The 144,179-nt window shown below is 38.5% G+C and overlaps 1 protein-coding gene and 1 long non-coding RNA gene across 2 annotated transcripts; both read left to right on the forward strand.

Annotated features, from left to right (window-relative positions):
* Nucleotides 1–57,960: 57,960 nt before the first annotated feature.
* On the forward strand, nt 57,961–105,119 carry LOC143421684 (uncharacterized). The gene is made up of 4 exons (XR_013101247.1): nt 57,961–58,504; nt 60,685–60,793; nt 104,490–104,637; nt 104,734–105,119. It is a non-coding gene; the product is annotated as an uncharacterized LOC143421684 (long non-coding RNA).
* Nucleotides 82,501–85,875, forward strand: LOC112435180 (uncharacterized). Its single transcript, XM_024803338.2, has 4 exons — nt 82,501–83,659; nt 83,765–83,911; nt 84,489–84,590; nt 84,764–85,875. Exons 1-4 carry the CDS (start codon nt 82,625–82,627, stop codon nt 85,067–85,069), a joined length of 1,590 nt encoding a protein of 529 aa, XP_024659106.2. The 5' UTR covers nt 82,501–82,624; the 3' UTR covers nt 85,070–85,875.
* Nucleotides 105,120–144,179: the final 39,060 nt, after the last annotated feature.

The following is a 144,179-nucleotide window of genomic DNA, read 5'->3' on the forward strand; positions in this document are numbered from 1 at the left end:
TGAGCAGCTGTTGCAGTCTGGCTTCCAGAACGTGGAGGAATGCTTCTCCCTCATGCTCTAGCCACAGGTTGATTATTTTTGAATATTGAATTATTGTTTGAATAACCTCAAACATGGAATAACAAAAACATGAAACTCCACATACTGGGTCCAACGGACCCAGACCCGTGACACTGAACTCATGAAATTCACAAGATCGCACAAGATTTCAAACTGCAGGAAAATCACTGGAGTTATAAGAGGCAGACAACTACACACGCACCACGTGCATGCTATTGCTATTGCTATTTATTGTGTATTATTACAAAAACAAAAAAATTCTGCATCAAATACAGGAAATCATAGCTTTCCTACATTTCCTAGGTTGTTGGCATGGTGGTGGTTAGTGCTGTTGCTTCACAGTAAGAACGTCCTGTGTTCAAATCCACATTCTGGCTAGTTTGCAGGTTTCTCTCTGGGTATTCTGGTTTCCTCCTGCAGTTAAAAGTCATGCAGTTATTAGAGTTAGGGTTAACTGGTGATTCTAAATTACCTGTGAATGTAAGTCTAAATGGTTGTTTGTTTCTATGTGATAGACTGGTCAGCTGTCCAGGGTGTACCCTGCCTTGTAACCTATCACTTCAGGGTTATTTCCCAGCCCTCCTGCAACCAGGATAAAGATAGAAGGATGCAGTTGTTGAAGACCCATTCAATTTTTATGGTAACCATCTAGACTTTGTTGAACATTATGTAATATGAAGACAGCATGTAGTATTTAAGTGACCAAGTAGTATTGGGGTAAAAGTTATTGAATAGTGTTGAAATAAAATGACAAAATTGTGAAGGATTAAAATATTCCAAGAGCTCAGTTTACTTTATCTGAACATGTTTCAATTGCGTTTTATGAACACAAAATTCACAGGTTTACTGAATATGAAAAAGTTGTGTTGATTTAACTCAGTTGTTTAAGTTTCTGCCAAAGCAAAACATTTGTGTGCAACCAATGTCCACTATTGAATCAAGTAAATCCAACATGGCCTTTTTTTCAGTGTGTCCCAGTGAGTTTATTTCACCCTTTTCAACCCTTTTCTGATGATTTAGACTGACTGAGTTTTATAAAAAAAACAAAAAACAAAAAAAAACAGAATCAGCTCTGGGAATAATGAGAAAGAATTAATGATACATTATAATAAGAGATATGTGTGTATACAATTGTCTTGCAAAACATATCGGGGTTTTTTGTTGTTGTTTTTGTTGTTTTTGTTGTTGATTGTTCATACACAGGCAGTGAAAATGTGCATTTCAATTCTCTCAAGACAGAAGATAATGTAGGAAATTATTAACTCTCATTTTTTCATTATATAAATAAGCGAAGGAACTTAGAGTAGACTGAATAGCAAATTAATTTTATTTTTCTGTGTTATACTTTGATATGTCTTAAGGCCCAGGAGATCAAAACATTACGGTACTCTTTGTTTTTACTATGACTATTACTTGCTCCCAAAGCACTGTAAGAAAATGAAACAGATTATTTCTGTTAAAATATGCTGCACACATATTGGCTGCATATAAATATGCTTGATACACTCATTATTGAGTGATACTAATTTTTGTCTCTCTACTTGATGTTGAAAAAGAAAACTGCATGCCATTAAAGAAGTAACTTGGCAGCCACTGGTTGCTGAGGAAAAATGTGTGTTACCCATCAAACTGGCACAGTTGCTAGGTGAAATTAGGTTACAAAGAGGGATACAATGATATACGAAACTTCTTCTTTTTACATGGAAGTTAGCAACTTACAGCAGCAATACGATCGACCATCAAATGTGGCCTGCCATCAGAGGGCCGCTGGGCCTGGGCTTTTAGGCAGTATGTTTCTCCAGCCTTCAGGCTTGCCTCTAGCCCTAGTTGTTGTCCGGAGTGTTGTCTTGAGTGTTGTCTTGTTGTCTTCCCCCTTTCCCTACTGGATGATATTGCTTCGTAGCCAGACTGAGATGCCCAGTCTGTCCCAGTCACTATACCACGGTAGCCTCACCACGGGAGAGCAACCTGAAGTTTGCTCCACTGTGTCCAGTCCACCACCACGCTGTTTCCAGAAAGCTTCGCCAATATTGGGACCCCGCAGAGGTTCCAGAGAGCTCAGTAGCCCCCAGTGCACACCATAACCTCAAGTTGCTCTAGGATGCATCCACCAGAGTATGATTGTGTGAATTTTAGACAGGAAGCACTTACATAGAAAGAAAAAGGATAGAAATAAGTGCTTCTGTGAATGGGTGAATGAGGCAAGTTGTACAAATGCACTTTGAGTGTTCAGTTAGAGTAGAAAAGTGCTACATATAAAAAACAGTCAATTTTATTAACTGCTCGTCAAGTGCTTTGGAACCTTTAGCTGTGTTTCCTGAAAGATAATCAATAAAAAAGGAATTACCAATATTCTACATTCAGTTCAGTATTTATTTGTTTAAATACTTTTAGGAGATGTGAAGCTTGCAGCACAATTACTTAAAAGATATTGAATGTCCAACAGAGTTAATATTTATAAGATATATAATTGCAATCAGTAATAAGCTTATTGGGGCATGTACATACTTAAATAAAGCAGGTATAAAATGTGTCTTAGGATGAGCAACTGAAGTAAATACAGAAACTTTCTTGCTTTCCCCTTTTGCTTCCTTGATTATTTTTTCTCCCCTGTACACACCCTCCCCAGTGTTCTAATTTTTAACATATTTAAGATCAAATGTACTATTATTTGTTATTAATCCAATAAATATGAGCAGCTAATTTCTAACTCTTGAATCCTTATGCAGCTCAAAGTGCTAAGAAAACAAACAGGAGAAATACACAAGATCCACTTATTAATCTTAAGCGAGGGGTTGCAAAATATTAGAATGAAGTGAAATGGAGAAAACATATGAAAAGAGGGTTGCATAGGGTTACATTTTGAAAGTCCATATAATTTATTGACCCACTTCCCACTAGATGCATTTCATGTAACATAATCATGAGAAACAACACAACTAGAGGGCACCAAGACTCTGTCCGTACAGTACACACACACACACACACACACAAACAAATAATTTTTGTTTAAAAAGAACAAAAAACAGGATGTGTTTATGCACGTGAACCATCTTTTTTCAATGTGCGTCTGTTAGTAAGATTAGATGTGCACAGGCCACATGCGGTGTGCATATTGGTTTTGAGTAAACTGTATCAGTGAATTTACAAAAATGTTTAGAGAAACTTTTACTGAGGTTTTTCTTAATTTCTCAAATTTTACTCTTCTCATGTCCTTTGCCCTCCATCGTCCTGATTGTGACCTGAAAACAAACTCGGTACACCCTGTTGAAGGATTTTTATATTAAAAGACAGAGAGGAAAGAGGAGACTGGAGGATAAGCTACGTATAATCAGTGTTGCAAAGGTATATCCTTTGCAGAAGGGTCGTTACTTTCAGCATATAATAGAGTTGGGGCACACAGCTCTGAGGTTATAAAAATTATGGTATCTTTTCAATGTCTTTACAATATCTTTACAATTAAAAGTAGCCTTATATATAAAACACGTCATGAACATTGTTACATCTCAGATCATAAAGTGCAGCAGTAGTTGGAGTATAATAAACCAATTTATGATGCACTTGTGCCACATGCCATATTTAATTGGCAGTGCTTTAAAATGAGGCTCCAAGGCAAGGCTGTCTCATTTTGTCTAAATGCCTATTGGCTCAACTACCTTCTAGGGGTCTGTCTTGCTTCTTCCACTTGCATCCTTGATCGAAAGGACTAAGATCTTATAAGTGGAGTCGAGGAATTTGAGGAATGAAGGCATGCTGTTGTGAATCAGTTCAGGTAAATCTCAAAACTTTTCCGGACAGCCGGGATGCTGTCTCTGTCACTCTATCTCAGACAACAATCATAAATAGAAGGGCTCATGACCATGGTATGTCACGGTTCTGGGTCCGTTGGACCCAGCAATTGAGTTTATTATGTTTTGGTTTACTTTTGCATCATGGATTATTCTTTATGTTTCTCTGGTACTTTGTGTTTCAGTTATCTTGGTGTTTTGGATTGTTTTCTCATTTTCTTGTTGTGATGATGATGTTTATTATTAGAGTTTCATGTTTCTGTTTATCCATGTTTTAGGAATTGTGGTTTCATGTATTATTTTCTGTCCGTGTCTTTTAGTAGTGTTTCATGTTTCCTGTTTTATTGTGAAAGTCTTTGTCTTAGGTTAGTGTGTGCAGCTTTGTTCCCCCTGTCTCGTTAGCCCTGATCTCTCCCTCCTGTTGCCTATTCCCTCATTACTACCCTGTGTATATAAGCCCTGTGTTTTCCCATGCTCGGTGTTGCGTTGTACCATCAGATTGTGCCTGTGTGTTTCTAGTCTCCGTATTCAGTGTTCACGTCATGCTTTATTTTCATACCAGCAATAAAGCTGAGGTTTTTGAGTTTCAAGTTAATGTCTGAGTCCTGCGTTTGGATCCTCCTCTCCGCCTGCCCGCATACAGAGCCCTGACATGGTAAGTAATAAAATAGGGCTATATGTATAGTATAAACAAACCCCGACAGGACATCAAGTATTCTGTGTAATGGCCCTGTGTTTGATCCATTTCTCCCGGACACTCAATTTTCCTCATCCTCCTTAAAATGTGAATTTCTTTAAAGGTTGTTTTTTTTTTGTTTTTTTTTTTTTTTTTTTACTTCTCCCTTGCTGAAAACTTTCTGGCAAAAAGTCTCTTCCCCACTTCTTTGTATACTGTCACGTGACCTGGAAATCTGCAAAACCAGACTCAATAAAGTGATCCGCAAGGCCAGAAATTATATGGGCATGGAGTTGGACTCGCTTAAGGTGGTGTCAGAGAGCGGATGTTGTCCAAGATAAGGAGAATGCTGGACAATACCTCACACCCACTCCATGACGTGCTGGCCAGACACAGGAATACGTTCAGTGTGAGACTGAGATTACCCAAATGCACCACTGAACAACACAGGAAATCATTCCTGTCTGTGGCTATCTCTGTACAACGCCTCCATCTAATACTCAGTGCAATAGTTACACCCTTCTGCACATGCTCTACAGTGAAAATAAGAAATAAAGTTTTATAGTTCCCAGGTTAGAGTAAAATGCCAATCATATTTATTTAATCTGTGTAATATTCTGGATATTTATAATTTAGCTATTTCTATATATTAGAACTATTTCTTATATTTTGTAACTTTGTAATAGATTTCAGTCTGTTACTGTTCTTATTGTCTTGGAGCAACTCGAACCACATATTTCCTTAGGGATTAATAAAGTATTCTGATTCAGAAAACTTGAAACACTTCTCTTTCTCTTGCTTTCCTGCAACTTCCTAAAGCACGCAGAGCTGTCTCTAATTAAAACGGTACGATGACTTCTTGTGACAGTAAAACACACGTGCAGATATAGTCACATTCATACACACACATGCACAGCCTGTGGCCCTGGCTTTAATGAGTTCTTTTTTTGAGCATGAGGCAGCTAAATACCGATTGCAATGAGTTCTTTGGGCTAAAAACAAATCAGTGCCTCATTTGGGCCACGACATATGCAGATTATACAAGAGTGTTCTGCACAGTATTTCTGTGCCGAATTGTTGCATCTGTCTAAAATCTTTGTGTCAAAAAATTTCTTTAGAACTTAAACATCATTGCAGATTTCTTAAGTCTACTAAAAACTATATACATCTATTGTAGTGTTACACCCTGGACAAGTTGCCAGTCCATCACAGGGATCATGCATAACCTGATATATCTGCTAAATTTGCATGTTGCTTTAGTTGGATACCTGACATCAGTTTCGAATACAGGGATAGAAGTCATTCCTCAAAGCTGGTAATGACAATGCACAATAATGTGCAGCATTTAAGGGAGGCTAGTGAGATGCTATTGGAAGGTGAATGAAGTAATACAAATGCCAGTGTCAGCTCCACTCATCTCCTGCCTGAACTTCTGTCATTTTGTCTTTTTGTCTCTCTGTTGCCCTTTCCTCACAGTTCAGTCCTCTTCTTTCTTGCCATCTTTCTTCTTGTCATTTTTGATTCATGTTCATTCCCCATCTCTCATCCCATTGTTCACCATCCATTTTGTATTTTTAATCTCAAATGCCACTCTTATTTTTACTTCTCCATGTTCTTTATTTCCAGTTTACCCTTATCTAACTCTTTCCTCTGATTCCAGTCTAATATATTATGTTAGCCTTTGTGCCTGCTGAACCTCTTGTAGTGTTGCATAGGTTTGGCCAGAACTGCTGTCATTAGCACTGAAGACAGAGCCAGGGTGAATTCACTTTTACCCCAGCCATTTTCAGACTTCAAAGGAAACAGTGAATTACTTTAATGATGGTACTCACTTTGAATGTTTTTTTTTTCTCTGAGTTTAGTGGAAATGACAACTTGTCAGATTTTTTTCCCTTTACTTTGTCAATTTTGAAGGAGACCTGCTTCTGTGAAAGTTAACTGAGGCCAGCTGTCACTGATTTCATTACAGATCAAGTACCTTTTGGTCCACATGCTTATTGAAATATTTCATCAGGACTGACTTCAGTGTGAGATTTTGTCTGTCACATAAAAGTTTCAGGAAACTTTCTTCCATGGAAAATTTCAGCTTATATCTTTTTGAAAACAATCTTCATAAAAGTTACAAAAACAAAACAAAAAACTGCCCACTTCAGTGCTGCAAAGTGAAACATTGCCCCTTTCTCAAATACAACATTGGACGAGTCATGATACATATCCAAAAACATTTTAAGAACCAAGAAAGCAGAAAAAAAGCAGACAACCTTCCAAAAAAGAAAAAAAAACAGACAAAATAAAGTCACTAAAATTTTGCCGTTACACAACCCTCATATTTTGCAGGAGTTTTAGCGTAACTATTAAAATGGTTCCAATAGGAAGTGGGACACCACCAGAGTAATGCCCCCTCTCAACTACCCGTGGGTGTAGATGTGTTTGCCATTTATGTGTGGGTGTGAGCCTCTGCAGGTGAGCACACAAATCCTTTAACAATAAATGGCATCAACTTCTGTTTGACAACCTACTAAGTTTTTTTTCAAATATGTATTGTACTGTAGCTGAAGGAGAGATGCCCTAATTGTTTTAAAAATCATTTCTAAGATATGTGGCATCTCTGTTCACACAGCAGTTGTCCCACCAGCAGGTTTGATAAATTGAAAGTTGTTGACAGTTGGAGCTTATGCCAGCTAACATATGGAGCAAGGTGGGGTACTGGACAGGTTACCATTCCATCACAGGGCTAGCACAGAGAGGCAGACACCCACACATGCTCACGTCCACACCTGTGGCCAACTAAGAATCACCATGTGACCTAACAATCATGAAGGGAACCCAGGCAGGCACCAGAGGAACAAAAAGCCCCTAGTCAATGAGGCAGCTCAAACCCAGACGTTTCCTCCTGTGAGGCAATCATTCTACCCAGGTTGAAATGGATTTACTTTTTTATGTAATTATTAATTTCCAAGCTGCAACAGTAGCTTAAAACACAGGTTAAAGCAATGGGGGGGGGGGTGTCTTATTCTCTCTCACACTTGTAGTACACCTAATTATCCATGCAGATCCTTTTAATCATTTAATCATTTCCTGTCACATTGCCCAAGCGTCATCCTTTGGAGCAGTCATTAGCCAAAATAGAACAGTCCTCTGTTTTATTACATGCTTTTCTTGGGTAATATTATTCTTAAACACAACACATCTTTTCAGAACCCTTTAACTGTATTAGTCAGTGAGCAGACTTGATTCAGAATTAACATTTATTTTTGACTGGATAAAGCTGCATATTTAATGGGAGGTAGCAGAAAATATAGAGCGGATAGCAAATGCAAAACCCTCAACTTTCACATGATAAACTTGGGTTTGGGTCCAGGATCCGGTCAGTGGATCGGTTTAGTAAATAGAAATACTCTGGCTAACGTTAGGAATAGAGCTGGATTAAAGGTCAATAAACACGTTGTATCTGAAGCCAGTACAGAGTTTCTGTGTTGGGGCAGCTCATGATCTTTCCCAAACCTAAACCAAGTTCAGTGAAAGCTTTACCAAAAACCATTAAGAAATGCATTAAACTCCCTAAATATTGTCAAAAAGAAGCATAATCAAAATTACATTTCCCAGAAAAAATGACTTCTGGGATTTTTACGAGGCAGAGTAACTCTAAAAATGTTTAAATAAAACAAACTCCACAGGCAAATTCAAGAATTGTTATAGTGATATGTTAATTACATAAATATTTAAACTAAACTACAAATTTTTCTGTCATTACATTCAAATGTTCTCCTAATCAAATCAGTTATTTGCAGGTGATGAAGGGCTTTTTTTAGCAACGCATTTTAAAGAGCGATTTGCTCATGTGACTGTACAAAGCCTGGCCTTCTTAGTCTGTGTGCGTGTGAGCATAGGCCTGGTGGGAAGTTATAATTGGCCTTCAGAGACACAGATGCTAAAACAGATTATTGTCCTTATGTGCTGCCATACGTACACAAACACATACGCGCAACCTCCCACAGTCTGATACTGCCAACCAAAGATCACTTCCAAATCTTAAGAGCTGTACCAACCAAAAGTTTTATACATTTACTCATTCACACAAGCACTTGTGAATATTTTAATTCCAGGTGCATTTGAGATATTTAAGCAGATAAGGGTTTTGAGGTGAAAGGGGGGTCAAAAGAGCATACAAGCAGAGAAGGAAGAAGAGGGAAAAAAGGTGGATAAGAGAACAAAAGGTGATGATCAAGAGGAAAATGAAGGCGGAAAAGATAACATTAAATTTAGAAGAAAATTTAGAAGAAAAAAAGAGACCAATCAAAAAGTTCATATTTGATAAGAGGAATTCAAAAGAGGTGAAAAGAAAGGGAGGATGAGGAATAGAAATAGGAATTAGAGGAGAAAGAAAGGAGGAGGAGACAAAAGCAAATGTCATATCAGCTTCTGACCTCCTTTAACTTGACTAAATGAGATGTTAGATTAAAGACATGGACAGAGCAGAGAATTATAACATTAAAGAGAGAGCAAGAGGGAAGGAAGGGGACGAGGGAGACTGCGGGTAATCAGCAAGCAGAGAGGATATTTTTGTGTGTCTGGGATGAATAAAGCGAGAAAATCTAAGAGGGACACCAAGGGAGAGATAAAATTAGTGAGTTTAAGTAAGAGAGATGATGTGGCAAAAAAAGATGTGTTTGGCCTAATCTTACAGCATTTCCAATTTATTCTTGCAACTGATGTATTAGGAAGATATTCTGCCTTGTTAATGCATGCTTAATGAAATGTCAGGAGAGACATGTTTATGTCCGCGCATACACACATGCAGGAACACACATCCACACAAAATGTAATAAATAAAAACGGAAGGGGGAGATTTGTTTACAGACACATTGAATTTCCCCAATAAGCCACTGATAATTGCCCAATTTTGCATTAGCTGTAGGATGCTACTGGAGCAAAAGGGTAATATAGCCTGACTATAAATGTGTCGTTTAAATCAGCTACTTTGTAAATTTAGAGAGGTTTAACTGATCAAACGGTTGAAATAAGGCCAGTTTGTTTGATTAAGAAGAAGCCTCAAAATTCATCAGTATAGTCAAAACTAAGAGGAACATGGTGTTTCATAACTAAAGTTCTTAAAACACCAGACATTAATTTTGTGCATTAACCCTTTCATACATGAATTATGACAACCTCAATCAGGATTTTTTTCTTAAGTATTTTTATTCTTCTTTAGGCATGAAAAAAAAAGACTTTTCAAAGAGTTTTTTACATGTCCACTTAGGTGGACAACATACGTTTTGAGTGGATGGCAGGATATGGAGTGACCCATCAGTGTCCAGTGTAGTGGTGTATGTGCAAGTATACCATCAATACTGACACAAATACAAGAAAACAGCCTGCTGTCCACTGTAGTGACCACTATGCGTGAAAGGGTTAAAAATATTTTACAGACTCACGAATTCTAAAGGCAGCCGACAGTGTAATTTTGCTGGATTAATTTGGGGCATTTTTTTCTAACCAAGCCTGATTTTTCCAGTTTATGGGATGCGACTAAACAGATCTGATCAATTAGACCACTATATTTTTTTTTGCATCAAGTGCAATGCCGCTCAAAGCTTCATACAAATTATACTATAGTCAAATTTCCAGTTTTATCTCAAACACACTGGTCCAGATCAAAATGCTCTGAAATTATTTCTCCACCTTCCAAGATGTGGTCCCAAACCTGCCAAGAAGAAGAAGGCTAAATCTGCCCCAGTGAGATCCTGAAACATGTGCAAAAGTGTCCATGATACACCTTCACCTCCTGGAAACATCAGGACCAGGTCAGCTGATGTTGACTTCATTTCTCTCACTGTGCGTTGGCGATAAACTTTCCACAAAATAGCTTTCAGAATGCTTCCGGTGTGTATATGCCTTACAACAAGTTTAAATCAGAAAAATTCTGAATTTCGTGTCAATTTTCCACAATTGAATTTTGTGTCTTGGTGTGTAATGGCCTTAAATCACATGAGGAAAATGGTATTTTTACTTGATTCAGTCTGGATTTTATTTGCACTGAATGGTAGTTGAAATACTCTTTCATTTGTTTTAAATTTGTATTTTCCACTGTGGTAAAAACTGAGTCAAAGAAAACTCTCCCATCAGAAAATGTGATACCAGCACATCTGGTACTGTTGCATGTTGGAGCCAAGTAGGTGAAAATTCTTTTTGTCTCAGCTCTTGTGTGAGGTCATAAAAACCTAAGTGAAAAACAGGTCATTGCAAAGAAACATATAACGTACTGAATCATATCTACAGGTTATGTAGCATAGCACTGTAGTGACAGCTCTTCCCTTTTATGGTTCACTGATGGCCGCCTGGAATTTAGTCCAGAAAGTAAAACAGTGTGTGAAGAAATCCGAGCAGGAATACCTCTGTGCAGTGTGGGTGGACTAATCTGCTTTCATAAGGCTATACTGGCCTATGATAAATGCTTTTGAAAGACAATATTTGCACCATATGCTGTGTGTGTGTTTAGGTGACATGTGTGTGCGAACCTGCCTAACATTAACTGCACACGTGAGGCAACATGATGGGAAGATACTAAATGAAGGCGATACATGTCAAAGTGAGACAATTACCAAAATAAAGTTGGCTAACCACGATAAAGGTCTATACCCATAATTGCACTATGTGACAGAAAAAAAAGGATTTATTGGCGAAGGGGGTCATTTATAATGACAAACTGTCTTCTGTCTTCTTATCCTGGATGACAGTATCTGTGGACATCAACAAAGTAGCAGTACTAACCTTGTACCCCATGACTTGTATCCTACAAAACAAGATGATAAGAAAAAATTGTGAGTAACGAGGGTTGAAGAAAACTGTGTTTGAGTCTCTTTTAGGACATTCTTCGATTTAAGGCAGAAGCAAGCTATTTGTTTAAAATAAACAGGCTCTGATAAAGATTTCTTGAAAGCAGACATACTGTATAAGTGAATCTCTGGGAGTAATTAGAAATCCGGAAACAGAAACTTCAAATAAATGATACCGTTGCGCTGTATAAACAGCCTACTGATATTTTTATCATGACATGTCAAGCTTCTGTGTGTTATCTTGCTGAGTATTTCATCTGTGTAGTGACCATTCATCAAATAATGCTACCCTGTGCTTCAGTTGCAGTGGTGTGACAGCATTACAGCAGATAGCTGTGTATATGTTAGCATGTGAGAACTTCCCACATCCACGCGTTAGCACGTGTGCATGCATAAAAATATCTGCACTGCATGCTAGTGCAAGCCTTCATATCTGTCTGTGAGCATGTGTGCGGACGTGCCTGAGGGGATGCTGGGGTAAAACAGATGACTTGTCACGTCTGTCTCCCAGGAAGTGCATCTTCATTAGTAACCAATCAAAATCCAATTACAGCCAGTATCTTGGCATATTAGGGCCCTGGCATTAAAATGATATGGTGCGCAGATATATTTCCAATCACTGCAGACTTTAATTACCATCCTGTACCACACAGACCACTTTTTAAAGACAGGGGGTGGGAGTTGTGGGATGTGGGTTGAGAAATTGGGCAAAGGGAAGAGCATAAAATGAGCATTAGTGAGAGAAAAGGCAAGTGAGGGAGTGTCTTTAAGAAGAACTACGAGGGGAGGGGTGTTTGAGAGCGTGATGGTGTGGGTGAATGTATGTGTGTCTGTTAAGCTGATTTTGACACACTTGTCTCTATTCAGCAGTGCAGTAGAGCAGTATTAGAGTTTTGGATTGTGGCTATTTTTACTAACATATCTGCCTCAGGCCTGTTGCCATTATGGGCTGGTTGAACATGACACCCGACAGGGCATAGTGAATACACAAATAAGCCACTTATCTTGACTGACAGCTGGGGTAACAGTTAATCAGGCAGCAAGTATGAAGGGTTATCACTGGGACCATCAGTTGGTCGGATAGTCGACCAACTGGCAGATAGCGTTAATTGACTGCATGCAGTCAATTAATGTATGAGCTGAACTGCCATTGAGTAATTTTTTCAAATGATCATTTAGTTAGTAAGTCAGGCGGCCAGTTAGTCAGGGTAAATCAGTACTTAGTCTTTCATACGGGCAGTTTTCATTTTTCTCCCAACCAGTCTGTAAGTTAACCCAGACAAATATGTAAAACGACTGTTTAATTATAAAATACAACTAAGGTTTGACACCTAGACCCTATGCCCATCACTTGCTGTGCTAGATATAAATTTGGGGAGTAATAACATATTAACTGAAGCCTACTGTATAGGTAACCGTGGAAGTGGAGGATGGAAGCAGCAGGCAGCAGCAGCACAGACATGTCAGAGCGAAAGATAGAACGTTTGCAGCTTAAATAGACCACCAAATTGGCAGGGTATGTTGGATATATGACTTGAGTAGAGTAAGGCATGCTAAGCATAGAGCAGTTTGCTTGCAGGTTTCAATCTGTTTAATCAGATCAGCAATCAATAAGCTACGTGTTAAAAAAGCATGAATATCACCAATAAGTGCAAAGAGGAAAAAAGCATATTTGTTATGTCATCTTGTAACATGAGCAGCTGCTCAGTGGACCCTTATTAAAGAGTGTGAATGTTTGTGACCATGCTTGTGTTATTTTATTAAATATCTTGACACAATACAACACAATTCACAGTCATGCAAAACAATTATGTTTTTCTCAATAATTCATTAATCAGTTTTAATTCATTGATTGATCAGTCCATTTTCTTAACTGCTTATCCGGCTGAGCTTTGCAGTGGGGCTGAAGGCTATCGCATTTGACACTTAGTAATAAGTGGTGTACATCTTGGACAGGTGGTCGGTCAATCACAGGCTCAAAGCAGAGATAATCATACTGCCAATTTAGAAAAACAATACATTTTAAAAATTCAAAAAGTGCTGATGTTGGATTACATAACAATTACTCATGTAAACATTTCCTACCAAACTAGTGTGTATTTAATGTAATACTGCGAGAACCAGAGGAGCTGAGATGTGGGGAATGCTTATTAGCAGGAGAGGGAGGATTATGTCTCTGCCAGGTAGTTGAGCTTTTTCTCTTTATCTGACATTACCCTTAAATAAAAGCTGTGCTCATGTAACAGTATTAACCAAAACAAAATCACTGTGTTGGCGGACAGAGGACAACACTGAGCGTGCAATGTAGGGTGCAGTGGCAGATGTAGAGGTGGCTTCATAATCATCCCACCATTCTCCTTTAAAATTACATAAAAACATCGAAGAGGGTAGTAGTGCTTTTACATAAAATATATAACCATGAAGGTTATTCTTCTTCAGGATAGCCAAACATGTGGATTGATTTAGATTATGTCAATAACATAGAACATTCATTCTATAAAAAAGTTTGCCTCCTACAACATCGCAAAGTTATTTTCCGATGTTGTAGGAGGCAAACCAGTATAGTTTGCAACCAAAGTTTACAGACGCAGAAATGGTTCTTTCTTAATGTGAGCTAGTGCATGCTCTGTCATAGAGATTTGTGACTGTCAATTTAGCGAGAAAATCTGAGGGCTCAGAAGATGCAATTTCCGAATTGCAAAGTCTACGTTTTGTCATTCACCTTATGTGTGCATTTTGTTGGTGCTTTCGCTAATGTCTGTGCCTTCCTGTGCTTGGGTCATGATTTGGAATTCACAGGCATACACTATTCACCAGCAACAAATGATACAAACATCACTAGTGGAAATGGATCTGCATCTCCTTCATCGTGTTGATTGGTTATTTCTGGCACAGGGGAGCCACTGCTTCCACAACTGCTGAACCCCGTAAATCTTGCCCTCAAGGCAGACTAAATGAAACACTCAGGCATTCATCCAAATTGTGCCTTGCTGCATGAATCAGAAATAATACTGAAGTCATGAGTCTGTTGCCAAAATATCACAAGCCTCCACTGTTTATGCAAAAATGACTGCTAATAACTGTGGATATGTTTACCAGTCTGTGTCAATAATAAAGTAATTAATTAGTGATAAAATGCTCACATGGAAACCCGTCTGACAGCATTGTTTGCCATCATTATGGGAACGATGTGTTTAAAATCACTGATTAGTCGCCTGCTTGGAAAAAGCGTTGGTAGAGTTATTGACAGCACTCTGGGAGCACATCTTTAGCAAATCACAATTTTGAATGAAACTCTGTTGTGTTTGATTTGTAGTTGAATATTAACAGATCTGCCAATTCTAGAAGATTGTGCTGCTAGAGCAGCTTTGTCATTGTTTAGGAAGCTCAGTGAAGCAATAACATCCCATAAAAAAAAATCAAAATCAGCTGTCAGCACAGTTTGATTGTCCTTTGGCACCCAAACACACCCGTGTCTTACTGTTCATGCTCAAGGTTTATATAATATTTATATAATATTAAACTACAAATGCAGTACTGTGGAAATATTTCAAGCACTAAAAGTAAACGGAATAGTGTGAAGAATAATGCTATGAATAGTTTTTATTTATCTGCACAGTATGTTTAAAAAAAAAAAACACCTGTTATTGGCTCAGGCCTGCATCAACTGTTATGGGCCAAAAGGGAGGTTTACACCCTTCACAGGTCACCAGTCTATTGTTGGGCTAAAACAGACAGGGCAGGGAATCATTCACTCTCACATTTACACCTATTGCCATTTTGCCAATTAATCTAACACATGCGTGTGTTTGGACTGGGAGGAAGCCAAAATACCCCGAGGCATGAGGAGAACATCCAAATTCCCATCAGAAAGGTCTCCAGCTTGTGGATTCAAACTCAAGATCTTCTCGCTGTGAGCACCAGCACTGCATCCCTGTGCTGGCTCATGCATACCTTACATTTCTGTCTCATTCTTAATTTGTACTAAATGCCAATTTCATATGTCAAAAAGTACACAGAGAGACATCAAACTGAATGACTCTTGGAAATTGTGATAACATTATCTTTGTTATATAACTAAATGACACGTATAGAAATGAAGTACAAATCCAACTAAAAAATAGTAATAGTTTAAATATTGGAAGCACAGCAGTAGCTGTTTCAAAGTATTTATACTTGTTAAATTTGAGAATCTTTTCCATATATTGAATTGTAAATTTAGCAGAGGCTGTTAATAGTTTTATAACTCTTTCAGTGTTCAAAATAACATAATTCTGACTGGAAAATAAAGAAATACCTCCAAAAAACAAAACAAAAACACTTCCAAAATAAAAACGGTATGAGTGTGTATATATAATGAGCACAGAATAACCTTTAAACAATACCACTGCTGAGTTTCTAATTCATTAATTAGAAAACTCAATTTTTTTTAATTAGAAACTTCTAATTTATCCCCTCCCAATGCAGACGGTGGATCACAGGGGACCAGCGCATATGCTGCAGGCCCGTATGCGCTGTCTACACTGGCTGTCTCTCACCTTTTACCCATCCCTGTTGCTTGTCATGTGGTTTCTATGACGTATTAAGAGTTTTTCATGTGCTGTGCGCTAAGGTGTTTTTTTTTTTTTTTTCTGTTCCCAAACTGATCTCCCTGTTGGAGCTCAGTCTGGGGGGAGTTCTTTTTTCTCCTTGTCTTTCCTGATGTTGTGCATTTTTCCATTGTTCGGTTCCGGGTCGCTGCTCATGTGGCTGACCGGCCAGCTACCTGGCCTGACCTGTCTCCCCAATGTGATGTTTGTGTATTGTATGTACGGTCGGCAAGGTCAGTCTCTTAATTGCCCCTTGGGGATAAATAAAGTCTTCTGAATCTGAATCTAAATTAATGGGAACTGAATTCCAGAAAGGCTATGAGAGGGACAGAATCCGTGAAATATTAAGTAAGAGAGACAGATGGAGAGATTAAAAAACATGTCCTTCCTTCACACACCCCAGACCCACATTACCTTCTTTTTCTACATGGGTCATTTGCAAAATTACCTAACCCAAGGATGGTGGAATGGTCAGAAGTAAAAAGAGGAGGATTTTTATTTTTTTTTTACATTTCAATATCAGTGCACACCAAGGCCTCTCACCACGCCATTTAAAGCTACTGGAAAATGTCAGTCAATAGAGGCCTTAAATGGCAGCACATAAAGGCAGTTTGAAATAATTTATATGTAATTTACTATATTCAGTGCCTCTCTGTCTGCTAGAAATTACATGAACTCTTTCCTCCATCACATGGTGGTTGCATATGGATTATGTTCAATGGAAATTTTTATTTTTTTGGACAAATGAAACATTACTTTTATAAAGTGAAATCACCAAAGGGTTTTTGGAATGGATGGCAATTATATAGGTTGGCATCAAGACTCATGTGAATAGTTAATGGTCAGGTAACAAAAGCCCTTTGCTAATGGTGAGGGATTTTTGTTACATATATATTAACAAGTCACTTTTGACCTCTTCTACATTTAAGCAGACTGCAGTCTTCTCCTAACATTTGATGCTAGTTGAATGCTGCTACAAGCACGCATTTTATGCCAAAACGTGAAATCTTTTCAATAACTGTTTTTGATTTTATCATTAGGTTACCGGTAACTGAAAATGTAATCTGATGGTGTTACATTTCTGTCATAACTGTTATAATAACATAAATTTGGATAAGGGTACATCACCTGGATATAGTTGAGGCTGTGAAGGACCATCATCCAAGACTTTTAAATAATATGGAGTCAAAAGATGTAATATGCATTCTATGTATAATGTATTCTATTATTGTAGTGTAATTACCTTACAATATAAAGTGCTTTGAGGTGACTGCTCCTCTGAAGTAAAAAGTCTCAGATCCAAAGTACTTAACTCCCTGGTATAACTCTCAAACACGCACCTTGCATATAACCTGTGCACTTGAAATAATTTAGAATATCTACATTTAGTCTGAAGTTTGCTACTCTATTAAAAAAAAACCTACATAAAGGTAGGACATCTTACTATTCATCACTGATTGAAGAAAATAAGACCAAACCTTCATAACCATCTCACAGATGTAACACATACATATCACATATTCCATACAGCTACTTTCAATACAGAGTTAGGCTAAAAACACATTTCCTGCATTTATTGCTTATAGGCTGGACAAAACTACCTATAAAACTCTGTAAAGCCTTTAGAGGAGCCAATATTCTGCAGCAAGAAAACTGTCATGTTGTTTGATTGTTGGGATTTTCTCTGTATTATTGTAGGGTCTTTACCTTACAATATGAAGTGCCTTGATGTGACTGCTGTTGTGATTTAGTGCTATATAAAAAAAACTGAACTGAATTCAAGTTAATGGCATCATAGAATGTAAAATTTTATTTTTCATGCTGAAATAGCCTTTAGTTATAGAAAAGTTAACTAAAAGTTAGAAGCTTAATAAAATGCATGTATTTTTTTCTTCTAGTTCTTTTCCTCCTAATATAATAATTTTTATGTTAAAAAAGAGATTAGTTTAAAAAAAGGAAAGAAGAATTTTTTTTTAAAATCACGAATCCCATGCAGTTAGTTTGACATGCTATTTTGTGAATTTCCATCAGAGTATTGTTTTCAACAACTGGGCGAACTTCTCCTCAGTGGTCTGGACATGCACTGATCAAAAGAACCTTTTGACAGGAGAAGTATTGCACACACACACACACACACACACACACACACACACACACACACACACACACATTTATGTGAGTTGAAACAGAAATGATGGAAAAAGAAGAATAATGCAGTAAAAATAATTCTGAATTAAATGCTTGTCATGTCGTTTTAAATTAGGCCCAAATATGAACATTTTTTAACTTTGCTTCATTTACACTTTTAAGGTGACATAATACACTCAATGGTAACTTAAAAATATTAGGACTGACTAAAAAGCATTTTTATGCTGTCCTTGAAAATATAGATATTTTATGCATTTGTGTGTGTAGACAGTGTCACCACAGACAGTGCAGCCCCATTTCCAAGCATTTCTAATAAGGAAAGCTTGATTCACTGCATGCTTATATGTGTTTCAAGTACTGTAAAATCCACATTATTTATGTTACACTGGCATAACTGATTCTATCAAAGATCAAGTACAAACACAAATACAAACAACACCACAGGGTGGCTCACACACTTCAGGTCTCCCATATCCTGCATTTTATTTTCATTTATTTATGTTATGTGATGTTATTTATGGTGATTTGATCCATTTAGAGTCATGCAAACTCTATTGCTATGATTCTTCTGGGAGAAACCAGGGCTAAATTGATATAACCTAAAATGAAATCTGATCTGTTGACCTCCCTCAGTTGTCTGAGATGATGCAAGTCCGACTGCAGCAGAGATGGCTGACTTGAGAATGGTCTGTGCATTTCTCCGTATATTTAAATCAGAAATCAGAAATATATATATATATATATGTGTATATATATATATATATGTATGTGTGTGTATATATATATATATATATATATATATATATATATATATATATATATAAACACCCAGCACGCCCCTGCGGGCGGTTTATCCTTCAAGCTCGGGTCCTCTACCAGAGGCCTGGGAGCTTGAGGGTCCTGCGCAGTATCTTAGCTGTTCCCAGGACTGCGCTCTTCTGGACAGAGATCTCCGATGTTGTTCCTGGGATCTGCTGGAGCCACTCGCCTAGCTTGGGAGTCACCGCACCTAGTGCTCCGATTACCACGGGGACCACCGTTACCTTCACCCTCCACATCCTCTCGAGCTCTTCTCTGAGCCCTTGGTATTTCTCCAGCTTCTCGTGTTCCTTCTTCCTGATATTGCTGTCATTCGGAACCGCTACATCGATCACTACGGCCATCTTCTTCTGTTTGTCTACCACCACTATGTCCGGTTGGTTAGCCACCACCATTTTGTCCGTCTGTATCTGGAAGTCCCACAGGATCTTAGCTCGGTCATTCTCCACCACCCTTGGGGGCATCTCCCATTTTGACCTCGGGACTTCCAGGTTATACTCGGCACAGATGTTCCTGTACACTATGCCGGCCACTTGGTTATGGCGTTCCATGTATGCCTTGCCTGCTAGCATCTTGCACCCTGCTGTTATGTGCTGGATTGTCTCTGGGGCATCTTTACACAGCCTGCACCTGGGGTCTTGCCTGGTGTGATAGACCCCAGCCTCTATGGATCTTGTGCTCAGAGCTTGTTCTTGTGCTGCCATGATTAGTGCCTCTGTGCTGTCTTTCAGTCCAGCTTTGTCCAGCCACTGGTAGGATTTCTGGATATCAGCCACCTCCTCTATCTGCCGGTGGTACATACCGTGCAGGGGCCTGTCCTTCCATGATGGTTCCTCGTCTCCCTCCTCTTTCTTGGGTTTCTGCTGCCTGAGGTATTCACTGAGCACTCGGTCAGTTGGGGCCATCTTCCTAATGTATTCTTGGATGTTCGTTGTCTCATCCTGGACTGTGGTGCTGACACTCACCAGTCCCCGGCCCCCTTCCTTCCGCTTAGCGTACAGCCTCAGGGTGCTGGATTTGGGGTGAAACCCTCCATGCATGGTAAGGAGCTTTCTTGTCTTTATGTCAGTGGCTTCTATCTCCTCCTTTGGCCAGCCTATTACCCCAGCAGGGTACCTGATCACGGGCAGGGCGTACGTGTTGATGGCCCGGATCTTGTTCTTACCATTCAGCTGACTCCTCAGGACTTGCCTGACCCTCTGCAGGTACTTGGTGGTTGCAGCTTTTCTAGCGGCCTCTTCATGGTTCCCATTCGCCTGTGGGATCCCCAAGTACTTGTAACTGTCCTCTATGTCTGCAATGTTGCCTTCTGGTAGTTCAATCCCCTCAGTTCTGACTACCTTCCCTCTCTTTGTTACCATCCGACTACACTTCTCCAGTCCGAACGACATTCCAATGTCATTGCTGTATAGCCTGGTAGTGTGGATCAGTGAATCGATGTCTCGTTCACTCTTGGCATACAGCTTGATGTCATCCATGTACAGGAGGTGGCTGACAACTGCTCCGTTCTGTAGTCGGTATCCGTAGCCAGTCTTGTTAATGATCTCACTGAGGGGGTTCAGGCCTATGCAGAACAGCAGTGGGGACAGAGCATCTCCTTGGTAGATCCCGCACTTGATGGTGACTTGTGCTATGGGCTTGGAGTTGGCCTCTAGTGTTGTACGCCACATCCCCATTGAGTTCCTGATGAAGGCTCTTAGGGTCCCATTGATCTTGTACAATTCTAGGCATTCCAGTATCCAGCTGTGGGGCATTGAATCATAGGCCTTCTTGTAATCAATCCAGGCAGTGCACAGGTTGGTCAGTCTGGTCTTGCAGTCTCGGCTGATTGTTCTGTCTACCAGTAGCTGGTGTTTTGCGCCTCTGGTATTCTTGCCAATTCCTTTCTGTGTCCCGCTCATGTATTGACCCATGTGCCTGTTCATCTTAGCCGATATGATGCCTGACAGGAGCTTCCATGTAGTACTGAGGCAGGTTATTGGTTGGTAGTTGGAGGGGACCGGTCCCTTCTTGGGGTCCTTGGGGATCAGGACCGTCCGGCCTTCAGTTAGCCATTCCGGGTGTCTCTCGTTAACTAGCAGCTGGTTCATTTGTGCTGCCAGACGCTCGTGGAGTGCAGTCAGCTTCTTCAGCCAGTAGGCGTGAACCATGTCGGGCCCTGGTGCTGTCCAACTCTTCATACTGGAGACCCTTTCTTGGATATCTGCCACTGTGATGGTTACTGGACCCTGTTCAGGGAGGTCGCTGTGGTCAGCCCTCAGATCCTCTAGCCACTGAGCATTGCCGTTATGGGTTGCATCCTTCTCCCATATGCTCTTCCAGTATTGCTCCGTCTCCAGCCTTGGTGGTGCTGTTCTCTTATTGTTCCCTTGCCACTGAGAGTACACCTTTGCTGGTTCTGTGGAGAACAGCTGGTTTATTCTCCTGCCTTCTATCTCTCTGGTGTACCTCCTCAAGCGGCTGGCCAAGGCTGTGAGTCTTTGCTTGGCAGTTTCCAAGGCCTCAGGTATGGACAGCTTGCTGTATTTCTTAGGCACCTTATTTGTCGCACCTTTCTGCAACTCCGTTAGTTGGCTAACCTCCCTCCGTGCTACTTTGATCTTGCCCTCTAGCCTCCTTCTCCATGGAGGGTACTGCCCCTTGTGGCTGTTCAACTTGTAGCCAAGCATCTCACTGATCACTGTTGCCGTATTGTAGATCAGCTTGTTAGTGTCGGTAATCGTGGTTGTAGGTATTGCCCGTAGTGCTGCATTAACATCATCTAGCAGACCTTCTGAGGGAACTTCACGCTCAGTGAATCTGCGTTCGACTACTCCGCCTAGGCTGCACTGTCGAGCGCGGATCCACTGAGCGCTCCACACAGACAGCATAGTCAGAAGGAAGAGCGCAGGGCACCTCCCCCACCCTCATTCAGATCTGGCGTTTGGAATTATTTTGGTTTTCATGTGACGTATGACCCTGAAGGTAAGCGAGTCATGGACTAAAGTAAAACAGTATGTTGGATGTGCCATGCAATGCTCAATTACATGGGTGGGAACTAGTGTGTTAGCGCAGTTAGCTCGTTAACGTGTTGGCCGTCTAGCCCCATGCACGGGGCGATCGGCGGTAGCTCGTTAACGGAGATTTGCCATGTTGTGGTGTTAAGGTCATTTCAACGAGATTAACCTGAAAGCACTAGTGGGAACACAACGAATATGACTGCACATTTACGCCGACATCATCCTAGTGCAAAGACAAAAACAACAAGCATGCTACTAACTTTAGCCGAGTCATTTAGACAGCTGTTAGCACATGATTCTCCTTATGCTGCTGAGAATATAACCCAGAAGAAGCGGATAGTATAGCTTTTATTTTGGAAAGAGACATTTCTCTGTAATAAACTCTCTTTTCCAAAGATGCATGATTCCTCAATCAGATACAGGGCTTGCAATATCGCTAGCCTGACGTCCTGGGGCTAGCGATTTTTTTCAGTCGGGCTACCAAAATCTATCTCTTCCCTGCCCGTCGGGCTATTGTAAGAAGGAAAAATATATGTCAATGCTTTTGCATTCTTTCAGAAATGTAGCTGGGTAATTATGTCATTGGCATCGGTGAGCCACTGTCAATATGTGACATATTGAAATGCGTTTGAATTTGCGCTTGTTTTTTTGCTTTCACTTTGCAATCGTGCGAACTGTGTATAGAGAGCGACAGCACTGATCTGTGAGTGATGATAATTTGTACACCAATTCCTCTCACATCGTCTTATTAATCGTTAGCTTACTATGCAAACATGGCAAGTGAAATCTCCTGCAGCAAGCTTAAACATGTGAGAGGTTGATCGCGCAGAGAATCGCTGAGCTTATGTGAGTGCGTGTGTAAAAGCAGCAGGATATATATTTGACTACGATGACCTTCACAGACAGATATATATTTTAGTTCTGCTGAGCCAAATAAGACAGGTCAGGGTGAAGAAGTGACAGCCAAAGAAAAGCTTGCCACAAAACGGAGAAGTTATGACAAATCAGACTATAAGGCAAAAAGAAAGTGCAGCTTTATGGTTTCATGGACAAAATAATTTCTGTGGCTGCAATATGACGAGCTAAATAACCAGGGCTGCACATAAATGGTCCACAGGTGCGCATTCGCTGTCAAAATAAAAAACACGCACAAGGGTTAGGGTTAAATTTGTACTTTTGAGTTAAAATATATATTTATAATTTTAATAAATGACAAATTAAAAAGGCATGAACATTTTTTTTGTATCGAAAAAATATCGAACCGTGACACCAAAGTATCGAACCGAACCGAACCGTGAATTTTGTGTATCGTTGCACCCCTAGTGTATATATATGTATATGTATGTATATATGTATATGTATATGTATGTATGTATATGTATGTATGTATGTATATATATATATATATATATGTGTGTAAAAACTGCTTAAAAAGTATGTTATTCACTGCAGAGCTTATGCCGTTAATTGTCACGTGAAAATCCAGAATGGCGTGAAACCTGTTTCCTCCTGTGCACTGGCTCTGTATGAACTGACTTAATTGGGTTTTGGCATGAGAAAGTTACATATTGAAAAGCTAATCAGCCTTTCCAAGACCAGAGGAGAGCACAGGAAATTTACCACTTTTAGTAAAATCAGCAGTGAGGCTCTATGGTGGCAGTTTCAGTCATTCAATTTAGTCTTTTAGTCAGTGACTCCTTGACATTCACAATTTGGTCAGTGTTTTATTTTGTCTAATATAACCAGCTGAACTGATGCCAGCATAATAGCAGAGTATATATTGTGCAACTTGTGGCCGTTTGAAATGATTGCTTTGGCATTTTAACATAACGGGCATAGATCAAAGTTAGAACTAATCCATGTAGACATTCAATGAATTGAGATTCAAAGTTCCTTTCAACTTTGCTTCTGGATTATCAGTTTTTGTACGTGTCAATCGACAGTCCATATCTGCATAGAGAGAGGAATCCTACTCCCCATTTCTTCTAAATGAGTGGAGGATGTAGGTACCCTGTGATTATGCTATTGCCTGGCCGACAGCTGAAGAATGAGAAATTCACAGAGGCAATCAGAATGTGATAACTGCAATCAGTAACCAATACTGAACAAAATAATTCAAATCAGTGTTGTTTTTTTCTTTAACCTCTGCTATGGTAATGCATTGTATCATGGTCTACACTGCAGGATTAGTAAGCATTTATTATACATGCGCACACTGGCTAACTTACAACCCATTCTTAGTTTCTAACAAATTGAACAAAGGATAGATCAAGCAAAATGTTTGTCAGTGTCTTCCCTGTTATTCACAGAATAACACAAAATGTACTTTCAGCATTAGGGAATTCATTTGTTTTCTTCACTAGAGTCTGTTGGCTGATTTTAAGGGATTATGGGTCTTGGTCAAGGTCACCTTGACTATACTTGCAGGAGGAGAGAATATTTCACATTCACAGATCACGCCCAGACTTTCTTAGCTGGGGATTTGAACCTGCAACCTTACACAGGCAGAATGATAATTCTAGGTATAAGATTACATTTGGAGCATACAAATGTGGGGCCCTTATCTGTTTGAGCTGGGTGAGATTATTACTACTAACTCATTATCTCTCCTTTCAGGCTTATACCACTATAGCTGCTATTACTGCCACAATGGCCTTTAGCGAGACGCTGAGAATAGACTCATTTACTTGAGTTTTATTACATTTCAGATAGCAGCAAGTTATCTCTGCATCTGTCCATCTGTCTTTATGAGTATTCGTGTGTGTGCATTGAACTGGCCAACAGATTACTTTATTATCTTTGAGTTTCATTTTCGATAGCCACAACTTTATTATCCCTCAATCTCTCCCCTTCTCCTTAACAATTCCCAATTTTTTGTCTCCTGTATTTCTCTTTCATGGCTCTCTCTCTCCATATCCTTTTAAAAGCATGTGACATTAGTGGTGCTTTAATTGTCAACGGCTGGCGGCAGAAATGAATAGACAAAAAGAAGGAGAAAAAAACTTGGAGGGGAATTGTCTGTGAGAATGAGAAAATTGAAGTATGATAAGAAAGGTTGCCATGCACAAAAAGGAAATTGTGAAATTACATCAGGAAAAAAGATAAGATGGGTAATCATAACAATGACCAGTATGACTACACACATAGAGACACTTCAGTGCTGCATTCAAAATTGCCCAGATGAACACAGCTTCACTGCCAGGTATATTTATTGTTAGTAGTAGTATTAAGACTTTATTTCATTCTAAAAGCCCTATTCACACAAGGTTCGTATTATAAGGGAACTCAGCCCCCCCACACACATGTGTTTTGTGCATTGCATTTGGATGTGATAAGCAAATGTACTAGGAGCCACTATAGTCCTAGTGCCAGTTGAGTGCCCTACCTGATGCAACCTTTCCCATTAATCTGGGCTTTGAACGTAAAAATGAATCAAATCAAACAAATCATGTATATCATAAAGAAGATCATCTTCTTTATGATCCACATGCAGTACTGGATCAGTTGAGGCCTGGGTTAACAATGACCGCCTCTGTTGCCGTTGGCCAGCAGGGTGCTGGTGGAAACTACTACTGTTGGCCAACAGCAACAGTGGAAAAGGAGAGGAGGGAGGTGTGTTTGGAGGCAGCAAGAGAGAATGAAAGGCAGGAGTGTGGAGGTGAGTGTAGGGACTTTAATTGTAGGGTCTATGACTTGTAAAGGGAGAGAGCTGGCTAATATGATGTTCAGAAGGAAGGTAGATATAAGGTGTGTGCAGGAGGCCAGGTGGAAAGGAAGTAAGCGCTGGATTTGGATTCAAGCTGTTCTACCATGGTGTAGTCAGGAAGAGAAGTGGTGTTCGGATAATCTGAAAGAAGATTATGTGAATGTTGCTATTGATGTGAAGAGTGGCAGACGAATCGTGAGTTTGTAGCTGGTAATCAAAGGGGTGATGTTGAATGTTGTCAGTGCATTTGCCCCACAGGATGGATGTCAGTTAGAAGAGAAAGAGTAAGAGGAGTAAGCTGGATAAAGTGGTAGAAAGTGTCTCTAGGGGGAAGAAATTAGTGATTGGAGCAGACTTGTATGTGAAGTGAACAGAGATGATGAGGAAATGGTATTAAAAAGAGGAATGTGGAAGGACATATGGCAGTGGATTTTCCAAAAAGGATGGAAATGACTATTGTGAATACTGCATAGAGTGACGTATAAGAATGGAGGAAGATGCTCACAAGTAGACAACAAAAGGATGGAAACAGTTGTCAGAGGTGATTTGTGACAGAAAGATAGGAGCAAGAGTCATGGAGAAGGTCTACGAGATAATACGGAGACCTGCTATAATGTATGGTTTGTAGATGGTGGCACTGATGAAAAGACGGGAGGCTAAGCTGGAGGTGGCAGAGCTGTAGTTGCAAAGGTTTTCATTGGGAGTGACCAGGACAGGCAAGATTAGAAAGATTAGAAATGACTATATCAGGGACAACTCAGTTTGAGAGGTTTGGAGACACATTTAGAGAGCAATGGCTGAGATGATCTGGACATGTGCAGAGGAGGAATCGTGAATAAACTAGACATAGGATTTTTAATATGGAGCTGTCAGGCAGGAGGAAAACAGCAAGACCACAGAGAAGGTTCATGCAGCCGGTTGGTGACATGGGACATAGAGGATGTTAGGACAGGGAGAAATGAAGACAAGTGATCCATTGTGGGAACCCCTAAAGGGAAGTGCTGAAAGAAGAATTGGAAGAAGATGGTGAAACATTTCATGTAATGCTGAAAAAGCAATGCTGTATTAATGTGAATACATGTCAATGTGATGTTGACATGGTTAAGCTTAATCTGTGATATTAAAATCCAGCTTCTAGCTGATTTTGACATTTTTATAAGAAAGTCAGCTGTGTAGTCACAATTGTGCTCAAATCTCCTTTATGTATAAAACCTAAATGACTGAACTCAAAGAAAATAAAAAAGAGCCTTATAGACTTTTGAGTGGACTAGCCAACTCTCAATTCTTCATCCCTTCATATTTTTAATGACAAAAGCAATGCTGTGCAGAGGAAAATCTCTTTATAAAAACATTTTGGACCTGTGACATTTTGGTATATAGTAGCAGAAACTGCAGACTGGACTGAATTTTACAGAATGTTACACAGAGATTTGAAAGCTCTATGAAGTACAGTTACATGTACCTGCTCTCTCTCTCTGTTTCTCTCTACATGTGGGTGTTTATTTGTTGTATGGTCATATGGTTGCACAATGGCATACATTCAATTTTCAGAGTGGGAGTGACCACTGCAACAGATCAATTAAAACAATAATCACTCTTTATCGCAATAAAATTAATTTCATCACAAGACAATTTGAAGGGAGTGTGACAAATTATATTTCCTGTGCTAATGACGGCACAGGATTAAAATATAGGTGGCAACCAGCATTATCCCATGAGACCTGAAGAAATGAAGACCTGGGGGTACCTCTAGTGTGCATTAATCTTAATGATACATGCAAGACATTTCCAGGGTACTGATGAAACAAGCACAAAATTCTTCAGTACAAAATCATCATGATGGAGGGTTCTGGTTTTTACTTTAGTAGTTCTCATTTAAAAACTCATAGCTTAGTGTAAGTACATTTGTTGTTATCAATACTATGTAACATTGTGTTTAGTGTTCACTGTCGCTTATCAATATACCAACATAATCTCGCAAACACTGTGAAACTATTGGTATTGCATGGATGCGTTTGAGCATATGGCAGATTTTGCAATTCATGTCTTTAAATCACATTGCTAACAAGATAGATGTGTTTATGCAGCTCGCTCTTTATTCTGCAAAAATCCATTTAATGCACACTGAAATTTCCATTTATGCAAATCCACTCAGACACAATATGAGTTTGTATCTGTGCATTTGTCTATACATTTTTGAGCAAGTGTGTGATGTCTTTGTCTTCCTGATATAGGCAGTGAACAAAAGCAGACAGTTCGGGAGTGTCATATTGGCCACTGAAAACAAATGAAAGCAACAAAATGCAAACAACTTGCTTTTATAGGATGTTGCAACTCAATATTTTAGTTACATACATATAACTAAACTTGATCTTGTTAAATGCTCATTAAGAGGAAATAGGTACTTATCAATCCATCCACATGGGGAGTTTTCTTTTTGTTGTAGACTGATTAAAATAAAATATTCACTGAACTATAAAAGTAAATATGCAAATAATGGTTCAAGACAGACGAAACTGTATACAGATCCAAGACTCAAATATAAAGATAAACAGATGAAAAAAGGTTTACATAATTTTTTTAAGAGATTTTTTTCCAGTTATCTGTTGATTGAATCCTTTCTGTACTACATATTATGGATTTCTTTTTTTTCCTTTTTTTCCATTGTGATGGGGACAACTATATCTTACAATGGTCACAGAATGAAACCATGATTAAATTACAGTTTCACAGTATTACACTGCAGTTGGTTGAATCAAATAAGGGACTGTGAGAGACCAGCCTCAACATCTGCTGTATTAGACTTAAGTGGAGAGAGACAGAAAATCGAGGCAGCGTGACACTGTAGTGACGTCATGTGTACATGACACGTGTGATAAACGCAGGCACACAAGACTGATTTTTGGAAATATGACTGTGCCTTAGGCTCAAGAAGTATAAGTTCCCTGTGATAAATTCAGTTTAATCACTGTGCAATTAACTAGTCCATTAAAAGTCTTTTGGACAAAATGGAAGTGAACACTTAGTGGAGTTCCTCCTGTATAGCAAATGATGGGAAGTGGAGCAAGCTATGTGGAGGCAAATGTGCTGCTCATCTGTCAGAGTCTGTGTATGCATATGTGTGCACGCGTGCATGCATGTATGTGCATACCAAAACACGACAGTTCTGATTGTGTGTGTGAGTGTGTCTCAGTATATGGGGACACTTAACTGCTCGTGTGTGAGTGTGGGCCATACGTCTAATAACTCTGAGCACAAAATGTACAGAAAATGAACAGTGACATTTTTATTATTAAAAATGAAATTCCCTTTTCCTTATTCCAACTCATTAAGTATGAATTGTGTTAATATTTCCATTTGTCTTTGGTAATGTGGTATCTATCTCTTGCCTTCTTCATTCTCCTCCCCCCTCAGAGCCATTACAAGTTTGTACCAAAGCACTTTACCACACTGTAAAGTCATTAAGCTGTACTTTTGCCACATTTTACAACCTGCCCAAAAGCCCTGACACCTATTGTAAAAGACAGCTGACATGCTATTAATAAAAAATGAACGAAAAAAAAAGATAACCATCTGCATGAATATTACTCTCCATTAATTTTAACACGTTCACTGCAGCCTTGACTTTTTTAAGAAACTACCACCCAGCTGTATGGTGTGCAAAATGTCTCTGGCGGGGCATGGTTCGTGGCGCAGCGGAGACTGACACACCTGAGCCTGATGAGCTCATTACACCTCCCCTGTATTAAACGTGCCAGGACCTGAAGTGGTTGTTGTTACTCTTTGTGGCTGTCGCTGAAAAGCCGCAACCGAGGTTGGGAAAGAATAGCAACCGGAAATAAAGTGTAAAACGTACAAACTATGTGGGCAGGTCCGTCATTGCTGTCATAGTCTCACTCAAGTTTGATCAGACGTCCTATTCAAAGTGATATGTTTTATTCTGCTAAGAGGTCAAAAGCACTGCAACCTGCCAATAGAAAAATGCTGCAAAAACACAATAGAAGTTCAATACAACAAACAAAACATTGACCTCACAAAACAAACTGTTTTCTTGGAGACAATAACATGACCGGATGCGGAAGTGACAAGCTAACAGTAAGCAGCTAATAGCAAGAATATATCTACAGAATTATATGAATCATTCAATTAAAATACACATTTACATCCTTTTCTCTCTCTGCTTCTTTAAAGCATGCCTCCATGTGATTCTTCCCGTTTTGACTTCTGTCAGCTTTTTGCCTCTTAAATAATTTTCTGTGGTGGTTTACTCAACTTTCTCACAAATATACTGATATTTACAAAAGAAGAATGAGTGGTTAGAATCTACAAATCTGTGCATAATTCCGTAAATACACACAGCTTTATAAATCTGAGTGAAAGCATGCATATATATTTGCAAGTCAATTAGACAATGCTTTGCTTTCAATGTGCAATAACCTACATCTATGTGGTGAGCCTGAAGGATGCATCTGATATTCCTGTGTTGGTGCTTTTCCTGCATCATTATAACATAACATAACATAACATAACATAACATTCCCTGTTAATTTTTACAATATAGTAAATATTTTATCAAGGTATATTTGCTGTAAGCTAAATTTAGGTTACTCACGTTGGTTTACTAGTGATACTTTTTTTTTTTAAAAAATTGTTCTTGGCTAATGCTAACTAAAAGCTCAGACAGCGTCACTGCAATGTTTATCCTGGAGCTACAGCACCAGCACTGGGATATCAGGTCGCCGAGTCAGAGTTGTGTTCTACAAATTTTGTTTAATGGATTAGGAATCAGTTTAACCTAAAATCAGACCTTTCAGTGTTATAAAGGTGGTTCTCTTTTTACCTGGGTAGATCATGATAACAGGTCCTGCTGAACAGATAGCCTGGTCCAGACCAGGCTATGTTAACGGTGTCGGTTTAAAATCTCCTAGAAGTGCCTGGAAGCAACTTTGCCATGTATTTAAACACAACTGTTTGATTTTGGTGTCCATGTTTGATGCAGCTGGTCAGTCATTTCTACTACTCCCCCCTCTGAGGATGACAACTGGTTCTGCTTCTGGTGTTCCAGAGAGGATCAGTGGACCCTTTTGCCTCTTTGACCTTTTTTTGATGACTTTAGTATAAGGGCTGATACTGTACAGTAATTTTTTTTTTTTTTAAATGTGATTGTCCTCAATTGTCACAGTTTTATGACTACAATGGATCCTTCTGCACATTAAATGTGTCAGCAGTAGCCTTATTTAATGAGCACAAGTTTATAAAATGACCTTCACAGGATTGCTTGGTAAAAATTAATTACCAGACAGTTCAAGTTTTTAAGATGTGTGTATCACAGCAGAGATGACCAAAATGCTGGTGTTGAATGCAATAAACAAATCAGATGAGATGGGGGGGATGCTCAGATTAGCCAGCTTGATTAAATGAGTAATTATCAAAGATTGAGTCAAGCAAAAATAAAGGATAGGGAATGTAAGCAGATGCATCCAGGAAAGAAATTTAGACGACCCCCACATCCTTCTATCGTAAAAGGAAGTAATAATTTGAAAATAAGCCAACCAGTCTGCCCTTCTGCTGAGATTTGAAGGATGGCCAAAGTTTGCCTGATAAAAGAGGGACAAACTATTAGGTCTGAAACCTGGCCAGGCTCTCCTCTCTCTGCGAAGCTAGCAGTCTGTTGCAACAGAAACGTTGCCAATCTGAACACATTTCTCATAACGATGGAACTAAACTGGTCCGAATAAAACTCCGCCGACCTCTCTACCCTTCTCTGCTCAAGCCAATGGATCAATCTTACTTTAACTGCTCTGCTCACTCACAGGCCTACGCAAACACACATCCATGAGCAAACACTCAGATACACACGCATAACCAGAGCAGGAGTGAGGTTGATTTCATTCTAACAGTGTTGACTTTCCATCCTGTCCACGCACAGAAGGAAAAGAATTATTTAAAAAAACCAACTGCAAGTGGGAAAGAAAGAACGATTCAAGTTATGGAGAACAAAAACATATAGATAGGAGGAAAAAAGAAAAGATGGAAAACGGAAATCATAAAAAGCAGCAGGCTAGTGGTGAATGCTTATCTTTAAAGAAACCGATATGAAACTTTGTGCATCTTTCCACTATCAGTGTTTAATTATAAATGTAATGCATTCATTTAAAACAACCGTGTCTGTAAGAGTCTGAATAAGATCTGCCGGTTTTAGTTTTAGAATAATATGTAAGCTTTAAAATGATTATGTCATATTTCACAGCTTTTTCTTTGTACCAATTAAGTGGACTCACCACACATCATATATGAATATAGCACTAAAGCCTGAATCCATGTGGTGTGTAGGGTCTTTATATAATTTATGTCACGTTGAGGGCTGTACATTTTGTGGGAGGGTGGGTTCTAAGAGATATTTCAGCGATGCTTATAACTTTGATTGATGGATAATTGAATAAATAGATGTTTGTACAGTATGTGACTGATTTGAAAATGCATATAAATGGTTACATTGGCACTTTATTGCTAATAACAGTCCGATGTGTTATGATGGGATCACACTACACCCTCTGCTCACAGCTATCAGTAGGAAGGTGCTAAGAGCTCAGAGATGTTCTCACCTCCTTGACGATGTGCTATGAATGACAAACAGTTGTCTAAGGCTGCTACAAAAGGGGGAAAAATAGTTTCTCTATTGTATTTTAAACAATGTCACAGTTGTCAGTGTATAATGGGGAAACTGTTTGACAATGACATGTGGTCATTTGACTAGTTGTTCTTTAAAGACGACCAGAACTTAAAAAAAAAAAAAAAAAGTATATACATAATAATATTTAAAAGTAACCCTAGAATATTTGTATCTCTTAAAACAAGATAATACCTTGTCAGTTTGTCCTGCTTTGAGGAGGTGGAGCTGTTACACCAGTGGACCAGGAAGTGGATATAGCCACTATTACATCCTCTACTGCATTGTGAATCCTTTTTCAGTTCTCACATTTATCATTGTGGGCTTTTTGCGTGGCATCATGTAACTGGAAAAGTCAGGTCATTAATAATACATAACTTTAAAGGTTAATATATTTTAAAGAGGTGAACAAAAAAAGGGAAAAGAAGTGTGTTTAATTCAGATGTAAAGATGGTAGATTAATTTACTTTTGGGTGCTTCTTAAAGTGGCCATTCTGAGAATTGCAACATATGGTACTTTACCATTGGCTGACTTTTTAAGTCTCCAAGGCTGCAACTTGAGACCAAAAAGTATAGAAACACCATTAAGCAAATGTAAGCACAGTATGATACTGTAATGTGAAATTGAGCAATGGATAATGCTTAATTCAATTTTAACTTTATTTATTGTACTGAATCACATCCACAGTAACCTTGAGGAGCTTTATATTGTAAGGTAAAGACCCTATAGAATACAAGGTCATATACAGAGAAAACCCCAACTGTCAACCATTTCTATTTTTAATCTTCAAACACAATTAAAGCAAAGCCAAAAAAAAAAGCCCTCTCTCAATCACCAGATGTGCATGGTCAATCATAAATGTTAAATATTTTCAAAAGACATGGATGTTAACACTCTGCTCAGGAATTTATACAGCTTATATACTGTTGATAGCATACATTAAACATCACAAGCCTCATTTGAATGAAGTGCATACACTCCAGGGGGATGTGGGTGATAAACTTTGGCCACGCTCCTCAATAACTCGAATCATCACTAAATTACAGTCACTGATAAAATCCTCCTCAGCATACTACACATAAAATAAGCTGGATGCAGGCAGGCTATAGCAGAGAAACTTAAAGCTGACATTACAACAGACTATTTTCCCCACTCGACCTCAAGAGACATTAATCCTGTCCAAATGGGACTATCCAGATAAGCAATGTCACGCTGTTATTTTGTCCTGCATAAATAATCCAATCATGAAACCACCACAGCCAACATTAGAACAATATTTTGTTCTCTAAATGCTGCAGAAATGACTTTTATCTTAATGCAGTTGTGAGTAATATGAATTAATTCAGATTGTGTCGGAGATAGCAAAAGAATAGTTGCACTATTTTTGACAAGGGTATTGACTCACCCAGCTAAATCACTGAATTCAGGTGTCCCAATCACTTCCATGGTCACATGTGTATAAAGTCAAGCATCTAGGCATGCAGACTGCTTCTAAAAATATTTGTGAAAGAATGGGTCAGTCTCAGTAGTTCTGTCATTTCCAGCGTGGTACTGTGATAGGATGCCACTGAGAAACAACGCCAATCGTAAAATTTCCTCAGCACTAAAAATTCTACAGTCAACTGTTAGCGGTATAACAAAGTGGACATTGTCGGGAATGACAGCAACTCAGCCACGAAGTGGTCGGCAACATAAAATCACTGAGCTTGGTCAGTGGACGCTGAGGCGCATAGGGCCCAAAGGTCAATCACTGCATGCCTTCAAACTTTATGTAGCCTTCAGATTAGCTCAAGATGAGTGCATAGAGAGTTTCATGTAATGAGTTTCCATGGCTAAGGAGCTGCATCCAAGCCTTACATCACTGTTTCCCAACCACTGTGCTGCAGTGAGAAATGATCAGGTGTGCCATGGAAGATTATCTGATTCCACGTGATAGTACTTTAAGTGACTGGTGTGAGTATGGGGCAGAACAATTGCATTATCTTCCACTAGAGGGCAGTACAACTACCTGCTCTAATTAAGCAGTGCCGGTAACAGAAAAAGACAGGAGGAAATTACGTAATAGTTTTGCTATGAGACGACGCAGCGCGTAACAGCAATAGATAAATATTTGAAAAGTAGTCACTCTGACCTGGGTTCTGACTCATCTGACTCAGATGAGGGCCCTAGCATGAGTAATGATCAGAAGAAAGCGAAAAATGTATACTGGGGACAAACCGAGCCAATTCTGCTATACCTGGTGTACGGGGAAAAATGATCAATATTCTTTTTGTGATGTTTTTGGTTGGTGCCGTGTGATTTTTGTAATATAATAATAATAATATAATAATATGTGTCGCGATTCCAAATAGTTGGGAAACACAGCTTTACATCACCAAGTGCAATGCAAAGCATCTCATGTACTTGGTGTAAAGCATGCCACTCTAAAGCAGTGCAAAAATGTTCTCTGGAGTGACAAATTAAGCTTCTCCCTCTGGTAATCTGATGGAAGAGTCTGGGTTTGGTGGTTGCCAGGATAATGGTACTTGTATGATCTCACTGTGCCAAGTATAAAGTTTGGTCAAGGGGGGATTATGATGTGGGGTTGTTTTCCAAGAGTCAGTCGTAGCCCCTTAGTTCCAGTGAAAGGAACTCTTGATGTGTCAGCATACCAAGACAGTTTGGACAATTTTATGCTCTCAACTTCATGGGAACAGTTTGGGGATGGCTTCCTCCTGTTCCAAAATGACGCACATCAGTGCACAAAGCGAGGTTCATAAAGACATGGATGAGCGAGTTTGGTGTGCAAGATCTTGGCTCGCCTGCACAGAGTCCTGACCTCCAGCTGACAGAACACCTTTGGGATAGATAAGAGCAAAGAACTGAGCCAAGCTATTGTATCCAACATCAGTGTCTCACCTCACAAATGCACTTCTGGACGAATTGTCAAAAATTTCCATAAATACACTTTATGGAAAGTTTACTGTATTCCACTCTAACAGCTGAAACCAAATTTTATTATTTTCAGATAAATTTTCATTACAACTAAGAGTGTTTTATTTATAATGCAGATGTTAAAAACTGTACATTGTGACTTCAGTTGAATAGTAAGTGTCTTGTTCATACAAATGCCAAAATACCTCCAGACAACACAAGGTTACTGTGATGTACTGTAGTGTGTCTCTGTGTGTTTCTCACAGAGACAGCAGGTGTGTGGTAGAAAGAAAATTGGTAAAATAGTGTATGATAGAGAAATAAAGTGAAAGCGAATTCTAGAAAGGGAGTGACTGGAAGAAATCCTACCCCAGAGAGAAAACACTGCATCAGTTTTACTGGGAGAAAGAGGGAGAGGAACGCGTTACTGTGACTGCAGAAATATTTTCTGTTGAGACACCAAAGCCTAAAGGCACAGATGTATTTTTTTTTCTGTGTATACATGTTGGTATTCAGGGATGTTTGTGCGTTTATGTACGTGGGAACTATTTTGTTACACCTCTTTAACATTTAAATTGTCATGCAAATTCCTGTATAGTTGAGTGGATTCAAATGAAACCTTTAAAATGTGTGTGGGATGTATGCACCACGTCGACAGCCTTTCTTGAAGGAAGGAGAGCAGAGATTAAATCTACTGAGTTCCCCTGACAGTCCTCTACTTGCTCATACACGAACACACACACACACACACACATATTTTCTACCTGGAGTGTCTGAATCTAATCTTCGCTAGGTCAGACAGATGTACACAGAGCTATGAGAAGCAGGGGAGCTCTGTGTCTATGTGTCTTGTAAATGGGGATTTCTGCCATGTTAACCACTGCAACATGACGGATGGCAGGGCGAAGATACGGACATATACACTCATTTTATAAAACCAATAACCCGCTCAGGTTTGTGCTGTATGGAATATCTATCTGAGGTGAGGCAGGACTGTCATAACTTGCAAGTTTTAAGAAGACTATAGCATAAATTCATAACATCTTTTTGTTTCAAAAAGTTGAGGTGCAGTGTTTAGGCTGTTCAGCTGTTGCCTTTTCTCAAGCAGTCAGCACACTTTTGATGAAATATGATTTCCATATTCCCTGGCTTTTGTGAGTTATTAGAGTAATAGCACCTGAGAGGCTAGTCTGCACTTTGATTTGGGGTATGACAGTGATTTAGACGTCAGCCTATAGTGTAGGGACAACAAAGTATCCACAGGAGTGGCACAACATGCCCTCATGAGTATTACAGCTTTTAAGCTGTTAACAGTTATTTGTACATACAGGGAGTGCAGAATTATTAGGCAAGTTGTATTTTTGAGGAATAATTTCATTATTGAACAACAACCATGTTCTCAATGAACCCAAAAAACTCATTAATATCAAAGCTGAATTTTTTAGGAAGTAGTTTTTAGTTTGTTTTTAGTTTTAGCAATTTTAGGGGGATATCTGTGTGTGCAGGTGACTATTACTGTGCATAATTATTAGGCAACTTAACAAAAAACAAATATATACCCATTTCAATTATTTATTTTCACCAGTGAAACCAATATAACATCTCCACATTCACAAATATACATTTCTGACATTCAAAAACAAAACAAAAACAAATCAGCGACCAATATAGCCACCTTTCTTTGCAAGGACACTCAAAAGCCTGCCATCCATGGATTCTGTCAGTGTTTTGATCTGTTCACCATCAACATTGCGTGCAGCAGCAACCACAGCCTCCCAGACACTGTTCAGAGAGGTGTACTGTTTTCCCTCCTTGTAAATCTCACATTTGATGATGGACCACAGGTTCTCAATGGGGTTCAGATCAGGTGAACAAGGAGGCCATGTCATTAGTTTTTCTTCTTTTATACCCTTTCTTGCCAGCCACGCTGTGGAGTACTTGGACGCGTGTGATGGAGCATTGTCCTGCATGAAAATCATGTTTTTCTTGAAGGATGCAGACTTCTTCCTGTACCACTGCTTGAAGAAGGTGTCTTCCAGAATCCAATCCAGCAACGGGCCCATCCATCTGGCCCATCAAGACTCCCTCTCATTTCATCAGTCCATAAAACCTTAGAAAAACCAGTCTTGAGATATTTCTTGGCCCAGTCTTGACGTTTCAGCTTGTGTGTCTTGTTCAGTGGTGGTCGTCTTTCAGCCTTTCTTACCTTGGCCATGTCTCTGAGTATTGCACACCTTGTGCTTTTGGGCGGTCCAGTGATGTTGCAGCTCTGAAATATGGCCAAACTGGTGGCAAGTGGCATCTTGGCAGCTGCACGCTTGACTTTTCTCAGTTCATGGGCAGCTATTTTGCGCCTTGGTTTTTCCACACGCTTCTTGCGACCCTGTTGACTATTTTGAATGAAACGCTTGATTGTTCGATGATCACGCTTCAGAAGCTTTGCAATTTTGAGACTGCTGCATCCCTCTGCAAGATATCTCACTATTTTTGACTTTTCTGAGCCTGTCAAGTCCTTCTTTTGACCCATTTTGCCAAAGGAAAGGACGTTGCCTAATAATTATGCACACCTGATATAGGGTGTTGATGTCATTAGACCACACCCCTTCTCATTACAGAGATGCACATCACCTAATATGCTTAATTGGTAGTAGGCTTTCGAGCCTATACAGCTTGGAGTAAGACAACATGCATGAAGAGGATGATGTGGACAAAATACTCATTTGCCTAATAATTCTGCACTCCCTGTATGCTCAGTGATAACAAAGCTGGCAGTGTGTGTGCATAACAGTGAAAGGGTAAATATAAAACAAATCATAACGAGACCCAAATGATTTGATTTCATTGCCAAAAGCATCAAATAAAAGACAACCAAATGGATTTAATGACAGTAAAAAAAGCATAGTTTGAAATAAAGGTATATTAAAAAAAGTATAACAGAAAAATGTGTACAGCGTAGTAATCTAAAGACTGGTGCAAGAATGTGTCCATAATCTTGAATTATTGAACACTGAATACAGTGCTGGACCCCATTTTCGTAGAGGATAATATCCTCTTACAAGGTCAAGGCACTCTGACTACTTCACTCCAGTGATTGTCATATTAATCTGTACTAAGAGAGGCTATGGGATATTTGATGTGGATCTTAAAACCGACGAAGGTAATTGTAGTCCGTCTTTACTCTGACCATAATCAAATCATGTGCATACCTTTATAAATCAATGCCAATAAACATAACTAAGGTTATGTTCTTGTTAACTTATATGGTACATGCTGACCCAAAGATACCCATTAAGTTAAATCATCTGTAATCCAATACTGAAATTCAGTCCTTTTGTTTAAACACTGAAAGGAAACGTCTTTGACTAGAGGTGAAATTTAGGCCATGAGAAATATATACCACTGACATACCCATCATACCACGAGTCCCAAAGGACAAGTCGCCTTCTTACACAAACATAACCTTTAGCCTTTACCGCCAACTGAGAATCCAATGACTGGCAGAGAAAGCCAAGGGCTACTGCTTTATTTGCATTTTTTTTAAAGTTTTGAAACCTTTCAAAAGATGTAGCTTGCTTTATAACTTAATTGTACCTCTGATTGACGAAGTCTACATCTTCTGATCATATCCGCACTTTGTTTAATGCAGAAAAATAGTTAAATAATATGCACAGCCTATTGATTCAGACAGCTGAGAGGAAACAAAACTTACTGAAAACTACTGCTCAGCTCTAATCAGAGGTGGGAAGCACCAAAAGACAAATACTTCTTTACTGGATATAAGTAGAACTTTTGGGTATCTGCTCTTTACTTGATTATTTTATTATTGATTATTTATTTTTCTGGCACCTTTTTTTAATATTTACACAACATATTGGTGTATCCATCACTAGTGTTTATTGCAGAAAAACATATTTTGTGCATCATTTATAATGCTATACTCAGGGCTTGAATTGGACAAGAATAGTGGTTTTTCTTATAGTGGGAGTAGTGGGAGCGAGTGCAGAGTACAGTGTTTTTTTTTAAGTGGCAGATAATTTCAAATGCATTGTTACTATCAGCTCAACACATATCAGCAAGAACGCAAACTGTCTGACTGCAGTTACCTAAAAGTACAGCCGCTGTATTTCCCAGATGTGTGAGCAATAACTTTACTGAGAGATAGAGAAATATATAAGAAAGACAGGACAGGAGAGGAAGAAGAGAGGTTATTTTTAATGGTAAAGACTGCTCAGTGGCATGTGATGAAATGGAAATGTAATTAGTAAACTGTGTAAATCCACTAAGAGCAATAAACATCAGAGCAACAGCAGCAGCACTGCTCAGCTGATCACATTAGGTATAAAGAGAAAATCTACTGAAACTCACAAAATAAAATTTTGTAAGTTGTGATTCTTTCTCCCCCATGTGATTGGACTTTCATTAGGACTGGAGAAGTGTAGTCGAGTGGTAAGACCAATGTACACCAGTGTAAAAACTGCAAAACTGCACGCAGAAGTTGCATTACCAGCAGGTGGAGATGATATATTTAAAGACAATTTCTTGGCTTTAAATAGAAAGACTTATGAAGTACACTCCAGGGTGCTTGAAACAGGCTTGAAACAAACTATTTGTGCAGCTTACTGCAACTTACTACAAGTTCTGCATGGGTGTCCATTTCATGCTCTGGTGAGGCAAAACATGAAATGGACAAATGTCTTTTACATGCTTTGTAAAATATCTCTTGGAAGATGTTCACGTAGAGCACAGGCAGCACAAACAGTATGTTTTAATATGATGTAGTTTATCTTAGTAATAGTGGAGGAAGGTTTTTTGTGAGTGTTTATTGTGGGCTATTGTCTCTGCTTGCCTTTCTGAAAAAATCACCACTTATATAAATCAATCTGAAATGATTTGAATAATTAGTTCCTTTTGATGTTGCTGAGCTGGCCGGTGCTTAGCCCCACTTTTTATCTTATTTTTTTGTTTTGTTTTATTAAGAATTTACAGGATTTTTTTATTCGACCTACCTTTATGATAGATTTATTTTGTTTGTCTACTCAGTAATGGCCTCCTTTTTGTTCCAGTGAACAGTTGCTAAGTGAAGGTTCAATACTTGGATCAACTAGAGAGCTACTTAATTGGGAACAGAAAAACAAACGACTGGCTGCGAATCTGCTAAGAAATGTCTAAAAATGTCTGGAACTGTTAAACACACAATCCAATGCTTTTATCAATTTATTATATATATTAGAATAATCACTGATTCAAGTGGTTCATAGTAACTTCATACCCAGGCAAAAACAGGTGGTATAGACTAAAAATGAACTGTGTCATAGCTGTATGTTTTTTCCTTATTTTTATTTTTACAGATACTTGTGTTCATCGTTCTTTCAGTGTCTCTGTATTTTTCTACCCATCTGGTTGTCCATCTGTCATCCACCTATAGTATGTGTGAGCTATGCAAAACTTAATATGTGAATAAGGATGTATTTTTCACGCTACATTTCTTAACAGTCAGTTTTTCATACCTATTCTGTAACTCTCTCTCTTCTTGCAGGAAACCTCCACCAATGTTAGGTGATAGCTATTTGTTGTTTTTTTAAATCAGCAGACTTTTAAACAGGAGTAATGTTGGATTAAAATGGGCAGCTAATCGTGAGGTCTCGAATGTAAGAGATCTGTATTTTAACTGAAGAGTTGTCACTGGGCGTATAATATGTTTTAGACCACAAGAGAAGGAGCAGGTTGGCACTATTGCCATTGGAGAATGAAGTTACAAATGTTGGGAAAGAACAAAACCTTCAAAGTTTGACAGTACAGCACTGTTTTGTAATGTAATAAGTCGTTTTGGTCAGTTTGGTGAGCTATCCGCATAAACGATCTGTAGGCTATATTCTGTAAGTTATAACGAGAAGTTATAGCCTATCTCGGTTCTTTTTTCTTTCATTTGTATTTATTGATATAGCATCATGTATTTTGCAATGAACCCAAAAGGACACTACTCCATAGACTCTGAGAATGGTACATATTTAAAAATAATCTGTAAAAAAACAAAACTGATTGAATTACAGGGGAAGTTCTTTGAAAAGAAACATTGGGAATTTAATGTGTGGAGTCTTTTTAACACACTCCCACATAATGCTAGGTGCTTGTATAATGTTTTTTAATGTAGCGGACAGTCCATGTGAATGTGCAAGGAGAGAGAAAAGTGTAAGGAGGAGATGAATTGGATTTGGTCCAAAATCAATGTCAGCCAGTCTCTGTTCTTTCTTATATTTCAAAAATATCTGTGTTTATGTCTCTTCTTTTTTCCCACTTGTTTCTTTTCTCAGTTTCGTCTGTATTCCCTGCCCTTTGTTCTCCATCATTTGTCTTTTTTCTCATTTCTGATGACAACTGCCGCTCACAATCATACAGGTGGGTTAACATGACAATGTGGCTGAGTGATCAAATATTAAACACCTTAATACTTCTGATGATGAAGTCTTTTTTTTCTTTTATATTTATTTGAGCAACAGTTTAAAAGATTATTCCTATAACTTGTCTACTATAGAATCACCTTCTGGGATTCTAGTGGTCTTTTTCCCTGCTACAGGGGACACTTGGAGTAATTAAATTAAACTTGAATGAGTACAGAAATCATCAAAACAGTAAATTAAGCAATTGTGTTTTTTAAATATGGTTACAGATGTGTTCAAAAGAAGAATATTAAAAAGCATTTTCTGATTAATCTAAAAAGTTGACACATTTAGTTGACTTGAGAGAATAATCAGCTATTTTCTTTTTTTAAACACATGCAATTGTACTAGTGTTCAATTTTTCACATCTGACAATGTAAATTAACAATGTAAGGCCCTGATATCTCATTGTCACAGAATGCTGCTTTAAGGCAACCACTCAAATGTTTTCTGTTTTTTTCTCTTAATCTTTTGGAACAATCATGCTTTCTTTTTCAATAGCTGGGATGAATCTTGCAGCACTAAAGCACTTTAAGGTGGTATTTTTATCCTTTATACTTTATGTAGTATCCAATAAGAAACAGGCAGAAATCATCTTAAAAGGAACTTTGATGCCACAAGAGCCACTAACTATTAGTCTTTCCAGCTCAAAGCAAGGTATTAAACCCCCAGCTGCTAAGCTGGGAGCAGATGAGGAAAGGCTCTCTTCTAGGAATCTTGCAAAAAGATTGTAATTTAATGAATGTGAAACAAGGTGTTTCTAAATCAGAATGCATGCTCAGTGAACCTATCTGGGATACACACAACTTAAATAAGTAATGGTCTTTCTCTCACATCTTATATTGTACCACAGTGATTAGTATGTCAGGCAGATATGCTGCATCTTCTTTAAATGTTATTCAGACTGAGCAGTTTGTGTATTCAAAATACTCAAAAGGTGTAGCTATGCTTTACACCTGCATATCCATCATGTACATTTCCACAGTTCTGCATCTGTATTAGTACAGTAGTAGTAGTACAGTAAATTGATACTACTCTGTTTTATAGTTTCTAAGAACCCCTTTTCTTTTTGCTCACTTCATGTTATAAATAACGTTTTTTCTTAAAATAAGATTGAATTTTTAAAAATATACACTTAGCAATCCATGATCATGAAAAATGTAGATTTTGTTTTAGCATTCTGTGGATTTATTGAAAATCAAAACACTTCATAATCTGCAGTGACACTGAGAGAAATGACACCTTTGATTTCCATTACAAGATTTCACGACAAGATTTGCAGACCTGGATTTTAACACTCTATTGTATTCTTCCTGTCACATTCCTTGAGATTGGAAGCGTGTGCCACATGAAAGTCTCACCGTATATGTTTTTTGAGGTTTAAGTTTAAACTTGGGCTGGGACACTCATGGATGGAAAAAATCTTCAAGTCTTGGTCATAAGTTTTTCTTGAAGGACCTCTCTGCATTTGGATACTTAATTGTTCCCCTGACCTTTGATCAGAACTCCACCTCCCCGCTGTTTGCACCATGCTTCATCTTAGGGATGAACAATGTAACTGAGAATCTTTTCCCCATGTACAAAGTCTCTTAAGTGGCAATGGGTAAACTCCAAGCAGACTGCCATGCGACCTTTACCGTGTGTCGTTCTCGCTTCTTTACCATAAATAACTAATGTGCACCTGGGGATAAGGTTCAGAGCAGGGGCGATTTTAGCCCATTTTTGGGAGTGCTGAAGCACCCCCAAAATGAATCAATTAAAGCACTCCCACAGATTTCTTACTTTTTTTGACTTTTTTTTGACAAGATTTGCTGTTTGTGTGACACACTACTAAAAATATAAAAAGCATACAGTACTTGGTTGAGACGTAACATTTTAACAACAACAGTATAGAAATCCCCCCCTCCTAAAATGGTTTGTTCCAGCTCGCCTCTCCCCTGCTCTGACTCTAGCGCTCTGTCTGCCAGAGTGATGGTGACTGAGCGGAGGTGTAAGTAGTGCCTGGCTTAAAACAGGACATATTAGCTGCATTTAACCTTCAGTTACTTTTTATATAGTTAGGTAGTGTTGAAAACGTGTTTTTCCGACGATGTTTGCTACCCTACAATCCGTCCTGCTCTGTAGTAAATTCAGCGACATTTGACCGTCCTGTTGCTCCCATTGAAATGTATGCAGCCTATTTAAAATCTAAAACTTAAAATTGTTAGTAGCCTACTGTTGTTGCCACTGTCCTGTTTGAAATGGATACTAACTAGCTAACTGACTGAATGCCCATTAACCTTATAACTCCTGTTGTGTGTGTGTGTGTGTGTGTGTGTGTGTGTGTGTGTGTGTGTGTGTGTACAGAGAGACAGCCAGGTTCATAATGGATATAAGGAAGTTTTTTCAAAAAAAGGAGCCACATTCAGGTAAAAGTGTAAAATCAAATGATCTGTGAATCAGGAATAATATTGGATAATATTGGATTTTAATATTTATATCTTTTATTAGATGTTCATGTGGTTTGGTTATTTGCCTTTTGGTTGAAAGTACACTGAGAGAGGACTTTTTGTTAGTGATCTTAATAGTATTTTTTCATATTAATTTAATTTTTCATCTAATTGAATACAATCTATTTGTGTATGATTGTCAGTCCGAAGAGGGAGAGAGGAAAGAGGGGAACGTGAGGAGAAATTACAAGGTCAGGAAGAACCAGGTAAGAAAACAGACAGGGAGCAGTGACAGGCAAAACAGAAACTGTTAAACTGACAGGGAGAAAAAAACCTGATTTTACTCACACAATCTGGAAGTTGTATTCTCCCTATATTAAAGCTGCTATACAGAATGTGCAAAACAAACTGGGTTGAAACATTTCGACCCTCTTTAACAACATTCCAACATAACATTATAATTGATTGGGGAGATTAAAATTAATGATATGTTTTATGTGGTTCAGCCACAACTCTACTAAAACCTCAGCCAGTAATAGGTAGGCCAACTTTTGGACCGTCCAGTTGTCTATATGACTGCCGCAGTACATACATCACATTTGCACACTATCAGAAAGTGCCAAACGGTGCCCTGGTGGAGTGAGGAGCTGTAAAGAGAAGCAGATGCTCTGTTTATATTCTAAAAATGTTTTAAGTTAGCTTGTTTCAAAAGATTCTGTATACAGCAGCTTTAAATGTTTTCCAAAAGCACACATACACTTATCAGTGTTTCTCAAACTTTTTACAGTGTGTACCACCTGATAAAAAAATGTTAAGCTCTCCTAAGTACCACTATGAAAGCATGAAACTCATAAATCTTACAACACAAAATCAGTATTATTAAATTAGTAAAATTAGCATCTGCAGTAAAGGTTTTTCATACATTTTATACATTCTACCACAGGCAAAGTTGCCTCCATTTTTATAGTTTTTATTAATATTTTGTAATAATTTATTTGTAATAATTTATGCTGTTTGGGAGTGTTTTTGTATGTATCCAAAAAATGTACTTTTTATTTGTTTACTTTTTACTCACTATGAGCATCATTCATTATTCTCCTCCAGTAATTAAGGTTAGGATATGTATTTTTTTTATTCCAATCCATTCTTTTTTTGCAGCATTTTAATAACCTTTATCATATTTGATGGTTTTGTTACAGACTTTTCAAAAAAGGGTTTTGCATTTCTTTCACAAATGTGGGATTAAATTGTGTTTAAATGTGCAAAACAGTGATGTCATGTTTTGAGATGAGGACCCAGGCACAGAGAGACTTGATGAATTTAAGAATCTTATGATTTAATAAAGAAATTTGCAGACTTGCACAGAGATTAAAATTATGATGACTGATAGCGGAGACGAAGATAACAGACGATGAGGACAGGGAGGAACAGGGGTTTAAATGCACCAAGGAGACATTCAGGGACAACTCGGGACAACTGGAGACATTTAAGGATGCAGGGACTGACAGAGACAGGGAAGACGTCTCATCGTGACGTGTAAAGTTTATCTTGCCTGGCTGGGCAGCTCTCTGGGTGCTCAGCACCCCCAAATCTCTGATCCTAGAATTGCCCCTGGTTCAGAGATACTCAAAGCTCCGATCTGTCCCTCACCACAGTTTCATTGTTAGTGCTACATTTTCTTTAATTTTATTGCATTTTTTTTCTACTACAATTAAATGTGGGATATTAGAGATGCAGGCATATCTTTCTAAACTAAAACACATTCTTTCTGATTTAGTTTGTTCTGTTTGTTTTTCAAAGAGTCAAACTCAAAAATTCAGTTTCCTGATACAACTATACTTCTAAATAATAGACAAGTGTTAGACAAGTAATACTGTTACATGTCATTATAAAGAATTACAAGCTTATGAGCAACATTCTATTTCTTATTTCAGATCAGCGAAGGTGCCTCAGAAATGAATCAACATCAAACTGCTTTTGACATCAAACTTCCATTTTTTTAAACATTTGTTTAATCACTTTGACCTCTGAATGATACAATTATATCAACAACAGTTAGAGTTACTTTGCTTTCACATGTAATCTCTTACACCTGCAAGTTTCTACTTGTCCTATAATATCTCTTTTGGACAATTCTCTGTTTTTCTTTTTGCCTCCTCTTGTATTTTTCTGGCTTTCAATTTGAACGTATGAGGTTTGCCACTGTGGAGCCCAGTGTTGGAAAGACAGCAGTCACAACTTCCTCTGGGGTCTTAACTGAGGCTCAAAAGGTTGGCACAAGCTGGATGACTTATTGAAAATTTTACTGTTTTGGACAGCAATGAGAAGGCAGCTCTTTTTCATTTTTTATAGCTCTTTTAACACACTGTTGCACACATGCAAAAACACACACTTGCTCACACATAAAAAGAGTGAGAGAGGGTGAGATGTTGGATCAAACAGACTCATTTGGCCTTGATACTAAAGAGTCCTCTTATCTTAAAACAGCCATTTAGTGTTAATTAATCCTTTTGACTGAAACCTCCCCCTACAACACATTCTCTTTGGTTGTTAGGCTTTTATGCTTAAAGTGCTCACACCACCTCAGAAAGCCAAATTGGGAAAAAAAAAAAAATCCCAAAATCTGATTGGACCACCACTGCCTTTCCTCTCTGTATCCATCTGGAACACAGATTAGTTTTTATGTCGTTTTGCTTTCAAACTTAAATGAAATAATATATCAGTGATGAAGGGAATTGTGCACTTTCTCTTCAACTTTGCAGCATTATACTTTAAGCTGCCAAGCTGTAAACCTTTAAGGTAGTTATACCACAGACAAACACATAAATAGCCAACAGAATTAAGTTTTCTCTGTTGGAACAGCAGTTTATCTACAGCTGAGAAGAAGAAGTTGGACAAGTTCATTAGGAAGTCCAGCTCTGTCCTAGGATGCCCCCTCACCCCAGTGCAGGTGGTTGGAGACAGAAGAACTTTGGCAAAAGTGACATCACTTGTGGACAGTGTCTCCCACCCCTGGCATGATGCTGTAGAAGAACTCCAGAGCCCCTTTCAACAACAGACTGCTGGATCCTAGGTGCACAAAGCTTTATCGCAGGTCCTTCTTCCCAGCAGCTGTTAGGCTTTATAACCATCACCACTCCCAACAAACACAATAAGTCGTTTATAGTATAGTAATATTAGTTGTTTATGTCCCTGCTCTTATTTGTACAGTTTTTCCATTTTCTGTTTGTAATAATTTTTTACATTTTTAATAACTTAACAATTGTACAGTATTGTTTTTATTTTTTTTTAATCCGCATGCTCCAACTGTCTGTCACTTTCCTCCTGGAACATCTGAATTTCCCCAATGAGGGACAATAAAGGTAATTTCTATTCTATTCTATTTCCTGGCAGTGCTGCTTCCTTGCTGAAAGCACAAACTGCTCTTCAATAGGTTTCTCTTGCTCTTTCTGTTTTTTGCTTTTGATACTGTTCACCACACCACCCTGTCTGAAAGGCAGTCTTTCTTTTGTCATTTAGCTTTTTCTTCTATAATTGTCATTGCAGCTTTCATCAAACCCATGCAATCCTTATTGCTTTGACTTAATGTTCTGATGGCCAGCTGGTAAGTTGTTAGACCACTGTTGTTGTCATGATAAAAAGAAATATTCAGCAGTCAATACCCAGAAAAAAACTTACCTTAGCATTTTTTTTTTCAATATCACACAGTTTGCACTTATCATCCCTCAAAAAATACAGCTTTGAGTTTTTAGGCTTGAAGTTAATGTTGTGGTCCCAAGGCTGGTAGTGACACAACAGCAAGTGAGTTTGGCTCAGCATCTCTTGATTCTCTCAAAAGCGTTAAAGGTTAAACCATTATAGGAATAAAGACACATACCATATATTTCTCTTCCTAATTTCCAACTTCCCAAAGCCTTGTATACAATCATAAATAATAATTTGGGTGCTAGTGTTACTCTGTGTCAATGTCTATTGTAGCATATGTTTTCACTTTGAATATTTAAGTTATTTGAAAGTATAAGTAGTTCGCCTCCTACTCCTACTCCTACATTTTGGCTTTTCTGCACCATGTGCTACTGGTTGCCTATCTGTGTTAGGCTGGTGACCTGTCCAGGGTGTACCCAGAGTACCCTGGACAGATCCCTGGGCCTCTATGGGCCTGGCTCTAGGGCAGGACCCTGGTAACCCTATCCTGGGCAGGGTGTACTGTTCCCTTGGTTGTATACTCATATGTGTATATGGAACACCTCACCCAGGAGGCTCCCTGATTTTTTCCTGGGCACCTTCTGCATGAGGTGTTCCAGGCATGTCCCATCGGGAGGGAGGTCTGGGCTTCCCTGCTTCGGCTGCTGCCCCTGCAACCTAGCCCTGGATAAGCGGAAGAAGATGGATGGATGGATAAATGGGTTTTTTTTGTTTTTTTTTAAATAGACTGTTGCAAAGTGGTGTGCAAGGAACCTAAATGCTAGACACTGTAGGCAGAATTCTAATCAAGGAGCAATTTTTTATTGTAACTGATCCAAAAAATAAACAAACAAAAAAACAAATAAAATAAAAACAATGCTAATTTGGGATTAGACATACAAGGGTAATCTGACACAGGTCAAAACTCCTTACACAACTGGGGAGTACAGACAGAAAGCAAAACTAATGCAGGATATGAAAGACAAATAATCTTCAAGGTTAACCTGCAGGACAAATAAAAGAAAAAAATAAGGGAATAACTAACACACAGCTGGCAAGAGAACACAGCCGGACCCAAGCACAAACACTGAAAAGACGCAGAGCAAGACTCAAACAAAAATCTCAAAGAAATGACTAAAAATAAGCCTGAACCAAAACACAAAGTGACACAAATTAAGACTAAATAATACCGGAACTCAAACTCATGATATGCTAGACCAAAATAAATCAAAACAGGAATCCCAAAATTTGAACACAAATGTTTTAACTCTAAATAGAACACCCAACATATATAAACAATGAGTCCAAATATATAAACCAAGAATCCAAAACAAAAAATAACTGAATCTTGGGACAGGTGACAGACAGACTTTAAGATTCTCCAGTGCAGCTCCATGAAGTGTTTTCTTTCAGACCTTAATAAAAAGAGAAAAATAAATAAAGCATTGACATAATCAAATCCCCAAAAAGGGTGGGAGTGTTCAAAAAATCAGTTTCACACAAACACAAAGATGTGGCGTTCAGATTCTCTGTCTGACGTTAATATGGAGTGACAATCTAATGATTTTTGAGAGTTCCAGTGCTTCAGGAGTCTTGTACAACTTCACCCAAAGACTTACCGGCTGCAGGTCTGTCAGTCACAGAAAACACACAGAGAACCGGTTCTTTAATCTCAATTTCTTGAACCTTGTGCGGCAACATATTTACTGTCTATGTCCATCCTGCTAAACATCAGTCAAAGAAATGCTGGAATTACAAAGCAGAAACAAATGTGCCTTTTAAAAGGGAATACAACAATGGTTTTCAAACAACCCCTACTACAATAACCATAAAAAAATAGAAAATGAATCTAAGGATGATGCTAATGTGCAGTTTTGGTAGGAAAACACAGTTTTAAGACTGGACAGAATTAAAATACTCTGTTATTTAGGCATTAAACCCATTAATGATGGAAATTGCGCTAGCATATGTTTGCATCATTTTCTTTTCTTTTTCATTCGACTGATGAGCTCCTATTCCAAGAGTGATATACAAAAACTGCATAGAAATTTGTCCATGTGTGAATGTTCATGGATTTGTGCCATTGCAGGTACTTAGCAAACGTTTTGATACTTTGCAGATGTAGATTTGCCAATCTGTGGGGGCTGTGTGGGATCCCAGTTAGTAGTTTTGACAAGCTTAATATTCTGTGGGGACAAATTTGGGGGGGACCATTCCCAGAACTCAATCTATCTGCACTGCCTCTCTTCACCTTTCCCGTTTTCTGTTGTTTTCTTTTTCCATTCCTCCCCAAGGACGGTAAAATGTCATACTAACTAGTAGTGTCATTGGGTGGGTTTGTCTAAACAAGTGGTTCGTTACCCTTTCAACCATGATGCAAAGTCAAAATGATTAGCCTTTCGCCAGTGCAACCCAGTTTAAGTGACCCATGAAACGTCCGTGACCTGTTTCAGGATCCTGATATATAGTTTTAGAAATGCTGTCATGCAGGGTGTGTATGTAAAGCTTTAAATATAGCCTCCTACTCTGGGAGCAAGTTTAATGAAAACATTCCCTCGCCATGTTATGACCCAACAGAAACAGACTCACTCTTTTCTTTTAGTTACTGAACCATAAAAAAATCCAGTCAGTGTTTTGTCAAAGTCTGAATCGGTACCAAAAGTGGGCCATGAGAAGATTAAAACCAGCCTTCAAGTTATTGTCTAAAAGTTAATGTCAGAATTCATCCCCTCATGCTATGTTGCAAGACCCTTGGGTTAGCTCATTGAATGCAAGCTAAAGTTTTCCATATGAAACTACTTGGTGAGTCAGCATCCCATAGTAAGCACAGGATAAAAATCAATTCATTTCAATTATGCTTTCTATTTTCCTCAAGGGGGGTGGATGGATGGATTGAATTCCCAAAGCCAACAGTTAACAAAAACTCCAATGCATTCATAAAAGAACATATGGAAAATTAGATTGGCGTCCTTATTTGACCCGTGTTCATAGCCTTCGTTACTCCTTAATTAAATCAAGTCAACACCAGAATTAGAATTAATGTCCGTTCACCACATTCTCAACTCTTAATTTGCTTATTTTTAATGCTCTGTTGTCAAACTAACATCTTATAAGCCGTGTTAGTTAATTTATTTACACTTCAAGAGAAAAAGCTGCTCCTCAGTAACTGACTAAAGTACAAGACCCACGATTCACCCACAGAGACAGGAAGCAGACAAGTTGTTCTCCAAGTCTTTAGATTAAAGAAAGTATTATCATTCCTTTTATTTATACTTATATTATATTTGCATGTATTTACTAAATATATTTAAGTTAGTTTTTACCATGGCTTAAAGTTAAATGGAATTTTGGTCTAAATACCTAAACTGAGGTCCTACAAAACCACTCACATCAAATAAGACAATTTTCTTATATGATGTGAGCGTAAAGATTTCAGCTGTTTAAATCATGACGCCTTTGTATTCTGGGAATAAGGTAATGTCTTATGGCAGATACAATAATGAGTAAGTATATCAGTCCACTTGGAAGTGATTTTAAAGAGATTTTCTCTCTTGCTTTTAATAAACAAATCCAGCAAGTTAACTGAACCTTTGCACGTACCTAACGCACAGTGGACAGTCCACTCAAAACTTTAATCATAGACTGAACAGGATTGAAAAGGTTTTGAAAGACTGGTACTTCGTGTAATGCTTGTCTCAAAAGAAAACATATCTATACACCTCAATATATCACTATATATCATAGCCACATACAGAAAAAAAACAAAGGTGACTTATTGTCTGTTTTGTTTCCTCAATTGGGAAAAAAAAATCTTAGTCTAGTTGAAACTACACCTGTATACCTTCTGAAGGTATTTATAACAGGTAAATGATAATTTAATGTGTAATAGTGCAACTGTTGTGCATTTCTGACTATCCTATAGCTTTATATGCTATACTGCTTTAGATTTCACAGCAATGGTGTCAGTGGAACCATGTGCATTTTTCTGTGTGTGTCCTTGGTGGAATGCTGTTGAGAAATCACAGGAAGAGGTGGAAAGGACATACACAGGCATCTAAATGTGGCACTCAGACACATATGGAGCACATATGCAGCCCATTACTGCTTTTACTGAGTCACTCAGTCCAGCTCATTGCCCAGTGTCAGTCTGTCTCTGTTTCCTGGTTATTTCACCTCACTTTATGATAATTGAGGGGATTATGATGGGTGAATGTGAGATGACATGTCAAGCTGTGTGAATTCTCAGGTAGACTGGAATCAGATTATGTTTTAAATATTGACAGTATATCACCAAATCAGGAATAAAAGCGCTGTTAAGTATAAAACTAAAATGTTTCACTTCTCTCTGTTCTTCTGTTTTGCTTCAATGGGACCTATTCCCATTTTTATTTTATCCATACTACTCCTTTTTCTATTTCTCCTTCTGTTGCCTCTTGTCCTCCTAACCTTGCCAAGAGTAAGTACAGTTTCAGAGACCAAGATTTTTGCTTCAAGCCACAATCATTCTCCTCCTTCGTTATTTAAGACCCTCCTCTACCTCCTTTTAAAGGGTTTTCCCTCAGAACTTCAATATTCTCTTAGCTCCTTGCCTTCCCACCTCCTCCTTCTCCCTGTATCCCCCTCCCCCCAACCCCTGAGACCTTGGACAGTGATGCCGGGTGTATTTAAGAAGGAAGCCGAGGATTTTCCACAAAGCTTCAATCTTGGTCTTTTACAGAGCAGCACCACATGAACACACACCAGGTTGCCGAACCAAGGTTTATAATGGCTTAAAGTGTCCAGAGGAGGCGGGAGTGGATGGCGTGTAAGGGGGATGAGAGAAAAAGTAAAATAAGTGATTCAGACAGAAAGGGACCGACAGGATTGTAGGAAAAAATAAATCAGCGTCTGTCTTTTGTTAGGCTTATTTATAGGCTGAATACTTTGAAAATAACACATGTGTTTTATACTGGAATTTCATTTGCTTGCAGGGTATGTTAGTATTCCATGTCCATAAAAAGCAATTAAGAAAAGAAATGGAAAAGAAGTGAATAACTGGCGAATGGATGGAAATTAAAATGAATAGCAGAGAGTGAAAAAAAGGTTAAATAAAGGACAAAGATGGTGAAAGTGAAGAAAAATAGCAGAAGCAAGAAACTCATAAGAAAGAAAGTCCCCTATTTCCTTCACCCCAGGCTGATCCAGCTGAGCCTAAAACCACACAGCCACGTGGCCACCAAAACCTTCCACTGTGTGCATGTGCATGAGTGTGTGTGTGTGACTTTTATTTATAGCCTGTTAAAATGCACTATATGTGTGCAGATGTTAATGGACCATTTCTACCTTTACAATTTGTCTAGGGGGACTGATTTTTGTGTGTGTGTTTGTGCTTTACAAGTGAGAGCTTTTTTTGTGCCTGGACATCATCTTTAAACTTACCTAAGTGCAGCCACTTGCTTGTGCATATGTTTTTGTGTCTTGATATTGTATAGCAGGTTTCTAGTGATTGTGCTTTCCCATACATTTAGTATGCATTTTATTTGTGTATGTGCATTTCTTTTTTCCTTTATATGTTTTTACTTTTGTGTAACTCGTGTAGCTCTGTATTCCTGCACATTCTCTCTTGCAACTTGCCACGTCTCGAGATGTCTCTATCCTACTCTTTTCTACTTTCTCTTTCCCATGATTCCCCAACTGGTCATGGCAGATGGCTGCCCCTCCCTGAGTTCTGCTGGAGGTCTTTGCTAATAAAAGGAAGTTTGTCTTCCCCACTGTTGCCAAATTTGGGCACAGTCACATGAGATTGTTTTTAGTTCTCTCTAGCCTTGAAATGGTTATTGTTGTGATGTATACTAAAAAAAATAAGCTTACCAAATTAAAATGTTATTTCCAGTGCCTCTAGCATCATTTTTCAACATTTTGGGTATTCCTCCAGCACGCTATTTTGCTAGATAAGGATGAGTAACAGCCAACAATAGACTGCATAATGAGGCAGCAGGGTTGGCATTTGGCATGACCACATGACTCCTTACCAGGAGACAGGAGTCTGAGTCCTTTTTTGAATTCAACTTGACATCTCATTTATTGTAGGAAAAGGACTTTGTGCAGGTTAAAATAAAGTCTTTTATGATATTATCTACATATTACAGCTCCATGTCTCACAACAGTGATGAACCAGCAGATCTCATTTTCTTGCGGGATCAAAACATCCAGTTTAGACACTGAAGGTCCTATTGAAGTCTTTCAGACAACCTCGCATATTGAAACTGAAGCTGAAAGGCTGTTGTTTATATTAAAATGGGAAATAAATGCAATTTGGTGTAGGTTTACATTATTTTACTGAAGTAACTAACATTTGTACCCTCCAATTTGGCAAAATATACTAAATCTACTATGAAGATGTACACTACTACAAATTAAGATTTTTTTTTAGGTATGTGTGCTTTCTTGTGAAGCGTTCACATGTCCTGGTAATGCCCTGCCCCCACCGAAGATCACATACAATTGTGTGCAAATCAAAAACTGCTGCAGCCACTTTGACTTTATGAAATAATGTGCATAACTGGCAAGACCAGAGCAAAATCAAGAAATAAAAATGAAGGAATCATTCACATTTGACGCAAGATTGAAAATTACCCAGCTCAGCCATCTTTGAGTCTAAAAAACAATTGTACAACTAACCAAAACTATGTAGAAAGCAGTGTATAACTGCGTTGTACATCCCTGTCTGGATGTGAAAAACATAAACTGACAGCAAGCTTGGAAAAAGCAAAGCAAAAGCAGCCATCCATCCATCCATACATCCTCTTCTGCGTATTCAATTTAGTGTTGCAGTTGAGCCCATCCCAGCTGTCACAGAGCAAAGGGCAGGGTGGACCCTAGATAGTTTACTGTTTTTGGGCACAGAGACAGACAACCATTCATGCTCACATTTAAACTTACGGTCAATTTAGATTCACCAGTTAACCTAAAGTGGATGTCTTTGTGGTTGGCCAGAAAGCCAGAGTACCTGCAGAAAATGCATGCAGACAAAATGCAAACCTAGGACCTTCTTGCTGTGAGATGACAAGTTAAGCTACCTTATGACTCTGCTGCACACAAGTGAAGGCAATTTGGTGGATGACACTGACAAGGTGACCATTGGCTTTGAGGTGCAGGAAGGATACTTGTCCAAAAAACCTGCTGGTTGAGGGAACTCCAGATGTTATCCTGGGAATGCTGCTCTGCGTCATAGAAATCAACAATGTTGTCTTTAAGGATAACACTTAAGCTGCCCGGCAGCACTCAGGAAGGTGCTCAGGAAGCCTGCTTGCCAGTTGACCTGGCTCTGGTCCTGACTGACACATTAGCAGGTTAGATATTGATAATTTGGTTCCAGTAACGGCTGCACCTGCTGCTCTAACCCCAAGCCCTACTTCACCAGCTGGTATGCAGACATTTCTATCAGAAGCATGCACATAGTCATTGCTCAGAGGTTGATACAGTCCATGCAAACAATCCCTCACTAATATGTTTCTGAAGATGTCATCATGAACCAACTCATTGTATCCCTGCTGTTTGAGATTCAGAGAAGTCACTGATGGCAGATAACAATAGCCCATTTTCCATTAGTCAGACCAGCCAATAGGTGGCATGCAGTCTGACAACGTCACATTTTAGTACCTGGTACTATGACCTATTGGAAAACCCTGGAAACTGTGGCAAACCCTGCCAAGTTGGTCCAAGTAGGTACTAATGGAAAAGGGACTAATGAGAAATTTAGACATGTCAGTGATACTGCTCTGGGCCCACCAGGTATACAGGGAGTGCAGAATTATTAGGCAAATGAGTATTTTGTCCACATCATCCTCTTCATGCATGTTGTCTTAATCCAAGCTGTATAGGCTCGAAAGCCTACTACCAATTAAGCATATTAGGTGATGTGCATCTCTGTAATGAGAAGGGGTGTGGTCTAATGACATCAACACCCTATATCAGGTGTGCATAATTATTAGGCAACGTCCTTTCCTTTGGCAAAATGGGTCAAAAGAAGGACTTGACAGGCTCAGAAAAGTCAAAAATAGTGAGATATCTTGCAGAGGGATGCAGCAGTCTCAAAATTGCAAAGCTTCTGAAGCGTGATCATCGAACAATCAAGTGTTTCATTCAAAATAGTCAACAGGGTCGCAAGAAGCGTGTGGAAAAACCAAGGCGCAAAATAACTGCCCATGAACTGAGAAAAATCAAGCGTGCAGCTGCCAAGATGCCACTTGCCACCAGTTTGGCCATATTTCAGAGCTGCAACATCACTGGAGTGCCCAAAAGCACAAGGTGTGCAATACTCAAGGAGACATGGCCAAGGTAAGAAATGCTGAAAGACGACCACCACTGAACAAGACACACAAGCTGAAACGTCAAGACTGGGCCAAGAAATATCTCAAGACTGGTTTTCTAAGGTTTTATGGACTGATGAAATGAGAGTGAGTCTTGATGGGCCAGATGGATGGGCCCGTGGCTGGATTGGTAAAGGGCAGAGAGCTCCAGTCCGACTCAGACGCCAGCAAGGTGGAGGTGGAGTACTGGTTTGGGCTGGTATCATCAAAGATGAGCTCGTGGGGCCTTTTCGGGTTGAGGATGGAGTCAAGCTCAACTCCCAGTCCTACTGCCAGTTCCTGGAAGACACCTTCTTCAAGCAAAAACAAACTAAAAACTACTTCCAAAAACATTCAGCTTTGATATTAATGAGTTTTTTGGGTTCATTGAGAACATGGTTGTTGTTCAATAATAAAATTATTCCTCAAAAATACAACTTGCCTAATAATTCTGCACTCCCTGTAGTGAACAGGGCGGTTGGTGCACAATTGAATTCCCCAAGCACCTGGAGAAAACGCTCACCATGCTGCTTTGATGAGATTTTACTGCAAAGCTAATTGTATATACAAATGTGTATATATATTCTGCATCATTATGTTTGTTTGTTTTTTAATGGCAGTATATGGAACAATATCAGTGTATTTTTAATCACGATGTGTATGGTGTGAACAATTTTGAGGTGCTGGAAATCTGACAGTTATGATTCATAGCGTGTATGACTTATTCAGTGGAAAAGTGCCATCATTTTTTTGTAGTACCAAGAAACTTTAAAAAAAAAATTTCCACTCTGTCTTCATGGTCTATTTATTTTAAAGTTTTATGGTCCGAAAGGAAAAAATGTAAAAATGACATTTTGTTCAAAGGAAGTATGTATTGTTGTCTTTTCTATACTTTAGAGAGAAAAAAATATGTATTCATAAAAGGAAATAACAGTTCTTTCAAATGTAACTTTAATGCAGCCAGTAGTGCACAGGTAATAGAGTGGCTTGGTGGTCCTACTGTCACCTCACATCAATGAAGTCCCATGTTCAGGTCCCAGTCCAGGTTCTTTGTGGAATGTGTGGAGTTTGCATGGTCTCCCATAACTGCCCAGAGGTATGAATGTGTCTGTCTGTGTTCCTGGGGCTTGAACTGTCTGGAGAGATTTTCTGGCTAGAGTATGTTAAGGCTGAATGCTGCTACATTGTGACCATGAACAAAAGTAAGAAAACGCGTGAGATCGAGATGGATGGCTGCAGACCATTTAGAGAATGACCCGAATAACTTCACTGTCAATAAACTTGGAGAATGCGTTTTGTAAATGTACTGCATAGTCTTCTACAGCCCACTGTCTGAGTATCAGTTAAAATACAATAGGGATACAATAAAAGCTTGTGTTATAGGAAAAATGTAACCTATACTCAAGATGAAGGATGTTAAACTGAAACTGTTCTTTGTCAAGTAGAAACTAAAGACAAAATAAGACTCTTTCTTATGGGGATGTTTCATCAGTTTGCCGCTTCAACTAAACAACTACCGACAAACCATTAGGCTTGTGATTAGTTAATTTCCCAAACTTCTGAGTCCCCAGAGTTAGCAAAGTATAAAATTGGAGTGTGTCAATGTGACCTCAGAATTGAATATAAAAGGACATATTATTTTTTACTAACTCCTTTCATTGTCACCTTTTAACATCCTTATTTGTGTCCCTTTGCATTGCTCTCTGCTATATATATATATATATATATATATATATATATATATATATATATATATATATATATATATATATATATATATATATTAGGGGTGCAACGATATTCGTATCGATATTGAACCGTTCGATACAGTGCTTTCGGTTCGGTACACATATGTATCGAACAATACAATTTTTTTCAATTTTTTTTTTTTTTTTTTTTTGTGTCCCGTTTGGATCTATAGCCATCAGAATTGTTGTCTTGAGGCCAAGAAAGATGCCAAGAGGATTTATTTTAAGTGGATCATCATATTGGTCCATTTGATTGACCTTTATTATAATTATGAATTTATTTTATTTTCAGTTGCAAACGGGACAGACATGACTGTGGGATAGGACAGGGGGAAAGAATGAAAGAAAGAGGGGGAGAGAAAGAAAGAAAACCAAAGGGGAGAAAAAAAAAGAACAATACAAAATTTGTAATTTATTTTATCAACTTTCCTTCTGACGATGCTGTCTGTGTTGAGCGCTCAGTGAATCTGCATTTGACTACTCCGCCTAGGCTCGAGAGTGCAGCCTAGGCGGAGTAGTCGAACGCAGATTCACTGAGCACTCAACACAGACAGCATGGTCAGAAGGAAGAGCGCAGGGCAAGCTAGCGAGACAGAAGTGGACCTCCCCACCCTCATTCAGATCTGGCGTTTGGAATTATTTTGGTTTTCATGTGACGTATGACCCTGAAGGTAAGCGAGTCATGGACTAAAGTAAAACAGTATGTTGGATGTGCCATGCAATGCTCAATTACATGGGTGGGAGCTAGTGTGTTAGCGCAGTTAGCTCGTTAACGTGTTGGCCGTCTAGCCCCTCTGTATAGGGTAGCTCGTTAATGGAGATTTGCCGTGTTGTGGCGTTAAGGTTATTTCAACGAGATTAACCTGAAAGCACTAGTGGGAACACAACAAATATGACTGCACATTTACACCGACATCATCCTAGTGCAAAGACAAAAACAACAAGCATGCATGCTACAAACTTTAGCCGAGTCATTTAGACAGCTGTTAGCACAGGATTCTCCTTATGGAGACCTGATATGTTTAATATGCTGCTGAGAATATAGCCCAGAAGAAGCGGATAGTATAGCTTTTATTTTGGAAAGAGACATTTCTCTGTAATAAACTCTCTTTTCCAAAGATGAGTGATTCCTCAATCAGATACAGGGCTCACAATATCGCTAGCCCGACGTCCCGGGGCTATCTCTGCCCTGCCTGTCGGGCTATTGTAGGAAGGAAAAATATATGTCAATGCTTTTGCATTCTTTCAGAAATGTAGCTGGGTAATTATGTCATTGGGTGAGCCACTGTCAATATGTGACATATTGAAATCGTGTTTGAATTTGCGCTTGTTTTTTTGCTTTCACTTTGCAATCGCACGAACTGTGTATAGAGAGCGACAGCACTGATCTGTGAGTGATGATAATTTGTGCACCAATTCCTCTGACATCGTCTTATTAATTGTTAGCTTACTATGCAAACATGACAAGTGAAATCTCCTGCAGCTTAAACATGTGAGAGGTTGATCGCGCAGAGAATCGCTGAGCTTATGTGAGTGCGGCAGGATATATATTTCACTACGATGACCTGGATGACTGAGAACCTTCACAGACAGATATATATTTTAGTTCTGCTGAGCCAAATAAGACAGGTCAGGGTGAAGAAGTGAGAGCCAAAGAAAAGCTTACCACAAAACGGAGAAGTTATGACAAATCAGACTATAAGGCAAAAAGAAAGTGCAGCTTTATGGTTTCATGGCCAAAAGAATTTCTGTGGCTGCAATATGACGAGCTAAAAAACAACACGCACAAGGGTTAGGGTTAAATTTAAAAACTGTACTTTTGTGTTAAAATATATATTTATAATTTTAATAAATGACAAATTAAAAAGGCATGAACATTTTTTTGTATCGAAAAAATATCGAACCGTGACACCAAAGTATCGAACCGAACCGAACCGTGAATTTTGTGTATTGTTGCACCCCTAATATATATATATATATATATATATATATACTTCTTTTTTCAAGATTTTTCATTGAATATCCTTTATCATCCCCTGCCAAAAAGGGGATTTCTCATTATAACATGATACTTGCTGCAATCACATTGACAAGTTGAGATTTAAATGCAGGCATTTTCCCAGTTCTTCCTTTTTCAGTGTTTTGTTTTTTATTCCCCACAAGTTGAATATCCTAGATAAAATCCAGCATAAAGTTTGTAAATTCACTAAAACTTGATCCTATTATTTTATTAAGTTCTTAAGTTTGTTATCAGTCTTTGCTCAGTTGGCTAAGCCATCTGTTGTATATTCTAACATTGTATTGGTGGCAGTATAGTGCTTCCATGTTTCATCCCAGCTTAGTCAAGAAACCCAAGAAAGCCTTTTTCCCATATGTGAAAAGTAAAGCTTATCATGACCGGGATTAGGGAAGCAAATGGAGAATTGCTTCCAGTTGAGAACTAAATCATCCAATCCATCTGAAATGTATGCTTCTGTGTTTATCAGTTTCTTTTATCAGCGCTGTCATTTTTACTGCTGAAAATTGTGCAATTATTTCAGCAGAGTTTTTGCAGTATTGAGTCAAATAAAAGCACTTCCTTCTGCTCAGTTACTGCAGTGTTTTCAGGCTTAAGGATAACACAATAGTTGTGCTGATAATGAAAACCTTAAAGGCTTTTCAATATTCCCTTCACAGAAAATTCATCAAGAATAAACACGAGAATCTGCAGAATCAATGATGGTACTAGTTTTAATAACATCTTAGTAATTCCATGATGCAATTAAATGTTTTTCACTCCAACAAAAGAATCACTTTGAGACAATAAGTATTCCATTTGTCTTTACTCTTTGCCTGTTGTCTGTTATTTCAGGCTTTGGAATAAGGAAGAGAGATATATGACACTGATTTCCACAGGCAGTTGACAAGAATGCCACAACTTAAGCACCAGGGCATGAAATTACATACTTTATCATATCCTGGTGAGTACGTGTTTTTGCTATGAGTTCCATTTCTTTTGATGAACGGTCACATTGTTGGTGTGATTTTGGGTTAAATGTTCTAGCAGCTGCAGATTTTTTTGTTTTGTTGATATTTTAGGGTAGTGACTCCTTTTTGGCATACAGTCTTAATCCGAGAGTCTTAGCAGTGCTCGGTTTGTTATTTTTTTTGTTAGGCGGTGCGTGATGTGCATGTGTGGGTGTTGGTGTAACTGTGAAATGTGAGAGCAGCTGCACAGGGAGGTGTGAACTTGTGCATTTGTGCACTGTGTAAGTTGGTGTGTATATGTATGGAGGTGGGTAACAGGCAAACATGGCAGGAGTTATTTCTATTTAAACACCACCAGAGGTAGTGACACCTGTGCTGGCTGGAAGCCTAGAGACACATAATGGTTTTTAATGGGACTCCATCCTCAGAGTAGAAGTCACGCTAGATGTGGCCTCAATTATTACATCAACAGAAGTCTGCCTCTGTGTCTACCTGTCTGTGGTAGTTTGACTGCTAACACTATCTGACATGTTTTGTTGTTGCTTTTTTAAAGTGATGAACAATACACAGAAACTACAAAAGTATTGAAAGAGCAAGCAGTGTGAAAACCAACTGTGTTATCACTACACTTTTTATTTTTTATAAGGTACACTTTTTGGACAGCTTTTAAATTTCACAGTTTTCATTTGTCATTTTTTGAAAGGTCGGTTTGTGTTATTGTCATGGTCCGGAGTCTGTGACTCCGTGTTTATGTTTAGTCTATTAGTATTCTGTGGTTTTGGTTACCTTGGGTGTTTGTATTCTTTTGTTCATGTTCCTATGTTCTGTGTCCCCCAGTCTGTGTTAAGTTGGTGTGTTATGTCATATGTATGTGTTTCCTGTTTTATTGTGAAGGTCTGCGTCTTATGTGAGTGTTTTCAGTTTGCCTCCCTAGTCTCGTCATGATAATCACTCCCAGCTGTGTTCCCCACCTGCGTGTAATCTCCCTGTGTTCTCTGGGTGTATTTAAGTTGTGTCTTCTGTCATGGTAGTTGCTGGTTCGTCTGCGTTATTTTCCTCGCCGCCATTCTGTGTTTATTCCTCCAGCTTCCTGGTCATTCTCCCTGCAAGGTACCCTCGTTAGTGTTCTGGTTTCATGTTTAGTTTAGTTTTCCCAGTTTAGAGTTATTACCGTTCTGTTTCTCGCCACCCCTTTTGTTGTTCTTATCCGGTTGTAAATAAAGCTCATCCTCCACTTAAGCAGTCTGCATTTTGGGTCCTATTTCATATTCCACACGGCTTGCCCCGGAAGAAACGTCGATCGCGCCGTCGTCGGCGCGCCACCCCACAGCCGGACGTTCGGACTTCTAAATCGCCGGCTGTGGTGAGTGAGGATTCTTTTCCGTTTCCGGACTGTGTGACGGTTCATTCAGGGGCTGTGTTCTGTGCGGCAGATATTGATATGAACAGCTTGTCGCCTGAGCCACTCTCAGCTCAGTTAGCCGCCCAGCAGCCTGTTTCAGCTCAGTCTCCAGTGCCTGTTTCAGCTCAGTCTCCAGTGCCTGTTTCAGCTCAGTCTCCAGTGCCTGTTTCAGCTCAGTCTCCAGTGCCTGTTTCAGCTCAGTCTCCAGTGCCTGTTTCAGCTCAGTCTCCAGTGCCTGTTTCAGCTCAGTCTCCAGTGCCTGTTTCAGCTCAGTCTCCAGTGCCTGTTTCAGCTCAGTCTCCAGTGCCTGTTTCAGCTCAGTCTCCAGTGCCTGTTTCAGCTCAGTCTCCAGTGCCTGTTTCAGCTCAGTCTCCAGTGCCTGTTTCAGCTCAGTCTCCAGTGCCTGTTTCAGCTCAGTCTCCAGTGCCTGTTTCAGCTCAGTCTCCAGTGCCTGTTTCAGCTCAGTCTCCAGTGCCTGTTTCAGCTCAGTCTCCAGTGCCTGTTTCAGCTCAGTCTCCAGTGCCTGTTTCAGCTCAGTCTCCAGTGCCTGTTTCAGCTCAGTCTCCAGTGCCTGTTTCAGCTCAGTCTCCAGTGCCTGTTTCAGCTCAGTCTCCAGTGCCTGTTTCAGCTCAGTCTCCAGTGCCTGTTTCAGCTCAGTCTCCAGTGCCTGTTTCAGCTCAGTCTCCAGTAGCTCCTGTCGCGCAGGCCCCAGTAGCTCCTGTCGCGCAGGCCCCAGTAGCTCCTGTCGCGCAGGCCCCAGTAGCTCCTGTCGCGCAGGCCCCAGTAGCTCCAGTGCCGCCTGTCGCGCAGGCCCCAGTAGCTCCAGTGCCGCCTGTCGCGCAGGCCCCAGTAGCTCCAGTGCCGCCTGTCGCGCAGGCCCCAGTAGCTCCAGTGCCCCCGCTACCCGTAGCTCTGGCTCCAGTATCACCGGTTTCGCTCATTCACTCCATGCAGGGAGAAAGTTTAATTTCATCTCAAGGTGCTTTTCATGGTTCAGCCTCCATTGGCACAGTTTGCCGCTCCAGGGCTTCCCCAGAGGCTAGGTCTCAGTCCCCAGCTGATTCTGGATCCCTGAAGTCTATGCAGCCACCTGAGAACTGCACCATGTCAGCGTTGCCTGGGCAGAGCCAGTGCTCAGTGCATCGCCAGTTGCCTTCGTGTTTGCCAGAGGACTCCATGACTGCTGGCTTAGTGGTGGCTTCTGCTGGAGGGTCCGAGGGACCGCTCCGGCCTTCGTCTCCTGTCTCCGCTGGAGGGTCCGAGGAGCCCGTCCAGCCTCCTGCTGCAGCTTCATCATCCTCGTCTGGTCCAGCTTCATCATCCTCGTCTGGTCCAGCTTCATCATCCTCGTCTGGTCCAGCTTCATCATCCTCGTCTGGTCCAGCTTCATCCGAGTCTTCATCCTCGTCTGGTCCAGCTTCATCCGAGTCTTCATCCTCGTCTGGTCCAGCTTCATCCGAGTCTTCACCCTCGTCTGGTCCAGCTTCATCCGTGTCTTCAGCCTCGCCGGGCCCAGCCTCCGTGTCTTCAGCCTCGCCGGGCCTAGCCTCCGTGTCTTCAGCCTCGCCGGGCCCAGCCTCCGTGTCTTCAGCCTCGCCTGGCCCAGCCTCCGTGTCTTCAGCCTGTGCTTCGCCTGGTCCAGCTACTGCCTGTGCTTCGCCTGGTCCAGCTTCAGCCTGTGCTTCGCCTGGTCCGGATCGCCATCGCCTGAGTCGCCGACGCTGCATTCCGCGCGGCCGGCCCCCGGACCTGCTCCGTCGTCTCCCTCGCCGCCGCTGCCTCCCGCGCGGCCGGCCCCCGGACCCTCTTCGCCTGAGTGGCCGCCGTTGCCTTCCGCACGGCCGGCCCCCGGACCGCCATCGCCTGAGTGGCCGCCGTTGCCTTCCGCACGGCCGGCCCCCGGACCGCCATCGCCTGAGTGGCCGCCGTTGCCTTCCGCACGGCCGGCCTCCCGAACTGTGTCCACGTCGCCGTTGCCTTCCGCACGGTCGGCCCCCGGACCGGTGCTGTCGTCGTCGCCGTTGCCTTCCGTGCGGCCGGCCTCCCGAACTGTGTCCGCGATGCCGCCGTTGCCGTCCGCACGGTCGGCCCCCTGAACTGTTTGGACTCCTGTGCTGGCCGGCCCCCTGACCTCTTCTGTTTTGGACTCTGTTTTCCTGTGCTCTGGTGTGCTTTTCTTTTGGTTTTGGACTCGTGTTTTTGTTTCTTTTTTTTCTTTTGGCCTTCTGGTGCTCCTGTTTTGTTTTGCCCCGAGCCCTCCGTCCTGGCCCCCCGCCGCCCGCCCTGGTCGGGTTGTTTTCTGTTTTTTCTGGCTGTTTTTTGTTGGGCTGTCTGGAGCCAGCCTTTGAGGGGGGGGTCCTGTCATGGTCCGGAGTCTGTGACTCCGTGTTTATGTTTAGTCTATTAGTATTCTGTGGTTTTGGTTACCTTGGGTGTTTGTATTCTTTTGTTCATGTTCCTATGTTCTGTGTCCCCCAGTCTGTGTTAAGTTGGTGTGTTATGTCATTGCGTGTATGTGTTTCCTGTTTTATTGTGAAGGTCTGCGTCTTATGTGAGTGTTTTCAGTTTGCCTCCCTAGTCTCGTCATGATAATCACTCCCAGCTGTGTTCCCCACCTGCGTGTAATCTCCCTGTGTTCTCTGGGTGTATTTAAGTTGTGTCTTCTGTCATGGTAGTTGTTGGTTCGTCTGCGTTATTTTCCTCGCCGCCATTCTGTGTTTATTCCTCCAGCTTCCTGGTCATTCTCCCTGCAAGGTACCCTCGTTAGTGTTCTGGTTTCGTGTTTAGTTTAGTTTTCCCAGTTTAGAGTTATTACCGTTCTGTTTCTCGCCACCCCTTTTGTTGTTCTTATCCGGTTGTAAATAAAGCTCATCCTCCACTTAAGCAGTCTGCATTTTGGGTCCTATTTCATATTCCACACGGCTTGCCCCGGCAAACCGTGACAGTTATAGCATAACCTTGTTTATATAACTGGTAAAAAGACATTTTTGATGAGGCACAAAACACACAAACAAACAAATAAACAAACAAAACATTTACCAGAAGTTTATGATGGCTTAGTTATAAAATCAGTTAATTAATGTACTTCCTAGATTTGAAATTTTACTGCCAAGTTAACTATAAACTTGCATTTGTATGTCCAGCAGATTTTTTAATCATAGAATTGATTAAATTATTGTTTTATCATTGTTACATAATCTCTGATACTTGCTGATATCTTGATTAGAATGCCCATGTCCAAGTCATCCATCATTATACATTTTGCTCAAGCCTGAAGTCATCTTGATCAGTCAAAAGACCTGTAATAGCAAGGTTTTGGCCATGCCCTCCATCACATACACAACAACTATACAAACTTCACACTGAGCAGATAAAGGCCAAAAGGAAACCATAGGAATATTTTATGTGACTTGTGACTTGTGTGGTATGGCATTTGTAATCTCAGAATCTAAAGAAAGATGTTTTTTTTTTTTTTCAGAGAAAGATCATTTACAAAAAATAAATTAAAAAGTGAAACACCTGACTGAGCTCTTCTCTTTGTATAGTGTGCAGGTTATCCCCACCTGGTATGTACATTTAGGGTTCACACAGTGTAATGAAGTTCAAGAGTCTTATCAAGAATTCTATCGTCCGGAAAACGATATAAATCACAAAAATGTAGCATTTTCTGTAAATTCTGTGAATCTCGGGCAGCTCGACTTGCGTGAAGTGTTTCCAGCTGCGCATCATGTAGCTGGAGTCGAGTGTTTTAACCGATGCATGAAACGATACATTTTTAGACATAAGTTGTAACGGCCGCCATTTTCTTTGTGAGTATTTATTACACGGCGTGCTGCGGGGAAAAGCCTGTTCTAACGTTTGAGTCTAAGGTTTATTTTTTAGCACCTGGCGGCTCTTTTTTACTTCTCATCCGTAAATAATCTGCTCTTTCACGTGATTCAGTTTATTTTGAAAAGTCTCAACAGGATTTTGAGCTTTATTGTGAAAGGTTTATGTGGAACATAAACAAGCGGACACGCAATGGTTTTACCGTCGTTGTTGCTAAACACATAAAAACAGGCGCTTGTCCGTTGGTAGTGTGGTTATATTAAATATAAGAGAAAGAGAGAACTTTAAGAAATTAATACAGCCACTACAGTGACCATCAAAACGGTGAAAAAATATTGCCGTAAAGAGTTTATTTTGTGACACCACGAAACAAATGATAGCGTAAAATGAAATGATAGACGTTTTTATATCGTCATCCGATATATATTGTTATATCGAACAGCCCTACAGGGAACAGTTCCAAGAAATAGCAAATGAAGCACACTATAATATTTACAATATCACGCTGCATTGTGCTAATGGTTGTTTCTGTTATTTTGTCCACCCCCTGCGAGCTCATGCTGGGCTGTTTTCTCTGTGCTGTATATCTGCAGTGGAACAAACAAGGCATATAATGTGTGTATGGCATTACACAAGGCTTGTAATAAATACACTCTGTCTTATAGTTATTTTTGCCCAAAGCCTGACTTTTGAAGTGTGTATGGAGTTACATGTGGCTGGTAATAAATAGACTTTGGAGATAAGACAACTAAGATTTCTCTTCCCCTCCTCTTCCTCCTTCAGTGATGAAGATGGAGCAAGGAGCAGAGTAAAGTGATTAGGTTTTATTATTTTCTCCAGACTCTGAGCTTCTGGTTGATTAAATTAAAGCATGTAGTGGCTTGTCTGAACACAGAAGGGGTCAAAACGAAACAGAACAGAATAACTCTAGGGTATTGGAGACAGGATGAATGCAGTGTGATAGATAATGTGGTTTGGTGACAAGTGGGCGAATGAACAGAGATAATAATAAATATTATGTCTTGTACTGTCCTGGAAATCTGTATTTTATAGAGTGACTGAATGCAGTCAGATCAATAGTACTGATGTGCTCTGGGGAAAAAAAATTACGCAGGGTATAACAAAATGGACACAGATCAAATGCAACTGGGAAGCAAACATTACCTATTATATTTTATCCACAAAGGAATACCAGCCAAGAATACTTTAATATCTTTTGAGACTTTAAATGCATTTAATTTACATATTTTTTTCCAGATATGTACCTATTAGTGTCAAACATGTGACAAACATTACTAAAGGCTAATTTAGTAATGCGCATGGACTTCTATTCTAGTCTTAGTTTTCTTTTGGAAATAAATAACATACAATAAGACATTGAAATATATCACACAAAAGAAACATTTGATTTGGCGGTTTGAATATGAAGACATGGTGGGTGTTCATTTTTTAACACTGATAGTAAGCTAAAAACTATAATTAGAAAATAGATTTCTAAGAAATTTTAATGGGCATCATTTCTGATGTCCATTAAAATTTCAAAACCACTCTAAATTGCAAAAGAACATTTTGATGACATGAGTACTAAAAAATGCATATATTTCTTTAATCTCTTGACTTAGTTAAAAGAAACTGCAAAGAAAAACTCGTATCTGAGTCACTATATTTTTAGCCGGAGGTCTGACAATAAGAAAAAGAAAAACCCTGAGGACATATTTTCATAGTAGAAAAGTACATATATATATATATTGGAGTTGGGAGAGTCTTTAAAAGCTAGGAACATTGGGGAATATTTATATCACAATGTACATTATTCTACCCTTTTCACTATGAAAATGCCAGAGAAAATATGTTTTAGTAGTTTAATATATTAAATATATGTATGTTACTTACCTGTTCAAAGGGAGATAATAATTCTTCTGTCAATAACTGCATGCACTACATTTTTGACCATTTAGGAAATGTGCCGTCCTTTATGTAATTCTCATTTACTAAGAGGTCATATGATGAGCTTGATCTTTTTAACGATTATGCTTTAGTCAATATCCCATTTGTGCAAAATATAGCTTTTTCATGGTATTTTAAAAGCCTGGCTCCCAGCACAGAAAATATTAAAAACAACTGTAAATACATTAAAATACTCAGATCCACATGGTAGTGTGGAATCAGTTCAGACTCCAACTTTTTTTAATGTTAGGTAAGGATATTCTCTCATTTTAAGACTGCACCTGCATGAAACATACCACTAGGCATGTCACATGGGAATTTAACCTAAGTAAATGTCATCCCTTACCCAGAGACCCAAGCTGAGTAAAACTTAAAACCAGCAACTCGCCTGTGACCAAATTCCATTTTCCTAATCAACAGTATAGATGATATTGAGCCCTAAACTTAATAAAGTCATTTTTGTGTCCATGAGAGAGAGAGCTGGGTGACAATTTGACAAAAAAAAAAAAAAAAAAAAATCCAAACAAAAACGTTTTTGTTGCTGTTTGTTTGTAATTTGTTTTTAGTTAGAAACCTGACACCTGACAATTGTGTTTTTTGAGACCCATTATGTCATCATGTCATTTCACATCAAAATGTAACATATTTTTTAGGTGTGGTTACTGTAAGCAGGTACTTGTTGACAATTTGGCTTGTGGTACCTGGTAAAACTGTGATTCACTTCCTCTTCCTTACCATTTATAATATAACAGCAATCACCCTTAGGAACCATGTGATATATGATGGCTTTCAGATGCTCCACCATTGGAAAGGTCAGCAATACTGGAAACCAGAAGAATATAATATCAGTCACTTGGTTCATGTGCCTACAAAAATAAATCATGTATAAATATCATGTACCTTGCATCTGCATTAGGTGCAAGACCATCTATGACTAGCTAGTGTCCTCACACCGAATCGCAGCTTTCAAGACGTTGCACAAAAGTAAAATGATATCTGAATATATACGGAATGAAGAGCAGGCAAATACTATCAATGTCTTTTTGAAATATGCTATTATGCTACTTCCCATTGACAATATTATTATTCTTGGACTGTACTTGTCGTTAGTAATCCTTATTTGTCTTATACTTACTTATCACTTACTTATACCTTGATGTGGGCCTCATTTCAATCATTGTTTAGCTCAGGGATAGGCAACCTTTTTGATGACGAGTGCCATCTAAAATTTCCTCAGAAGTCAATGTGCCATAAACTTGCATTAGCAATAAATTTAATAAAGCTGTATATTAACAGTTGCTGTGCTGAGTGGAGAGCTACTGAAGCATTTGACTATAGACCGGCCCACCAGGTATTATAGGAAAAGCCATAAAACCTTTGAATGAAAACAAATGCTGTTGTGACAGTGATGTACACTGTCTGGTTGTATAAGTATGATTTCTATACATTTTACGTCAGATAAAAACTTTGGTTGTAAGCTTCAGATAATTATTTAATAACAGCCAGACATTTTAAATGAGAATAAGAAAGAAAAGTATTTCTTTGTGCCCCCCTTTCCCTGTTAATGCCCCACCTGGCCCCCTGGCAAAACTTTGCTAGACCCGTCCCTGCACAGTTACCAGCTATCAGCTACTCAGAAAAGGATCCTGGTGTTATTTGTCTCTCAGAAACAGTTCATAACTTCAACTCATTCATGTCACCTAAAAGGTAAACCTGTTTCTCCATCACCTGTTCAGCTCTGATGATTCAGCAAGGACATCTCCTGGTTTCATCTTCATGTTTCCCTCTCACCACGTATCCAAACCGACATCATGACCAGCAGCTTTTACAGCTGTGGCTCCAGCAAACATCAGCTGATACTAGAAATTAATATTAAATAAATTCTAACAACAGCTGATCAAGCTTAAACGTGCTGCTGTTGTTTAGCACGACATCCGCTGGTTTCCTTTTTCTGGCGCAAAGTGAGGGATAAATAAACGAGAGACGGGACTTGCATCAGAAATACCGACCAGCTGATCATTGATCAGTTTCATGACTGAATGAGAGAAGAAGAGGCAGCTGACAGCTTAAAGACAGAATAACTTCAGCTTTGTGTCTTTTTCCATTCTAGCTGAAGTACGGGACAAACTGTTTTCCTTTTCAGCTCAATAAGAAACACGTAATATTTTCTCTGAATACGGGACAATTCCGTTTTTTACGGGACGGTTGGCAACTCTACTAACTAACCTTATGAATAAAATAAAGTTCACTATCGGTAACATCATAGCATCCACCCAGCTGTATAGAAACTCCGTCATGCTATTGTAACTGACGGTAAAAAGTCTGAACAACGAAAATAAACTCCACCTAAACTTGGTTTATATCTGACCCAGATAGACTGCAGGTCATAACTTCTTACCTGAAGTTCAGTTCACCTGACACTCAGACCGGTGGCCGCCTCGGGTTTCTCCTCCTGCCTCCCCTTTCCCTCATCCACCTGGCCTCTTGTGGCAGCTCCGCCATAGAAACCACCAAACAACTGAGTTATTTGTACACATCTGCCAGGACCTGGCCAATCCAACACCTTTCATTGTTTATACCATTACCAAAAAAAAAAAAAAATAAATAAATAAATTATCGGCCCATAAAAATCATTTGCCCAGTAAGCCCGATGGCCAGTCCAGCTACGGTCGTGCCATCAGTTAAACCTTCGCGTGCCAACTGTGGCACGCATGCCCAGGGTTGCCAACCCCTGGTTTAGCTCATCTTCTTTTAAACATCAGATTTCTTGTGATTTGACTCCAGTCTGCTGATTTGACACTGGTGTAAGTATCTTCCACTACCAATTTCCTAATTTTTGGACTGCAATTGAGTCTAAGTATGGCCTCGAAGTCCCAAGGTCAAAATGACATATAAGCCAAAATGGTTGTCAGTGACCAAGCTAAGATCCTGTGGAACTTGCAGATACAGAAAGGCAAACTGGTGACGGCTAACCAACCAGACATAGCAGTGGTGGACAAACAGAGGAAGAAGACCATAGTGATAGAGGTTCATATACCAAGTGATAACAAAATTACAAAGAAGGAACACTGAGAGAGGAGCTAGAGAAGATGTGGATGTGAAGGCAACGTTAGTCCCCGTCATAACTGGAAAACATGGGGCAGTGACCCCTAAACCGGGGGTGGCTTCAGCAGATCCCAGGAACAACATCAGAGATCTTACAATAACTTACAAGATAAAGTGCCTTAAGGCAACTGTTGTTGTGATTTGGCGCTATATAAATAAAATTCAATTTAATCCAATTGAATATCTGTCCAGAAGAGCGCAGGTCTAAAGACAGCAAAGCTACTGTTCATGACCGTCAAACTCCAAGGCCTCTGGTAGGGGACCCAACCTTCATGAACAAATAAAAACTGCCCGCTGGCGAAGTGGGGTATTTTTCTTAATTATTATTTATTTTTATTTACAGCATCTAATGCACCTATTCCTGTAGTAGCAGAAGTGTACCACAATGTACCCATCTTCCGATAACTGCTTCAAGCTGGATAATGAATATGACAATGTAACAGTATACTAAAATGGCCTCCATAGTCATCAGATCCACTTGAGCACCTTTGGGATATGATGGAACAGAATGCCTCCAGGAACTTGTTTGACTGCAGGCCACAAAGGATTTAGGCAGTTGTGAAGGCAAAAGGGGGTCCATCCTTGTACTTGCAAGGTACAACTAATGACATGATTGGTGAGTGTATGTAAAACTAGGAAAAAAAGAAATGGTCCACTTAAAGTTGGATGAAATTTGGGCTAGCCTTAATTCAGTATATAGATCGGTGCTTTCAAATAACTTAAAAAAACTTTCAATCCAACAAAATAAAAAATAATGTCCAGTTTTCTATAAAAGAATAAAATATAAAGTTTAACAAATTAATTTTTATCATGTATTGCCATGAAATCTCTTGGGGATCTTTAGCTTCCGAACATATGATTTTATAAACTAGATGGCCTTTTGTTTATAGATCCACTCTTTATAGGTAGTCTTGAAACAAACTTCATACCGTGCAGTCACACTGCTCCACCAGTGGCTAAATTTTGTGTTTTTTGTTTGTCAAGTGAACATTGCAGTCACTGGGAAATGTTAGCTTACCATCACCTCGGCTTCAACCTTTCCCTCACTCAAGCTGTTTTGGTTCCACATAATGACAGCATTTTTGTGACAGTAAACATAACCTCCTGGAATCAAAACCCAAATGGTCACATCTGAAATGTGACATCTCAGTGTGTGTGCTCATAAACAGTTCTTTCCTTTTTGTATCAAACTTGAATTCATTTTGAATTCAGCCGAGGGATGGGCATGAATCCACAACTGTACCTTTAACATACTGCACACGAATGACGAATGACCGTAGAGGCAGAGAGTTTGTTTGAATAAGGAACGAGTGGAATACTTTTTTTTTTCCATGAAGGGACATTTGCCGATTTTTAACGCTGAGCGGAAATGAGTCATACTCTAATCTAGGACACATCATTTACACTGGAACCCACCCCCCTACTTACAAGAATCTAAATGTGTACGTGTGTGTCTGAGTTGGGTGGGGGGGGGGGGGGGGGGGTAATATGAGTATTTGATTTATTTCCAGCTACCCCAAACTTCTGTGGCTCACATACCACAAATATGACATGTTATAAAGCACACTGTCTTATACACACATGCATACACACACACTTACCCCAATCTCAACAGACTCTGGTGGATGTGAGGGGAGTAGCCTAGAATTAAACCGAATTAAAGACTCCCCCCCCCGCATGTCATTTATTCATTGCTTTCTCGTTCCCTTGCTGCTGGGCATGACTGCTGCATAAGGAAATGCTCTAGGGCCTGTGTGTGTGTGTCTTTGTACCAATAGCCGTCGGCATCGTCTCCACAGAATTGTGGCACGCCATCTTTCAAAGCCAAAACAACATGAAAAATATTCTTTAAAAATACTTAGGTAACTGTCATCTCTTTCACACAATGACAGTTCTTTAAACTCGGCTATAAACCAATTACACTCTGTTGCAGTTTGTGTATTGAAACAGCAATAAAATCCCAATTACCAAGGGGAGAGATTACATAGACATGTTTGAGGCAAAAATGACAAAAATGTCTGTCTTTATTATTTGTATGTCAGAGAATTTGTATGTCTGCGCATGTGCATTCAAATGAGTGTGAGTGAGATGGATATAGATCACATTTTCAAGCAGGCAACAGGCACTCTGCTCTCCAGAGTAATCTTGAGTGCTGAGAAGCTTTCACTCAACAGCTTTTTACTAAAGTTAAAAAAGGGCCTACTTTTTGCATTCTGCCGATCAATTTCCGTCTCTGAGATCAATTTTGTGTTCAGCAGATGGAGAGAGTCCAAGTGTGGTTATGAGTTTGTGTGGAGAGAGAGCGCAGGATTGAAGGGGTATTTCTTTTTCCCTGCCAACACACACTGGGTTTGGGAACAAACAGCCTATGGGTGCATTAGAAACATAGCGTATCGCTAAAAGGATATTTGCAATGACAAAAAATGAAAATGTCAATTTTCATTACATAAATTATTCAAAAACAAGAAAGCTTTCATTTGACCACTTGTAGCAGACTGAGATGAAGTTATAACCTCAGCATAGTGTGGGTAGATCAATGTAGAATTCCTTGCCAGTGAGCACATTTACATTACTGTTGTCACATGGTATAAAATGACAAAAAGATATATTTGCTGGACATACTTTCAAAGACACAATTTTATTCTTTTTTTTTTTTTTTTCACTTACTGAATACTGAATTCACAATTTTATTCTTAATCAATATGGTCAGTGCATGCAAGGCAAGCAATGCTTGAGCACTGAAATCTAAAAAATTTATTAATTAATTAAAAATACAAAATGAAAGCAATCTCTCTCTTTGCACCTCAAAACAATGTTGTGTCCCATAAAAGATCTCATATTACCTACTGGCCTCCATATGCATGTCTGTAGAATGTAGTTTCACTTGTTTTGGATGAGGAGGAGGTTAGTGTAATAAATAAATGTTACATGCAGTTATAGTTATAAGTTCTGCTCTCATAAAAAGAGAATTAGAAGCATAAGTGTGACAGAAGAGAAGGTACTGATAGGCTTTTCTTATCTTTTGTAAATGACTTGAACTAACTGTTCCCTCATTATTATAGCCATTTCTGCACATTTGCCCTTGGTTAGACTCTCTTTCACTATATTTTCTGTCCTTCTTTCTCTTCTGCTATGTTGCCATACTGTTCAACTCATTTTGTTCTTTCTTTCTTTCTTTCTTTCTTTCTTTCTTTCTTTCTTTCTTTCTTTCTTTCTTTCTTTCTTTACTTCTTTCCTTCTTTCTTTCTTTCTTTCTTCCAGGCAGTTATTATCAGTCTAATTAATTTCACATGCTGGTCAGGCCTGGTGTCTCTCAGTATCACACACATGCACTAACACACATATATGCAAACACCAAGATCCAGACTCTTTCTTTCTCTCTCTAGTAATTGCACCCAACTGCTCCCAGCCAGAACAATTAAGTTTCCATCAAAGTGGAAACAGAGGCCTCAACAACATTTTAGACTTTCTGAGGTTCTGGGCAGGCATGCAGAGTACAGATGTAGACATGACACATACTGTCCTTTTATACTGCATGGATGCAGTGAACTTAAGGGGGTATTGGACAGATCTTTTTCTTTCTTTCTTTTCTTTCAGCTTTGAGGTAAACAGACTGTGCAATATCCCTTTATGCCCATCTAGTCCTTTTAATGGATTTGACCTTGTTTATCAAGAACCCATACTTTTGCACTGTTCTCCACTGCAGGCTAGTTTAAACTTGTGTTTATTTTATTTTGATGTGGAGCTACTTAACCAAGTTTGAAAGACATGATATCATTTTTTTTTGGCAGTCAACGCACTTGGATAGCAACTGACACACAGTTTTACTACTTTAAGCTATAAAAAATAACTGTATATTTAAGAATTTCAGCCTATGAGAGAAGGTCTGTAAAGTGACCCTGCCCTGCTTTTTGGTAGCTTTAGCTCTACAAATAGATTTACAGGCTTTCATTAAAGCAGCTAGTGGTTATGCAGGGAAGAAGCTCTTGGACAACCAGCTGCATATGTGTGTGTATTTGAACACGAGTATGTTTGTGGGCCTCTGTTACTTTATGTGATTGTGCGTGTGTGTGTGTGTGTGTGTGTGTGTGTGTGTGTGTGTGTCTGAGGCTAGGCCCTAGATTACTTCCAGAAGTGGAGTTCCATAGCCTGCTGTTTCATTACAGCTACAAAGCAACCGCACCGCTACACAGAGTGCAGAGTTGCAAAAACTTTTTCCCCCTGCTTTCCTCATTGCTTGGTCCACCCTTCCTCTTCTTTCTCTTTTATGGTTACAGTTGGAATGGGACTAAACATCTGTGCAAATTGATTTTTTTTCCTCCATTTTGGGATTTAAGGCAGAAGCAGAGCTGAACTTATCACATTTCAAACACCTTTTACATAAACCAATATTTCTTCAAGTTGAAACAGCTTTTAAATTGTTGGTCTAAAACTGTTAAGTTTTTTTCAAGTTCAAACTACTTCATAGCTAAAATCTTTTCATCAAGTTCAGGCATGTTTTACTTAATGGTGCTACATTCTTATATATATCACATCAGGTGTAATAGGTCTGAACTTTTTTTCTTTGTCTCACTACCTGGTGGAATAAAATCTGAAGAAGTAGTTGTGAATTTTTAAAATGGTCATCAACCTTTATTGCACAATCGATTATTTGACAGTAATTTGAAAGTGCCAAGCACTTTACAAATGTTTTAGGTACTTTGGCGATTTAGATCAAGGAGTCAGTTCTGATTTTGTTTTGTTTTTTTAAGCAAGATAACAACCAAAAATATATTATTTTGCAAGGTTTGTAAAGGCTTGCAAAGCTGTAGCTGAACAAGACTTCTGGAAGTATAACTCTTGGAAAGTTTCAAAGTCGAGATGTCTGGCAAAAACATATTAGCACAAACACCTCACACCACCTGTCAAGCACGGTAGCAGAGGAGTAATGATTTATGTTTGCTACACAATTTCATTAACTGATCTCCAAATGCCAGTAATAAGTCTTCCCTAACCTCTATGCTCACTTAAAAATAGACATCATACAAAATAAGCATTCTTCAGTATGAGAAATACCCTACGACAGCCTAAATTCAACCAATCTTTGTGATTAGATGTCAGTGAAAAAGCTGCTCTCAATAACATTGATAGTAAGAAATAACATGAGTCGTCAGGGCGAATATGTTATGTAACAGAAAAGTCACGAGTTCATAGGCCTAGATAAACTGAGCTTCCAAATGTCAATTTCTGGCAGGTTAGCCCCATTCAATAACCTGACAGGATTTGTTCCTTAATTATGTTACATATGAAACCCTGGGTACATGTGCCCCTGCTTTAAGAGTTCTTTAAGATTTATTATTTACTGTTGTGCATATGTTGGTTGTTGCCACGGTTTCTCTGCTGTGTTTTTGTTGTTTTGTTGTTTGTTTTTTCTTCAGCTGGAAGTTTTTGAACCAGATTTTCAGTGGGAGTTTTATTCCACTCTCTTTAGCAAATGGTCGACTTGGGAAAGTAAATCTGTTGGCCTACAATTCTGTTGTTGTCTTAAGGTTTTTTTTTGTTGTTTTTTTTTTAAAGATTGCAATGAGTAGTACCCTATTATTTCAAGACAGAAATGCTAATTGGGACTTGACCCATTTTGCAGAAATCTTTTGTTATTTGGTAATTTTTGCCTTCATAGATATTAAGCGGAATTCAACACTGAAGGACATTCTAAAAGCGGCATTATAGTGTATGGGTGTATTTCATTTTCACCACATCACTGATTTTGAGAAGCCACTTCAATTCAGAGTCATCCAGGATGTGAGTTTAGTTTTGATTGAAGTGTAGTCATGCCTTAAGCTATTTAACTGTTTCATTTTCAATAAAAGAATGGAAAGAGACCCGAGAATCTAACATGATCAAATTACATTAATAAACGAAAGCCGAGACGAGCACTTGAAGTTCATCATGAGAAATGTTTTGGAAGGACATGTTCTTATTTTGTCAAGTGCTATTGTCGAATGAATCCTGGCTGAAAAGAAATTGATTTTCAACTGAATGATTCATGAATATAATAGAAGGGAAAAGTTCAAGTTTGCAAGAGTGATTGTGAAAAATGTTGAATGTGTAAAAATTGAAGTAACAATAAAAGTGTTTGTTATTAATGCCTTCTTAATAACAATAAAAAAGTATGATACATGTGCTAATGCTAGTATATATCTTTACTTGTCCTCCAGCACTGCTTTTGTGGTACAAGACCACATACACACTGGTCAGACTTAATTACTTACTTATTGGACTCGGCAGAAATCTATTGTACTTAACCAGTTACCTTTATTTAACTTTACAAGGAGAAAACAAGCCCTGCATGGTTCAAGATGGTGAAATAAACGAGTGTGTATTTGCCTATTTGGTTGTGAAACATTTAGAGGCCTGACATTGATTCTCCACGTTTCAGATTTCCAGATGTGGTGGTTGATTCAAACAAGCACCTAGCAGGTTGTTTCAATAAACACACACACACACACACACACACACACACACACACACACACACACACACACACACACACACACACACACAGCACAGTTGGAATTTATTTCGTCTTCTTCCTGCAGTGTTTATTAATACCCTTTGTGTGGGTATTGTGTGGGTGGGTGTATCTATGAATTAATCCACTTCTTGACCCCCTTCAGTTGATCCCACTCATGCATTGCTAAAAGGAAGCATTAGGCATTCATGTAAATTGAATCGCGGATTAGATGAGAAGAGAAGAGGAAAACATGAAACTCTTGGTGTCTCTTGGGAGTTTTTATTAACATGGGTGAGAATGCCACTGAACTGCAGAAAGCAGAGGTTATATTGGCTACAAATATAAAAGTTTAGCCCAGTCAGAACCCACAGGGACCCACCTGGATCAAGCCAAGTACATTGGTTTTCAGCACAGAAGGAAACATGAAAGAAAAAAGAAGTGTTTGTATTGTCTTACAGAATCACACATATATATGTAAACTTCACAAAAGCAGATTTTTTTTTTCTTATTTTTAGTGTAAAGATTATTTGTGTATCTCTGGTTTCTACAGAGCCCCACAAGCAACTCTGGAGGAAAATAGATGTATTTTTACGAGATCATGAGTTACTTTTACGAGATTGTGAAAATGTTTTGCAAGATTCAGACTTTTTCTTTTTATAGCAGGCAACCTTAAAAATATTCTGCAGTAGAACGAAAACTGAAGAAAACTGTGAATGAACATATGAACATTACACTGTAAAAACTGTGATTGGGGTTAATTAGAATCTAATAGGAGAGTAATAGTAATTATTACTCAGTAAAAACGTGTATGAGTAGTTTTAATCAAATCTAAGCAAAATTCAACAATTTTGAGATGTTCAGTTATTTAAATTTACACAGTTTTGTTTGGGGTAAATTCAGCAATGGTTTGTTGAGTAGATTTTAAAAAAATGTTTGAGTACTAAAAAAATTTAAGAAATCTAATAGATTTAACTGATGAAAGCATTTTCATTTTAATCATTGTACACTTCCGCCCATAATCCTTTGTGCCACGTGCAGGACACACGCGCTTCATGAGTGTACGTCTCCATTTTGTCAGAGGTAAGACTTCTTAATTTGTTCAAATATAAGACACGGTTTAAACAATAACGTATATCGGTTTTGAGTAAAGGTTTTAAACAGTATGATACGTCGAAATTTTATTAATAATCATCACTGTAATGATAGTATCGTATTTTTACACAAATGGCAGTTAGTGGACTGCTAGCACAAGGTCACTTTCCAAGCCTTCACGACTGTGTTACTGAACAGCTTTAACTAACCACATGTTTTACCGTATTAAAAAATATCAACGGTATATTCCGATGAGTTTTAACGTCTTTCATCCACGTTTAAAAGTTCATGAAAAGGTTTTGCGGTCAGTCGTGAGTGATTTTGTCAGCCACAGTCAGTTTTTCGAACTCCAGTTTCCAATAATGGCGGCCGCTACTAAGTTTTAAAATTACTCTTAGTAATCTTTCTGGGTCACAAAATAAACTTTTAACATATTTTCAGGCGCGAAAGTAGCTGTGTAAACATCAAATATCTGCTCGGTTTATCAAGATATCGCATGTTTGCAAAAGTGCTTCGACGTTTTCGGAGCATCTGCTACCCACCAGCTCGATAGCAAGCCGGGAGCTCGAGTGTCACTGAAGCCGCTGAGAACGGCACAACTCCCCGCACATCATTTTCAGATCACCGCGGGGTTTTGCTACTCAGTTTAAACGTAATGTATAAGTCACTTAGACAACCTAAAAATGTTATTGTTGGGTTTTTTTCAGTGTTTTATTTGTTCGTGAGTAAATCGGTTTGGCTGAGATTAATGATAATGTTGCTTTCCTTTCAGGTAATGGACGATCCCTCAACTTAAATTCACCTGATGAGCATGTAGACTGTGCATTATAAAGTAAGTTGTGATAACATGTTATATTAAATTAAACTAATGGTTTTGAAATTGAAGCGGCATGAAATTACCAAGTTGACCCCACTTAATCTAACTTATTTGTTTTTGTAAAAACAATAAGTAGAAAATAATTGCTTATTATTTGTAGGATTTTTCTCTTCTTCTCTATAATCTCAACATCAAATGTGTATAGATACCCATGCTCTTACATTTGTCATGAAAAACTATTTAGATTCTTAGATATATATTTTTCCATCACTTTAGGACCTGGCAAATGGGATGGCAGTGTAAGATATGCAAATCTTTTTCTACTACAAAGGGGAATCTTCTACGTCATTACAGATTGCAACACGCAACATTTGGTCGTGGACAGCACCAGCCATGTCTGTATGGCAGTTGTCCTTGCACATTTAAAACACAAGGAGCCCTTCGCACACATTTGTCCAGATACCATACCGCTGAAGAGAGTCCAAGGCCTGGAGTGATCACTGCATTTAAGTGTTTGGCTTGCACTGCTTTTTGCTCTACTCAGAAGGACTATTTTCAGCATATAGGAAATCACTTGAAGAGACACGAAACTGTATTTTGCGTTTTTAATGGATGTGACTTTCGCACAAATATATACAATACATTTCTAAAGCACAAAGGCAGGAGACATACATGTTGTTCCTTAACTGATTTTAAGAAAGAAGTCTTGGAAAGTCATCCTAGTCAGAACACTGACCATTCTGATGTCCCTGAACTCAACAGTGATGAATGCTCTAGTGATGTTGATCCAGAAAGTGCATCTTGTACTGTTCTTCAAGGACTTGGCTTACTTCTACTCAAGTTAGAAAGCACTTACAATGTTTCAGTGAGGTGCATTAATGCTTTGGTTGAAGATCTCTTCTATATTTCTTCTTCAGCATCTGTGGAGGCGGTTAAAAATATAATTGATTCAGCACTGAAATCTAACAAATGCACAGTTGACCACACTATCATAAAGGACTTGGCTGAACAGTTGTGCAGCTCTCATCCCATTAGCAGAGCTCTTGGAGCAGGCGGGCCACTTGGTTCAGCTTTTAAGAGAAATAAGTACTTTAAGGAGCATTTCCAGTTTGTGGATCCTATTGAATATATTCTTGATGCTGAACAAAAAAAGAGCTTTCAATATGTACCAGTTCTAAAGACTTTGCAAGAAGTACTGAAGAACAAAGATATTGCAGTGGAAGCCTTTTCGAGGTGCTCAAGTAGCACTGGGCATTTTGAGTCCATTTTTGATGGTACGTGTTTTAAGGACAATGACTTTTATGCTGTAGAAGAAACAAGACTCTCTATAATAATTTATGTTGATGAATTTGAGGTGTGTAACCCATTAGGAACCTCTCGAAAAAAACATAAAATAACTGCAGTTTATTGGGTTTTGGCCAATTTGCCATTGAGATTACAGTCTGCCTTAACATCAATACAACTAGCTTTACTTTGCAAATCTGTTGATGTGAAACAGTTTGAATACAAAGTAGTATTGGATCCACTTTTGAAAGATCTTGTCACTCTTGAACAGGAGGGGGTTTTTATTTCATGTTTAGGGAGAAATATTAAAGGCGCCCTACACTGTGTTGTAGCTGATAACCTTGGTGCTCATGCAATTAGTGGACTTGTTGAAAGTTTTAACGGGCCATATGTTTGTAGATTTTGCCTTGGACATTCTTCAGAGTACCAGACATATGAAGTACGGTCTGGGGTCTTCCCACTTCGAAAAAAGGATGACTATGATTTACACGTACAAGCTGTCAAAGAAAATCCAAATTTAGTGCCTCATTTTGGCTTAAAGCGGTCATGTCCATTAACTGATCAACTTAATAATTTTCACTTTGTGTCTGGATACCCACCAGATGTCCTTCATGACCTTTTTGAGGGAATAGTGCCAAGAGAGTTAGCATTGTGTTTTCAAGTTTTTTTGAAGAAGCACTACTTCAGTTTGACTGAACTGAATAATATAATCACATGTTTTCCATATAAGGGCTCAGACAAATTGAACAGTCCACAAGCAATCCCTTCAAATTTTGCTGGTCGCAAAACTGTGGGAGGAAATGCTCATGAAAACTGGGCCCTAATACGTTTGTTGCCTCTCCTTGTTGGTTTACGTGTACCTGAAGATGATCCTGTTTGGCAACTTCTTCTGACTTTGAAGGACATTGTTGAGTTAGTGGTTGCCCCTGTTCACACAACACAAAGTATTGCCTACCTTGAATTTAAAATATCTGAACATCGTGTCAGATATTTGGAAGTTTTTCCTGATCAAAGGCTCACACCAAAACACCATTTTTTGGAGCACTACCCTGCTGTAATAGAAAAATATGGGCCATTGGTTGGAGTATGGACAATGCGCTTTGAGGTGAAACACAGATTTTTCAAGCAAGTTGTGAGACACACTAACAATTTCAAAAATGTGTTGCTGACCCTTTCTACAAGGCATCAAATGATGATGGCATACCACATGCAATCAAAAGAGGTGAAACCTGCCCTGCTTGTCACAAAAATATCCAGAATGCCTGTAGATGTGCTGCATCCAGACATACAGGCAGATTTAAGAGCAAGATCACCATCTCTGACTTGTGTGCAGCTTGCCACCACTGTCACCTACAGTGGAACAAGATACACTGCTGGGATGATCCTGTCTAATGGTTCAACATGTGGACTACCAGACTTTGCTGAGATAATACAGATAGTCGTTTTGGACAATTGTGTATATTTCATTGTGAAGTTACTTGCTGCATGGTATGTAGAGCATCTGAGATCTTTTCAACTGGAGGACACTGGCAAGATCAGTCTTTTGGAGCAGCAGAAACTTGGTGACATGTGGCCCTTGGCTTCTTACAATGTGGGAAGAAAACGCTTGGTAACCCTGAAACGTTACATCTGCTGTGAATAATCGGTAAAAAAAACAAAACGACAACAACAAAAACTTGATAACATGTACATCTCCCAAGTATTTGTTATTTGCAACATTTGGTGTGTTGAAGTGTGCTTTTTGTTTTATAGTTTTATATCTCAACTATTGTATAAATGAAAAGTAATAACTAATTTTATTTAATTGAAGGGAAATTTAACTCTGCCCATTTACATTTTATTCTAGGTTGAACAAGATGGAGGCAAAGCTTCGTGTAATTATTGATGACCAAATCGAGAAGTTGGTTCTTCCATCAGGGATCCCACCAACATTGGAGGAGCTGCAGAGTGTTGTGAAGGATACTTTTGGGATTTCAAATGACTTCAGTCTTCAGTATTTTGACCCAGAATTCCAGGACTACTTCACTCTTCACAGAGCTGACCAGATAAAAGACAAAGACACTGTGAAGGTTGTTGGCATCACCCCGGTCATGATAAGCTTGACTCCGGTTGATGACAGTTTTGGCAGCCCCTCTGGCCAACTGTCTGACTATGACTCCTCATATGCTGAGTCAGTTGTATCCAATGCAGACTCTGCTGCAACTACTTCTTCTCAGGACACCATTATTCTCAAAAGGCAGAAGACCACAGAACGTTGTGAGCCCTGGCCGAAACAGTTCCCCATTCCACAGTTTGCATATGAAACTGAGATGTACCTGGAAAGAGCCACTGAGGAGTATAAAAAGAATGGAAATCTTCTGCCCACCTCCAAAATAAAGACTGATATTCTTGAGAAGTTGGCTGAAACTATATTTACATTTACGGCCTATCCTTCAAGTGCACAGGTTAGTTATGTTGCTGAGGCACTTGTGACAAAATACCCTTGTCTCAAGGAACCTGGCTCTTTCTCAGGTTATTATGGTTGGCAACAAAGCATCAAATACAAGATGGCCAATTATCGTACAAAACTTAGAGGGTTTGGTGTTCCTGAGTTGACATGCAATGCCATGAAACACAAGAGTCCAGGTGACCAGAAGTCTGCAAATAAAGTGAAAAAGCCTCGGAAAGCAGAGGTAAATTACCTTCCGCCATATCCAGCAGGTGAAGATGAGGACAGTCAAGAAGAAGAGAGAATTCAGTTGCTTACTGAAGTCAAGAAAAGAGACAACAACAAAGTGATAAAAGAAAAAATGGATAAAACATTTGCACATAGACGACATGAAATTGTCAACCTGTCCCCCAGCATTGAAGACATCAAAGCCAGATGGCCAGCATTGTTTGAGGCATCTCATGTGAGTTCCAAATTCATTTTGGGTAGGCTTTTGGGTTTTTTTAATGTAATCTTTCAAACTTCAAATAATTTGAGGCTGCATCATGGTTTTTTTTTTGTCGTTCAGCTGCAGGATGAGTTCTACAGGATCACCCTGGTACACCTTGAACCCAAATTCATGTCCATGCTGGATGAGTACACTCCCAAACTGTTGGCCCTTTTCCATTCCAAGGGGGGAGCCATGGGATTGAAGTTGCAGGCTATCATAGCCAAGGTATTTTCCACTGACATTTCAGCTTGGAATTTTATTTAAAGAATTTTTTTGTCAAATTTCATTTGCATGGTGCACAGCTCCACTAATTTGTTTGCATGTTTTTGTCAGTGCAAGAGGACGCCAGGACGTCACTGATATAATTAACAACACAATTATGGGTTTCATGTTTTAATTGTATTTTAAATACATGTCTATTCTTAGTGAAAAAACAAACAAAAAACAAACAAAAAAACACAAGTACAGGTATTGCTGGGTTTTTGTTTTGTCCCAAGAAGGAAAAACCCTTTCTGACGAACATAAACTAAATTAGATAAAAAACTAAATGACTAAATTAATGTAATTTACTAAAACGACACATTTAAAGATTGAAGCTTACAAGCATGTTGACAATACCTTTGTGTTGACTGTCAGCACCCAGGCATGTGCATTAACATCAGCTAATTATCGCACATAATGCTCCATGTGATGATAATTTGATATTTAACAGGTTTTTTTTATACTGCCAATTCTCACAGTTTTGTCTTAATAAATGGTCACTTATCTGATGGTAATTTTTGGAATTCTTGCTCATTTTCAGTCACCAAGCAATCCTAGCAATAACATAACCAGAAATCTGGTTATTCAGTGCTTGATGGTGTACCTTGGGGAGTCCATTGATCAACTGATCAAAGAGTACAGTGTAAGTGTTGAAGTAGAAACATTATTCTGTTTTTGTTATTCATATGTGTTTGTCAAGTTTCAAATAATTTGATGCATTATCATGTTTTATTTGTCATTCAGCTACAGGATGTGTCCAGGAAATATTTCATGTGTGCAACTACAGTCAGAAAACCCATGTGTTTGTTGTTTCAGGATGCTGATGAGGATGGTGGGTCACAAGATCTTTCTGAACAGAGGATGAAAATCTACAAAATCAAGGCTGTTGGATCTGAGGAGGATGACATTGGCATTGTGCTGGAGGGTGTGAGAGTTATGCCTGCTCTGGGCAATTTTCCAAGAGCATGCGCAATGCTGGTTGGATTGACATATGCAGTCGATCTTGCCTATCCCAAAGAGCTAAAATACACCTTGGAAGTATTCCAGAAACTTTTCCTTGAACTGGATTGTGCTAAGCTCTCACCAAAAGTGAACAGCCTCAAGAACAAGTTATTGGCTTAAACGAGGACTCTGAAAGAATGAAAGGGAAGTAAGCTCACTGAAAACCTTTGGTTTGTCTTTTTTAGATGCAGCTATCTTTTCAGTTTTCAAGTTAATTTCATCTTATTCATATCTTACCCAAATGACCTGCAATGTGTCAGGCTGTATTTGTGCTCTTCATTTTAATGTTTGTTTTTTATTACCTACAAGTTTCTTAGGAATATTCTGTTTGAAAGGCAGCAAATTGGAGGAATCACTAGTGAAGCTTTTCTTTGTTTATAGTGTATGTTACTATTAAACATTAGTTTAAAACAAGTGCAGTCCTGTAGCTGTAGAAATGTTACTTCCTCTTACATGTGTCTTAGATTTTCTCAGGTTAAACATCCAAATTGGGATAAAAGGTTGATTTACATTATTGATATTCCATGTACATGAGTGAAAAACCTTTGTTCTACAGTTATATTGAGTGATTCAATTTAACAAAAGATTGACTAACTAAAGTTTTTGTTTGTCAATCATAAATAAGTAACAGAGATAAAGGAAACGGTAAAGGATATTCAAATTTCAGGTTCATGTTGATATTACAGTCTAAAGATTAATTTCTTTTTTACAAAACTGGTTTACATTCATGCAGTTTATGTTGCTGTTGCTCTGTACACAAAGCTGTGTGATAAACTGTTTATGACACTAAAACAAATTTACAGCAGAGGAATGTATTTAGGAGATCAGGAGATTGTTGATGAGAATTCAGTGTATACGAGCAGAAAAATGTTATATTATAAATTACTGTGTTTTATTTTCCACAATAAAACAAATTACTGTTTTGATGTTTTCTTTGTGAAATTGATTCATTTTACTCAGAAAATAAGTAAAATTCATTTCATTTTCTCTTATTATTCAGTCATTATTTTTAAGGTTTATTTGGAAAATTATTGAATCCAATTTGAGTTTTACTGAAAAAACAAGATTTCATTTCTTTATAATGGATATTTTAGGAAGTTTTTACTAAACCTTTGCCAGATAGTTAGTAAATTCAAAGTAATTTTTCTCAGAGACTTATTTCATATCAATTATTTTTTTTGGTAAAGTTGGGCAATTTCAACCTTCAGTTTGAGATTTTGACCCTAAATCCAACACATATTTACAGTTTAATTCTATTAATATCTACTTTTGTTTTCTATTTGAAATTAATTAACATTTTCTCTACATTTTACATAAATCTTTTGAAATTAAAATCTACTTAATTATTTCAAGTGTCACTTTGTTGCCATAACTTTTTTAAGTAACCTCTAGTCACAGTTTTTACAGTGTACCTGATGCTGCTAAAGTGAAGCAGAACAAAGTTACAGAGGTTTTGTTAGAGACACAGCCAAGTGTTTTGCAATGTGGTTTAATTTTAAAAAGTTTAAATTTGGTATTGAACAGCAGAAAGGAGGCTTTCTTGTCGGAGGTCATTTATGAAAGAAAAGAAAAAAACAGCGGCTGACAGCACTGCACACAACGGTAGACTGGTGCATAATAAGCAAGCAAATAATGCAGGAAACAAAGATTAGAGATGGGAAACTGTTCTTGAAGTTCACTGAGAGAGAGAGCTGTGCAGGAAGTGTGATTTTATTGTGGTGGAAGCAAAACAGCAAAAGTAAGACCAAATTAATGATGATGTTTATCAAAATTCAAGCTTAGTTTTGATGTTCTTTTGCTGTTGGTTTACTGAACTTTGGTTGGAGACTAACAGAACCTGCAGCATCAGAATCTGTGAGATGTTGGCTTTCAGCACCCACGGCGTGTCTGTGTACATGCCGTCGGGTGAGAAAGGTGACATCTCACAGATTCTGATGCGTGGGGAGTTTTTACGTCTTTGTGTGGAATCCATTTACCTGCTCTCATTTACTGTTTTAGCTGAGATTCTGGTATTTCTGGCAAAATACATTTATATTTAAAAATCAATTCAGGATTTAATCAATTCAATTTCAATCTCTCCTGTGTGTGTGTGCGTCTTCCATCATTATGGTTTTTCCAAGGTCTCAGTACCAACTTGGAAGTCAATTGACTTAAATCAAAAAGTTTTGTGGGATCTTGCTAAATTAAATCCCAATATTTTCATCAAATTCATATAGAAGATGAGAATAGCCACTGTGCTGTTACCCATTAGTGGTCCATTTTTCAGGCTTTACTTAAGCTCTTGTAGCCACAGACATCCTGTTTTTTGTTTTGCTTTGTTTGTTTGTTTATTGTTTGTTTCTTAATCACTGACACGCAACCAGTGGATCTCACCAAGAATGAGAATCCAAAGAGAATAAATGCTCATACAGAAGTGACTCGTCAACTGCATAACCACGCCCTAAATTTGCACCCAAAATTGACAACATTAACATATTAATGTATTAAATGTTTTACAGCCCCAGAGCCTTGTGAATCCATCTTTTATATAGTCTTAATTAAAACGAATTTAAAAAATCCAACAGTGTCTTCCAAAGTATATTTAGTTTTACATCTCGATACCCAAAATTTTTTAAACTCATTATGATATTGCAGAAAAATAAAATTGCATAAAATGTCCTTACAACAAAGCAAATATAAATGGTGTTCAAAAACAAAGACTTTAGAAGGCTTAACATTCACACATCAATAATCTTCCCATTAATTAACAGTGGCACAGATTGTCATGCTGAGCTCAAAAAGGACAAAAGCTGGTTTGAAAAAATACTAACTCCCTGAAAAAAAAAAAAAGACTTACTGTATTCAGGAGTGTGACAGGAGAGTATGTGACTGATAGGAAAACGAAATCTCTTTAAATGAAAATAGACATTTTTTACTTTTGTTTGAGAAAAAGCATCAAGGTTAAAACAATTGAATCTAATCTCTATTTTATGCTTAGACTTTAGGTTGAGTTGTATTATTAAGGTTCTGCTTTATTTTTTGTTTCAAAGAGTTTCCTTGTTAATATTAATGTAACAAGCACAACATGTGTCTTTATATATCACCTGATTGGCAAAAGTACAGAGGCCAACCCGAACAAAACCAGCTAAAAAAACAAACCAAAAGTCTAAATGGAGTGAGCCATCCATTTTCAGCCTGACGTCATCAGTTTCAGGACAAGCATTTCGAGCTTCGAGACAAATGTGATTTGCTTAAATTGGTATGGATTGAGGAATGCTGAAGACAGAAGAAATATAAACAGAGCTTTCACTACCACGGGGATCTGGGAGTGGAGCTCATGATGGACAAAAAAAGGAGGGGCAGAACTTTAAATATTTGTAAACATTTTAGAGTTTAGCTTTGAGTCGCATTGCTGTGCAGCATACATATAACATTGATAAGACAACAAATCGCATATGTGAGAAAATTACCTTTTTATAATGTGACTAGAAAGAATAAAACAAAAATAACTGTCAAGTGGAACTTCCTGGTGTATCAGTTCTAACACTGGTTTTAGACTGATTAGGACCTCTTATTTATTACCAGTAAAATAAATGAGAAGCTCACCGTGCAGAATTAAATTGCTATGTTACCTTTACAAGTGTTGGAAACATGCATGGATATATATTCTTATGAGCCGTGGCAGTACTCATCATTCATCGCTATAACAAAGAAAGGTATTTTTAGTCTCCAGTTTCTACTAGTCATACACTTCTGTCCAATTTATAGAATATCAACGCAGAAAAATATTAGATTCTCTGACTCCTATGAATTAGACTAATGAGGTGAAATCCAATTTATTGTTGATATCCCTTGTTAAAATCAAATCAATCACAAAGGCGACTGCAAGTAAAGGCACACTCTGACTATCTGAATATACTAATGGACAAAAATATGTCCTTGCTGTTCTTGAAATGTTGTGCTTTTGGCATCAGCCTTCTGTTTACATTGTGATAGAATGTCATATTTTTTCGTGTCAGCACTATGTTCCGCGGGGAATTAATCATTAAATGTGACAAAGCCCACTGGTTGTGTTTAGAGGTATTGTGAATGGCTACACATGGAATGGTGTTATCCAAACATCATCTAAACATGTATCTTTAAATGTAGCGTGACATGATACTTGTGGGTTGTTGTCATTATTCTAGGGTAGTATTAATTGTTGCTGATCCAAACTAAAATACAGACTTACACTTAATTACATTTATTTTTCATAGTTCGTGAATGTGGTTGCTTGGTAAAGATAAATTGCATTAAAATTAAACTCGATACAAAACTATCTATACCAGGGACTAAAACGAGCAATCTTTTTTAACTCAGGTAATATTTTTCAGGTTTAATTGTACTATGTTTATATATTTTCTTATGTCTTCAGGAATAAAACTTATTACACGCAACTCAGTCACAGAAATGTTTTTGGGTAAGAAGAAATCTCATCAGCACAAACAAAAACTATCACAGTGAGCTGAATGCGTGCAGCCACACATATCCTCATTACACCAGACTCTGCTTGCTCTCAGTTTGCATGACTGAAATAGCTGTTTTCTTTTCTTTCTTTCTTTGTCTCTTACAAGGTAGCAGGTAGTAGACTTCTTTGTCTTATAATCACTGGGTTTGTTTAATTTTTTACTATATGCTAAATAGACCTTGAAACATTGACATGCCAGACCACAATTGTTGCACCCATAAGCACCTTAGATTTTAAAGACATATTTAGAAGAAGACAGTTTTATTCAGGCATATCAAGTTGAAAAATATTGTAAAAAAGACAAATAAACAATGGCATTTTACATTAAGACTACATAAGCCCACATGGAGCGATCTGCTTTGCAGATAGTAGAGATGGCAAATAGGATCCTATTATGATATTGGACAGATTGCTGAAAAAAGCAACACTGGGATTCTTCATTACATGTACAGTTTATGCAGGTCTAGACTAAAAGAAGATAAGGTGTCAATGACATCAACTACTATAGTACAGCTGTTTTTTGAGAACCACACACCAACCACTGTTTTTCAAGAGTAGTCTAAGTGTTGAGACCTAAGGGGATTCCCTACAAAATTCCCTATATATCTCTCTATAGTATGGAAGCACACACACACACAAATGGACAAACAATCAATCAACATGATCAAGCAGGGAGGGAATGGGAGCTGACCAGTCATACATCAACCTCTCTGAGCTTGTTAGACAAACCAAAACCCAGCACATACACATACTGTACAGCTGTGGACACCATGCCAGCATGGTGCCCCTTTGAAATGACAGGCAGGAGCAGAATAAGGCATTGTATTACGTGTTCAGGTAACTCAACTGGCAGATTATACACTTAGGTGTAGCTTAAAATAAATCTGAGGCATAATTAACCCTCGTAGGTGATCTGCTTAGGATATATGAGTTTATACACAAACCTATAAATAAAGTTTGAAACATTTTTATTAGGTGAGAAAACAATGTATCCTGACCTCAGTAAATCACATGATTGGCTGGGGCTAGACCGTTTTCACACCTTTGCTCGTGTGATTAGGTAGAGGGTCAATAGCAGGTCCATGACCCTCTTGGGGACACTCCCATAGGGCTTAAAATTTGGGACTCTCCACCAGTTGCTCTTAGAACTGAAGAAGCTTCTTGGACGAGAGGTGAAACGTCTTCAAATAAACGTAAAGAAGTCCAGACGTTTTTCTTTCCAAGCTCCTTTAGACTACGATGACCTGGATAACTGAGAACCTTCACAAACTCTGTCTGAGCTACTTTCTGCATGCTGTAGAAATTTGAGACAAAATGTTAAAATAACACTGTACTTAATCCAATCCAGAATTTATGCAGAAAAGTTTGATATTTATATCACCGTGGCAACATTAAAATGTTGAAAATCTGTTTTATACTATTTGAATTTCTAGCCTACACTAGTGATCTTTTCAGGCATTGTTGCGAGGCTCTGGCAGTTTTGAGACATTCAAACTTGCAATGTAACAGTTAGAAAAAACTTGAACTCAAACAGCCTGTGATGGTTCAGAACAACAGTATTAAAGAAGGAAAGAGGAGACATGGAAACATGTGAAAATAACCTCAGTGACAGATCTGTTGCAAAATAGCTTAAGAATCCTGAACTATTTCGGTTTCTTTTTTGGTCACGTTAAATGCCTTAACAAATAAAATGTAAGGTCACCTCTTGAAACAGTCCTCCTACAGCAGAGTGATACTGAGTGTGGACTAGTTTGTGTGTGAATAGAAGTTCTTTTTACCATATCCTAATAAAGCTCAGTCATTCAGAAAGGTGTAAAACAGCATTCTCAAGTTTTGTATTTGATGCTTGATAATTTGGCCTTAAGAGGTTATCGATTGATATTTGGATTGGATGCTATAGTGCAGGCTACATAGCAGCATGTTGCATGCCATAAAATTCCCTTAGATCTGACAAAAAACAAGAGCGGCAACAAACCCATCAATGGCACTACAAGCCAAATCATTCAGCTCCGTAATTACAACTGAGCCACAACCAGTCCACTGTGGCCTAACAGAGGAGAAGGGATAGAGAGGAGAGGAGAGAAATGAAGGGAAGAGAGTGGGGAGAAAAGATAGATTTCATGAGTGAGAGTCTCCTGAAGTGCCCAGGGGGATTGTGGTTACAATGTTGTACTCTACATCTGTTTACAGCAGAGAGAAAGACAGACAGATGAGACAAAGAGTTGGAGGGAGAGCTGCTGCCTGCTGCATGCTGTCATCTCAGCCATGTAGCCATGTAGTAACTGTACCTCATTATGTTCTATTCTAGTTATCATTGTACACGAGCGGACGCACACGCACGCACGCACACACACACACACACACACACACACACACGCACACAATGCTCTTTCATCTCATTGTCTCTATCGTGTGATGTGAAAGCATCACATCAGTGAGAGTAAGAGTGGGGGTGGGGTAAAAGCAAATAATAGAGGGAGAGAGAGAGAAAAAGAGTCAATGAGAAAGTGAGTGAACTAGAGACAGAGAGAGAACGAGGCTTGGGTTGTGTTCAGGGTGCTGAATGTTAATTAGTTTCTGATTGTTTGTAGCCTATGGCAAAGATTTCCACTTGTTTCTCTCTGTCGCTAGCTGGTGTGTGTCTGTGTATTTGTGTGTTTTTGCAGGCACAGATAGCTTTCAAAGTTTCTGTGTGTGACAGTGAGTTTGACAGTTGTGTCATCAGAGATCCTAACTTGTCTCTTTATGTCTGAGTATGTCAAGTGTCAAATGATCTCGGAAAATGTATGTGTGTGTGTGTCTGAATACTGTTTCGCAATGTCTTCTTTTTTCTTTAACTCACAGAAAACAAGCTCTTAAAAAATGCAATAACCGGCTCAAGAATCTACTGAATGAAAGCAGCAATGTATATATATATATTTGTGTTTGTGTGTGTATATGTGTGTGTGCGTGTGTGTGTGTGTACATATTATGTTGGATAGATATCAGAAAAAAGATATTTGCATCAGCATTTTCTCATTCTTGAAATCAGAAACCAAAGCAAAGTTAAATAAATAAATAAATGATGCCTTTTATTCATGTGCCATGCATAAACATGAGTGAATGGCAGTAGCATATGTATGCAGGATTTCACCTTAGTCCATAATCTGTGTTTAAAGAAGAAAACGGTTCTGTTTTGGATTAAAAGATGATGACTATATGATGACGAGAATATGACTATTCTTGAGAAAGATGGTGGTGATGGATTTTGACCTTGAACTACAAAATTAAGCTTGGAGCGAATTATTTCCAGTAGCTCTTAGTAGGGATACTAAAATCGATCTTTTGACCCCTTCATTAACGTTTACGGTTCATTAAAAAAAGAGGCAGATTCAGAAAGGCAAAACATAGTACTAGTTATCAAGTGATTTAATGTCAGTTAATATGAAAAATAATTCTGTAATACAGTGAGTTTTATCTAAGCCGATGTGGCCTCTGTGGCTGGAATCCATTTTTAAATAGCTCTTACCATCTAAAGACCTTTCCACATATAAAGCAATTTACTGATCAACCATTGTTTTTCAGGTTTTAGTGTCTAGGTAGTGGACACTCTGGCTGCATAAGTTGCCATCTTGAATGTTTCCCCAAATCAATATGCTGTCAAGGATACTGTCATTCAACAGTGTCCTTAACTTCCATTGGTAATTGCTTTGCCTTGAGAGTTGTTTAACTTGCCACAGCTTGTTTAGCCCTATCAGTAATAACGTGTTGTCATGATGAAATATAGGGTGTCAAACTATTAACGTTTATATACTGAGCTCCTGTTTTCCCTTCTGTTCAAAAGATATTTCCTTCTTTTAGTTTATCCAGCATTAAGAGTTTTATTTTATACAACCGTTAAACCTGAGTACAATTCTAAAGCAAAACAGCTCTAGCCGACCCTCTCTATTGCCCATTTATGCAATGCAAAATGGAAATCTGTAATTAATTGGTTATCAATTACTTTACGTAAAATTACATTTCTCAAATTCAGATCTCTCAGACCTCTCCAGCCCTCAGTCTCAAGTCTATTCTGACTGATGCACCATGGCTCAGCATCTCTTTCCAGGACTGACTCTTGCCACAGCAGCAACTAGTGGATGAGTCATCAAACAATACTCCTATTTATAGTGCTTTGTGTAAAGCTGCAAGTATTTACCTGTGCTACAGCACTTGAAACAGTGTGAGAGATAACAAGGTGAAAGCAAACATCTCCCCACAAATGGTACAGCCACTCTATGTATTGGCAAGCAACAAATAAAGGAAGTGGACAAAACAGGAGCAACACCTCAGGGTAGAAAGCTTTTCTTGCTCTAATCCTACAATAAATCATACATTTGTGAAGTTTTTCCTGTTCACCATTGGTTGAAAATGGGTAATCTGTGTATGTACAGTGCAATGAGCGGAAAAAAGTTCAGCATGCAGACAGTGTATCATAGCTTCAATTTAACTGACGGGGTTTTATCTAAATTTAAAATAACAGTATGAGATTACTGTAAAGTTTGCCAGGTGTTGGGAATTTTTCTGCTCATCTGTATCCAGATTCGTTGTTTTCTCCATCTAATCACTGGTTCTAACAGGCAACTGTGGCTAATGTGCAAAATGATGAATAGTCTATTCTTTTTTTTAAATGTTTAAAACATTTTTGTTACAAAATTATAAGAATGATTATTCATTTTTTTCTGCGTGTAATTTATTCAGCCCATTGTCCTTCTGCTCGGATCATCCTGGTAGTTGCAGAGTGAATTTTGAGAAATATATTGTCTATCAAAAAAAAAAGAGAAAGTAATAATGTTTCAGCTTGGTGACACTTTCCCAGTTCTTGATGTTTGTCTGGTTTAGATTACTTTTGATTGGCCTTTGATTAATAGAGGTTTCTCTGTGGTGCTCATGCAGCAGCTGTCAAAGCCTATGAGTGAGTGTTGGGACTTAGCATTTAGACTAGCTCTCTAAATCAACCTGCACTACACATACACTGACTTATGGCACAATAGGTGACATACTGTCAACACACATACCCATCATAGTACTATACTATATATGCACTCAGTGCGCATTTGTGTCTTACAGTGTCTACCAATGAGAATGATGCTGATTGATGGTCCATCTGAGGGTGCCCTGTCCATACACACAGATGAGACAAGGACAGCCTTATATTGTGTAATTCAGTTCATAGGTGGATGCACTAATATAGAGTCATGCAATACATAGAGTCAGTTATGGGGTGTTGACAGATAAGGCACATGTACAGTAATGGAAAAAAGAGGTGTGGGACTGACTGAAAATGAGAAGGAAAGATGAAAGCAAATGGTTACCATATGGGAACAACAAAAGTGCTCCTATAATAAATGATAAAAGAGATAAAACATGGGATTAAAGAATTTTAAGGAAAGAAATAAAATGTGTAAAGGTAAAACAATGATCCTTATAGATAAAGAAAGGAAAAAGATATAAAAGAAGATAAAATTTGAGGAATGGGGACTGCATCGAGGAATAAAGCACAAAAAGTTGTAAGCTAAGATATAATGCAGAGAGGAAGTGAACAACCAGACAATTAAAGGGAGGGATGGTGGGGAACATTATAGATTAAAGGAAGAGGGGATGAAAGCTGACAGAAAATGTCAAAAACATTCTGTGTCAGAAAAAACATGCATTGCACATTAAGTAAAAGATAAAAACCATGTTGTGCAGAAAAGTATATTTAAATATGGAAAAATTTAAATTTTATTAATAGGTGAAAGAAACAATATAAATACCACTGGATTCCCCCAAAAATAGAAAACAAAAAAAAAGAATAAAAAGTTTTGGACTGATTCAGTTCAGTGATATCTGATAATTAGACGGCACCACCATGGCGAAAAGACTAATTGTTCTCTTCAGATTAAGGGAATAATTGTGTGTGGATACATCATCAAAACATGGCAGAGGCAAATTTGATCAGAGCAGATGTTGAATTAATTGGTTTTGAGGCTGATTGCATTAATGCTCTGAGTCTATTAGTGAGACACACTAGTAATTAACACCCTGCCTCTAACTCACATGTTGGTGATTATTGCCTCTCTTACACATGCACCATGCACACACACACACACACACACACACACACACACACACACACACACAGTGGAGAAAACTTTTACAAGTCATTTTGTGTTGTTTGGAGAAAATAATTTTCTTTGCTTAGCATGCATTATCAGTTTGCTTCCAGCGCCTGAAAATATTAGAGACACATATGTGATCATCAAACTCTAATGCATTTGTTCCTAAGTATTTTTACCAAAATGCACAACTGCCTTGTTTGCTGTGCAAGAATGCTTTTTAGACAGTAATTTTGAAACAATCATGAAACAAAGAGTTCCTTTATCATGTTGGGAAGCCTGCAACAATCAGCCCAAGATGAGATTTCTTCTGATCTTCACTTTGCTGATCAGTATTTCACTTTAAGAATAAAATGTGGTAACAATGCAGGCTTTAATGAAATGCACACACCTACTGTACATTTCTGATGAAACTGTTCAAAATTGCAAAGATTAATATATTAAGAGCAATATCAGAGTGCAAAACATTTACTGCAAAAACAATTTGCAAAGAAACTAACAATATAAGACAATATAAACAATATAAACACAAAAACAAGATAAAAATTTGGCTGAACATTTCCATGTACACTAGTGGGAAACTAATGGGAAAAGGACGGTTTTATCATAGTTTCATCACATTACTAATAATGACCTGGTTCTTTAGCTCATATCAGTTTAGAACTCTACTGGAGCCACTGGTGTAAAAATTGTTATATTACTTTAATGATACAATAGTACTTGAGTAATACTTTTTGGTAACTTTGGTAAATCTGTCATATATGAGCTGGAACTTGAAAACGAGTGTGTGAAAATGTGTGTGATGGAAGGAGTTAAAATCATGACAAGCCTTTGATAGATACCATGATATTTGGAAAAAAAAATAAGACTTTAACACACAGTGGCCCTTGCCAAAGATAGTGGAATGACCTTATTGTAGTCTGGCTTAATAATGTAATTCCTGGGAAGTATGATGTGGTGAGGGCTGAATATTTTAAGATAATAATTAAAAGATAACCTATTCACCAAACAGGAAAAATCAAAGGCTCACGTGGCTTCCACAGCCACCTGTATGGGCTGTTGAAGCAAATTAAACATCCAGAAGTTAATTTATTACATATCCAGGATGAGAATGTTATGTGGAAACCTAAGATTCCTTATTTTCAGTCACAGTGTGATCATCATAAAATACCACTTTCATTCTGCTGTAAAAATAGAAATGAGAAGTGTGAAGGGATAACAAATGAATCTGGAAAAACATCTTTCACACATTGCTTGCCTACAAGAAAGGTAAACATAATAAAGGTAACACATTCTAAAAGCTTCAGCAATATGCATATTTTTCTGTCATTGTTCTTTTGTTTATATGTTTTTCTAAATGTGTAGACACAAGTAAATTGAATGCAAGCAGGTCTCTTGGGGAATCGCTGCTGTATCTTGCTTAGCTTTCATTATCTCAGAGAACAACAAAAATAGGTATGTTTGAATAATTTAATGAATGAATGTACCTGCCAGTCAATCAAAATGTAATGACACAGTAAGTTGAACCAGCTTGTTGATTATCACGGGTACTGCAGCAGACATTTACTGTATACAATTAGCCAATCCCAAGAGACCAGAAACCATTAATACTAAATAATAAATATGGTCAAGTGAACTCTCATGGGAGAAAAGAAAAGGAGAAAGAAACAGCAGAATCATACAACAAGGTCTCCATCATCATATGATTCCCAGTTTTTTTTATCAACTTAAGATGTTATTAAGTTTTTCTTCATTTATTTTCTCGCAAGCTGAATAAGTTATTGCTCTAAAGTCATATTAAGTGTAAAACTTTACAAAATGTTTGCCTCTGACTATTTTAGAGAACATGTCAATTGGTGGAATACTACAATAGTTCTGCATGTTCATCATTGAGTATAAGCTGTAAAATCAATTCTTATTCCCTCTAAATGATTGCATATTTATATTAGTAATAATGTGCATTTTTTGCAGCTTGTGTACAGGGAAATGGATTCAATTCAGGACAATGTCAAACTAAAAATGGCTGCTCTAGACAGAATTGAAAAGACAGATGTTTGATCATAATTATTTACTGCCTTTACCATCAATTGTCCCATCTGAATTTAGTCAAAGACAAAAGAGACCTTTTGTAAGCAGAGTCCAGGAGAAAATGGCATGTTTCCATTGCAGTTACAAAAATAAAGGGAAAAGTGCTATCTAATTGTCTGAAAAGAAACTCTGGAAATACTGGACATGAATCAACATCAGGGGCTGATTGCTTGTTTTGTTTATCCTTTGAAATTGTGGATTTCTGCCCACTTCAACAAAACGTTGCTTTTATGAGAGCAGATAACATAGTTATGTTGCATAAAAAAAACAATACAAGGTCACTGCTGCAGTAGGTGCATTTTAAAAGACCAGGTTAAGCTCAATGTCATAATACTTAGCCTTTAAAATGGCCATAATTTGTTCACTGTCACAAACAGTGAGCTTTAAAAAGATTTTTTTAGCTCAGAGTCACATTTTAATAAGACCAAGTTACAATCTCTGTCAGAGTAGTAATACTTTAAAAAGACAGCTGAAGCTCTCCGTTGCAGTAATTAACAGCTTTGAGAAAGACTTCTTGTCCAAACATTCAGACTTTAAACGAGGCCACATTTAACTGTCATTTAAATGTATCAGTACTGACAAAATGGCATAACGAATATAAGATCTGAGAAGTTGCAGCATCACATACTCACATCTAACAGACTGACATACAGGAAAGTCGCTTAGTTATGAAAACTGTGCATAAGGTACTTGAAATGTAAAATTTGTATTTGAGTAGTTGTCTATGTTCACTGGCTTGCACAGATTTGTACAGTTGCATCAGTATTTTAAATGACTGCAGCCATATTTCATCCTGATTACCCGACACCCCGGAGAGGATCAAAATGGAGTGTTCAGTGAAGCTATACCAATTTAATGCTGAGAGTCCCATCTGATGCAGCTCTTATTGTCTTGTTGTCTGTAGCCTCCTGATGTAATGTATCAAAGCACTATATTCTGGTTGTTTTTTGTAATGCTTGTAAAAACATAAATGTACATTTGAAAATCTGAAGCCATAGCCTGGACTGTAAACTAACAGTGTCTTGAGTATTTAAAATTACGCATGCCAGTCATTTTCCAATATGGCTAGTTGTTCTCAAAATGCAATAAAATGGTGAATTATAGTCAAATCGTGTTATTTAAAACTGCTAAAGGAAAATGTTCAGCTTGCTGAAAACTGCTACAATTAACCTGAATTTGCAGTGATGCTCAGATGTTTGCAAGCTTAAAATTATACAGCAATCATTGCAATCAGCAGCCACTGAACATTTCCTCCTCCAACAGGAGAACACGTTCTGCAGAAATCGCCTGAGAAGTGCAGTCATATATAAGGCTTCCAAGCACATTTTGGAGCCAAGAGCATTTATTTCAATGCATTTTTCTCTCATATTATGTCCTTGGGAGCTTTTAAAACATGTGCTTAACAAAAGTTTTCAAAACCAGCCAACAAACACTGACATTTTCAATCCAGTAACTGTTAACTCTAGGATCACCTGTTTCATCAGCTTTTCCTGAAAACTTGGGAAACATGCATGAAACACATGTTTAAACAACAGCAGAATCAGAAGAATCTGATGTCTCTATGAAAAATAATTAAAAAAAAAAGATCTTTCTCAGACACAGAGCCTATGTATTTTCCCCCAAACAGAACTTAATTGTAACTGGGAGTCTAAATATGCTCAAAAATCACATACTGTCAGTGTACAATAAGATTCCTTAAATCAGTTTCTTTAACTTGCTTAGTGATTGCATTTTACTGGTAATAACACTGATAATATCTTAAGAAATGGGATATGTGTTTTAATAAACTTTGGCTTGTTGCAGATGAAAACATTTTATTTCTTTACTTAATTATATAATCTTACATTACAGCCTCATTGTACACTCCTAAATCTTACAGAAAACCTTGAGTGAAACTCTAATCTACCGCTTATTTACGGTGTATTTATAAACTACATGCTTATTTATGCTGCAGCCACAATAGTGCAGACCATATCCCACAAAAGAAAGAGAATACTGTAACTGTGTGCAATGAACTTGTGATCTTCTTACCTTTAAAATGTTTGCTTTAAAGACAAGAAGCAATTCTGCAACCACTCGCAGTCCGTTACCATCATCAGACTTGAATGGGTCAATTACATGGCAATTACACAAAAACTGTTTCTGTTAATATGGTAATTAACTGTGATCAGTGAGTGAAAATAACAAATCTGTACCCATTTGAGGCAAATCTACTTCCATATGTTTTAAACTCTCAGTTGGCAACCGGTTGAGTTGAGTTCCCAAAGAGACATGTTGCAAACAAGTTGTGCCTATTAGTGCAGTCTGGTTGTCTGTGTTTCTAAATTAGATTGGAGTTATTTGCCATGATTTGTTTGATTTGTAATAATTTGTATCAGTGATTTCTAATTTATTAAAAAAACATTTAGTTCATCTTATTTCAATGTAACTGAGCCATTAGGTTTCAACTACAGTTTATAATGACTTGTAGTAAGTTTTTGTCTTATTGTTCCAACAATGTAATAGCTCATCTGATTGTATTTCATGGCTCCAAAGGAAGACTTTGACCATATTTGTCAATTTTTTTGGCCATTTAGCCAATAATTCATATTTATTGTGACTCCAGCTGGCCATGTCATGTTAATTATACAGAGAGGGACTGACAAACTCAGCCTGAAATGGATTTAAAACTCCACAGTGAGGGGGTCTTAAAGTGAAATTGGAAGTAAAAGTTAATGTTATTAATCCAAATTGTCAGCTATAAATACTCATTACATTTTAGAGAGCTACTTGATTGTTTGACCCACTTTGATTATTATGACCCATTGTGCTTAGAAAGGTGTACACCAATTCTTCAGTGTAATGAATGATTACAATGGACTTTCTGCTCTATTTCACCTTTGCTTCTTTCTTTTTTAACTAATGGTTTAAATAATTTGCTGAAACATGGGAATTAATAAGTTTCTGCACCATTTGTTTAAATTTGTCTGTTATCATATCATAAAGGAATAATTTTCAATAATAAAACACTACAATCAGGTTGGGCAAAACTGCTGTTCTTAATTTTTAGATTTAAATATTTTAAATATTTTTTCCAGATTTAATGCTGACTAAAAATCCACAGCCCATGTGAGCTATAGGTGGATAATTTCAGATGCTGACAGACAAATCCACATATATCCAACCACATGTCTAACCATTCATTCAGTACTGAATCCTGTTATAGTGAAGATATCACACAAATGAGCTGTACACATGCATTCATGTCTAAGATAGGCACAGCTTGAATGTCCACATCTATAGAGTAGATTATGTCCTGGTACATAAAATCCTGAGCATGTGAGTGTCTATTAAAGGAAGAATAAAAGCCATTTGATTCTCATAGGCAAGAAAGCTGACATTATCACCAGACAAGCTATATATAGAGAAGCACACTCATTACTAACAGTATCACAGCTCAAGCTGTCAACCAAGCTTGATGGACAGACACTACTGCAAAAAACACACCAGAAAGGTAATTACGGGACAGCCGGTGATCCTGATATGAGTGTGCAAGCTTTTACATCAAAGCACATGCTTCTGTACAAACTCTACCAGTCAACATGTCAAAGTGTCCTTGAGCCAGACAATGCACCCCAAATTGCTACCGGTGACTTGACTACAACCTTGCACACTTGGGATCAATGGTCAGTGACTAATGGGGGATTGTATTTGTGCATGTTTGCATAGCTTTTTACCAAGACAGAGTGAAGGATTATGGGAACAAATACAAGAAAAATGTTCAGTCTGTTTTCATTTTGCGTGACAAAGAGATTTGTATTTGTAGACTAAACTTATGCTTAGATTCGACTGGCAAAATAGTCTACAGGCTGTAGAGGCTATTCAGCCATAGAAACCAATGCCACGAAGTTCCTGATATGCACAGTTTTTGTTTTATTCTGTTGTTATTTTGTTGTATTTTGTTCACACACACAACCACACACATAAACACATTCACCATTACAGATGGCAAACTAATACAGGATAACCCTGCCTTGCTTTCAGTCATAGCTCCTCTGAAGATGGTCTGCTGGGACTGACTGACTGTGAGTACAAATGTGTGTGTGAGACAAAGGAAAGGAAAGTAAGAATAAAGAGAGGGAAGATATTGCTCCATGTGTGTCCTGAGGCTTCTCCTCCCCTCTGAAGTTTTTCCTCTTCTCCCCCTCTCTCTCTTCTCTCCTCCTCCTCTTGCTAAGCTCCCAAACTGTCATCCCCGCACAAAAGCCTATGATCCACACACACACACACACACACACACACACACACACACACACACACACACACACACACACACACACGTGGGGTTTCATCTTCACACAAGAAGTGTGAGAGGACTCAACTTGTAGTGAGGAGGTAGAGAACTGGGAGCATGAGCAATACGAATCAGGTTGAGTCGTTTTTTGTTGTAAATGTTTAGATGAATACTATTTGAAATTTCAGAAAATGTTTTTTCTTCATATTAAAATCATAAATACCAGCTTTTCTGATTAGCAACAAAGTATTTCTTACTTGTCAACAGCATCATGTTTTTGTTGTCAGATTTTCTGGAGAATGCATAGCAGATTGACACAAAAACCTTAGTACCTCTTTTTTTTCTCTTTATGTCAGGGAATTTAACAGTCAAGGTAATTCAGCATTCAGTTTATAACACTGCTATTTACTGCTAGTTACTACAGGAGACTGCATACTGGATGAATGTGATATTTTGCATTGCTTGAACAACTGAAAATGGCACAACAAAAAATCTTCAGTGCTACTTCTCTAAAGCTTTTTTTGGGTCTGGTAACAGCAGATGGTCAACAGAGAAATAAAATCTTCAACATATTTACAGAGAGAATAAAAACAAATGTGAAATTTACAGCACAAGGTCTCAAGCTTTATTAAAATTATATTGTGAGTCTTAAAATTTCTGCTTTAAGTCAGGTACTTTGTGAGTAATCACCATAGCACTTATCAGTCTTACTCATTTGTGGGACCTGTTGACCTGCATATTTGTCAGAATAAGGCTGCAGTATTCACTGGAAATACTATTACTATATAGCACTTTGACCCAGGTTAACTGCATCTGCCAGCTAGATCGAGAAATGTTACTTGTGTCACCAGAGTCATTTAAAAGATAATTAAAGCTTTTGTCCAAAGGAGAATAGAAGCTGCTCTTTTTTATTATTATCATTATTATACAGAACATAATTCAACTTTGCTTTGCAGTTTTTTGAATCAAGAGTTCACTGCTGCTATCTTCCCATAAACTGATTTAGAGAAGTATATTAGTGTGTTATTAGCAACCCCTTTGGACCTTTCCCCTTTTGGACAAGTCAAAGGCATTTTTTTATATTATGAGGGGGAAAGATGCTGTATGTTGAGTGGTAAACAATTCCATTCCACACTTTTGTCAAACTGCCTGTCGATTTTCAGTGTGCAAGATTAATGTTGTGAAAGAGCATGTTTTACCCAAAACCAAACCAGTTTTTCGTTCCTTAACTGAATAAAGTCTTATCTTATCTTATCTGATCTGATCTGATCTGATCTTATTTTATCTGATCTTATCTTAAAAACTTGTGACTTTTGACACTACCACTCCTCCAACCTCTAAATGCAGACTTTCTTGCTCTTTAACGTCTAGTATTGCCTCTCTCTATGTATATCACTGCAATGCAAGCAGCATCTGACAGATGGCAATTTGATGTGATGGGTTGAGAATACATTGTATCTGCAGATTATTAACAGTTAATGTCTCTGCAAGTTAGGAATTTGTGAAATTTAACTGCTTAAATATTCTCTCTCTCACTCTCTCTGTCTCTCTCTCTCTCTCACACACACAAATTTTTCTACTGGCATGATGTGGTTCATTACCCTCTACAATAACTACCATCACAACTTTATTACTTACACTAAACCTAATTTTATACTTGATCCAGAAAACAAGGAGAATGCCTCATAGGGGAGCTTGGCATACCCTCACGTCTAAAATTCAAACTGGTTCTCACAAAGACAGAGGTCCAAGCACACACTCTCTCTGTCTCTCACTCACTCGCTCTCGCTCTCTCTCACACACACACACACACACACACACACACACACACACACACACACACACACACACACACACACACCTGACTTAGAGCAATAAACTGCAGCGTAATTCATCTATAAAATCATAAGTCACTCTGGGCTATGGGTGATGTGATTATTATTAATACAAGATTCAGTGGCACTGATTTATCCAACCGTTGAATTTGTAATATATTAGACTGAAAATAAAGTTCTGGCATCTAGAGCCAGGGATATTTCATTGCTCAATATTGCAAATCAGTTTGCAGGCAGCACATAGTCACTGAATGGCTGATTGACTACAAGAATGAATCACTGATTGGCTAAAATTAAGAACTCATTACTGTGGAAATGCACTTTAAACTCTAGGAAGGAATACATTTCATGATGCCAGTCTGGTTGGTATAGAGCTGTATTCCTTAATTAGGTATGATATATAAATATGAACGTCAGATAGCTTCTTTTAGTTTGTCTGACTAAAGTCAGCTCAAATCTGTGTAGCTGTGTTTCCTTGCTGGCTGTGCAAGGATAAAGGATCTCCTGGAAGATGTAAACTCAAAAGATGTTAGCATATAATTCAGGATAAAGTTGAACCCTGCCTCTTGCCCTATAACTGCTAGGTAAGGTTCACAATCACCTGACAACTAATATACTCGAGACACAACACCAAGAAATCCCACAAAAAGGGAAATAGCTTTTGGAGGTGGTAACCCAAAGACCATTACTCCCCTCTGATCCTTTCTGACTGATTTTTCTTTGGTTTTGATGTGTCTTTCAGCAGAGGCTCAAAAGTGTGAAGAATATAACAGAAGAAGGGCTATCACACAAGGAGCGCTGTAGAGAGTACAGCAGTAGGACCAATATCTGCTCCTTTGTGCAAGGAGGAGCGGGAGGACTGCTGCTACAACCCTACAAAATGACCTTCTGTGAGTTACTCGCCCAGCACCTTGCAGATCAATTGGTATTCACCAGAGGACACCAGAACTGGCAGGTTAACCACTGATGTCCTGCTCTCTTCACAGATGAGAGTAGGTTCAAACTGAGCATATGTGACAGGTGTGAAAGTCTGGTGCCACTATGGTAAGTAGTATGCTGCCTCTAACATTGTCTAACATGATCAGTTTGGCAGTGGGTCAGTGATGCTCTTTGGAGGGTCACACAGACCTCCAATGGCAAGGCAACAGTATATTGACTGTTGTTAGATACCAGGATGAAATTCTCAAATCCACTTTCAGAACTTTGACCATGGGTTCTTCTGGGCAGGACTCCAGTTGCCAGAGTGTGTACACAGATCCTGGATAACAAAGACACTGATACTTATATGTTTCAGAATCTCTGATTCTGTATTGGTGCATTATCTGTTGATCGATGATCTCATTGATACCCTAATCCAAATCTGGGAAGACAAACCCCATGACACAATCTGTCAACACATCAGAACATCAACTCTTGGTACTGCATACAAGGATGATTATGATACACACATGCACAATGCATGTAAAGATTTTCAAATTGCGTATGTTGTGCATCAATCTGATCTGCAACTTAAATTTGAGCAAAATACATAATTGCAGACATAAAGTTTTAAAATCTGCAAAAACTGTAATACTGAAAATGAAAAGGTATGCCAGATATTTAAGGTACTGTGGAAATCAGTTAATCCAAAATGCAGTAAGACTTTCACTCCAGTTGTCTGCACTTGGATTCCAAAATCAAATTTTCTTCAAGCCGAAACCTTAAATAACTATACATACATAAACACATATATAGATATATGTACACATGAGTGAAAAGCAGCGGTTGGTGATGAAAAGCTAATCAAGTTGCAAGCGCATTATTGAGACGGTCAGAATGAGAGATAGAGCCTCCTTCAATCTGTCTGATAGGGGCAATCAACTGATGAAACATACAGAAAGATAGAAAGATGTAAGAGCTCTCACTCGCACTATGATTTTCACACATCTGCCCTATCTTTATGCCCTTCCTTTCCTCTCTCTACCTCCAGCTGTCCTTGTTCAAGGCTTCTCTCCTCCTCCTAATCATCCCTCTGTCCCTCCTCCCTCCTGCGTGAGGTGAAGGCGAGGAGAGCAAAATGTACGACAGGAGTACCTTGATGAACAGACACAGTCAGATAATGGACTATCTTATTACTGAAACAAGCAGAATGGCATTGTGCTTATGAATGACAGGGGTGACAGCTAGACTGAAGGGAGTGGAGAGTGGGAGGAAAGTAAAAAGAGAGGGAGAAAAAGCAGGGGGATGCTGTAAGAGAAGGAGAGAGAGGAGGTGACATACACAGAATGGAGACAAAAGCAGCGAGCGCTAAGAGAGGAGAGAAAATCAGCATGAATGAGGTAGAAAATAACAGTGGGATGGAGAAAAGGAGAAAATCACATTGAGAGATGGATAATAGTCAGTACACACTAAAGATGACCTCCATTACATCAGGCAGATTTGTATGAGCCCGTGTGTGCGATAGGGAGCAGGTGAGATAATAGTAATCTACACCCAGATGGAGTTATATGAAACCTGGTTCCCTTTTGTCTTATAAGCATGCTGGTTTTGTTTGAGTTATAGATAGCCAATAAGTTATACTTTTAATATTAGCACAAGTTTATGTGTTAAGTTTATTAGAGATCTCCATTCAGTGATACGTAGTTTCCTCAGGTTTTCTCTGTAAAATCCCTATAGACTCACAAATGTGAATATATATTATAACCTCTATTAAAGTGACCATATTATGCTTATGTGCTTTGTCCCTTTTATTTGCTATGCTATATTGCTTTTTTGTGGATGTTAAATACTGCAACATTACAAAGCCCAAAATGCATACCCACAGGGAGTAGTTAAAGAAAATGTGGCTTCTGAACTGTGTGGCCTTGTTAGATGTCCAGGTGTTTTCTTTCATTACCTGTCTACTTTACCATACAACAGATTGTACTTCCTTATAAGCAGTGATTAGTGGAATTTTTATATTAAGATATATAGTAAGTGACATTTTAAAATAAAGTAAACTCAAGCAAATAGTGCATGTGAAATGTGAGCTAGCGTCTGCACCTTAAGACTGGATGAACCTCAGCACACCACCACTCTGGATTTTAAATCAAACAAAAACAACTTGACTGAAATGCAGACTTCCAGCTCTCTCATTCAAGAGTTTAACAAAAGTATTGCGTTAACTTTTTAAGAATTACAGCCATTTTTCCACATAAGCCCCCATTTTCAAAAATAAGTGGACAAACTAACATAATACTAAATATAAATAAAAATAAATATATCCTTGCTATCCTGAACCCATCACCAAATGCTTTGTTTCCACCCTTGAGTTGCTTTAACAGGCCTTTACTGTAGCCACCTTCAGATGCTGATTGTTGGTCTCTATGCTTTCAATTTTGCCTTCAGTAACCGAAACAACATGCTCTGCTGGGTTGAGGTCAGGTAAGTGACTTGGCCATTAAAGAATATCCCATTTCTGTCTTAAGAAACTGTGGTTGCTTTTGTAGTATGTTTTGGGGCATTATGCATTTGCTCGGTGAAGTGTAACCGATCAGTTTTGCCGCTACCTGGACATTTCAGAATCCCTTCTGCTACTTGTATCAACAGTTACATCACCAATAAACGCTAGCAGCCATGCATTCCCATGCTATAATGCCTCCACCATATTTAAGAGGTGACATAGCTAAATGTCATGAAAACTGGGGGACTGTGTATAAAAAACTGTAAACAATTAATGTAATATTTTTGTTAAACCCACTGAATTAAATCACATCATTATTTGATTTAAATTCCACTGTAGTTGTGGCATAAAGCAACAAAATTACAACAACAACAAAAAAAAAGTTTGAAACACCTACCAAATGCAGCAAATGTACTTCACAGCTTGCTTCACTGTTACCCTGTTTTCATCCTTTCAAGTAAGCATGTCATTCAGCATGTTTCCTTGAACTGGTGTACCACCTATGTTGCAAATGTTGCTCTCTACGTCCTGGTATGAACCTGCCAATATTCTTTCTTGGACCTCCAAAATTAAATTAAATTAAACTAATCTCAACAATTTAATTTGGACTTCTGCCAAGCCTGAAGTGGATCAGATGAACTGTTGCTGAGATAGAACACAGAAACACAGAATGTGCTTTTCAATGCATATACTCACCTGCACCGAGTGGTTTATTCAATTCAATTCAATTCCATTCAATTCAATTTTATTTATATAGCGCCAAATCACAACAAAAGTCGCCTCAAGGTGCTTCATAGATACAGAGAAAAACCCAACAATCATATGACCCCCTATGAGCAAGCACTTTGGCGACAGTGGGAAGGAGAAACTCCCTTTTAACAGGAAGAAACCTCCGGCAGAACCAGGCTCAGGGAGGGGCGGGGCCATCTGCTGCAACCGGTTGGGGTGAGAGAAGGAAGACAGGATAAAAGACATGCTGTGGAAGAGAGACAGAGGTTAATAACAGATATGATTCAATGCAGAGAGGTCTATTAATCCAGAGAGGCATTATATGTGCTATTGGGGTAAAATATAATTATAAGCCTGTAAATGAGCATAGTAGTGAAAAAATTAAAACAAGAACATGTTGTCAAAGTACAGTACGTGCATAGTGAGCATGTTCTTCAACTGAGGTACATTAAAGCAGAATGTGCTGATGTTATTTTAGTTCCTGATTCTCCCTTCCCTTGCTTTTCATCTATATGACTTTCTTCTTCTCATGGCTAAAACTGTATTTTTAGGTTTAGCGCACGCCCTGAAATGTCCCGAAGTTACTTTAAGCATGGTGTGATTTGTGTTTAAAATGCTGTGTGCATGGTGGTGTTTCCTAAAGGAATTAGAATTAATGTATCTTCAAAAACAGCTTATGCTCCTCACAGTCACAGGTCTTAGTCAGCAACTGACTGGTGCAATTCTCTGCTATGTGAGATATTCCTGAGATAATATCTGCACTGTGAGGGCTTATGAATTGTCTCACCTGGAAAATGTCAAGTGTGACCATGTTTTCTTTTGTCAGCAGGAAATGGCTAAACATATCAATCATCTGTCTTTTTGTTAACCTGCAAAGTTCAGTCTTTACCATTGTGACCTCCGTAGGAATCAGCATGTCCAAAAAAAAAATAATAATCCTTGCAAACAGAACACGTTATTAGCCTGTTGATAAGTTGTATGATACTGCCCCCTGAAATTGAGTGTTTCACATCGCTGTGGAGCAATTTTGGTCTACTTGTCTTTGTAGTATTGTTTTAATTTAGACACACTGGAGGATTTTCAACTAGGAAAGACCTTGTTTAAGGTAATGCCAAAGCTTCTCATTCAGATTTAAGTTTGGTGTTAGGATCATTATCCTGCTTCATAACACAAGTGTGCCTGAGCTTCGGGGCACAAACTGATGGGTGCACACTGGTGAAAGCAGAATGCATGGTTCTGTCAGCTACAGCAAGTCGTCCAGGTCCTGAAGCAGCAAAGCAGCCTCAGACTTCCACACTACGATTATGCTTGTCTGCTGGTATAATGTTCTTTTTATGAAATGCTGTGTTAGTTTAATACCAGATGTTATGGAACTGAAAGCTTCTGAAACCATGGATGCCACAACCTCTTACATATCAAAGAATTGTGAATGCTCACCTTAACTGAGGCAAGTGAGCCCTGCAGTTCTTTAGATGTTATTCTGTGATGAGTAATCAATCTCTTGAGCTCTTGGAATAATTTTTGTATGTCGGTCACTACTGGGAAGTTTCCTGGCTATCACCATGGAGTTCCTAAGCTTTCCCGACTAAAAGAAGTCAGTGACTTTGTTTCTCATGTGTTCTTGAGGGGTTTTTTGTTTGTTTTGCTTTGATTGAGAGTTTTTAGCCTACTTCACTTTGTCGTACAGGTTCTATTTAACAGATTTCTTAATTCAGCATATTTGGCGGTAATCAGGCCTGGGTGTGGCTAGCGAAACTGACTTCAGTTTTCCAATAAATTTGGTTAATCATAGTTAATTCAAAAGCTGCAGTGTAAGCATACCTTAGGATTAAATTGTCACATTTTATTTCTAAGATTAATAATTAAATGTCAAGCACAGAAATCTTATGTATTTTTAGTAATGTTTTATATTGTCATAGCATGGCCGAATGAACATAACATACAATATTTTCTGTGGATAATTTGGTGCAGGGGCATGTGTTACCTTTTTCATTATATGAAGAATTTGTTTTCTCATGTAAACAAAAACACAGTTGCACTAACAACTGTCTAAACATATTCAGTATTACATTGTTAACAACTTCTTAACTTCTTCTTCTTAGCTTTCGAAATTGGAAACCATATACTAACATCAGAAGTGTGTTTGACTTAAACCAAATTCCAGTCTTTTGTTAATACAATTCAGTAGGTTTTATTTATAGTATGCTGACATTAGATTTTTTGCAACACTTATTCAAATGAATAATAGAACAACACACAAATGGCTTGTGTCACTTGATTATTTAGAAAGAAACTTTTTGGAATTTCTTGCTGATATTTTGACATTTTGCTTCCACCACCAGAATTCTGCCACTGAGTAAACAACACTTGTGACTAATTTGGAAGCATTTACCAAACACTCCCGCTACCAGTGTTTACTACTCTCTGTTCAGGAGATAATAATGATAATAATAATAATGATAATATAGAATATATATAGAGAAAAACAGTAACTCGTTGCTAAAATGTGAAATCCAACTTTTAAATTTTAGTATTTCCAAAATACGGAGAGAAATTATTTCTTAAACCTGTCTTTTTATTCAGCACGTTTGGTCTTCCACAGTGCAGCATCTGCAGCGCAGAATGGACAAACTTTGGACAAACTACCCAAAATGCATTGACAGAGAGGTTTCAGGGATAATAAGTCATTCTGCGCTCCAGATGGGTTGAATGCATTAATCGTGATGACAGTTTAATCCGTGTTAATGAGTTAACATTGACAGTTTTATCTACAGCAACAAAACAACAAGGTCTAAAAGATTTGACTATTTGATGCAAATAGAGGAAATGTACTAATTGGGTTTTTTGGGAGAAGGTCAAGTGAGAAGTTTGATGCCATAGTCATGTCTGTCCATCCAATAAGAAAGCTACCACCAGTAGCCAGTTAATTGCTCCGTAGCACTCACTAATTAACACATAACATCTTCTTTGCTTAATCCATACAAAAAGATCCTGACATGTTATTCCAAGGGTAATTGGATCTGTTAATGAAGAAAACAATCAATTATGATTTCAAATATTTTTCTTTAAGATTGTGTATTTCAAGTTTGATTTTTTTCTGAAAAGTAGTCGCCCTGTGACAATTTTTTTGAAAAACATTTCATTATAAATCATTCTTAATTCGGCACGTCTGTTGTGTCAGTAAGCTACTAATTCTTTGACGATAGCACACTAGCACTCTGTGGGATATGGGTAATCTCCACTTGGTGTGTATGTGTCTTTATGTGTGTGTGTGTCTGTACATGTATATGTTTCCAAAAGGTGGAGATGTTACAGGTGATTAATATTATGTATGTTATGTAATATTATGCAGCTTGTTTGTTGCACCTCTTTGAAAATATGTTGAGACATGTAGAATTTGGAAATGTCTGTATGATCACAAAGATACATTATGTGCTGGTGTGTTTTAAGCGTCTATATGTGTGCATGGTGTCCACATCTATCACATAGAGAGTTACAAAGTGTGAAATCAACTTTGACATTCATGGTTCTAACCTCCCAAGGCCACCCTAAAGCGGAACACTTAAAGTGGAGTGTCACTTTTCAGACAGAGAATAATAGCAGAGTCTTCTCCGGTCTTTGAAGATGACTTTTCATTCTCTCACTGACTCATTTTGACCTAGCCCGTGGAAATAATGGGCTAAGTACTCTTGTCTTTCTTTTCCACTGCTAATACTGTCTCTTTGCACCACTCTCGTTCTATTTTGCATGCCATCTCTCTTTCACCGTTTCCCCAAAATCTCCTCATGAAAAGGATTTAAATATTGCACAATAAAAAAAGGAAAACCACTTGCAGTCCCAACTATGGACAACATGGATATTTAACAATGTTTCATGAAGAAACAGACATTTGATTCTATTTTGTCGTGACATTGTATCTCATGGTCCTCTCAAAATAAAAAAAAGAAATAAAAAGAAATCACACATGTAATTATATTACACTTAGTTTTCCTTTTTTGGTTATTGTCTTTCACCCATTTTAAGCTTTTTAAGTTTACACTTTTATTTCCTCGTTTTTTCCATTAAAACAGCACATACGATTTTGGGGGTTTTTCACCCCTGCCTTTACGTTTGGGAAAAGTTTTCTCTTATTTTATTAGTTTAAGTTTCAGTAATGACTCGTTTTTTCTCCGCATCTCTTTGTATTTAAATTTTCCAGACTCGCTAAATTTGATGAGACTCATGTCTGGCTATGCAAGATTAGGTTTTGTGTTCATTCAGGCATTCGATTGTAGAAAAGACTATTTGTCATGCACAGCGCTTAGGAGAATTATGAACGGTCCTGTTTGGGAAGAGCAAAGTCCTGAGGGTCTTGAATAAGAACAACACTGCACACAAAGGTGAAAAAAATAAGCAGCGTAAATCCTGGGTTGATTCTCAGGACTTTTTATGACACTGCTTTTTAAATGTCAAAAGGTTTGTTCGGTGATTCACTTCAATGATTCACTCATGTTTCATAAAAACCACTGTGAAACTGTGATTTTCTTGTTTAGTGTCTAGGGAGAGTACATGAGCAGCAGTCGTTCTAGTCTGGAGTCCACTGTATCTATACACATTTAGGGCCAACGAAAATATGAGCTCAGTAGATCAACTTTTAAGGTCAATGACATTGTATTAAATAATATATAACAGAGTGAGCTTTTTCTTTTTCAGTCCAGCTAACAGAAAGCTTTGAAAGAAAACATTTCATCATATTTACTCCAGGCTACCCAATCCTGTTAAAACATTTTATCCTTTTTTTAATGTTGTGTATGACAAAAAAACAGAGAAAAAAATGTTGATGAATCAAAATGTTTGAATTTCCCCCACATTGTCTGATTTATTCTGCTCTTGTTCCTTTGGATTATGATCAAAGTATCAGAGAAAGTGTTTATTACTGCTCAGCTACATACTCACAATGAAGTTAACACAAAACAAACTAACTAAACTAGAGAGTTAATCAGTAAATTCCTTTGCCATGAGCTGACTTGAAGGTAACAAGCTGAGTGTGCATGCGCCACAGCAGATTTACAAGGTCAATGCTGTTTTCTTGCAGAGAAAATATGACATTTGAACTGGCGGCCCTCAAACTGCAGGCTCTCTTTTGGAAGATAGAACTGTTTGTCATATTAGTGTTAATAAAGCTTTGTTTTTCTAGCCATAAAATATGCTTGTTTGTGGCACTTTTTCCTTGTGTTAGTCAAGTCAAAGTCAAAATAAACTTTATTGTCATCTCTGCTATATACAGTACAGTATATAGAGAGATGAGACGGTGGGGCTGCAGTTACATCAGTGCAAAAGAACAAACAATAAACATAATAACAGTAGAAAATAAATATACACTTTAGGACTAGGGGTAAAGGGATCAATAACAATTTAAAATGTACAGTTTACGCTTTGATGCTTACAGTGACCTTGGAGTGATTTAAAGTGACCAGCTTGTAAACATGAGCAGAAATTTTGAGAGTAAGGATTGTCCATAGAGTGGCATCTCCATTACAAAGGCATTATTTAGGGCCATTGCAAAAAATAAAATATAGAGGAATATTTTAATGTTTTGTTTGTTTATTTGTTGTGTGTTTTTTTTTTTTTTTTTGTTTGTTTCTTCAAGCCACTACCTCACAAAGACGCATCGAAGCATATCAGTATTGTGATAGGGGAACACGATGGTTGGTTGTGTGCAGTTCAGGTAGAGATAAAAGTTTTTGTTTGTGTTGTGTGTACGCTCCAGTATTTCTTGCTTCTGTGTTACTTTCTCTTTGTGTTACAAAGCTTAGAGACAGCTCCTATAGTCTCTTAATCCCTTTTCTCTTCACAATGGTATGGAGATGGTGAAAGGTAGAGAGGCACTGAGACCATGTGGGAGCCAGGCAAAGGTACAAAGACTGAACGAGAAAATGGGAACTTGGATTTATTCTAAAAATTGTAAAAAATTGATATGCTTAAATAATTACATTAACCCTTGTATGGTGTTCGGGTCTGTGAGACCCGTTTTCAGTTTTTTTCAAAAGAAAAATTAAACAATTAATTATTTTTTCAACCTGAAATTCATTGGCTTTGGCTTATTTTCTGTGAAGAGCATGAATCTGAACAAATTTTCAATGACCTCATACTGTACCTCCCCCCACGCATTTACATTACATACAAGGTGTTCGGGTCCACTGGACCCAGGTCTAGTAAAAGTGTTGAAAGTGTAGGTCCTGTGTTCCCACACTCTGTCTTCCTCCTTTCTGGTGCTGCTGATAGTGTTTTCTTCCCCTCCTGCTCCTGCACAAAGTTGCAACATTGTTGAAAATTCAACTATCAACACCGTCTGCTCTTACATTCCCACACATTTTACCCTCTTTCTTTAGGGATCCAAATTTTATTTTCTCATACCCTGTCCCACCTGCAAATTAGGGGCATAATACTATAAATAAGACTTTGCCAGTGTGGTTCTTTATCACAACTGATCAAGATGGCAAAATATTATCTGCTGCGAGGGCCATCCAATTGATTTTGGAAGAGAGAGGAGCTTCTGATGATGATGTTGACAAAGAGGTTTCAGAATATTTCACATTTCTGAGTCTGACAGTGACTTTGAAGAAGAGGATGAGGTTGAGCACCATTTAGTAACAAAACGAAGACGAGTACCCCATCTGCAGCCAGCTCCAGGACCAGAACAAGCCCACCAGACAGCAAGTGAAGAAATATGGATGTCAATAACTGGTGAAATTGAATGGTCTTCTTGCCCAAGAAATGAGCCACCCTGCAGAGCTGCTACTGTGATAAGCCAGGGCCAACACGACTGACAGGTACTCATGTGCAGGACATCAAGTCTTCATTTGAGCTTTTCATCCCAGATTCCATCCAGAAAATTATTCTGGATTGCAGTAATCTAGAAGGAAGGTGTGTTTTTGGAGAGAGGTGGAAGGAGATGGACCAAATCCATCTAAGAACCCCAAAGGCCTACTTTGGGGTTCTTATCCTTGCTGGAGTTTTCAGGTCCAAAGGGGAATCCACAGAATCCCTGTGGGATGCAGAAACCGGCAAGAAACTTTCCATGCATCAATGTTTCTGGAAAACTTCAACAAAATTTCCAGGATTATCCGTTTTGATAACCGAGACGACAGACCAGCTCGACGGCAGAGAGACAAGCTAGCTGCCATCAGGACAGTGTGGGATAAGTGTGTGCACCACCTCCCCTGTTTTACAACCCTGGGCCTAATGTCACCATTGATGAGCAGCTGATCCCATTTAGTTGTGAAACATATTGCTTCACGTGTAAATGTGTTGTGTCTTTCCACTCACTCCACTTGATTATAACTGATTTATTTATAACATTTTATATAAAAGAAAAACGAGAAGCACATTAATTCATAAATGTGATCTAACAAAGGTAAAGGGAAAAAATTAACCATGTTTGCTGTTCATATGGTTTGTAATTGGGATGAAGTAAACATCTGTTGAGTAATTTAACATAAAATTGTTTGATAGTGTTAATTTGGAAAGCCAAAACTCTAGCGGGTCCACCAGACCCATGAACACTGGCTGAGTAACAAAAATACGAACACCACACAAGGGTTAAGTAACATAAAAAATATGTCTAGATCAATTTACTTTTTTTCATGTAGCATTTATTATCAGTATGATACCTTCACTGTTGAAGACAGAAAACTGGTTGATGTGTTTTCTGCTGGCAGAGAATCAGAAGGGAAGAAAAGTTCCCAGGCAAAAGAAAACCCACAACTTCCACAATGTTTTCTTAACATTTAGTTCATCTCACACTTTGTTTCTCTTACTGTTTTTTCCACACTTTCGCTTTATGTGATAACTACGTGAGACGTTTTAAAGGCAAATCTTCATTTAATGAAGAGAGAAAACCTAATTATTTTTTGGAACATTTTGCTCCACAGGAGGTTCATTTCTCCTTGTGCTGCTCAGACACGCCAAGTTTTAAGCAGTTCTCAGAAGCATTCATCACAGTAGATAAGCATCCATCCTGTAAATTTTATTGAATCCATAAATTGGCTAAATGGTACAAATTTTTGCAGGTAGTCAAACCTATTCTCAATTAATGATGATGGTGAGTATGTGGTTAACAGCCTTCATTTGGGTATATCTCATGTGGTTAGTCCAGAACACATATATATTTTCAAATATTTTAGATAAGGAAAAGAAATTAAGTCAGTTTTATCTCAAGGTATTTTCACACAGTTTCATTGCTCGAGTTCAAATGTGTTCATTTTCACATTAAAAAAATTCAAATTAAGTGAACCAAATAAAATATGAAGACCTTTGAAAAGTGGAGCCATGTGTTAATGCAACTTCAGCCTTAATCAATTTGCTATGTCTCCCACATCCAAGAAACCGGTTAAAAATGAATATATTGGTTAATATTACAACCAGGGCCCACACAGTGGCACAGTGGTTAGCACTGTAGGAAGGCCCTGAGTTTAATTCCACCATCAGACCATCAGGTCTTTCTGTGTGGAGTTTGCATGTTCTCCCCGTGTTTGCGTGGGTTCTCTCCAGGTACTCCAGCGTCTTCCCGCAGTCCAAAGACATGCAGTTAGTGGGGTTAGGTTAATTGGTAACTCTAAATTGCCCATAGGTGTGAATATGAGTGCAAATGGTTGTCTGTCTCTGTCTTTTAGCTCTGTGGCAGACTGGCGACCTGTCCAGGGTGCATCCTGCCTCTCACCCTAAGAAAGCTGAGATATCCAATCTGTTACGTTCCCCTGAGGGGTCTAGGCGGTGAGGGGGAAGTAACAAAAAGTGTCCGGGTCAGAAAAAAGGAGTCAAGGAGGCAATAGGGTTAAATTAAAGAGTTTTATTAAAGTTTCTATTAAAACTAACTAAAAGAGACGAACAAGCCGCTATCACCATTTAAAGGAACAAACAAAACTCAAGCGTTGGTCAATAAAGTATAAAGTAAGTCAAAAAGAGAGCAGCTCACTAGATACAAACCCAGACACGCAGCTCACTAGCTGTAACCACTCACATGGCACTCTGGCCCAGAGCTCACCTTTCCCTGGGCTTAAATCTCCTTAATTACTGACAAGAGTCAACTGCACAAAAAGGGAAAGGTGGCACCTCAGGCAGAAGAGGTGGTGGGACATGCCCACACAGGCACCTTCAGGAGGAGGCCCTGCCTGGGCTGTAACAATCCAACTTTATTTATAGAGCACTTTAAAAACAACATGGTTGACCCAAGTGGGATAGGCTCCAGTGCCCCCATGACCCTGCAAGGATAAGCGGAAGAGAATGGATGGATTATAATCGTCATTTTGGCCAAACCAGCAAGTTAACTTAGATGTAACAAATTAATTTATTAAGTGTACTGACATTTTCCTCCCACTCCAAGAAATCCTTTAAAAATGAGCATGTAAGTCAAATCCATAATGGCACCAGTAACAATAAAATCTTGACATATTTTCTTACTTTTGGGGACAAACTTGGACGACCTTTTCTAAAGATTCAGTGATGGTGACCAATTGTAAGTAGTTGCAATGTCATCCGGAGGATGAACATGCATATAAATCAAAACTTGTAAAAGATTTTCATTGTAAATGGAGTGACCAGTGAGAAATTACTACCTGCACAGTGTACAATCCCAGCGAAGAAACAGAAAACTGGCCGCTGTAAAAAGAAAAAAGGCAATCATCAAAGTAAAACCAGATCTGATGATATGTTGATCATTATGTGTGTTTATTTTCTAGCCTTTTCATTGGTCATTCATGTTGGATCATGTGTCACCATAATAAAGGTGCCCTCTTTTTGGTAATTTACCAGAATCTACCCTTACACAGTAACCATTTGCCCTCCTTCAGTCACCCATGTATGTGTATAAAATATTGCATTACGGTTTTCCCCCTCTGTGTTTGTCAGCATCAGTTTATAGTACAACCTTTATTTTAGCCAAAGCAGCAAGTCAGCTTAGATGTTTGAGGTTAGAATAAATTAAGTTCTACTGACATTTTCCTCCCACTCCAAGAAATCTACTTCTGTCTAATGTGCTTTTAGTACTAGTAATATCCTTTTTTTCTGTAGTCCTTTGTGTTTGACATTTTAATAAAGCACTGTATTGTTAGAGCACACTCCCACTCTTCCTCTGTCTCTTCTCGCTCTTTCATGCTCGTGCTCTCTTTTATGTTGTGCTCCGCAGAGACTGTCGTCAGCATATTGCTGTATATAAGATCAGTTCTCACTGACAGGGAGAAGTAGAGGGAGGAAAGCTCTGCGAAGGCATGTAAAGACACTTTCCACAGAGCTAGAGACAGAGAGAAGGAGGAATGACTGAAAGCTAATTATCTGTAATTGATGAGAGCAAATGAGAGAGTAGGCAGGTGATACAGAAAAAAAATAGTGAGAAAAGTGGGCCAAAATCAACCAGCATGATCTCAGGTAAATGTGTAAATGTTAATAAGAGACCAATCTTTTTGGCTCATATTCCCAGCTCACATTTTGGAGTGATAACTCCTTTTTTTAATGGTGGGAGTAAATTTGTAAGGAAGGAAAAACTAAACCACACAAAAATTAAATTTAGAAACATATACATGCAAAGCATTTAATTTTTTGATCTTTGAAGCTATTTTTGTTGTTTTCTCATTCCCAGTGAGCTCCACTATTGCTCCTCACTCTATCCCGCTTGTCAAACAATAAAAATTTGGCAGTTGCTTCCAGCAATGCGAAGAATATCGGAGGACTGCACGAGAACACATCTCAGGTAGGTGAAAACCCCTCTGTCCCATCTGTGCCACCAAAAAGACTATGTGGACACATTTGTGGGACCATAAATTCCACTTTAAGCATCTGCGAGTCCACTTAGGGTCCGCTTGGGTCCCTGTGACAGAAATTTTAACGCGCCACTCAGATGTTGGTGTGCCTGCCTGTTTTTGTTGTTGTTGTTGTTTTACTGCACAGCCGTAGGGACCCAAGAGAACCCTAGTGGACTCATGGATGTGAAAAATATAAAACCCACTAAAGGATAAGGAATACATGGTCTAATGCAAACTTTAAACAATGCCACAAACTTTACCAGTCTAAACCCAGTTGTCAATAAATCTGTTTAGGTAACTCAAAGTCATTCTGGATTTTTTTTTAATCACTGACTGAACAATCAATTGAATTCTACATACAGCTACCTAGGAGTCACCTAAAACAATTAAACCACCAACAGGCAGTTGGTGGAAGTATCATCATTTCATTACAATGCAATGTTTTGATGTCCTGCTGAGATACCTTGGGAACTGGATGTGGATGCTACTTTGATATTACCACCCACCAAATCACACCAAACACACATCCTGATGGAAATGGTTCTCCCCAACAGGATAATGCCACACCTCAACAGCTGTCCGGGAACATGATAAAGATCCCTTAAAGTAGACCCAACCTTAAAATTGATCAAAATATCCATCACATTTAGAGTCTGCAGGGAAGCAGCAGAACAATAGAGATCCATGGAGATGCAAAAACACTGCTGCCAGTGTTTTGGTTACATACACTACAATTCATCCCCAGAGATCCCAGGTCAGAGTTGCTCTGGCTGGATGAGAGCAATCTACACAATATGGTTTTAATTTTGTCTGTGTGGATGTTATATCCGCTCATTTATCTAAAATGTAAGCTTCCAAGCTAAACAAAAAAATTCTTTAAAGATATTTTTGATCATGCATTACAAGCTTTAAAAGCTACCCCATGCTATTTCTTAAACTTACACTAATTACATTACATTAATTGCATTTGTTTATTTAACCCATATTTATTTATTTATTTTTTCAAACAAGTGAAACTGAATTTCCAACTTTACTCTGTTACTTTTTGTTGGATACCATTTTCAAATACCCTGACACAAGTTATAGCTTTCTGCTCATTGTGTGAAAATTAGCAACACCATGCTGAACAGACACTTGAGGCAGTCAGCAAGAAACTAAGCTCTTCGTCGTCACAACAGCAGGTAAAGTAATTAACCCAGATACAGTTTGTATCTGCTAGCGGTTCATATTACAGGTATTTCTACCAGCCCAGGCTTTTCACTGTTATGGTTACAGAGGAAGTAATTAACAGATATACAGAGGGAATATGACTATATTAGATCGTGGATGAGTGGTCCTTTGGGACAGTTTGTGCTCGTTCTTTCATTCTCTTCTCTACTCAAACACACAGTTTTTCTACCACCTCCATGCTTCCTCTCTCTCCCTCAGTCACTGTCTTCAACCGTACGTCCTCCTTCCTTTTCTAACTCCCCTCTTTCCATCTTCTCTCTCTCGTCCCCGCCTCAGGACATCTTCTAACTGCTATGATGACTTCATTTTCTGGGCTGAAGGGAGTTTCCTTATTAGCCTGTCTTAATGGTCCTTTATCATGACCTAGATATAGCAGTTGGTCTTCACCATGCCCTGCCTCTGAGGCTGTATTTAACATAAGAATTAGGCTGACAAGTGCACAAGTAGTTGATTAAAAAGGCATTTTCAAAACATCTTGTTTCTTTGTGCTTCTGGCCCTTCACACGTTTCCATCTCTCCTATTCCTGATTTTCCTGGAGTTTGTCTTGCATGTGTTGTGTAAGTGTTAGCCTGACAATTCTGGTTGTATCTTCAAGCAGACAGCGAGCTTAACCTCTTATTTGAATTCTTACGTTTTGGTGTGTTTCCGTCTTCTTTTCTGTTGCACCCATTTGTGTTCTGTTGGCTTTAGCAGTCATAATCCATTATAATTGATGACCTCCATTTTACTGTAAATTCAGATTATTGTTTTTAATTGTTTTACTGAACCTCAGTATAAAGCAGCAAACAAATCTTTGCCCCACAACATTCAGAACTTCTAAATCAGACCAAACGCACTGATCTGACAGCAATCCTTATGTTCAGCAAGCCAGTAGTAAATATCATTCACTAAAATATCATAGCTTACAGTTACAGGAGTTAGTATGTGGAACACCTTTACAGATGAAGTTAAGAAAAGTACATCAATGCAAAAATTCACACATTTGTTTAAAAACAATAAATTGCATGAATATGGGAAATGTTCCTCTCAGTGATTGAGCTGTCTCAGTGTGTTCTATCGAAGCCTCTTATTTTCATTTTTATAGATTAAGGTGAGAGTAACCCAAGCTTAAAGTATTGACTAAGGTATTAGTTTTTAAAAAAATATTTAAAAAATTGGTGTTTTGCTTTGTGGACTTAAATTATTTTATATGTCTTGTCAGGATTCTGTGTGGAGGCAGGCAGAGACGATGGCCCAAATGCAAATTCGTCAAGACAAAATAGCAACTCAAAACCCACAGCTTTATTTCTGGCAAAGAACAAAAACATAAACTGAACAATGAAAGCTGAGACCGGAAACATACAGGCAAATCTGAGGGCACGATGTGACGCTGAACACTGGAGGACACACACCATAAATACACACGAGGGAACGAGGAATAGGTGGGAAGACAGCAAAGAGAAATTAGACCTAACGAGACAGAGAAAGCAAAACTAGAAACACTGACATGAGACATAAACCTTCAAAATAAAACAGGAAATAATTCACAAAGATGCAGACTTGACACTGAAATAAACTCATACTAAACACGAGGGAACAAGAACAAAACCTAAGAACTAAACCCTTAACCAGAATAAACTGAAACATTGACTTATAATAATGATCAAAAAACACAACAAGGGAATCAGAATATAACCCATAATACAAAATCAACTCAAAATGCTGGGTCAAAATGACGCAGAACTGTGACATGTCTACATTTATATATAGTTAAACATGTGTATTGTGGGATTATTTGTCAAAATTCTGAATATTGATTTGCAAATTATCTGATATAAGGGGGCAGGAGCAAAAAAAAAGTGTAAACTTCTTCATACTCCTTTTCAAGTATAAACATTGTGTAGACATAGAGATAATCATGAAACATGTTCTTTTCTCCTGTAATTTTAGTTATATTTACATGTTCTATTCTGTTGAGTGCAACTAATAGACCTATAATTTAGGTTAGCAACATGTAAACGTAAACATAAACATAAGATATGTAGTTCTGATTGTCTTGTCTTGTTGCCAGGCTGTAACAAAGGCTGTGCTAAGGCATTAATCAAAATAATAAATAGGCAGTTTCAGTTCTTGAGTTATTCACACTTTGTAGTTTACGGTAGACTTGACATTTATTAAGTCACACTAAGCCTGAAAAGGTGGAGCTGTGATTGAGGTGGGTTGTAAAAAAGCTTGCAGTGGCAGGATTAAGTGGAGCCAAGCTAAAGCAGCTTAAGTAGCATGCCTTGAGAGATTTTCAATTATGATAAGCAGAAAAGTATCATCTGATGTGGCCTGGCATTGAGATGTGTTATCAGCTGCTCGACAAGAACTGCAGACTGAGCTTGACTTGGTGTCTTCCCAGAACACTTTGCTCCACTGTGTACATTTACATCAAGTTATTCCTGTGTTTGCTACACACAACAGTGATTAAGTCACTGACTGTTTAGAGTCCTGACACCTTTGTAGGTTGACTGAACCATGACAGTGCATCGGCACCCACACTAACACAAACAGTACAACCAACATCAAATAATATTACAACCAACATTATGAGCGTACCACAGTGGCAGGTGTCAGTGCATTATAATCAGATTATCTCAGCCTCTCTGTTATTTTATCTTACCTTTTATACCCTTTTATTCCAATGATTCTGATGCCTGGTATATTCTTGTCTGGTGTTGTCTTTCTCTGACTCTGATGTTTTCTATTTGACGCAAATATTAACCTGCCAGCAGTCATGGTGCAGAAAACTGTGTAAATACTGGATTCCCTCTTTCTGTTATCATCCTTTCTTCCCTCATAAATAGAATCTCCATCTCAGTCTCTTCTCTCCCCCTTAGGCTGATTTTAATTCTTCATACATCTAAAAAGCTGTTTCTTTTAAACAGTGGCACATAAAGCACATTTCTTGGTCAAGAATTGCCTTTTAAATTGTGCAGATTTAGGGCAGATAAAAGAGATGGCACCATTTGAAGTGTGTGAACTTCACCGAAATAGTCACACTTACTGATTACACAGTTCGCATTTAGAGATCACCCGTGATTCAAGTGTTTTCTTCGAGTGTTCTCTTTAAATCAGTGAGAAAACAAACGGCTTCCCTCTAGCAAGTGAACTCAAAGCAGTTATTTCGTTTTTAGTGTTTGTCTTGTGGTGCTATATGCAGCAGTTCCACCAGAAACTGCTTTACATTGTTGACCCTGCAAATATGAGTTAAAAAATTCTGTCTAAATGTAGGGCAGTCACTCTTCAAAACACCTTTTAAAATACACAGAAAGTCTCACAAAAGGCTTCATCTGATCCTCAATGAGGTTACACAGAGTAAATACAAAGGTTGGCCTCATAACTCCAGAACACAGACTGGAGAAGAGCATGGACTCGTCATTGACAAAGACAGATTTTTGACCTTGTGCTTTCAATCATTTATCCTTCCAAGCGGTTTCACTGGTATACTAGCTGGCACTTACAAAGAAGATTTATGATTTTCTTCAATAGCTGCTCATTATAACCGTTTCATTTTAACTGGTAGCTTGCACAGCATACAAAAGGAATATTATGATTTGACATATTTTATGCTTCCTTCTGCCTGCTCAATAAGACATCACTTGTAAGTGTCCTTTACATTCAGTGTATACTGTATAATTTTTATTTAAGTAAATTATATATAACACAAAAAACCACTTCGTGACTGAGTTTTACTCCTTTTTTTGGTTTTTTGTTTGTTTGTTGCAATCACTAGCCTATTAACAACAGCCTATAATGGTGATTGAAGACAGTGCTGATTTTAACATTCGCTATTTACATGAATAAGTCCAAATTAGTAATGTCAAAATGAAAAGAAATTGTTTTCATTAAACTGAAAAATACCCAATAATTTCCTCACTTGCATCAGTGATTTTTCCTTTACAGGGTTTTGAATTTCAGCTGTTGCTCTTAATGATTGGGTGATAAAACAACAACTACTAATATTTAATTACATAAATGACTTTGTAAAAAGCTCCACATAAGAGATAAAATGCAATAATCATCTCTCTTTGTGTCAGGGCTGGCTGAAATTCTAAACTAATGAGCCATGGTTTCAGCCAGAGTCCCAGGGCAATGGACAATTAACCAGGAGACTCATCTCAGACTCTAATTTTTTTTTTTTTTTTCGTTTTGTCTTTCGAGTTATTCCCCTATAAATGTGGAGGTCTCTTTGTGAAGTCATGTTGAGCTGAGCTGAAGTGAATGTCTAAAACTCATTAGACAGAGGACCTCTTGGTAACAGTGGAGAGAGAAACTTTATTCTTGTTGTGTGGTCAAGCAAAGGCTTAAGTGTTGAGACAGAAGTCGGAGAAATTAAAAGCGACTGTTTTAAGACTCATTTTTTGGTCTTTATGATATAATGAGGATACAATGAGGTATCATCTAGTCCCCTCACTCCCAACAGCCCGTAGCAGATGGCTGCCCCTCCCTGAGCCTTGCTAAAGAGAGTTTTCTCACCTCGCTGTTTCCAAGTGTTTGAAATTGAAATGTTAATGTTAATTGAAATAGAAAGTAAAAGACATTGGTGTGGATGGATAGGCGAATTGAACCTCAGTGACCGTGACACTGATCATTCCCTAATTTTTCTGTGTAATCTTTAAACACCCTTAAGGGTAGAGGTGTGCTGTTTGCTTCTATAGTGTTTGCAATGGTGATTTTCACTGGTTTATAAAGTTACAGATTGACACTGCCTGAGTAAATAGGGTGTTATATTGGTTTTACTATATGTCACTGTGGCGGGGCGCGGTCTGTGGCATGGCTGCAGGGCAGACGGATGCACCTGAGCGGCATCCGCAATCACGCCTCACTGACTTAAAACAGACTGAACTGGGTCCTGACTGTTGTTGTTGGTGTATGGTGGCTGTGAGCAACTGCAACTGCATTAAAGAAAAGTGTATGCTGAGAAGTGTGAATATGTGGTCGGGTCTGTCGTGCATCGTTTATAGTCTCCACAAAATCTGTTTGTGTTGTGCTGGAAGGCTACTTCTTAAATACATGAAAAACAAACAAAAACAAAACTTTGGAATCTTTTAATGTTATAATTTAATCATTCTGAAAACTCAGCTTAGTAAAATAACAACTAAAACACATGGGGAGATAAGGATTGGCTGTTGTTACACAGATTGTGAGCCTAATCTAGCCAGCAGTTTCTTTTTAAATAGTAGTTAACATGAATGAGCGGCAGGAGCTCAGTGTCCTTTATATGTGCAAGAATAACATCATGTCACGGACATCAAACATGAAAGTTTTGTATTTGAAAAATCTTTGCACCCTGCTTCTGCAACTGTTTTACATGTATTAGATATTGTTACATTACATTTAACATGACATTTTCTCTTGAATAATTAAGTACAGCAAGTCCATAAATTTTAACCATGCTTGGCCCATTTTGCGGTATTACTCTTTCGCAGTATTACAGTTATGCTGAGCAAAGGCTGCACCTACTGCTTAATTAATCAAGTGATGTAAGCTGAAAAGGGAAAATAGCTGGTGTCATAACTCATAGCTACATTCACCAGTCCATGACGTGGTTTTTAACAAGCCACCTCTGGGTTTTATGAGTCGATAAAAAATGTTGAAAATAATGGCAAAGAAGAAGGTTAAAAAGGGGTAGAGAGAGCTGGACGGGTCAGAGGAAGAGGAGTTAGAAATGCAGGATGACAAAGGAAATAGTGGAAGATTACGATACTTTGAAGGGAAAGGGGAAGAAAAGTTCGTACTCAGTAAGTTATTTCCTTCTTTTGTTCTCGCTGAAAAACTACCTGCTATCTGACACGCATACTTTGATACTAACATCATTTGAAAAACCAAGGGAGCATTACCACAGATAAGTCTGCAGCCTTGAGTGTCAACCTGTCACTGAATCCTAGTACTCTGAAGCTGAAGTTCAGCAACCCATTTGCTCTTTTAAAACCACAATAATATAGTACTCTCAAAGTGAGAATAATTTTTCAAGTTCAATAAGAAACAAATGAGAATATGCTGCTACATGCGAATAGGACTTACACTGTAAGTAAAAAGTTGCTTCAAAAAAAATATCTGAAGGATTTTGGCACATTTACTTAAGGGAAGTCAGTTATAAGGTAATGAAAGTCGTACGTCTGCTAAAATAAATCATACATGAGAACTAATATGCCAAAACAACTACATGCAAATTTCCACTTAATTTCTTTATGATGTCATCCAAACCTGTGTGAAGTTTTATACCTTTAGAGCAGGGCTCTAGACAAACCTTTTGCCACGGTTGCACTGGTGCGCCTAAATTTTTTTCTTAGGCGCCCCAGCACAAAAGTTATGCGCACCTAAATTTTTCAACCACATCGCTTAACACTGCAGTTTTATATGTGCACTTTTTTTTTGGGGGGGGGGGGAAATTGCTGTTCATACAGACAATATTGATTTGTAAATGATTAACTAACAATCTTATGCCTGTGCTTAAAGTGCTTTGGCACTCTTTGGCAATATTGTAGACAATGTTAAACTTAATCATCATCTCGGCTTCCTCTGACGACCTGTTTGCTGCTGCAGTTATCAATCATTCTTTTCATCTTTTCTCATTACCCACAGCTACATCCACTTCTGTTGGGCCTAGGCTACTCACTAGGGCTGATTTCTATAATCCATTCGATTCCGATTCACAAGGTGCCATTTCGATTCAATTTTGCTTCAGACAGTCAGAAAACAGCGGCCGACAGCATTGTAAACAATGGTAGACTGGTGGGTAATAAGCAAGTGAATAATGCAGAAAACAGAGATTTGAGATGGGAAACTGTTCTTGAGAGAGAGAGAGAGAGAGAGAGCTGTGCATGAAGTGCAATTTTTATCATGGTGGAAGCAAAATAGCAAAAGTAAGAGGGAATTCATGACGACATTTATCAAATGTGAACCGTAGTTTGGATCTTGTTTTGCTGCTGGTTCAGTGAATTTTGTTTGGAGAGAGACAAAACCTGCAGCTCAGAATCTAGTCGTAAACACAGCGCGCACCAGACGCATCAGAATCAGTGACCTGTTGGCTTTCAGCCCCTACGCCGTGTCCGTCTACATGACATCAGGTGAGAAAGCCGAGAAAGAGAAAGCTGATTTTGATGAGTCAGGTCCGTGTTTACGTCTTTGTGTGGAGTCCGTTTACCTGCTCTCATTTGCTCTTTGGTGGTTGTTGAAAGAGTTTTGTGAGCCTTAACCTGAGATTCTGGCGTTTCTGGCAAAATGCATTTATATTTAAAAGTCCAGTCAGGATTTAATGAATATCGATATTGCTTTATTCAAGCTACTCACCTCTCTCTATCCGCCTGCACTTTCAAACGTACACACGGACTACATGAATATCTGGACCATGACCAATCATCCCGCCCCTAACTATCTCTGATTGATTTGGCCACGGTTTGCGACCACTTCAAATGTTAGGGAGTCATGACTGTGTTTTTCTGTGTATGTTCAGTGTTTTTTCGCGCATCCTGTGTATGTTGTGTACTGTGCCAGTAACTCTAAAGGAATTATGAGCTCTATATTATTAACTGTCTATATTGTGGAGAATCAGATGGATCTGGGTGTGTAGCATGCACATACTGAGATAACCTCTTTTTTGATGCAACACAGTAGCCATTTTGAACTCTTTTAACCCTCTGTATCTCATAAAGGCTGTGAATGGCCAATGTGCTTCTTGCATTGTTTGTGAAAAAATAAATGATAATAGTAAACACTATATTGTAACATGTTTGAATAATATCAACACTCATTTTTATTTATATAGCATCAAATCACACCAACAGTCGGCTACAGTTCTTAAGTCAAGGCCAGTAGTAGCAGGGTGCAACTAAATGCTCTAAAGCTGTTGCTGTTGTGACAAGTTCCAGGATATAAAGGATGCAGTATTTATATTATTATTTTTTCCTAAAATAACGTGTCAGAGATGGGTGGTTATAGTCTAGTAGTTAGGCTATATTAGAATTTTGCAAGCAAGAGTCAGATGCAGCATGACAATTACTTGTAAATCTAAGGAGAAAAAAAATCATCTTCTCTCCTTGCAATAATGTGTTTTTTATTTATTTAAGCCAATCCTTTAAAATAAAACTATGATATTTAAAAAGAAAAGAAAAAAGTTAGCAGTCATTCAGTAAGTTTCAATGTGAACCTTTTTCAACCCAGCAGCAATTGTCCAGGTGACAGTTGTCAAAATTTGGACAGCTGATATTACATTTTGGAATGGAGGTCTTGTGCCTTTTCTGTCTGACAGGTGACATTGGTTTAAAGTGGTTTGGCACCCTCCCATCTACTGGTGTCTCTTTATTTATTTTTTTGACCACTGAGTACAACTTTGACCAGGGCCATATTGTGTGGATTTTTTCAATTACTCTTACTGTCACAACTTTTTTAGAGAGTACAGTAGAGATTTAAGATATTAGTAAAGGCTCCTTACATTTTCAAAACAGGTTTCTATTACTTCAAACCATCAAATCATTTTGAACCCAAATGTAGGGAGCAAAAATCCACAGAGGACAAGGATTGTCCTCTGTGGATGTTGGTGTCATCAACGGTGCTTATTATCACACACACACAAAAATAAATAAATAATTTATAACATTATTTATTGCACAATCATGTATAGCACAATACTGAAATTGTGAAAGTAGACCAAAACAAACCAAAATGGTGTTTGTAGTGTAGATGTGTATGTGTAGTGGTTGCGGTATATCAAAATCTAGTTAGTGCTAAAGAAGAGGAGCATAAAGGAAGCAATGTGTTGGTTTTTTTAGTGTCGGGTGCAACATTTCTAGCAGCTCAATAAATATCAGCAAACACGCGAACACTTTGTCTTTTTTGCACACAGTGCATAATGGTGCGCCTGCTGTACTTCCCAGTGAGAGAAAAAGAATGTGGGATAACTTCATTCTCAGAGATGGAGAAAGATATAACAAAGACAGGCCAGGAGAGGAAGAAAGGAGACTTTTTTAAAGGCAAGAACTGCTCCGTGATGTTTGGTAAGCTGGGAATTTGATGCTTATAATGTAATTTCCACATTCACTTTAGAGCCTTATACATTATGCATTTTATTATAAATATTAAAAATAACATCCTGCAAAACAGCTGATCACAAGAAGTATACAAAATCTGCTTATGCTCATAAAATAAATTTTTGTTATATCTAAGTGATTCTTTGTCGCATGTTGCACCACAACTGGCAATCATAGGGTTACCCTGCCAGCCAAATTACACTTTATTTGTGACTACAGTAATTTTTTCTGTTTAGGTGTGAAGACAAATTCTAATTACTATGAATGTACTCACCTTGAACATGTTATGTGGAACATAACAGAGAAAAACAAAATCTTTTTCAAAAAATAGCTTAATTTGCCTTCATTATAGATGGCTAACCTAAGTTAGCTTTTCACAAAATAGCTAGTAGAAATGTCCTCTAAAGAGCCAGTTTTTGCTTTTTATACTTTGAGTGCATTTCAGAGTCTGTACTTTTTATCTTTTACCTTAAAATATAAATTGAATAAGCACTTCACTTTTTACAAGAGTATATTTTAACACAAGTATCTGTACTTCTACTTAAGTGTTTTCTGCACATTAGATTGGATTAGCAACACAGTACTTGCAGTTGATGATTTTCTGGCCTTGATTTAACATACTGCAGTAAAAATCTGTGTCAAACCTATAGTGAGTTTGTTGGAAGTTTCCCATACCTATGATGCATTTGTATTTTGGTCATTTATGTATACTACATTTGCACATAAGGAAACACAGCTGGTAAAAGTCATGAAATAGCAGTTGTGATCCAGTTCTTCAAAATCAAAGGACTTCTTAAAAACAGTCCTGTAATCCATCACATAACCATTTTCTGTTGCGGTTGACTACTTGACTGCTCAGTAGTAATAGTAATATTTAATACTCCGTGTTATGAGTTTTAGTTTTCTTATTTTCTGTCGTTAATGTGCTCATATGAAATATGACCAGCTTTTGAAGTAATGCTAGTGTGCAAATAGTCACATTGTAAATACTGAATTTGAGGCAGGGTATTTTTCCCCTTTTCCTTTAACCTGAGATATCTAGTCAAAAGAAAGTTATCAAAAATGAAGGTTGATCTTTAATGCAGAGAAGCTAGGGAGCCAAGAATTAAACCTATGAAGCTGGAAATGAGAATATTAGGTCAGTTTGAAGAAAAGGTGTTCCAATAGAATTTTCATTTAAAGTCATAATACAAACAGATGCTGCTGACTGTTATTCTGGGATTGGTGATATGATTCATTCGTGTGGTTATGATAAAAAAAAAACATTGTGGGTAACTTGCTTATCTCAGAAAATACTCTTAAATCACAAGAGAAAGGTTTTTCACTGCTAACACAACATATTTTGTAGAAACAATATGCAACACTTTTCTCTTAATAATTCTTGTTACAGTATATCTGATTCTACCCATTTACTGTTCCATTAGGCACAAACAATGAGAAAAAAGGCTTTCGCCCAGTTTTCAGCTGTTACTTTTTATGCAAATAAAGGTACCATTAATCCCTCTGTGTTGCTGATATTATTTGAATTCTTTTTTTCTCCATTTCTATTCATGATTTAACTGTTAAAATATTTGTTTTAAAAGAATACTACCGCTTTGTTTATAACCTGTGCTTGGGTGTGCAGAAGTAGTTGCTTTCCCCTATTGTGTGAGCCTATAGACCACACACACACACACACTTGCAAAAATGCAGTGGCACGCAGAGACAGAAACAGTGCAGGCCCACTTTTTGCTCATTGTTCATTTTATCTGATGATAACACAACAACATGGGTGGGAATTTTGTATCAGACTTATCAGATTTCACCATCTTTTATCTGGATTAGGGATTAAAAGATTACACCCAACACGGATATATAATGTGATTAGCTATTTCATTATTAAATTTACTAACCACACACTATACTTGTATTGTTGTATTCTTTGCACAGCAGGTTTAATAGGTCAAATACTTCTGAGAGCTTATGGTTTCAAAGATTTCTAGATGACTATTAATTAAGAATCATTCTGTGACTAATTACTGCATTATTTCTTCACTGCAAACTATTTTTAACTCTACAGTAAAATGTATAAAATGATCTAGTCACACCACACCAGCAACCATTTATAAACTGATGTTTTTTAAGTGCCAGAGAACGTGTCTTTTCAGACCTTAACTGAAGCAGGATAAAATAAGTTGAGAGCACAGATATCAGGGTCGTTTGATATGTCACTGTATCACATTAAACGTACATTAGTCCATTAAAAGCAATCATGTTTTTGACCCTTTGTCATTTACCAGTTTAAGACCCAGCAATTGCCTTATCTTACCTGGTGTTTTTAAAGGGAAACTGTTTGTAAAGTAAAGGTTCATTTGGAAGTGAAATTTTTATCACACAGGTTCAACAACATTACACACTCTGCCACAGTTGGACAGAAAGGTCATTTCACTCCGCTCCACAATAGTCAGGATGGTAGGTGGTTCGTTGAAATTCAGAAACTGCATCAGAAAGAATAAACAAACTTGGGATTTCATCTGAGAGCAGAGGAATTCTCCTTCAAACCCTGAGAGGCTTGAAACCTTAAAGCACTTCTCACTTTTTACTTTCTTTGTTGGCTTTCTTTGGAGTGTTTTGCACTCTCTACCCTCCTTTACTTATGCTTTTTCTCTTGGTCCACACCTTTCTAAAGTCAGTTTGTATGCTTTCCCACCCCCCTCCCCCTGTTGTCAAAGTAATTTCCTCAGTCCAGCTGGCCTCATACAGACCTCTGTGACCAACTACACATTTTTTTTTGTGTTTGTGCAATAGACAGCCATCCCTATTTGCTAAAAGCTGTTCAGTGGACAGACAACCACAACCATGCAACAAGCATGACAAAATGGATGAGTCACTAGAATAACAAAATGAACTAGAAACACAGCTTGAGACAAACCTCACTCTGGTAGGCACTTTGGTGAAAAGTAATCTGTGAACTCGTAGGGACATAATGTCATTTATGTTATTGCAGCTCTCTCTCTCCCTTTTCATGGTTAAACATGCAGGAAATGTGAATGTATTAATGTAATGGCTGGAGTATGCTAACAGTGTTCTGTCAAAGATGAGCGGATACCTCTACTCATTTTTTTTCTTTTCATGTATATTGCTGGAGAAAAAGGTGCATCCATTATAATGGGAAAGTTAAATGGCAAAGGCAGATTTGGTTGCACTTTTTGTTTCTATTTTACGGTTAAAACTCTTACGAAATGTTATAACCTGTCAAAGGAAGGTTATGCAAACACATGAAAAAAGCACAACGATCCCTTTATTTTTTTCCTCAGAAACTGCAAAATGATAGATGTATTCCTTTTCAGTGGGTTTTGTTTTCATACTTACCCATATTTTGTGTCTCAGAGAGGGGAAAAAACACCAAAATGCCTTCTGCACTATTTGATCAAACTACCATAGGTCATTGTCTCCACATAGAAACACGAATAATATAAATCTGCAGAGTGTCCATTGTCTTCCTCCAGGTTCATTGGCCGAACGTGTAAACCACTACACTACAGAGCCACTAAGTCAGGGGTAGACAACCTTTCTGATGATGAGTGCCATTTAAAATTTCCTCAGAAGTCAAGGGTTGCCGACCCCTGCACTAAGTGAAGACCTAAACATGATTTTATATATTTTGGGAGGAAGAATTGATTCTGTAAAAGCAACAACCTACTTGAAGTGCAAGAGTTTTGCTCCAAGAAAAAAAGTGTGTTACAGAAAAATAAAAAGAGTTGGCCAATACAGAACCGCAGTGTGTAAACACAGTCAGCAAAGCAGGAGTCCTAATTCAGAATAAATGCATGCAGTGGGACAGCAACTCTAGTACAGTATAATATCAATGTTTCCCGATAACAGTGGCACAAGATATATAACGCTACTTAGACTACTTACCCAGTTATTTTTTCCAGCCATAAAAGCAACACACAGCTACTATCAGCAGCCCTGGGTCTGTTTTTTGTGTGTACCTAATACATCATGTTAAGAGGCTATTTCTATAGATCCAGCCTAGCTGTGGCACCACGTCTAACCCTAATGACCCTCTGTCTCTGTCTGTCTGTCTCTGGATGTCCCACTCCCTGTCTCTTTCTCTACCCCCTTCTGAATCTTCATTGCAAATAATGGCACAGTGCCTTTGACTGTTGAAATGACTTCATCACCCATTAGGTACATCCTAAGCAACCCAATTTCAGCAAACCCAAGCCTACTAGAGCGGCTGAAAGAAGGTCTTTGTGCACAATGCTGGAGTCACTGAAAGTGCTTTAGTCTGAACGCCAAATATTCATTAGGCTAAAACTCAATCATTAAGTATGTTATCCAAAGTTATTATTCTCGAAGAAGACTTAAAAAGGCTTTTACAAGAACAGAAAGGAACGGGCATCCATTTTTAGATGCTACCCATGCTAAATGTCGACATATCAATTCAGTTTTTTTTTAAAAAGAGAGTAAATTCTTTTGCCAAAGGTGGTCATAATGCATCATAACCACAGATATATCAACAATAATTATATTGACAGATGTAGTTTGCAAAAGTCAGTGTACAGTTTGCTGTATCTGATACTAATTAAGTCTTACTGTGCACACTTCTTTCTACAGACCAAACAGAAAGCTACAGTATTTTTTTAGACACGGTACAAATTATAGTTTTAGTAAGATTAAAAGTCATCTGAGATTAAAATAAGGGTATGAGAGAATATATTTTTTCATTGTTAGATAAGGTGACAGGGTAACTGTGATGACTGGTGCTTGATTAAGTATATTTGGTACAAATTATATTGCACTTTGTAACATAATCCAAATAATTGCATTAAAAAAAATCTGCCTTCTTTTCGCCATTTCTCTTATCCCCCTATCAACTACCACTACACAGGCTGTTTCAGTTTTGTCTTCATTACAGTCACATGTTGACTTTGACTCCCTAATGCATAGGAGTCATTACTTCCCTGACCTTGAGATTGTATAAAAAAACATCAACATAGTATTGCAAAATGTCATAAAATATACTGGCATCAAAGGTAATATAAACCAGTTGACCTTTTGGAGTTCTGAGATTCCTGAAAGGCAGTGATGGCATTAAGATTTGTTTAGATGTGATGTTGCCCAAGAGGAAGCTCTACTCAAAAGTTTTCTTCCAGCATTTCACCACAAAGTCAACAGCAGAAAGAAATGGGCTGGGAAGCAATGACAGGCCAATTGGTAAAAGTAAACACTCTTCTGCTTTCTGTTCTCCACTTTTTGCCTCATCTCTTCCACTATCTCCTGCTTCCTTTTCCTTTGTTTGCATTTAACTTTGCACAACAAAGACCAATACTTGGGATTTCTCAATTTCAACAAAATCAACAAAGGAAACAGATGGACTGTGAAGTGATGTTAGACTAATTTTATGAAAACAAAAAAAACTTCTCCAGTCATTTCTTTCTTCAGAATCAGAATCATCAGAATCAGAATACTTTATTGATCCCTGGGGGAAATTATTTTTTGTTACAGTGCTCCATTTTAAACCAACATTAAGACAAGACAGACAATACGCTAACTAAGAATAGTACAATATATACATATATATACATACATACATACATAAGTCACTTATAAATAAATATTTGGAAAAGAAACATGTGTAGTTGTAGCAGCAAACAGTGTGTTAAGTGGATGCGTTGTACAGGGAGATGGCCACAGGCAGGAATGATTTCCTGTGTCGTTCAGTGGTGCTTTTCGGTAATCTCAGTCTCTCACTGAACGAGCTCCTGTGACTGACCAACATGTCATGGAGTGGGTGGGAGGTGTTATCCAACATTGTCTTTATCTTGGACAGCATCCGCCTCTCCGACACCACCTTGAGGGAGTCCAGCTCCATCCCCACAACATTGCTGGCCTTACGGATCAGTTTATTAAGTCTGTTGGCATCTGCAACCCTCAGCCTGCTCCCCCAGCATCCAACAGCATAGAGGATCGCACTGGCCACCACAGACTCATAGAAAATCCTCAGCATTTTCTGGCAGATGTTGAAGGACCTCAGTCGCCTCAAAAAATAGAGACAACTCTGGCCCTTCCTGTAAAGTGCTGTGGTGTTTTTAGCCCAGTCCAGTTTATTGTCAATGTGTACTCCAAGGTATTTATAGTCCTCCACAATGTCAACACTGACCCCCTGGATTGAAACAGGGGTCAAGTGTTTCCTGGTCTTCCTGAAGTCCACGATCAGTTCCTTGGTCTTTGCCACGTTGAGCTGCAGATGATTCTGCTCACACCACGTGACAAAGGAGTCGACCACAGCCCGTACTCTGTCTCATCATCCCTGCTGATGCATCCAACCACCGCAGAGTCATCAGAAAACTTCTGAAGATGGCAGGTCTCTGTGCAGTGGCTGAAGTCTGTGGTGTAGAGGGTGAAGAGGAAGGGGGAGAGGACAGTCCCCTGTGGTGCCCCTGTGTTGCTAATCACCTTGTCAGACACACACTCAGGAGGGTCGGCCTGATGGTGTTGAAAGCACTGGAAAAGTCAAAAAACATGACCCTCACAGTGCTCGCCGGCTGGTCCAGATGGGTGTAGACACGATTGAGCAGGTAGATGATGGCGTCCTCTGTTCCGAGACGAGGCTGATAAGCGAACTGAAGGGGATCCAGATGTGGTCTTACTATGGGTCGCAGCTGGTCCAGGATGAGCCTTTCCAGGGTCTTCATGATGTGGGAGGTCAGTGCCACGGGCCTGTAATCCTGGGGGCCACTGGGACGAGGCGTCTTTGGTACAGGGACGAGGCATGATGTCTTCCACATCACCGGGACCCTCTGCAGACTCAGACTCAGCATAAACAGTTTATGAAAGACTCCACACAGCTGGGGGGCACAGGCCTTGAGGACAAGGGGACTCACTCCGTCTGGTCCAGCAGACTTGCCTGAGTGAAGTCTCCTCATTTGCATCTCAACCTGGTATTGAGTGAAGGTGATGGGTGGGGGAGGGGTGTCAGGAATCTCACAGGAGGCAACATGTGAAGAGAGAGGCTGGCACAGTGGTGTGGCTCTGGATTCCAGGCTGACTGCAGGTGAGGTTGTGGGGGTGGGAGCAGACACTGTGGTGTCGAATCTATTGAAAAACAGATTCAACTCGTCGGCTCTATTCTCACCTCCCTCAGCTCCCCTGCTGTTGGTTGGCCTGAATCCAGTGATGGTCTTCATGCCCCTCCACACCTCTCTCATGCTGTTCTGCTGGAGTTTCCACTCCAGCTTCCTCCTGTAATTGTCCTTAGCCTCTCTGATCTTGTCCTTTAGTAACACCTGGACCTTCCTCACCTCCTCTTTGTTGCCCCCTCTGAAAGCCCTCTTCTTGTTGTTGAGGAGGGCTTTGATGTCCTTAGTCACCCACGGCTTGTTATTTGGGTAACAATGAACAGTCTGAGCTGGAACAATGGAGTCGGTGCAGAAAGTTATGTAGTCTGTGATACACTCAGTAAGCCCATTGATGTCCTCGGCGTGAGGCTCACAGAGTGTTTCCCAGTCGGTCACCTCGAAACAGCCCTGTAGTTCCGCTATTGCCTCCTCTGACCACCTCCTAACAGTCCTGGTGGTCACAGGTTCCCTCCTCACAATTGGCACATAGCGGGGGGTGAGGTGAATCAGGTTATGATCTGACCTACCAAGTGGGGGGAGGGAGGAGGAGCTGTATGCATCCTTGACGTTAGCATACAGTAAGTCTAAAGTTTTCTCTCCCCTGGTGGGACAGTCCACATATTGTTTGAATGTTGGTAGTGTATTGTCCAGTGATACATGGTTGAAGTCACCCGAGATCACAATAAAGGCACTCGGGTGCTGAGTCTGTAGCCGAGCTATGGCAGAGTGGATAGTGTCACATGCAGCTGTGGGGTTAGCAGAGGGGGGAACATAAACAGCCACCAAGATGACGTGAGAGAATTCCCTGGGTAAATAATACGGCCTGAGTCCAACAGCACACAGTTCAGTGTCCGGGCAACAAATCCTTTCTTTGATTGTTATGTTGGCAGGGTTACACCACCGGTTGTTAACTAAAACAGCAAGCCCACCTCCTTTACGCTTACCGCTAGCGATGCTGTCCCTGTCCGCCCGAACAGTGTGGAAGCCTTCCACGGAAGCATTCTCATCGGGAATGACCTGGTGCAGCCATGATTCGGTGAAACACATCAGGCTACACTCTCGGTATTCCCTCTGACTCCGTACCAGTGCTGAGAGCTCGTCGATTTTACTTGCCAACGATCGCACATTTCCCATCACGATAGACGGCAGACACGGTTTAAACCTCCTCCTCGCTTCGAGCCTCCGCTGTCTCACCGTCACCTTTTTTCTTCTCTTCTGTCCTTGACCTCTGCATCCCCGATGTGTTTTCCTCCAAATTTCGCCCTGATGCCGGCCGGCATCAGGGCGATCAGCTGATCTCTGGAGTAAACAGTCCGTGCGTGTAGGAGATGTGCCGCGGTCCCGTTCCATGATAAAAGTAACAGTTCCACGGCCACCAGAAGAACAAAAACTCTCTCAATCCACATGATTGAGTAAGAAATAGAAAACGGAGGAAAATACAAGTCAGAAAAAAAAAAGAATACGTAAGAAAAAAGAGCTAAACTAAGAGAAAAGCAGGAGCGACTGTAACAGGCTGCACGCTGGTTGGCGCATGCGCACTTGTGAATGTGAAGTGGCTTCTTGAGGGTTCTGGTCCTCCTGTCTGCATGTCCAGACTTTCTTTTATTATGATTATAAAAATTACGCTGTGCTTAAAATTCCTCTGACAACAGCGTGTTAGACAACTGTTACGAAACGGTAAAAAAAACCCCAATAGAATTTATTCTCATCTCAACTTTTTTCTCTCCCACTCGTTTCCCACCGTATGCTCTCCTCATCCCTTTGTCAGAATCTGCAGTCTCCCATCCCTCTGCTCTGGTCTGTTTCCTCCTCAGTGTGTTTCACTGGCATCCTGGTTTCAAAACAACCATTGTGATTTCAAATTTCCACATTTGCCATGGACTTTTGTGTATACTTTGTCCATGTTTGGTCAAAATGTTCTTTTTTGTCTGTTTTTTTTTTTTCCTTTCTGAGAATATCCTACAGCTACAACAATATGAAACACATCACATGAAACAAACAAAACTGTGTGTGGCAGATGGCAGGAAAACATATTACAGTAATGTGACTCAGTCTGAGATCCAAGCATGATATTTTCATTAAACTGCACAAATATACACATTTGCATGTCTGCTGAATCACAGTGCCTCATAAACAGGGGCTTCGGTTAAAAAAAAAGAAAAAAAAAAGAATATCATCTAATTTAAAGCTTTCTTTACAGCCAAGTCCACAGTCATATTATTTCACCTTGATGTTGATATTTGCCTATTTTATAAGTTTGCTGCAATAAAAGGAGTTTGCTTTATAACTCGAAAAGCTGCATCTCATTTAAGATGAGAGAGTTTTGTTTCCATCTCGGTGCAATGAACTCAAGTAGCCGGCAGCACATGATATAATATCATAAAACGAAATGATACAATACCATAAAACTTTATAGGGCTATTTTGTAGAAATGGACAATCGTTCTTTTATTTGGCAAAAGATATAGCTTCAGCTACTTAAAGAGAAACTCCACTTTGAAATATATTTTTTCACGCATAGAGCAATCGAAATCCCAACTTGCACTAATCCTCTATTACTGCTGCCTCAGACATCAAACATATTTCACCTCAATGTCCCTGTGAAAGACTTGGAATAGGTGAATTTAAATAAAACCATTGCCACATGGGGCGATCGTGGCTCAAGAGTTGGGAGTTCGCCTTGTAATCGGAAGGTTGCCGGTTCGAGCCCCGGCTTGGACAGTCTCGGTCGTTGTGTCCTTGGGCAAGACACTTCACCCGTTGCCTACTGGTGGTGGTCAGAGGGCCCGGTGGCGCCAGTGTCCGGCAGCCTCGCCTCTGTCAGTGCGCCCCAGGGTGGCTGTGGCTACAATGTAGCTTGCCATCACCAGTGTGTGAATGTGTGTGTGAATGGGTGGATGACTGGATATGTAAAGCGCTTTGGGGTCCTTAGGGACTAGTAAAGCGCTATATAAATACAGGCCATTTACCATATGAAAACCTGTTTATAACTCTTTAGCTATTAATGGCAATGGGCCTGCATAATGACTACAACTTAAAATGAAGTCTTCATAAATACTAAGAAATATATATATAATACTTTAGATACTAAAAATCAAAAGTCTAAATAATTAAACACTTTTAATATGTTCTTCCTTTAAATCAACAATGAACTGTGTTTCACTACCAATACAAAATAGGAAATGCACTCATTGGCCACTTTATTTAGTATACTTTCCTAATACCAGGTTGGATCCCCTTTTTGCATTTAGGTATTCTTTACGTCTTCGAGATGCAACAGACGTGTTACCTGCTCATTCAAATTTCCCATTCAACCAAATCCCAAGGTCCTTTATTGGTTTGAGATCTGGTAACCATGGGAGCCACTTAATTGAACCTACAGTCATGTTGATGAGTCTAAGATGATTTGAGCTTTGTGACATGGCTGGAAGGAGCTATCAGAAGATGATACTGTTATCACAAAGGGATGAAAATGGCGAACACCAATACTCAGACTGTGGTGTGTAAATGATGGGACTAAGGAGCCCAAAATGTGCAACGAAAATATGCACTACACCAGTGGTCCCCAACCTTTTTTTGCGCCACAGACCGGTTTTTGTCAGACAATATTTTCACAAACCGGCCTTTAAGGTGTCGCGGATAAATACAACAAAATAAAATCAGTACCGGTACCAAAAAAAAGGAAAATGTATTCATAACACACAGGAAAAGACCCAGGGAAACCAAGTTAATGATAAAAACAATAAAAAATAACAATAAAAACCAATAAAACCCCTGAAAACCATAAATTTCACACCCGAGCCTCAACTCTCGCGGCCCGGTACCAAACAACTCACGGACCGGTCCGGGGGTTGGGGACTGCTGCTCTACACCACCAGCAGCAGCATAAACCATTGATACAAGGCAGGATGGATCTGTGCTTTCATTACGCCAGATTGTGAAAGTACCACCCATATGTCTGATTGCTAGGGTTTTCTGTATTATTGTAAGGTTTTTACCATACAATATTAAGCGACCTTGAGGTGACTACACCTGGATTTGGCGATAAATAAATGAAAAAATAATGTCATTAATCAGGCCAGGAAAATGATTCCTAATACTTATAATTATTTTTTGCCTGTCCCGTTTGGATCTTTAGCCATCAGAATTGTTGTCTGAAGGCCAAGAAAGATGCCAAGCAGATTTACTTTACCAAGTGGATCATTATGGCCTTGCCATATTGGTCCATTTAATTGACCTTTATTATAATTATGTATTTATTTTATTTCATTTTTGGTTGTTACAGACGGGACAGACATGACTGGGGGACAGGACAGGGAGAAAGAATGAAAGAAAGAGAGGGAGAGAAAGAAAAATAGAGGGGAAAAGAGATGGTGAGAAAGGGGGGAAGAAAAACAAAAAAACAAACAAATCACCTGGATCACCTGTATGAAGATTAAAAAAAAACAGAAGAGAAAACAAACAAAAAAGAGCAACAAATACAACACTATCACAATAAACTAGCTAACAGTAGATACAAAATATTAAATGTTATTGTGCAGCACGCAAAATACTTATCTTCGTACTCTGGTGTTGACTTAAGCTGCTGTGGTCCATCAGGTTCAAGGTTTAACCTATTGTCCATTCAGTGATGCTCTTCTGGATTTATTGGAATGAGTGGTTATTTAAAGTACTGTTGCCTTCCTATCAGCTTGAAGCAATCTGGCCATCTTCCTTTGACCTCTGGCCTCAACAAGACATTTTCACCCAGAAAACTGCTGCTCACTCGCTATTTTCTCCTTTTACAACATTTTTTTGTAAATCCTAGAGATTTTTTTGTGGGGAAATGACACTAGATCAGCAATTTTTGAAATACTCAACAACCATGCCATGTAAAAGGTCACTTACATCACCTTTCTTCTTCATTTTGGTGCTTGATTTGAACTTCAGCAGAAAATCCTGACCACATCTACATGCCTAAATGCATTGAGATGCTGCAATGTGATCAGATATATGTGCTAATAAGCTGTTGGACAGCTGTATAATGGTCGTGGTAATTTAGGTCAAGTAGAACACACATAAAAGCAATAAATGACATAATAAATAAATGTTACATCTGCAACTACACCCAGCAGTGTTGTTACAGTGTAGTGACACATCCTGGAGAACACTTGTTCAACACTTTAGGATGGTGAGGCATTAATAAATTATCTATGCACTGTACATCAGCTTCCTTTACCTCAAACAGCCCAGTCAGTGTGATTTGCCTATCATAGCCTGACGATATACATTTAACACTGACACACTCATGTGCCATATTATACAGATACATGACAAAACTCAAAGACCAGCACATAGCAAGTGTGTATGTGTGAAATGCTGAGCCATCTATTGCAGACGCCTAAGCAACAGCATAGAAGACAAAAAAGAGGGCAAGGCAGCAAGCGCGAGAGACAGGCAGCAACAGAGACATGGAGAGGGGAGGGCGATGTGTGAAAAGAAAGACAGCTGGGGAATAGCAACGTGAGGGAGGAGAGGGATGAAAAAAAGACAGCCGTCAATCACTCAGTGTCTATGGAGAAAGATTGAAATTCTGATCAGATCCCCAAACACATACCTGAATTAAAAGAGGGAGACAGTACGGCCTGTACAGTTGTGCTTTCTGCTTTCTATGCAAGTGTATCTATGTGTAAGTATGATTTTACTCTGTGCATATATATGTGCTTTTCCAGTATTTGTGTATTTCTGAATCATATGTATCATATGCACCAGTCTGTATGTTTAAATACAGGTTGTATTACGAGCAAACCGGTGAAAGCTGCAGATATTCCCATGCTTTTTGTGTTGACATCTTTGTGTTTTTGTATATTGTGGGTATCTTTTTTGAGTTTATGTCTGTGCGTCTCCGTAAACAAAGGTTTCCAGGGCATACATAGATTCAACAACACATTAGTCCCTAGTTGGCTGAAAATGTCAATATTCACTATTCACACAAACAGAAAAGCTTGGTATGCCAAACCAGTGGGGGATGCAGGTCAGTCTTACTTTTTTAAAGGTTACTCTATATGGCATTTCCTTTATATAAGAGAGAAGTGAGGGATGAGAGGAAACACTACAAAACAGAAGGGTTGAGAGATGGAGAATGCCACAGTATTACTTTCATGCTTGATTAAAATCACCACAAACTACGTTTATGGTGAGTAAAATAAATATGCAGAAGGCATGGATTATGCAAATTTTACTAAAAGCTATTTTCACTTTTTTGTTATGTGCAGGTATGACTGTGAGATATCATTCATTAAACAGTCTTCCCAATCAAAGTGACCAAAGTCCGAATGAATGTGATAACAGAGGAGCTCCAACATACACATACATTTCCCTCACCTAAGCCAGACGTAGTATTCCCAGTAGTCAAAAAGCATGTAAAGCAGACTTTCACCTGCTGTCTGTACCATGTGAGAAAAAGCCAATTTTGACAATGTCCAAAGATTCATATCCCAACACTGGTCATGTCTGGAACTCATCATATAGTCTTTCATCCATCCATCCATTCACTTCCGCTTTTCCTTTTCATTGTCGCAGGGGGCGCTGGAGCCTATCATATAGTCTTCTGCTAAAATATTTAGTTTCTTGATGACAAGGTTATGCACTGTCTAAACTTCATTAATTCCATAACACATTTAAGTGATGAAGGTTGGATAGACAGTAAGCAGGGCCACTAAATATTTTTAATTTTAAAAATTATTTTGGTAAATTACCTCTAGGGCTGTTCGATATAAAGATATATATGGATGACGATATGAAAACATCTCTCGTTTCATATTATGCTATCATTTGTTTAGCGGTGTTGCACAACAAAGTGTTCACAGAAATGTTTTTTCATCATTTTCAGTGTCACTGTAGTAGCTATATTAATTTCTTAAAGTTCTATCTCTTATATTTAAAATAACCACACTATGATGGACAAGCGACTGTTTTTACGCGTTGCCGTTAGCCACAACGACAGTAAACCCTTTCACAATAAAGCTGAAGATCTTTTAAGATTTTTAAAAATAAACTGAAATGATGACAAAATTAAGGACCAGTAAAAACAAATCAAGGACTTTATTTCCAAACGAGGGGCTAGCTCTAGCATGGAGATGGTTTGGTTATGAAAAGTCTGACACAAACCGCAAAACTGTACTATGCAAATTAGGCAGGAAACCAGTCACCACCTCAGATTCCAACATGACAAACCTCTTCCACCACTTAGGCAAGAATTATGTGAAAGAGAATTGAGAGAGTTTATGGACGAGAAGCAAAAAATAGCTGTCAGGTCCTCAAAATAAACCTTAGACTCAAACGTTAGAACAGGCTTTTCCCCGCAGCACGCCGTGTAATAAATACTCACAAAGAAAATGGCGGCCGTTACAGTTTATGTCTAAAAATGTATAGCTTCATGCATTGGTCAAAACATTTGACCCCAGGTACACGACACCCAGCTGAAAACACGTCAAGCAAGTCAAGTTGCCCGACATTCACAGAATTTACAAAATATGTAAAATTTTTGTATATCGTTGTCAGGATGATAAATGTCGTATATCGGGATATAAGATGTTGGTCATATTGCACAGCCCTAATTACATCCATATTAAAACTAATTGCAGAAAACAAAGTATATACAGAGACATTCCATAAAAAAATGCAGTTCTATTGTGCTAGCTTTAGTTTTTTTGTTTGTTTGTTTTTTTTTTACATTAATAATTTTAAACAACTGTCTCCAAAAGAAAGAAAACAGGAGTAAACCTATTAACCAGTCACTTACATAACTACTTTTAAATATTAAAGGAGTCACATTTATGGGAAGTAAAACATGGTGATTCTTCATTAACAATAATGCACTTGTGCGACGCCATCTCTATATCCTATCAGTTGCTGACCAACAGATTTAGCGTGTCGCTCAAGTAGTTTACAAGCACACTATTATTAAATCTCCCTCCGAGGTGTAAAACAGTAGGGAAAGCTAGTAAAAATGGCACACATATTTTCACCGTGACTCCACTAGGCCAGCTGAGAGTTCCATATTTATTTGTGACTGATAGGACAAAATCACAGATGACTCAAAACTAAATCAGCCAAATTATATCTGTATATCTA

This window comes from Maylandia zebra, linkage group LG13 (assembly GCF_041146795.1).
Source record: "Maylandia zebra isolate NMK-2024a linkage group LG13, Mzebra_GT3a, whole genome shotgun sequence".
Taxonomy (NCBI): Eukaryota; Metazoa; Chordata; class Actinopteri; order Cichliformes; family Cichlidae; genus Maylandia; species Maylandia zebra.

Bases quoted from the DNA above. Each gene is read 5' to 3' on its own strand.
- LOC112435180 (XM_024803338.2), top strand. From the start codon at position 82,625: ATGGAGGCAAAGCTTCGTGTAATTATTGATGACCAAATCGAGAAGTTG. The intron at 83,912-84,488 runs GTATTTTCCACT...GCTCATTTTCAG, and splicing joins TGCAGGCTATCATAGCCAAG to TCACCAAGCAATCCTAGCAA. The intron at 84,591-84,763 runs GTAAGTGTTGAA...TTGTTGTTTCAG, and splicing joins AACTGATCAAAGAGTACAGT to GATGCTGATGAGGATGGTGG.